This window comes from Eleutherodactylus coqui, chromosome 2, assembly GCF_035609145.1.
Source record: "Eleutherodactylus coqui strain aEleCoq1 chromosome 2, aEleCoq1.hap1, whole genome shotgun sequence".
Lineage (NCBI taxonomy): Eukaryota > Metazoa > Chordata > Amphibia > Anura > Eleutherodactylidae > Eleutherodactylus > Eleutherodactylus coqui.
The window spans coordinates 315,048,575-315,192,753 of record NC_089838.1 but is presented as its reverse complement, the minus strand read 5'-3'; the positions used below and the strand labels follow the sequence as shown (position 1 = coordinate 315,192,753).

Sequence of the window (144,179 nt, the reverse complement as noted above, 5' to 3'; positions counted from 1 at the left end):
TGGATATATCATTATACAGAGCGGTGTGATTATTAGCAGTATATAGATATATCATTATGCAGTGCGGTGTGATTATTAGCAGTTTATAGATATATCATTATGCAGTGCGGGGTGATTATTAGCAGTGTATAGATATATCATTATACAGAGCAGTGTGATTATTTGCAGTGTATAGATATATCATTGTACAGTGCGGTGTGATTATTAGCAGTATATAGATATGTCATACAGTGCGGTGTGATTATTAGCAGTATATAGATATATCATTATACAGTGCGGGGTGATTATTAGCAGTATATACACTACCGTTCAAAAGTTTGGGGTCACCCAAACAATTTTGTGTTTTCCATGAAAAGTCACACTTATTCACCACCATGCGTTGTGAAATGAATAGAAAATAGAGTCAAGACATTGACAAGGTTAGAAATAATGATTTGTATTTGAAATAACATTGTTTTTACATCAAACTTTGCTTTCGTCAAAGAATCCTCCTTTTGCAGCAATTACAGCATTGCACACCTTTGACATTCTAGCTGTTAATTTGTTGAGGTAAGCTTGAGAAATTGCACCCCACGCTTCTAGAAGGATCTCCCACAAGTTGGATTGGTTGGATGGGCACTTCTGGCGTACCATACGGTCAAGCTGCTCCCACAACAGCTCAATGGGGTTCAGATCTGGTGACTGCGCTGGCCACTCCATTACCGATAGAATACCAGCTGCCTGCTTCTGCTGTAAATAGTTCTTGCGCAATTTGGAGGTGTGTTTAGGGTCATTGTCCTGTTGTAGGATGAAATTGGTTCCAATCAAGCGCTGTCCACTGGGTATGGCATGGCGTTGCAAAATGGAGTGATAGCCTTCCTTATTCAGAATCCCTTTTACCCTGTACAAATCTCCCACCTTACCAGCACCAAAGCAACCCCAGACCATCACATTACCTCCGCCATGCTTAACAGATGGCGTCAGGCATTCTTCCAGCATCTTTTCATTTGTTCTGCGCCTCACAAACGTTCTTCTTTGTGATCTAAACACCTCAAACTTGGATTCATCCGTCCACAACACTTTTTTCCAGTCTTCCTCTGTCCAATGTCTGTGTTCTTTTGCCCATCTTAATCTTTTTCTTTTATTGGCCAGTCTCAGATATGGCTTTTTCTTTGCCACTCTGCCCTGAAGCCCAAAATCCCGCAGCCGCCTCTTCACTGTAGATGTTGACACTGGTGTTTTGCGGGTACTATTTAATGAAGATGCCAGTTGGGTACCTGTGAGGCGTCTGTTTCTCAAACTAGAGACTCTAATGTGCTTATCTTCTTGCTTAGTTGTGCAACGCGGCCTCCCACTTCTTTTTCTACTCTGGTTAGAGCCTGTTTGTGCTGTCCTCTGAAGGGAGTAGTACACACCGTTGTAGAAAATCTTCAATTTCTTAGCAATTTCTCGCATGGAATAGCCTTCATTTCTAAGAACAAGAATAGACTGTCGAGTTTCAGATGAAAGTTCTCTTTTTCTGGCCATTTTGAGCGTTTAATTGACCCCACAAATGTGATGCTCCAGAAACTCAATCTGCTCACAGGAAGGTCAGTTTTGTAGCTTCTGTAACGAGCTAGACTGTTTTCAGATGTGTGAACATGATTGCACAAGGGTTTTCTAATCATCAATTAGCCTTCTGAGCCAATGAGCAAACACATTGTACCATTAGAACACTGGAGTGATAGTTGCTGGAAATGGGCCTCTATACACCTTTGTAGATATTGCACAAAAAACCAGACATTTGCAGCTAGAATAGTCATTTACCACATTAGCAATGTATAGAGTGCATTTGTTTAAAGTTAGGACTAGTTTAAAGTTATCTTCATTGAAAAGTACAGTGCTTTTCCTTCAAAAATAAGGACATTTCAATGTGACCCCAAACTTTTGAACGGTAGTGTAGATATATCATTATACGGTGCGGTGTGATTATTAGCAGTGTATAGATATATCATTATACAGTGCAGTGAGATTATTAGCAGTGCATCGATATATCATTATACAATGCAGTGTGATTATTAGCAGTGTATAGATATATCATTACATAGTGCGGTGTGATTATTAGCAGTATATAGATATATCATTATACAGTGCGGTGTGATTATTAGCAGTGTATATATATATCATTATACAATGCAGTGTGATTATTAGCAGTGTATAGATATATCATTATACGGTGTGGTGTGATTATTAGCAGTATATAGATATATCATTATACAGTGCGGTGTGATTATTAGCAGTATATAGATATATCATTATACAGTGTGGTGTGATTATTAGCAGTGTATAGATTTATCATTATACGGTGCGGTGTGATTATTAGCAGTATATAGATATATCATTATACAGTGCGGTGTGATTATTAGCAGTATATAGATATATCATTACACAGTGCAGTGTGATTATTAGCAGTGTATAGATATATCATTATACAGTGCGGTGTGATTATTAGCAGTATATAGATATATCATTATACAGTGCGGTGTGATTATTAGCAGTGTATAGATATATCATTATACAGTGCAGTGTGATTATTAGCAGTGTATAGATATATCATTATACAGTGCTCTGTGATTATTAGCAGTATATAGATATATCATTATACAGTGCGGTGTGATTATTAGCAGTATATAGATATATCATTATACAGTGCAGTGTGATTATTAGCAGTGTATAGATATATCATTATACAGTGCGGTGTGATTATTAGCAGTATATAGATATATCATTATACAGTGCGGTGTGATTATTAGCAGTGTATAGATATATCATTATACAGTGTGGTGTGATTATTAGCAGTGTATAGATGTATCATTATTCGGTGCAGTGTGATTGTTAGCAGTGTATAGATATATCATTATACAGTGTGGTGTGATTATTAGCAGTATATAGATATATCATTATACAGTGCGGTGTGATTATTAGCAGTATATAGATATATCATTATACGGTGTGGTGTGTTTATTAGCAGTGTACAGATATATCATTATACAGTGCGGTGTGATTATTAGCAGTATATAGATATATCATTATACAGTGCAGTGTGATTATTAGCAGTGTATAGATATATCATTATACAGTGCGGTGTGATTATTAGCAGTATATAGATATATCATTATACAGTGCGGTGTGATTATTAGCAGTGTATAGATATATCATTATACAGTGCGGTGTGATTATTAGCAGTATATAGATATATCATTATACAGTGCAGTGTGATTATTAGCAGTATATAGATATATCATTATACAGTGCAGTGTGATTATTAGCAGTATATAGATATATCATTATACAGTGCAGTGTGATTATTAGCAGTGTATAGATATATCATTATACAGAGCGGTGTGATTATTAGCAGTGTATAGATATATCATTATACAGTGCGGTGTGATTATTAGCAGTATATAGATATATCATTATACAGTGCAGTGATCTTTACTAGTGAATGAACCCTCCATGTCATCCTAAGGTACAGTGTAGTCATTATCAGTATATATACTTAATATCTTTATACATTAGTTTGTTATTATTATGAGTGTATAGATAGTTGATGGTATTATTATACAGTGAAGTCTTATCATTATCAATATACCTCCTTGATAGAATTATAAAGTGCAGTGTGATTATTTTCTGTACACTGATGTAGATGATGTCACTGGTGGCTAACTTAAAGTTCTATACAGGGGGAAAAACATCCTGAATGGGTCCCCAACCCAGGCAATGCATGTTTATAGTTGTACAGACACATTTTAATCATTGTAGTTATACAAAGACCAACGCTACCTCGTACGGTGTCTATAGAGTTTTAGATAACAATTTTAGACAGGCGCTCTACAGATTAGTGATTATAGTAGAGCAAAATCCAATGATTCACAGGTGAAATTTCCTGTCTTCTCCATCTGGCTCAGACCACTCTGATGACTTCTTCCAGCCACAACTTGCAACACCACTTTTTTTGGCTCCTCGTTTCTCCAGCAGCCTACACAAACTCTTCTTCCAGCTATTACCCCGAATTCTGTGTCTGTTGCTGCCCTTTCTACCCCATTTGTATCTGCTGTGTAGTACTGTGCTCCCAAATGCTGTATATCGGAAATAATGTTCATATATTGAACCACACAGTAAAAGTGCCACCTGTTGTACTCCACAGAGCAATAGTGATCATCTCTGTGCCAAAGACAGTAATTGTTCTTCTTATAGTGCCCCACACAGTAATATTGCTCCTTTTGTGCTTCTACACAGTAAGAATGTTTTTTTGTACGCCCATATAGTAAAAATGCAATACCTTTGCAAAGTAATAATGCCCTCTTTTTGCCCACGAGAAATTAATAATGTCCCATATTTGCTACCTAGACAATCAAATTCTTCATTGAAATTATGAATGCCTCCTGTATGCCTCTTTGTTGGAAATACCTTCTTCTGTGTGCCTCCTAAACTGTATTAATGCCCCTTCCCACAGTGCCCCATTAAAAGTAATAATGCTTTAAAGAGACATCTTAAAAAGTAATATATTTAATGAGTTCCCCCTTTAAAGTAATAATTCCCCTTAAAAACCAATAATGCTTCCTGAGTGCTCCCTTAAAAAGTAATATTCCCTGACTGTCCCCAGACAATAACTTGTGGCCTACAAAACAAGGCTTATATTTACCCTGACAAGTACGTTTCTAGCCCGATGCAGGCAGCGCAAAACAGTGATGTCATCATACCGCCTGCGTCAGGATGCCGGCGTTCTGTCTTAAGACAAAGAATAGTGGGGCAAGAAGTTTATGGGGAGGGAGCCTTCTTGCTCTGCCATGGGTTTTCTCTGAGGTATCATCTTCCTTGCCCTCCCAACACCTTGTGCTAGCTGCACCTCTCTGTATCACCCAGAAGGGGGTGAAGCTTTTTTGAAATTTCAGTTTTACAAAAAAACATCTTTTCTTGGACCTTCCTCTACATACTTTTTGCAGTGATGTATAGCTATAGGGAAAAGGTTTACTATGTAGTCCTATACTTTGTGCCATAACCCAAACTTCCAACAGTATCTATTATAATATGTTTTTATAATGTTCATCTCATTGTAGAGGAATACAGACTGAATTAAGTGGGAACCTCCACATCAATCTCTCCAGTCTCCTCTGGTTTTGCATACTGCAAATCTCTGGCTGCGCTCATCACTGTACTCAGTAACAATGCCCTCTCTGTTGGCATACACTGGCACAGTGAGTCGAAGGTTGCCATGGTATTCCATGCCAGTCTGAATTGGTTCATTGTTATATAAGAAGGAAGGAGGAGCTGGGGTTGAACAGAAGGAGAAATGGTGTAATATGTAAAAGGGGTAAAGGAAAACTGATTTATAAACCCAGTTGTAGCAACTATGCAAAGACTGAAAACTGGGTGTAAATCTATAGAATAAATGGTTTTATGTTATAGCAGCAGTATGTGATGCTCTATAAACAGATTGAAAGAGTATTCCCATGATTGACTTTTAGCATCTATCCAAAGGATAGGTGCTAAAAGTCTGATCGGTGGGTCTCACTGCTGAGTTCCCACTGATCCTGAGAACCAGGATCCGGTGTCCCCCTTTTCTCCTCACTGCAAGTTCACTGTCCTCCCCACAGTAAGGAGAAGCTTGAATGGTGCTGCGGTCGAGCATACGTGGTCCAACTCCATTCATCTTCAATTCGACTCCTGGACATGGCCAAGCACATGTACTTGGCTTCTTCCATTAGCCCCATTGATATTAAGGGAGCTGCACTGCTCCATTTATTCTCCGTTTACTGTAGGGGTTGCTGTGAGCTTGGAGTGAGTTAAAGAAGGGGACACAGGATCCCTGGTCTCGGAATGGGCAGGGGGAGAAAACCTACACTTTAGATTACAATTTTTAATGCAAAATGGTTGTCTCAAGGAGGTTATGAGAAGCCGGTGCATACCTTAAAGCGGTATTCCCAAGATTGACTTTTATCACCTATTCATGTCCCCTTTCACCCTACAGCCTCATTTGCAGTAACGTAGAGATTATATGGAGTGGCTGCCAAGCATATGCTGTACCTCTCCATTCATTCCAATGGAGCAGAAAGAAATCTCTGGCAATCCCATTAAAGACGAATAAAGTAGTCTCACTGCTGAGACCCCCACAATCCTGAGAATAGGGGTCCCATGTACCTTGTCCTCCTCACTGGAGCTACTAGAACTACTAGCTACTAGAACTCCTGCAGGGAGGAGGAAAGTGAATGAAGCCCTGGTCACACAAACGTGCTGCCACACCATCCCCTTTAATGTGTGAAATGATCATGCTGATGTCAGTGCGGGGAAATAACCCTGCGGTGACGGGCAGAAGGGTACATAGAATCCCTGTTCTCAAGATCAGTAGGGGTCTCAGCGGTGACCCCCACTGATCAGCAAATTTTAAAACCCCAGAAAATTGTTTTAATTCTATGGAGCAACAGAATATGATTGGCCGTCTAGATTTGAAAGGAAAATATCCAACTCTCCAATCCATGTTTTTTGGACAGTAAACACTTAGCTGGAGTCTCCCGAAATACTATAGATGATAGAATTTATGGCCTGCTTAGTATTTACACAATGATAGGGTTGTCCAGTGAATCCAGTACTGGCCAGTAATAAACTATTCGATGCCCGACACTCGCCCCTGTGTGTCCTTGCTCCAGTGCTGTTGCAGGGGAGCTAGTAAAGCTGGCTCGCTCACAGAGCGGCCAGCAGGGGGCGGGGAGGCTGCAGGAGATTTCTCTCCTCGCGCTCCCCCGCCCTTCTCCATTGACTTAACATAGCAGCCATTCAGTACTGAATGATGATTGTTCAGCTCATCGTCCATCGTTTATGCTGCAGAAACGATGGATGATGAGCTGATCTCTTAGTGTAAATAGCAGTCGTTCAGTACTGAATGGCCGCTATGATAAGTCAATGAAGAGGGGCGGGGAAGTGCGAGGAGAGAAATGTCCTCCAGCCGTCCTGCTGTGAGCTAGCGATACTATCTCCCGTGCAGCAGCATGAGAGCGAGTATGTGCGGGGACGAGTGTCGGGCATCGTTTGCCTGACATTCGTCCCATCTAAATAGCCCTGTATACCAGCTGTCCTTCTCTGTATCGTAAAGATGACTTTACCATGACCCAACCTTGGATGTCCATATAACCTATTTTCAAGGGAATCTACAGATGTTGCAACAATTGGCATGGAAACGTGGGCAAAACCAGTGCTTCTATCCTGGCGTATACCCTTCTGTTTTAGGTGCATTATTTTTACTTCGATATTGGACTTTTGAGTTTGCTGAGATGTGGGCCCATATCTTGCAGGATTTAGTTTGTCTTTATGAAAAGTTGGGGTTGACTAGAGATGGGGTCAAGGAGACATTTGGCTATTGTTAGAATGGGATGGCTTATTCCTCATCTCCAGGCCCAAATTGAACAATATAATAAGAACTTTCTAAACCACAAAGGTTATTCATGTATGAACAGAGCTCTCATTATGTAACTTAACACATAAATCAAATGGAACCAATGAGTCATTTAGAAAAACAGTTTAATGTTTATAGTAAAGGATTTTTTAATGCCCTCCATTGTGCATTAAAATTTGCAAGCCACCTTTTAATATCTTCTTTTAGTCATTATGGAATAGTATCCTGACCTGACCTATGATGCTATGAGTTCGGGTCAGTAGACTTATGTTGGACACTAGTCTGTAATATGGGTGCCCCCGTAATAGATTGATCTGAAAGCGACCTAACGACAGGGTGGGCCATGAAAAGTAGCCCACCTCCGATTCTGGCACCACACTCTTTGGATAAGTCCTTCTATTTTACTTCAGCAATATAAGAAATAAAAGCTTTGATTTGATTGGTTGTTGTGTAGACAGTTTTCATAAATAGTTACTATGCAACTATTTAGTTACTATATGCGAGACAGATCAATTAAGGAAATGCAAGAGGCCTTCAATGACAAGTAACCAGGTACAAAACCACCTGTTAAATATTGTATTCCAAGTCAGAAATGGCACCAAACCGGGTGTGACGCAAACCTCTGTCGGTCCGGACGTCCGAAATTGTCCATGATACTCGGCAGCAGATTGCATATAGTTCTCGAAAATCTGGATATGAGGGCTAAGTCTGGCACATGCAAGGCTGATATTGATAAATTTCCCCCTGTACTGTACGTGCGCCCTAATATGTATTAGATGGGAATGAATATATCACTTAAATATACAGACCTGCTTTTGTTTATAACACCTGGAAATAGTCTATACAGAATTATTAAGGCGCATGTCTCCCGTGTGGGAGATCTGCAGATCTTGAAGCCCATAGGGTTTAGAGCATGCGTGATTTAGGGCATGTGATTTTTTTTCCCCCTGGCGTGCGGGTCGTAAGCACGGGAAGAAGTCGCAGAATCTCCATTTTTCTGCGGATCCCACAGGGGCGGCTTCTATTGAAGTCAATGGAATCCATCACCGCCGCGGCACACTCGCAACTGTCACTGTGGCTGTGCCGTGGATCCGTGGAAAAGCAAGAGATTCAAAAGTAAAAAAGGGAGGAACGGCGCAAGAGCGCTGCATGCCGCCGCCGTGCCGGGTGCATCTGCCGGGCAGAAGAAAGAAGATCTGGCCACGATGGAAGAGAGCCCCACAGCATGCGGACAGGTGAGTAAAATGTAATTTTTTGCCTCATGGCTGCGGGCTGGGTGGAATCCACTGTGGAATTCCACACTCAGAATCCATGCGTGCCCGTGGACATGAGGCCTAAGAGTTAGTTGTGGATAAAATTAAAGATGAAGTAGTTGCTCTAAATTAATCTCTTATTTATTTATTGCTTAAGCACCCGTACACATCCACAGTGGAGACCTGGACAGGTAAGCACTGTCCTTGGGCAGGGTCGGATTCCACTGCATGCTCCTGGTTTAGCAACCATCTTATATGATAATTATATGTAATTTTTTCTTTGGGGGGGGGGGGATCCAACGTATGCCTTGGAGCTTGTGCCCTTGAACTTTTAAGACCCTAGTAATGCCCCTGGTTGTTTCATGTATCAGGTCATGTGAATTCACAGAACACTGTTCCATGACCAGAAAATTAGAGTTTTGTGCGCAGTGTCAGGAACACAAATATTAATAATGGGCCCAATTTTCTTTGAATCAGCTGTGAATACGGCAGCTTATCTGGACATGTTTAAACAGTTTTATACCCAACTAACCCCAGAAGAAAGTATGTTTTCTTTCAACAAGATGGGGCAAAATGCTGCGCCTCCTACCACTCACTGAAATGGGCTCATGAACTGTTTACAAAAAGCAAATTGTTAGCAAGGGGTCACCGCTTTCCCTTGACTTGTACACATGCGATTTTTATCTGGAGGGAAAATTAAAGCAGACAGCATACGCAAATAATCTGCATACTCAGGATGAACGGAAGGAAAACATCACGAACACTATCCGCAGCATTACTGTTGAAGAGCTGCAGGCAGTAACAGCCAACATGTTGCAACATACCCAAAGGGTAATAGAAATGAACGGGGACCACTTCCAGTATCTCTTATAACATATGGCAGGTAGCTTTTCTATGGCCCATCTGTAAAATTTTCCAGTAGACCCACTCTTCTTTTTCCAGGATTTACAGTTCCAGAGCTTTCTGAAAAACTACAATTTTCTGGCATGCAGCTTTGCAACCTATTACAGTGCACATGCTCTACTTTTTTGTATAGGGTTATACTATGGAGGGAGCCAAAACTGATCATATGATCACAAGAGGCTGGCATTCTTGCTCTGTTCAATAACTAAGCCAGTCCCTTGCAGTCACATGACAAGAATGTAAGGGAGAGGTAGCCTTCAGTCACATGACAAGAATGTGAGGGAGAGGTAGCCCTCAGTCACATGACAAGAATGTGAGGGAGAGGTAGCCCTCAGTCACATGACAAGAATGTGAGGGAGAGGTAGCCCTCAGTCACATGACAAGAATGTGAGGGAGTGGTAGCCCTCAGTCACATGCGCTGTATCCTGTTACTGAACAGGAACTAAAGTATACAGCTTCTGAGACCACGTGACTGGGCAGTGGAATGGAAGATAGGTGGACCTTTGAAAACACTAGTATTTTAACAACCATTTTCATTTTAAATTACAACAGTAATGTTCTGTCAGACAAACAGATGTGGATCCACTTTTCCACACACTGATTTGACTTATTGCTATGTGAGTTGGCAGCATTTGGAGAAACCAGATTTTCACCCTTGACCCCTCTAAACAGGATTTGTTCTTACTGCAGGGTCCCAAAGTCATTACAGTAATAATCCTGGTGGTGTGGTTGCTAACGCTGCACTGGACCAAGGTGTCGTACCGGATGGTGTGAACGGGTGCCCAGAAAGCTAACTATGGTCCGGGCTGGTGGTAATAATGAATTCCAGCCTGAAAATCAGGGCAAGCAGCAAGCAATAATGAAGCCCAACATACAAAGAATGGTCAGGAACAAGGCAAGGTCGGAGCCGGAATACACAAATTAACAGGTGCTATTGCAAAGGCTAATAAGACCAACTGCTTAAAGTCCATAGGGGGGGCTAGTATAGCTGGAGGTGGGTGGTGAATGGAGCTGGACCATACACTGGCTCTTTAAGGCAGGAGACAGGTACGTATTGCCATGTAGTTCAGTCGGTGTTCCTGCGAGCCCTATGGGCAGACACCAGAGGGCCAGTGGTTGAGCAAGGACAGCATGCAGCATGTGAAGAGTAAGGTGCTCAACTACAGCCCTAGTTACAGGTGAGCAAGGGGAACGGCAACACACTATGACACTACCCCTCTTAGGCCCTCTCCTTATTGCAGAATACATTTTCTTGATCAGATCAGAAGCATTAATGTTTTCTTGTGTCTCTTCATGAGATCGGCAGCATGAATGAGTTAGTCTCTAGTCTAGCTCCAGATTTTCGGGAACTCATTGTGGCACTGATTCGCCACTGCACAATTGTGAAGGTAAAAAGTGACATTGGTACTTGGGAATTCTGAGCATAAACTGCAAACATTGGCGTTGCTCCTGAGGATTGGTTGACATGTAGATTGTATAAGAATTCAGCCTAGGGAAGAAGGCACGACATATTGTCCTGTTGAAAAGCAAAATGTGACGGCGGAACAGTTCTAGCGACTGATTGGTTCATTCCACCTGGCCATTGGACTGCAGATGATATGCATAGAAGAAATGAAGTTTGACATCCATAATGGCACATAGTGCTATCCAGAATATGGATGCAAATTGTACTCCAAAATCAGAGAAAATGTGAAGTGGAAGTCCATGCAACTTGAAGATAATGTGCCACAAAAATGTTGTGCTAAGCAACAAGCAAAGGGCAGACCAGTAAGGGAGTGAAGTGAGCCATCATGGAAAATCTGTCTTCTTCCACTGTGTTACTAGAAGAGTTTGGAAGATCAGAAATAAAGTCCATGCAACCAGGGTGACTGTGGGATTGGCAAAGAATGGAGTAATCCAGCTTGACATTGAAGTGAAGGTTTGTTCCTGGCGTAAGCAGAGACATATTCTTTAATGTCTTTTTCAATAGTAGGCCACCAGTAATGGTAAGAAATTAATTTGAGTGTCCTCTTAAAACCTGGATGCCCTGCCAGTTTAGAGTCATGCTGTCAAACTAGAATACAAGACCTCTGTGCTGCTGGACCAAATGTTTTTTCTGGGGTTGTCGCAGAGGTGTATGGCATTAGTGTAGACAATTTTTTCAGGATCACTGATGAATGAAGGTTCAGGGTTGTCATCTGACTCCACAAAGGACCTGGGCAGAGCATCAGCCTCAGAGTTCTTCTCAGCAGGAAAAAAATGAATGAGAAAGTTGAACACAGCTAAGAAGAGCAAGCAGCTAGCTTGACGAGGATTCAGGCATTGAGTGGATTGAATATAAGTCAAGTTCTTATGGTCAGTCCAAATAAGGAAAGGATGAGCAGTTCCTTTCAACAGATGCCTCCATTCTTCCAAGGCAGACTTTATAGCTAGTAACTCATGATCACCAATGAGATAATTTTTCTCAGTGGATGTGACCAACTTTGGGAAGGAACCACAGCTAATCTTTTTGCCCTTGGGGTTCTTTTGATATGAGGTAAAAGGCACGAGGCATCGACTTCTAGATAAGCAGAAGTTTTCCAGTGCCCCTTTCTTCACCACCCAGACATCTTGAAACCTTTTTTAAGTTTAGTAAAAGACTCTTGAGCCTCAGGATAGACAAGTCTTGGGGTTAGCACCTAAATGCGTTGTGGTAGACAACAGAGCAGTCAAGGAGGTAAAATATAGAATGAATTGCTGGCAATAACTATCTAACCCTAAAAACATTGATTGTCCTTCAGATTTAGAGGCTTGGGCTGAGTTGAGATGAGCAGACAACCTTTCTTCCTCCATGCTGAGACCCTGGACAGACATGATGTAGCCCCCGGAACAGCAGACTGTTTTGTTCAAACAGGCATTTTTGAAGCTTGGCATGTAGACAGTTTTGGCGTAGATGTTGTACGGCCGCCTTCACAGGGGCAGTAAAGGCTGAAGGAATCACAGTGTTTACAGTACAAGCCATGTGGAGGAAATTTCAGAAATCTCCTTCACATGGTGTGAAGACACAAACTAACAGGGGCTTTGTCACAATGGCGAACTAGCCCAATTGCTTTGGCATCCTCAGTTGGGGAAGAATGCCTAATATAGCTGGAGGTGGTGTGATTGGAGGTATCTAATAAGGGAGCACTTACTGGTCATTTAAGAGAGGGGGTGCCTAAGCCCTACGGGCAGACACCAATTGTCCAGCCTCGGCAGCAGGTTAATTTCCTACCTCAGTATAGGCCTTACAGAAGTCAATGCAAAGTGATGTTGCAACTCGCTAGTACCCGTGACCTGTAGGTCTTAAAAAAAAATCCAGAGAGGTTAGATTATTTGTAATCTGTGAGTCATAGCAACTTGCGAATCACAATGCGACTTGCATTGACTTGTAGTAGATTAGGAGATTGTGGAGCTACACTGCGATTTTCTGTTCACAACCTTTGTCACAGCCAAAGTCACCATGTAGCTCTAGCTTAAATGCCAAGACTGTAGGTGTCAGAATTCAGAACAGGAGATGATGTCATCAGATTTATTCAGATTATTAAGGCTTTGGACCTATAACTTTAAGTGAACATCACACTCAGCCTAGCAGTTAGGCATAGTATACACCAAAGAACCTTCAGTAACTTTGTGAATATCTAGAATGTGTACCTGGTGTAAGCAATATGTTGGATGGAATAAAGAAAAATATTATATATTAAATTTAGACAATGTGATATATTCAGTTGTAAAAAAATACAAGATCATGTAGTCTATGGTGAAAATAGGTAAGTTATTCCGGATGGTGGTCTAGTAGATATAGATATAGGTGATGTGTTCAATGGAGTGGAGAAGCCATGTTGGATGAGGGTAATGTGTCATGGAGTAAAAAAATATAAGCCAAAGACAGCGGGTTTAAGGTAATGGAGAAGTTATACTGGATGGATGGAATGTGTTAGGATAGTAGATGTTGGACGCAATGGTGAAGTTGATGAGTATAGGCAGCATGTGGGTGGAATGGAGGTACTATGCACTACATGTGATGGATACCCTATATGTGATGGATATTGAAACATACATTACTATTACTGGATAGATGTAGAGATTTAAGGCCCTCTTACAAAGGTCATTAATCGTGAATGAGCATTCGTAAATTTGCTTGTTCACCTTACTTTGTCTAATCAGCTGTGATTGATCCTGATTGACTCTCCCTGCCGAAGTGGGGTTTGCAATGTACGGTCTCATAGACTTACTAAGAGCTTGTTCACCTCTTTGAGCTGAGCTGACGAAAGCCAAAGGAGCATAGCACTCAGCAGGCGTGTTTCTGCTCCTTCATTTCACCAATATGTGGGGGTGTCATACCAGGATTGCCAACTATATTTTTTTCTAGACAACTTATCCAAAAATCACAGAAAGCTGATATTTTTTACCGGCACACTTGGAAAACTGTAATGAATCTTAAAGCTTATAAATCATATCTGTCTTCAGTCCAGAATACTGATATGAACACATTAGCAGCATTCACTGTCAATTGTAAGATGATGATAATTACAACCACAATAATATGTTCAACCTCGTCCAGCTTATAAAACAGTCATTGACACGTCAAATGTTGTTTTTTTACAGACACTGGGAAAGTCCAGTGTACCATTCCTCTGTTATTCCTTTTAGAAGTTTATGAATACATTGACAGTTTGGTGTTACCAGTTTGTACACTCTAACACTAATCAATCATGCAGCCACAATCAGACTGGGACACACCCCTTTATCAAGATTATGTTAACACCCAGTTGTCAATTTACACAGAATTTTCTAGAAGGAATAATAGAGGATTGGTGCAACCCAAGTTCCAGGAAAGGACGCTTCCGAATTGTGATCTTGTGGGGAATACAAGAATTTACTAGAACAGATATGTCCAGAGAGACAACAAGTCTACTTTAGGTGTGACTTGAAAATGTATCTCTTCAAGAAGACCTATATGTTATGACCAACAAGTGTGACCCACTTTGCCAACTAATCAGTTTGACATTGGGCTAATGCTAAGGGCGTTATCTTGATGGTTCCCCAGTGTTTACCCTTTAACCCCTGTACAGGGATCTGGCCTTTGCTGCGGGAAACTAAACAGGCCGCTGCCTCCTGGGATAGTCTCTGTATAGTTGGCAGCTGACCCATGGGGGTTGGCAACACTGGTGCAACGCACTTGGAGACAGGTCAAAGTGTAGTGTCTGAATGCAAACCTTATGTCGGAGTAGGCGGTTTATAAACAAAATCTGGGTCACAAGTTCGAGGATTGAGGCAGGCAGAGTTTAAGCAAGTCCAGGTCACGATTCAAGGGTCAGGGCAGGCAGAGTTCAGGCAAGTCCGGTAAACAGGTCCAAGAGTCGGTACATGGTAGATCAAGATCAGAATAACTACCTGGGAACAGGAAGCAAACAACACCAATACTCAGGCAAGGAGGAAGTTCCCTAGCTCAGCTTAAATAGGAGAGTAATGCCTATTAACCCTGCAGCTGGGCTGAGAGCACAGAGGAGGGTTAACTCTAGCAGGAAAGAAGCAATTCATGCAGGAGGGGCAGGGCGATGCCCACGTTTGCCCACAATAGCAGAAGGATGGCAGATCCAGGTAGCCGACCTAACATCTAATCACATAACCATAGTCCATGTTACTCAACTCGCCCAGTTCCAGCGCTGCTTCCCAGTGAGCAACCACAGATCCTGCCAGTGGGTGCCTGAAGATGATGTAACATATTTTGTAAGTCTGAAAAAAAACTCCATGAGGTTGAAGTTAATTTTCCTCATTTCAGGGAAAAATCCTTCTAAATTTGTAATCTTTCAAAGAAAATAAACCCCTGGCCCACTTAATGAAATGGGAAATGGTTCTACTATGCATTGTTACTGATTGAGATTCATATGCTGTCCTGGTTCTTTGGGCTATTGTTGGTTCTGACTCTTGATTCACCCCGATCCTGACTTCGGCTTTGTTCCCAGATATTACCTTTGGGATTGTTTATCTGGTACCTCCTGTTCTAATGATCCTGACTATGACCTCTGACTACACTGCTGTCTAATGCTCTGACCAGTCACATCTTGACCACTCTCCTGGTGATGAACCTGGGTTCCATTCCTGACTGTGTTATTACTGCCTAAGAGCTATAGTCACCAATCTGTTACTATTCTTGAGACAACCCAAATATATCCTGCAGCAAAGCCCATGCCTTCTTGCGGGGGGTTACAGGTGTATACCATGGGATCGTTTAGACTCCATACCTAGTCCAGTTATTAGCAACCATTTATTTTTCTGTTTAGCAGCCTCTCTTGGTCAATCCTCACCTTAGATTCTAGTTGTCAATGCTTAGGTTTCAGTTATTAAATGTGTAAGAAATTGCAATGAACTTTTTTGATTTCCTGGTATATTTTAGTATTACTCTCTAATTTTCCATGCATGCATTGGAGTGCCTTATAGAGCTATAAATGTACTCTACTTGGAGTCAGGGACACGGAAAAGGGGGCAGTTTTCGAGATGGTGCAGATCTCAGAAGTGTGGCCTCCATGTATCAGACATTCATTGTATATCCTGTTGATATAGCTTACATTTCTGAGATGAAAACACCCCTTTAAGTCAATACAGACATTCATTTAAAGTTGACCAAAGAAGGGATTACTCTTCAATCAAGTGTACTCCCTTTTAGCTTTGAGCCCATGAACATGGTAGACAGTGTACTAAATTCTCAACCTATCAACCACATCATGTCTCTATGGGGACTTGTTCTGTCCTCATGTTGTACTTTTAATAGCTGCAATATGGTGTATGGTTGTAACCTTAGGGGTACTGTGATTGGAATTTAGGAGGATACTTTAAGAAACTTGATTGCAGTAGTTGCATATCTTTCTCCTTTTGATATCAAGACATGAATTTGTGGCTGATTTCTTTTGTTATTAACTATATGCTGCTTGCAATTGGGTAAAATGGTGGCTTAGTAGTTGGCACTGTTGCCAGGCCTTTGGGTCTAAATCCAACATCAATATGTTTGTTGTATGTTCTTTACGCACATGAATGATTTAACTTCAGGTTCCATGAATGTCTCCAACGTTACAAAAAAATACCGGTAGTTTCATTATTAGGCTAGGTTCACATCTGCATTGGAGACAGTGTTTAAAGCCTCCGGCATAGATCTGGCATGGAATCCCAGATGAAGTAGCACAGCGTACTGCACTATTTAATCCAGTAAAATGCCAGGGAACTAGATGGGCCCCATTACAGTGAGTCGGGTCTGCCCAGCACCGATTATTTCCATCATTGGATTTATCCGATATTCTGTTGTTCTGCTCCCATGAAGGAATATAAAACCGCAATTGCGAATGCTGATCTGAACCCAGCCTTAAATATTCCAAATGTAATAACAGAGAGAACTGTAGCACAAAGATGATTCTATATTGCTTTTATCTTTTTTTATACACATTAAGCATCTCACAAATCTTGCTAACTTGATGGTAAAGGGTTTATATTGCTTATAGGCCATCCATTTTGCCACTCCACACTTTGCTGGCCCTACCAGTAAGATGGAATCATGTCATGACTCCGAAACATTTGGGTAACAGCCAATGGCTTGTGCCGAGGTACATTACATTTATTAAAACTGGTGCAAAGGGAGTGGAGGAATTTCCAAAATCACCAATTAAGTCTCTAATTTCATTCTCTAAAGGGTTGTTAGACAGCAAGAGCGGAAATTTGACCAGTTGTTATGACAAACGCCTCATATTTTCCTTCAGACTGTTTTACTTAAATCTCCAACAATGTCTTGTAGGAAGATACCAGTGAGATATGAGAGCAGAGTTGCTAATGTGCTATAGATGGTCTGTAATGGTATCCAGTGGCATTTAAAGTATTATAGAGTGACACCAAAGGACCTAGTATGTGCCATGCCCTAAAACAAGTTACAACCTCCAAGTGCCTGGAGAGTGAGCAACTGACATTTTGGGTCCATGGCTTTTATGACTCTTTGTCCTATATAGCAGCATCTATTTGATTTCTTCTCCAATGTCCTTTGAATCATTCTAAGATGCTCTTTTCACCAATGTCTTAGGAGTATCATTATTTCAAATAAAATCCACCACCAAATCAGTTTTGCTTCCCACCAACTTCATCCTTAAAGGGGTTGTCCCGCGGCAGCAAGTGGGTCTATACACTTCTGTATGTCCATATTAATGCACTTTGTAATGTACATTGTGCATTAATTATGAGCCATACAGAAGTTATCAAAAGTTTTATACTTACCTGCTCCGTTGCTGGCGTCCTCGTCTCCATGGTGCCGACTAATTTTCGCCCTCCGATGGCCAAATTAGCCGCGCTTGCGCAGTCCGGGTCTTCTGCTTTCTTCTATGGAGCCTCTAGTGCAGGATGCCGGCTCCGTGTAGCTCCGCCCCGTCACGTGCCGATTCCAGCCAATCAGGAGGCTGGAATCGGCAATGGACCGCACAGAAGAGCTGCGGTCCACGGAGGAAGAGGATCCCGGCGGCCATCTTCACCGGTAAGTATAGAAGTCACCGGAGCGCGGGGATTAAGGTAAGCGCTCCGGTAAGCTTTCTTTAGGTCCCTGCATCGGGGGTTGTCTCGCGCCGAACGGGGGGGGGGGGGGTTGAAAAAAAAAAAAACCCGTTTCGGCGCGGGACAACCCCTTTAATGTTTCTCCAGAATGTGTTCCTTTTGTGTCTTCATTCTCAATAAAGTTTTCATTCTGATTCATCATTGTCTCCATCCATCTTGTTGCTGGTCATCCTCTCAATATTTTCCTTCAGCTGTGCTTGAACCTAATCATCTTCCTATGAACCAGGTCTTGTCTTATTACTATGTGTTCAAAATAAAGTAAGAACTTGTCATTACTTATTCAAGAAACAGTTTGGGCTTAATTTGTTCGAGAATCCACTTGTCTTCCTGGCTCAAAAGTCTTCACAAATGGCATCACATGTTATGGTATCAGTATTTATTTTGTAATTAATGCACTTTTGGTTCCTATTTTGAATATTATTTTTTTCTTACCTTCTGACCGTACAATTTTCTTTTTCAAATAAACCCCAATACCTGAGTTCGAGAAAGCAGGAGATTCGTTGTTTGTGAACTTCTGGGACCTGCCAATCTAACATCACTGATCATTCATTGCATAGTTGAAAGAACAAAGTCCTCAAACATAACAGGGTACACATTTTAATGAGAGACGATTGAGATACAAAGAAAACTAAACTGACTAAACAGTCATAATAACATTAAACTGATCATGCTGTATACTACTTAATATTAGAAGCACCTGAAATAAAAATGGACAAACTGCCCAAATCTCTCTATAATAGTGCATTCAAAATTTTGGTGAACTTTAAAAGTAAACATTAGAAAATTTACGTTATAAAATTGTCGCTTTTCACTCAATTTTTCAAAAATGTTAGACTAATATTGAAAAAAAATAACCTGCTACTTTATCTTTACATAGTAAACTACTGATCACATGATAAACTTGGGGTACAAAAAGTGTTTTAAAAGCCTGGAAAGTCAATCTTTGCTTCATCTGTATTCTTGAAGTCATTTTGAACTTTCCTAAAGGAAAAATGGGGGAAAAAATCTCTATTTTTAATCCTTGGAGCTATAATAAACATAGATCCAGGTATGATGTTTAATAATTGGAGCTTTAATTTAAGTACTTTGATATTTTATGCAGTGTAAAATCAAATACATATTTTGTATAATATGTGTACTAAGATTTATATATTAATGTCAATGTTGGAAAAGTAGGCCTTTGATCCTTGAACTGTATTAATCTGTGTTCTTAAAACTCTGGAAATATTTTTTTTTAACTGTAAGGTAATAAAATTACTAAATAAAGGGAATCTAATTGGATCTCGATTGTTTTCACTACAGCTTCGTAAACCACAAAGTCAATTCAGAAGCACAAAGGGGCAGAAAAAGAAAAGACCCTCTATTGTCATGAAACCCTGCGTACACAGAAAGCTAGTCAATATTCTCTAACCTCACTCACTCCCTGTATAACAGTTACAATAAGTTATATGGCCAGACAAATTTCTATCAAAATTGTAGATATTTTGCAGAAAAGTTTATGATCTTCGAATGTAGAGATTATTCTTGAAATAAAATCCAGGATTTCACACTCAGTCTGCCCATAAACAAAGCACCAAAGTAATGTGTGAAGGAAAAGAATGAAATGCTCTAAATCACAATACCACTAGTAATAGATAAGCAATCATATACTTGCTTATAAATCCACCTCAGTACAAAGGTGGCAGCAAGCCAAAGGATTTCCAGTGTAGGGGACAAACTTTACCATATCCTAATATCAAACCTATAGAACCTCTGTTCATACGGTGTTAGACTGCTCACTTTCCAGGGAGGAAGCAATTTTTCTAAGAGATCTTGGCAAGAATTCCTATTTTATTTTTTAATTTTGAACATAAAATTCTTGCTATAAGCACGAAACATATTATGTCATTGTTCAATAAGGGAATAATAGAGAGACCACATTCCAGGGCTCTGATGTCCGCCAGCAAAGGCAATGCATTCACACTGAACTGAGGGAAAAAAAAGGAACAACTTGGAAGTAGAGAAAGAGAGGGCCGTGTCGGAGAGCGGAGCGGTACAGAGCTGAGCCTGCTACTCCACTAAATAAAACTGCACCAGTAAAAGTTCCATCAGATTGGGTTACAGCATATACGTATTATACTTACTACTTCTGTAATAAGAAGATAGAAAAAACATCAGGAAATGTTCCACTAAAGAACTGGCCTGAACTTTTTTTTCTAAATATTGGCCGGGTTCACCAGTAGTGCTTTATGAGAACAAACTCTGCACAACTGGGACATATTGGACACCCAGATATGTCAAACTGCCAACTTATTCAGTGTCAGGCTGGCTCTTTGATTTGTATGAGACCAGCTGAGGAGGCAAAGTGCATTGGAGAGAGTAACAGACGAGAACACACCAAAAATTTTTGGATGGACGCGGCATCTAGAATTTATTGTAAGTACAAAACCAGATTTAGAACGCGTAATGAAGCTTGAATTGAAATATCAAGTAACTTTATCCATGAAAAGAGAATATTGACCAAAACATTTATGGAGAGACCTAGATACTTCAGTAAGTACAAAGCCCCAATATAGCCGAACTGTGATGTATTAAGAATACAGAACTGGGTATATCAATCTGAAATTCATTATAAATATAGGTCCAAACAGAATATACATATAAACTGACATAAATCAGAGCCAGAATATAATATAAATACTGACCCAAATATATCAGAACCACAATATAATATACAGATATTTCAGGACTTCAGCATACAAAATATGTATTTACATGCTCAGGTATATGAGGAAGTTGACAAGATGTATTAAGGATATTGGGGCAGATATTTCATGTCCAAAAGGATAAATAGATAGATCAAGAATGGAATATTATATAAATATGGACCCAACTATTTCAGAACCACAATATATCATAAAAATATAGAGCGGAACCAGAATATAATATTAATACATCTCCAGATATATCTGAAGCAGGATAGAATATTATATAGACTTAGATATATCAAAACCAGAATCTAATATTAATACAGACCCAAATATATAAAACTGGAATACTATATTAATACTGATTCAGCTATATCAGAACCAGTATATAAGATAAATATAGATCCAGCTATATGGGAACCAGATTACAATATAAGTGCATTGCTTAATATAGTATAGATTACTATAGTATATTATAAATATGGATCCAGATATATTGGAAAAAGATATAATACATATTCAGAACCATAATGTAAATACAGATCCAGATGTATCAGAACCACAATATATAACAACCATCAGTTCAGATGTATCAAATCAGAATATAAAATAAATACAGACCCAGATATATCAGAACCAAACTATAAGAAAAATATGGATCCAGATATATAAGAAGCAGAATGAAATATAAATACGGGTATATCTATCAGAACCAGAATATAATAAAATTGCAGGTGCACATATATCAGAACTAGAAGAATATTTAAATACAGACCCAGATGGATCAACAGTACAATATACCAGAAATATAGATCCGGCTAGATTAGAACCAGAATATGATATAAGCATAGGTCCATATATATCAGAACCAGAATATAATATAAATAGAGATCAAGATATATAAGAATAGCAATATAATATAAATACAGATCCAGATAAAGTATATCAGTAGTGGAATATATTATAAATATCGGTCCAGATATATGAGAACTGGAATATACTACATATACAGCCCCAGTAGCAGAATATATTATGGAAATAGAGCCAGATATATCATAAACCAGATAAATACTAAAATCCAGACATACTAAGTCAGTTATGGGTGTTATAATAGAACAGATATTGCCATGTTGCTAATTACGTACATACAGATCCAGATACTTTTGTATCATTATTATATATACAAATACACACCTAGATATGGTGCAGTCAGAATATATTATAAATACACACCCTGAAATCTTTGAATTGGAATATATTATAATTCACACCCAGGTGCATTGGAATATTCCATAAATATCTACATAGTTGTATGTTCCAGATTTATTCCATAAAAGATACATTATGGTTGCCAAATATCTTATACATAGAAGTTATGGTCCAAGACTCTATACACACGGGCCAAAGAATTGCAGTATAGTGAAAGATAAGCTAGTGTCAATTTAGTATGTATCAAAACCATAACCCTAATACAAGAGATGGGTATTTTGTAGAATGTATTAAGGATATGGAGGCAGATATACCGGTATTAGGTCCAAAATATGAGGTAGATACATAGGGATGAGACAATTACAAGATAGATAAAAGATAAATATGTATTTGAAGAATGTATTAAGGATATGGGGGCAGATATAGCAGGTCAGGATAGATAGATACAAGATAGATAGACAGATGGACATACAGACAGATGTGAATGAAATAGATATGAGAGATAGATAAATAGATAGATATTGATATATAGATATTTCTGTAGATATACAGACAGAAGATAGATAGATAGATACGAGCTAGATAGATAGATAGATACAAGATAGATGGACAGATAGCTAGAGAAACATGGATTAGACAGATAAAAGACATATAAACAAACAGATATGACTCAGATAGATAGATAGATAAACATACAAGATGGATAGATATATGTGACAGACAAATAAATATGATTTTGCAGAATGTATTAAGGATATGGAGCAAATATATCAAGTCTAAAATAGGAGATAGATAGATAGATAGATAGATAGATAGATATGAAACAGATAGAGACAAGTTCAAAATCTACTCCCCCTCCAGATGGATATATCGGGCTATCGAAATGTCTATTTGTTGTTTACTTTTGGCAAATCAAAGACTGCAATCTTCAAATCATTTGCCTATTGTAAATAGTCTAAGTAATACTTTATTATATTTATTATTTAATATATATATATATATATGTGTCTCGTATATATAATATAGACATACACATCTCTGAGATGTGGTTATTGGAGGGCTGCTGTATAATGTAGCAAACATTTCTACTCCACATCTCATTCGTATTTTTCATTTCCCTATCCCAGGTGCAATAAAGGCACAGTCTTCATTTTGTAAATGTGTGAATGGCAAAATGGCAGCCAAGCTATTACTTTTCTGTATATCTGGAGCCAAAACTCTGTTTAGTAAATTGCATTTATCCATACATTCAAATAGGTCCTCTACTGCCTCCTGGTGGTGGACATCTATGCTAGCTAGTGCATAAAACACGGAGTTGTTGAGTAGATTTTAGCTAAGGCCTAAGCTACGTAGGGGATTTCTAGTAGAACAATCAGGCTGCAAAGAATATTCTCAAACAGTTACATTCAATGATATTTCATGGTAAAATGGCACAGTGGAACAGAGCATTATTTTCTACAATATTCTGCTATATTCTTGACTTTCTCCAAACTTTGTTTCCTCTTCCCTTCTGGTAGCACAGTGCCATTGCAACTTTGAGTCATATCTGACAGACTGGTTGCTATGAATATACTGCATAACAACTACAGTTTCTTCAGTGGTGTTTGCAGGCAGCACATCCCCATCTACTAGTCTGTCGCAGACTACTGAGGACTTTAAGGTTTCATTGCTATTGAACCGAATGGTAAAGAGGGTTTGGCATTGCTTAAACCATAACAACCAATATCCACAGGGTTCCACGGCAAATGCTACTCTGAAATTACCATCATCAGCAGTGTGTCTTTTCAAGAAATGGGAAGTTTATGGTAATTGCTCTGTCTTGGGATTTTTTTACCTCTTCCATGGCCCTGCATTCTGCACTATATTGCCTCCCCTCCATCTAATTTATCTAAAGGTGGTTGTCCAGAGAGGGGAAATACTTAATCGGACCAGCAGTGTTAGAATCTTCTCTTCCAGCCTACTTAAGATTCTGGGTCATGTGGTATAGCGTCCCGTTGCCTGTGACATAATCTGGTTGGCACGTTTTAATAACTAAGCAGCCCCCCTTCTCTGTCTCACCCGATGCAGAGATAAAGAAGGAGGCTGGCTTAGGTATCGAAATGAGCCGAACAGCCAATCCCCTGTGATAATGTCATGGACAACAGAAGGGCCATACCATGTGACCCTCTATTGAAACTGCACCAGAAGTGAAGGTTCCAACACCACTGGAACGGGTATTACCCTTTAAACCTCAAATCAGAAGTTTCTTTAAAAGTAGAGTTGAGCCCCCTTGAAGGCAACCCATCTCAGCTGCTATGCATGTTACTATGGTAGTCACAACCATAAACCATACCTTAGGCTCCGGTCACACCAGTGTTATAGCTTCTACCCATAGCAAAGCTATGATAGATGTTTTCAAAAGTGCCTAGTGAATCTTGATGGATTCCACTAACTTACAGTGAGGCTGTCATATTTATGTTGAGGTTGTGCCATTTATAATACTGATGTCTTCTTATATGGCAGGGAGACCTTTTAGGCCCCCTTAGGCACCGGAGCCTTGGTCCAACTGTTGCTTCTGCACTTCCTATAGCTATGCCCTTGGTCCCATGACTGATTAGTCATCTATCAGATGTTTATCACATTTTCATAGCCAACTTTAGGTTTGCCATAGTTTAGACAACTCGCTTCTGTATGCGAGTTGAACCAACAGAAGGAGAATGTGTGGCCACCAGCAGAACACTGGAGATTTTAGTAATTGGACCCATGGTACCCGCAAGGTCCTTGTTTTTGAGAAAAAGTTGTCCAGATTGGATATAGACTCCAGGCGAATATTACGTTACATTATTGGCTAGAATTGAATATTACGCAACATCAGTATTGATAAACTGTATGTGTCAAGCTATGGTGTATCTTAGAGATGTTCTTAGCCCAGTTTTGTTTTCCACATGGATGAAGTAATCTCTTCTGGGCTCCCCCTCTTCATCTACACTGGAACATTACCAAAAGTTGGAAAGAAAGTGTGATAGGTGCCAAGACTGGAAGTCCAATGGTTCATGTAAGACATTGCTCCAAAAATACGCAAAAACCTTCAGTTACGGAAACTTTTTAGATGAAGGTGTCTTCTACCAAAAGTTTGAAAGAAAGTGTGATAGGTGCCAAGACTGGAAGTCCAATGGTTCATGTAAGACATTGCTCCAAAAATACGCAAAAACCTTCAGTTACGGAAACTTTTTAGATGAAGGTGTCTTCTACCAAAAGTTTGAAAGAAAGTGTGATAGGTGCCAAGACTGGAAGTCCAATGGTTCATGTAAAACATTGCTCCAAAAATCTTCAGCTACGGAAACTTTTTAGGTTAAGGCGTCTTCTCAGTCTAAATTGCCTCCACTAATTGTTCCTATTAAGGTCCATAAAACAGAAGGAAAACATTTTCTAATGCCATTACCCTCCACCCCCTGTCCTCACAGTATTGTAGGGGAACAGAGTTCCTCTCCACGGGCAAAATACCCAGCCAGCCAAAAGAAGTTTTAATGTGGCAATGCGGTGAAAGAGATCATATTTCTGAATTGTGGGTAGAATTGTTCTCTAAGGATCCACTCATATTTGTCTAGGAGCTTCAAAAATGAAGATTCATTGAAGTGTGGAGAAATTGGCTAGTCAACTTATTGGGAACTGTCCAGACCTACTGGAGAAAGTAAAGGAGAAGGAAGATTTTTACATCTGATACGTCTCCTTAAAAGAAATAACTTGTACATGGGCGTAGCTTGTTCAGTAGTTAAGTAAACATGCCAGTACGCTCAGGGAGAGAAACTGAGCTGTATATTATAACATGTTAAACCGCCACACAACGAGCTCCAAGGCCATCATAACGAAGAGTGACATTCAGTGGCATTGGCATCGGTGTCTAGAAGCTTAAAGCATTGGACTTTTATCCTGTTCATAATCCTCTCAAATTTAGTTAGTAGAAGAATTAGAAACATGTAAAAAAATATTTACCATAATATCCTCTTCTTTGATTCTCTACTGCCCCATACTGAAATCTGGCTTATCAAAAAAGTCTTCTATACGTGTTCCAGGTGGTGGCCATTTTAGTTTCCCATCCTTTTTTTTTTTGTTTTAGAGACCTCCCATCTGATTCTCTGGCTGGGGGCCCTTTGGTGCAGCAGGAACCTCCCGCATTGATCAGTCTGCAGTGGGAAGCCTAGCAATCAATGCAACTGCTTTTCAGTCAGTCCCCATCCAAAATAGTAGGCATGAGCAGGAAAATTATGTCCGTTTTCTCTGCTTGATTTTTCCCTGACTGTTGATTTCATTAGCTTCTAGAAAGTTTTGTCAGTGGGCAAAATTGGAAGATAAATTTTATTTTTGGGGTTTTTTTCCTCATAGATTTTGATGTTTATTGTTCATTTAACTTACTAATAGGGCACTATAGCCTACTAATGACTTACCAATAGGGCAGCCAATCAAGCAATATATAAGATTAAATATTTGAAATGATTTGGTAGATATAAAATGGTGAAAATGAGTTTGCAGGTTGCCATATGGCCTATCACTGGAATACAGAATCCAGACTCAATGAAACAGTCTGTAGTCTGCTGACAAGCTGAAAGAAAAGCTACAGGAATCTCCTCGGCTGCCCTTATGTAGCTAAGAATGTGGATAACATTGTAGTAAAAAGATTGTCACATCAGGCCAGACGAACCATCCCAACCGCTGAACTTCCACTAGACTGCGATGGTCTTAGTGACTCAACAAGGACTGGTTATATTATTCACCGTTATGTCTATTATTTCACTGTTTGGCTTGCTTAAAATTAAACCTATTTCATCAACAGGTGCTGTGATGTTCGAACAGTTATGGTATTGGTCAGGGTCATGAGTGTGGACGCTGGAGCATGCTGCAGCATGGGCTGTCAGGTCGTAGGTCCAAGCCGGTAATTGGAGAGATGATTTGTGCGCCTCATGTGTTGTGATATAGTGGCCGAGTGAAGTGCAGTGATGTCTCAGATTGACTGGAGAACGAGAGTCATGATTTGTTCTGTGGGTTACATAGCCATAAACTCTGGATTCCTGTGGTTGGTGTTCCACTGCCCTGGCCTCTAGAACTTAGTTGATCGTGATCTTGCTCGGGACAGCTCGCCAGATGAGAATCCTCAACCACAGGTGTTCCTGGATAATTGGGGCACTTCTGACCATTACCTAAAGAGTCTGTCAAGAACTGGTGAATATATCACTGCAAAGGGAAAAGGTCAACTCAAAAAGCACTACCAGTGGCCATATGTACCGATAGGGGCAGGTATACATCACTTCCCAAATGAATACAGGCAAATTGCTAGATTTAGGAGCATTGCAAAAGTACATGATGCTGGTGAATAACCACTCACACATTCACCATATATTGGGGGGGGGGGGGGGGGGCTGCTTAGTATTATACTTTCACCTAGATAAGGTATACAAAGGATGTCAGCGCCAGTGTGTTCATTTGTGAGGTGCAGGACAACCCTCTAGGCTGAATCATATGTAGCATCATTAATAGGTTGTAGGCCTGCATGGTGCGCCACATGTATTAGTTGGTCTGGCATGTAATTATAATACTAAGCAGCCACTCCTCTCAATATGTGGTAGGTGTGTGAGCTTTTGCAATGCTCCTCCATATAGCAATTTGCCTTTCTGCATTCTATTGGGAGGCGGTATAGACCTGCCCTTATGTATCTTTCTATCAGTACATTCTAGTATGGCTGCCGGCATTGATTTTTTCCAAGACCAGATGAAGCAACGGAGTGGATCACAGTTTATTGGATGTAGCCTGTTTCTCTTTGTTTGCTCCAGTGAAGGTTCTGTGGATTCAGAGAAACTGTAACTATAAGGCCTCATGTCCACTTGCACGTATGGATTCCATTGCTGAATCCCGCAGCGGAATCCAGCTGTGCCCACGGACATGGACAGGAAAAGACATTGTGCGGGTCTCCTCTGTGCCGGACGGATCTTCTTTTTTCAGCACGGCGGATGCATCCGGACGTTCCGGCGACGTGCTGGACGCATCCGCAGTGCAATTTTTTTAAATCTCCTGCTTTCCCACGGATCTGCGGCACGTCCACTGTGACAGCTGTGGCTGTGCTGCGGATCAGATGGGATTGATCCACATGCCGAGAAGAAATCACATCCGCATGCTTTAAATTGCCTTGCGGATGCTAATGCATCCCTATGGGCGGATAGAGCTGCGGATTTCCCGCATGGGAGACTCGCACGGATTTTATAGTTAAAAGCCGCCTGTGGACGTTGGGCCTTAGCTGTGTACCATGCAAAGAGACTGTAATCATACAGCTGAGTGCCCTGTAAAGAAACTGCTCATTATTCCCCACAACTACTAAGATAAGTGCCCAGTTCAGAGACTGTAACTGCCAAGCTGTGTGCCTTATAAAGACTCGAGAACCTTTAAGCTTATACCCATTGTGCCAGTAACCAATATGTGTCTCCTGTGGAATAAAGTTTGCTAAAGTTGTTTGCTGGTGTTCGCCTCTGTTACTGCGCCACCCTTGATTGGAACCTCAGAGGCCACACCTAGAACTGCACCTCCTACTGGCTGAAAAGTCTTCTCAACCCCTGGCCATGAATCTGCAGTGTACGGGATCTCTGTGAACCCTTTAGCTATATAAACAGGACACAATCAGGACACTTGCCATTGAATCTAAACCAGAATGTAAAGCAGGGCCAGAGCAAAAAGCAAAAAAGTCACAAATTCTTGCACAAATACCCATTTGCGGAAACATTAGCAACTTTTTTACACCAGAAATTGGCATAAACCCTTTTGTAAATGTACCTCAAATTCTATTAGGAAGGACACTGCCCTCTCCTGGTTCTCCTCTTACCTATCTGACCGCTCTTTCAGTGTCTCCTTTGCTGGCTCTACCTCCCCTCCTCTTCCCCTTGCTGTTGGGGTCCCCCAGGGCTCGGTCCTTGGCCCCCTTCTCTTCTCTATCTACACAGCCCCTATTGGACAAACCATCAGGAGTTTTGGCCTCAAATACCACCTGTACGCTGATGACACCCAGCTATACACCTCTGCCCGTGACATCTCTGCACCTTTACTCCAAAACATCACTAACTGTCTGTCCGCTGTCTCTAACACCATGTCCTCTCTCTACCTAAAACTAAACCTCTCTAAAACTGACTTACTGGTATTTCCACCCTCCACTAACCGACCTCATCCTGACATCTCCATCTCAGTGTGTGGCGCCACCATAACTCCTAGACAACACGCCCGCTGCCTTGGGGTCATATTTGACTCTGATCTCTCTTTTGCCCCCTACATCCAATCTCTTGCCCGAACATGTCAGCTGCACCTCAAGAACATCGCAAGAATCCGCTCTTTTCTCACTGTGGAGACGTTAAAAACGCTTATTGTCGCCCTCATCCACTCCCGGCTCGATTATTGCAACTCGTTGCTGATCGGCCTCCCCTGCACCAGACTCTACCCTCTCCAGTCCATCCTGAATGCGGCAGCCAGGCTCATCTTCCTGTCCAGCCGCTACTCGGACGCCTCTGTCCTGTGCCGGTCACTGCACTGGCTGCCCGTTAAATACAGAATTCAATTTAAACTCGCTACCTTCATCCACAAAGCCCTCCACAGTGCAGCGCCCCCCTATATCGCCTCCCTCATCTCAATCCATCAACCAGCCCGGGCTCTCCGCTCTGCTAATGAAACCAGACTGAGCGCCCCTTTAATTCGAACTTCTCATTCCCGCCTCCAAGACTTCTCCAGAGCAGCACCGGTCCTCTGGAACGCACTACCAAAGGCTACCCGAGCAATCCAGGACTCGCAGAACTTCAGGCGTGCTCTAAAAACGCACCTCTTCAGGGAGGCATACCGCATTCCCTAAACAAACCTCTCTGTACTCCGCCTGATAACATGCTCCCTGACCTACTGACTGCAATCCCTGCTAGCCATCATAAACCGCTCCTGCAGTCACACCGTTTCTGCCGTCACACGGCTAAATGTCTGACCATTGTCTATGTGTATAGCATCGCTCACTCTCCACCTCGCCATACCGTGCACATCTCCAGCCCCTTTACCTTCTGTATCACCCCATTACTTGTAGTATGTAAGCTCATTGGAGCAGGACCCTCACCCCTATTGTTTCCATCAACTGATTACTATATGTAACCGTGGTTCTGTAATGTTTGTATTTTGTCTTTCTGTATTCCCCCCTGTCTATGTAAGCGCTGCGGAATATGTTGGCGCTATACAAATAAAGATTATTATTATTATTATTATTAGTAAACAGCAGAACTTTTGCTAATACAGTGATAAAGGTGCCTTCTACGAAGATATGTGTACAGGGATGTGATAGAGCTCGGACCCCTTTGTATGCACTACAGTGGAGAGGCTCTAAGTGCAGCTCTTGTATTGGTGGACTTCGCTCATTCATATGCGATTACATGGTTGGCCACTCATTTCAGTGATAGGCATATATTACTATACTTCCCATGCTGTGTCCACTATAGGGGAAAATGTATGGCCGAAATAAATTTCCTGCAGGGACAACAGCTGAGGAGTCGGACCCATGGCACTCAGCTGATTATCGCGCCAGCTGTCATTAGAGACTGTGTTTTCCTAACTTTAAAGAGATTTTCTGAGTTATTTATTTTATATAGTTTTAGACCCCTGTGCCCAAAACGATATCAAATAAATATTCTAACTGCGGCGCCAGACTGCTGTTTCGATGGTCCGACGCCAGGGCATCTGACACATAACATCACCTGGCCAGAAGGCCTGGTGACTTCCCGTAAACCTGTCATGCGGGCTTCTAGTTTAGAAGCCCTGGCAAGTTTACGGGGCATCATCAGTGACGTCTCCATTGAGCCTTCCATTGGCTGCAGCGGTCACGTTGGTAAACAACCCACATGACCACTCTAGCGCTTGTCAACAGAACACTGGAGGACCGGAAGGAAGAGCGCAGCGGGAAGCATTGCCGCAGCGGGAAGCATTGCAGCAGCGGGAAGCATCGCAGCAGCGGGAAGCATCGCAGCAGCGGGAAGCATCGCAGCAGCAGGAAGCATCGCAGCAGCAGGAAGCATCGCAGCAGCGGGAAGCATTGCAGCAGCGGGAAATGACTATTGTATTTTTGATGCACTCTTCAAACCATACTGCCACCAATGTACTTAGAAAACCCCTTTAAAATGTATTTATATAGGACTAGAAACCCCCTTTAAGAAATCACCAGTTGGCCTGAAATTAAAAAAGATCTGTCATGTGATAAAGTCAGCAGGGCTGGTCACTTAACTCTGCAGCCGCAGCCCTGCTGACTGTGTCCTCGTTACTATTTTATTTCAAGCTCATTTCCATAGACATGGACAGGCTCTTCTTACTAGTGACTCCCAGTGCTGTTTGTGTGTCAAGTGGGTGGACCCCACCGCTCAATGTCAATGAGTGACGTTGGACCGTCAATCAAGTCAGTGAGCAGCAGGAATCTACGAAGAGCCCATCCGGGCACAAAAAGTAAGTATAAAAAAATAATCATCAGAGCAATTTTGCTATTTGGGTCTGTACACCGCAATCTATAATTCCTATTTACCTCGACATGACCTCAAAAAGTGCTGTACATGGAGCTGGCCCCTGCAGGCATCAGTGGGCCCAGAAATGATTTTTTTATGGGGGAACAAAGGATTGATGATCCATATTACATAAATAGAACACTGCCCCCTAATGGTGCGTATTGAGTATTTCTTAAAATAAAAGACAACGGGATACATCGCGGCTATACAATTACTACAGCTAATAATGACAATATGTCACATCTATCTAACCGCACAAAGACAATTATAAAGAATTATGGGTATTTTTATTATTTTCCATACTGACATTTTACAGATTCCGAGGATCTGGCAGCAATCTATAGGTTGTTTAATAAATCACATAATATGGATGCGTACATCTTCAGCCCAAACGCCCCCGGAGATGAAGCTGCGCTGTTATTAGGGATAAGAGAACACTGGTGCACGGTCAGAACATTTGGCAATGGATTCCAACAGGAACAGGAGGGAACAGCACAATTCCACCTCGGGCCTGTCTGCACATCATAATAAAAAGCCTTTGTGCACAAAAAAGAGGCTTTTTCTTATGCTTTAACAATAGACACCTTTCAGCACCCCCTCCCCCATCCCGCCCCGACATCCGGGACAGCGCGAGATTCCTCTCTTATTTTCATAACTAAAATAATATTAGCAGTGGAACGGAGAAGCCATTAGTTTACCTGCCAGGGGCGCACTAACTTTCAAAGGCTTCACTGTTGCGTTTAATGAGTTTAATTAAAAAAAAAAAAAGGCAAAAATTACTTAAGTGTTTCTATATTTGAGTGAGTGGGTGGCTGCGGCTGCCTGCGTTGTAGGGAGTCTTATTTATACACGTCCTCGTGTGCGTGTGGATGGGAGGCGGACGGCACCACAGGCTGTGCTGTGAGCGCCCGGGAAATGGTTAACACTAGCTGAGAGGAAAACTAACTACAAAACATCTAAGGGCTTGTTCACATCTGTGCAAGAAACTCCTTCACAGACTCTACCGTATTCAAATCCCGGATGAAAGAGCGGCGCATGCTGCGCTACTTCATTCCGTAAGATGCTGGTCAGCATAATAGAAGCTGCCCATTATAATCAGAGGGGTCTGTTTGGAACCAGTCAGTTTCATCACAGAACGGATCCGTTCCGGACAGGGATTCCATTTTCCTACTGTACTTCCATGGTGGAACAGACAAACAGAATCCATACATGGTGACGTTAATGTATTACGATTTGTCTTTTCCTGGGAACCTATAAGTATTAGATCTCATTCACACTATGGATTTCCTGCTCCATTATGGAAGCTGGAAAAACTGAATCCCGGATCCGTTTGGATATGTTATGTTGGAACTGAACAGCGGCAAACGCACCCCACTGATTATAATAGGGTCCTTTTGGTTTCTGTCCTGCTGTCTGGCATGTTCCCAAATGAAACAGTGCAGCAAGTTGTGCTATTTCATCTTGGAATTTCCTGGAAATCGGCTATAGAAGTTCCAAATGAAACCTCCAACTCTGATTGGAAAATAACCTTACAGCTGAGATAGATAGATAGATTAGATAGATTAGATAGATAGATAGATAGATAGATAGATAGATAGATAGATAGATAGATAGATAGATAGATAGATATGAGCTAGATAGATAGATAGATAGTTATGAGATAGAGAGATAGATAGATAGATATGAGATAGATAGATATGAGATAGATAGATAGATAGATAGATAGATAGATAGATAGATATGAGATAGATATGAGATAGATAGATATGAGATAGATAGATATGAGATAGATAGATAGATAGATATGAGATAGATAGATAGATAGATAGATAGATATGAGATAGATAGATATGAGATAGATAGATAGATATGAGATAGATAGATAGATAGATAGATAGATAGATAGATAGATAGATAGATAGATAGATAGATAGATAGATAGATAGATATGAGATAGATAGATATGAGATAGATAGATAGATATGAGATAGATAGATAGATATGAGATAGATAGATAGATATGAGATAGATAGATATGAGATAGATAGATATGAGAAATATGGATAGATATGAGAAAGATATATATGAGATAGATAGATAGATAGATAGATAGATAGATAGATAGATAGATAGATATGAGATAGATAGACTGGGGCTCTGAGCTCCTCCCCTGATCACATGACAGTGACATCATCACAGGTCCTTCATCCCAGTGCACTAAATGAGGGATTATGGGCGGACAACATCCCCCATAACCCCCCCCCCATGGCCTCAGTTGCTATGGATACAGCAGTACCCAGTCTGGCAGTTTGTAGCTGGTTGTGAGACAGCTGCACACCTGTGTGGAGACTCCAATAGATGACACCTCACAAATGTCCACATACATAGCTGGCGGTGCATGCTGACCAACACCATTGAAGCACAGTCCTTCACCACTATCTTCATATCCCCTGAACATGATATCATGTCATCTCCAGTGCTAATGCCGCCAACACCAGTCCAGCCTTCATCTAATCGTCAATCGTTGTCCAATGCTGAAACAAACTGTCGCTGTCGTGCAAACATGTCACCACGGAGGGTTCAACACCACTGTAAAGCTAATGCAGGTTACATGATACAGCGACAAGCCACGATTTCACCTCAGCGAGCAGCTCATTTATTATGGATCCTTAGGGGATGTGTACTAATTGAGGTGAACAGCATATATTTAACACTTGTTCAAACTTTTACATGAGATGCTTGAAGGATATTTCCATTCATGACATTCCCTATATAACTGTCCCATTATGTCAACCCCTTTAAAGTCAAACTGCTGAAAAAAATGTGATCATTAACCGTTTGCAATCCAAATTTAGATTCAGGGTTTCCTAGGGGAGTTTCTCTTTCCACCATTATACAATGGCGCAATCTGCTGGCTAGAGCCAGTACTGCGGTATGGGATATGCTGGAGAGGCCTCAGACAACAGAGTGACCAGTAATATACAGTAAGAATACCTTGCCGGACGTCTTCTGACATCGGAGCTGTACAGCCTTCAATCAGAATGTCTTCAGACGTCAGACAGTGGATTGGAAAGGGTTAAGGGAGTTTTCCAGGTAAATGCTATTGATCTATTCTCAGGATTGGTCATTAGTAGTTAATCACTAGGGACCCGCTGCATAGGATCCCCAGTGATCAGCTGATCACTTGGCCTACTGTCAGTACAACCAGATGGGACAGCGTCATAGGGGGTAGCTTCATTCCTATTGAAATCACTGGGAACTGAAGCCTCCTTTTACACTTCTGTTTATGGCCCCTTATCAGTAATAGCCAGTTTCAGCTACCATTGATTTCAGTGGGAGTAAAGCCGGCTATAGCACTTCCCTTCCCATAACCAATGATGACATCCGGCCCAGCTACACTGACAGCAGGCTGGGCAGTCAGCCGATTGCTGTACATCCCGAGCGATGGGATCCCAGGCTACAGGTCCACAGTGATTAACTATATTGATCACCTATCCTGACGATATGAGAAAAAATAAAACTTAGGAAACTTGGATCAAGTGTTCCAGCAACAACAAATTAATATATACAACGCCTACCAGGACGTGGAGGTGTTAGGTGGGGGGTCCCTGGCGAGGCCCACCCACCTACACCGGGTAAGTCCCAGTTTTTCATTTACCACACCATCATTGTATTGCAGTGGGTGGGGCGCCGTGTCACATTAGTTTTTTGTTTTATCCTGAGGATAGGTCAACAATAGCATTTGCCCCCAAAAAAACCCTTTAAAGGGGTTGTCCCGAGGCAGCAAGTGGGTCTATACACTTCTGCATGGCCATAATAATGCACTTTGTAATGTACATTGTGCATTAATTATGAGCCATACAGAAGTTATAAAAAGTTTTATACTTACCTGCTCCGTTGCTGGCGTCCTCGTCTCCATGGTGCCGACTAATTTTCGCCCTCCGATGGCCAAATTAGCCGCGCTTGCGCAGTCCGGGTCTTCTTCTTTTCTGAATGGGGCTCCGTGTAGCTCCGCCCCGTCACGTGCCGATTCCAGCCAATCAGGAGGCTGGAATCGGCAATGGACCGCACAGAAGCCCTGCGGTCCATGGAGACAGAGGATCCCGGCGGCCATCTTCAGCAGGTGAGTATGAAGACGCCGGACCGCCGGGATTCAGGTAAGCGCTGTGCGGGTTGTTTTCTTAACCCCTGCATCGGGGTTGTCTCGCGCCGAACGGGGGGGGGGGGGGGGTTTAAAAAAAAAAAAAAACCCGTTTCGGCGCGGGACAACCCCTTTAAGGTTGTCTACAAGGTTAGTCCATCTTCTTACCCACTCACATATCTAATTTCCCTTTGGGAAATATGTATAGCAAGTATGCTCTTGACTTGATTGTACACTGTCCAGTAGAGGGCGTATTTCTTATGCATTACCCAAGGCAGTTCATGACAGTGCCATTTAGTTACATGACAGGAAGGATAGCAAAAGCTGTAGATCTTCAAATTGATAGACCTACTGATTTTAACAGACCTCATATAATGCTTGGTTCTATAAGAGATTACAAGTAACCAAAGGATACAGGTAACCCTTCAGTGGACCTCTAAATTAAAGGAGATGACAAGGATTGCAACAAATTAAAACTGTGCTCCATCATAATACATAAGTCAATAAAATATATGGATTGGCAAATAAGAATGGAAAAATAAAAAAAACAGGAAAAATACCTCAAAAATATATAAAAATGGTATGTGCATTATAGAGAGAGAAAAACAACCGAATATACATCACTGGATGCAGATCAACTGTGGGAATAAAATCTGCAGTCACACGAGTCATGGTGTAGTGCACAGTGTGAAGGCGCCACGGTGTAGTACTACTTACTATATGAGCATACAAGTTACAGTTTAATAGGGAGTCCCCATCCATTGCTTTAACACCTTCTCTTCCCGCCAGCTGTTTGAAGTCTCTGGCGCTGCACCCACATCTGTTCCTTCTGCAAATACAGTTGCTGGTCACCATCTGGACTGAGATTTTGGTTACCAGCTCCCGGGCTTTTCCCCTCCCCAAGAGGATGCCAGGCATATGGGCACCATTTAACAGTCTGCATGCCAGAGAGAACTATGTTTTGCCTCCTGTATTACAGTATCCCAGCTGTCCCATTATCCTGAAATATTTTATTAGAGTAACTCGGCTCCTGAGCATTTTATTGCCCTGTAATATCATATTACAGTAACCCGGCTCCTGATCCTCTTATTACCCTGTAATATCTTATTACAATAACCCGGCTCCTGAGCCTCTTATTGCTCTGTAATATATTATTACAGTAACCCGGCTCCTGAGCCTCTTATTACCCCAGTAACATCTTATTACAGTAACCCGGCTCCTGATCCTCTTATTACCCTGTAATATCTTATTACAATAACCCGGCTCCTGAGCCTCTTATTACCCTGTAATATCTTATTACAATAACCCGGCTCCTGAGCCTCTTATTGCCCTGTAACATCTTATTACAGTAACCCGGCTCCTGCGCCTCTTATTACAATAACCTGACTCCTGATTTTCTTGTTACCCCTGTACTTCTTATTAGTGTAACATGGCTACTGAGCGTCTTATTACCACTTTAACTTCTAATTACAATAACCCAGCTCATAAGCCTCTTATTACCCCTTTAACATTTTATTATAGTATCCTGGCTATTGAGCCTCTTATTAGCTTGTAAGATCCTATTACAGTAGCGAGGCTCTTAATCCCCTTATTACCCTGTTATATATTATTACAGTAACCCGGGTCCTGAGCCTTTATTACCCCTCTAACATCTCATTAAAGTATCCTGGCTCCTGATCCTTTTATTACCCTGTTACATCTCATTATAGTAACCGGCACCTGAGCATCTTATTACCAGTACAACATCTTATAACAGTAGCCTGGCTCCTAAGCCTCTTATTACTCCTGTAATATCTTATTACAGTAACCCGGCTCCTGAGCCTCTTATTACTCCTGTAATATCTTATTACACTAACCAGGTTCCTGAGCCCCTCATTACCCTGTTACATCTTATTGTAGTAACCCGGCTCCTGAGTCTCCTATAAGCCCTGTAACATATTACAGCAGAAACTTGGTCAGTGATCAGCTTATTAGCACGGTAACATCTTATTACAATTACCTGGCACCTGATCCACTTATTACAACTGTAACATCTTATTACAATAACCCAGCCCCTGATTCTCTTACTACCCCTTTAACATTTTATTAAAGTAACCTGACTCCTGATCCTCTTATTACCCTGTAATATCTTATTACATTGACATGGCTCCTGAGCCTCTTACTACCCTTGTAACACCTTCTTAAGTAACACAGCTCCTGAGCCTCTTATTACCCCTGTAACATGTTATTACGGTAACCCGGCCCCCGAGCCCTTTAGTACCGTGTAACATCTTAATACAGTAACCCGGCTCTTGAGCCTCTTATTACCCTGTAACATCTTATTACAGTAACACAGCTAGTGAGCCTCTTATTACCCCTGTAACATCTTAACACAGTAACCTGGCTCCTGAGCCTCTTATTACTCCTGTAATATCTTAATACAGTAACCTGGCTCCTGAGCCTCTTATTACACCTGTAGCATCTTATTACAGTAACTCTGCTCCTAAACCTCCTTTTACCCTGTAACATCTTTATACATTAACCCGGTTCCTGAGCCTCTTAATACCCCCGTAACATCTTAATACAGTAACCCGACTCCCGAGCTTGTTATTACCCTGTAACATCTTATTACAGTAACCTGGCTCCTGAGCCTCTTATTACCCAGTAACATCTTAATACAGTAACCCACTTCTAAGCCTCTTATTACCTCTGTAACATCTTATTACAATAACTGACTCCTGATCCCCTTATTACCCTGTAACTTCTTAGTACAGTAACCCAGCCCCAGATCCTCTTACTACCCATTTAACATTTTATTAAAGTAACCTGACTCCCGATCATCTTACTACCCTTGTAACATCTTATTACTGTAACCTGGCTCCTGAGCCTCTTATTACCCCTGTAACATCTTATTACAGTAACTCGGCTCCTGAGTCTCCTATTTCCCTGTAACATCTTAGTACAGTAACCCGGCTCCTGAGCCTCCTATTACTCCTGTAACGTCTTAATACAGTAACCTGGCTCCTTAGCCTCTTCTTACGCCTGTAACATCTTATCACAGTAACCGGACTCCTGCGTCTCCTATTACCCTGTAACATGTTATTACAGTAACCCGGCTCCTGAACCTATTACCCCTGTAACATCTTATTACAGTAACCCGGCTCCTGAGTCTATTACTCTGTAACATCTTATTACAGTAATCCCGCTCTTGAGCCTCTTATTACCTCTGTAACATCTTATTACAGTAACCTGGCTCCTGAGCCTCTTATTACTCCTGTAACATCTTATTACAGTAACCCGGCTCCTGAGCCTATTACTCTGTAACATCATATTACAGTAACCCGGCTCCTGAGCCTCTTATTACCCCTGTAACATCTTATTACAGTAACCTGGCTCCTGAGCCTATTACTCTGTAACATCCTATTACTGTAACCTGGCTCCTGAGCCTCTTATTACCCCTGTAACATCTTATTACAGTAACCTGGCTCCTGAGCCTCTTATTACCCCTGTAACATCTTATTAAAGTAGCCCGGCTTCTAAGCCTCTTATTACTGTGTACCATCTTATTAAAGTAACCCGGCTCCTGAGCTTCTTATTACCCCAGTAACATTTTATTTCAGTAACCTGGCTCCTGAGCGTTTTATTACCTCTCTAACATGTTAATACAGTAACATGGCTCCTTAGCCTCTTCTTACGCCTTTAACATCTTATTACAGTAACCCGACACCTGAGCCTTTTATTACCCCTATACCTTTTTAATACAGTAACCTGGCTCCTGAGCCTCTTATTACCCCAGTAATAGTTTATTACAGTAACCCGGCTCCTGAGCTTTTTACCCTGTAACATCATATTACAGTAACCCAGCTCCTGAGCCTCTTATTATACCTGTAAGATATTATAACAGTAACCTGACTCCTGAGCCTCTTGTTACCCCAGTAACATTTTATTACAGTAACCCGGCTCCTGAGCCTCTTATTACCCCTGTAACATCTTATTACAGTAACCTGGCTCCTAATTCTCTTATTACTTCTGTAAGATATTATTACAGTAACCCGGCTCTTGAGCCTTTTACTCTGTAACATCTTATAACAGTAACCCGGCTCCTGAGCCTATTACCCTGTAACATCTTATTACAATAACCCGGCCCCTGAGCTTCTTATTACCCCTAAAATATCTTTTTACAGTAACCCGACTCCTAAGTCTCTTATTACCCTGTAACATCGTAATACAGTAACCTGGCTCCTAAGTCTCCTATTACCCCAGTAAAAACATCTTATTACAGTAACCCGGCTCCAGAGCCTCTTCTTAGCCTTTAACATCTTATTACAGTTACCTGACTTCTGAGCCTCTTATTAACCCCTGCAACATCCTATTACAGTAACCCGGCTTCTGAGCCTCTTATTACCCCTGTAACATCTTATTACACTAACCCGGCTCCTGAGCCTCTTATTACTCTGTAACATCTTATTACCGTAACCCGGCTCCTGAGCCTCTTATTACCCTGTAACAACTTATTACAGTAACCCAGCTCCTGAGCCTCTTATTACCCTGTAACAACTTATTACAGTAACCCAGCTCCTGAGCCTCTTATTACTCCTATAACATCTTATTACAGTAACCTGGCTCCTGAGCCTCTTATTACCCCTGTAACATCTTATTACAGTAACCCGGCTCCTGAGCCCTTTCATTACCCTGTAACATATTATTACAGTAACCCGGCTCCTGTGCCTCTTATTACCTCTGTAGCATCTTATTACAGTAACCCAGCTTCTGAGCCTCTTATTACCCCTGTAGCATCTTATTACAGTAACTTGGCTCCTGAGCCTTCTATTACCCCAGTAACATCTTATTAAAGCAACCCGGCTCCTGGGCCTCCTATTACTCCTATAACATCGTATGATAGTAACTCGGCTCCTGAGCCTCTTATTACCCTGTAACATCGTAATACAGTAACCTGGCTCCTAAGTCTCCTATTACCCCAGTAAAAACATCTTATTACAGTAACCCGGCTCCAGAGCCTCTTCTTAGCCTTTAACATCTTATTACAGTTACCTGACTTCTGAGCCTCTTATTAACCCCTGCAACATCCTATTACAGTAACCCGGCTTCTGAGCCTCTTATTACCCCTGTAACATCTTATTACACTAACCCGGCTCCTGAGCCTCTTATTACTCTGTAACATCTTATTACCGTAACCCGGCTCCTGAGCCTCTTATTACCCTGTAACATCTTATTACAGTAACCCGGCTCCTGAGCCTCTTATTACCCTGTAACAACTTATTACAGTAACCCAGCTCCTGAGCCTCTTATTACCCTGTAACAACTTATTACAGTAACCCAGCTCCTGAGCCTCTTATTACTCCTATAACATCTTATTACAGTAACCTGGCTCCTGAGCCTCTTATTACCCCTGTAACATCTTATTACAGTAACCCGGCTCCTGAGCCCTTTCATTACCCTGTAACATATTATTACAGTAACCCGGCTCCTGTGCCTCTTATTACCTCTGTAGCATCTTATTACAGTAACCCAGCTTCTGAGCCTCTTATTACCCCTGTAGCATCTTATTACAGTAACTTGGCTCCTGAGCCTTTTATTACCCCAGTAACATCTTATTAAAGCAACCCGGCTCCTGGGCCTCCTATTACTCCTATAACATCGTATGATAGTAACCCGGCTCCTGAGCCTCTTATTACCCTGTAACATCTTATTACAGTAACCCGGCTCCTGAGCCTCTTATTACCCCTGTAACATCTTATGACAGTAACCTGGCTCCTGAGCCTCTTATTACTCTGTAACATCTTATTAAAGCAACCCGGCTCCTGGGCCTCCTATTACTCCTATAACATCTTATTACAGTAACCCGGCTCCTGAGCCTCTTATTATCCTGTAACATCTTATTACAGTAACCCGGCTCCTGAGCCTCTTATTATCCTGTAACATCTTATTACAGTTACCTAGCTCCTGAGCCTCTTATTACCCTGTAACATCTTATTACAGTAACCTGGCTCCTGAGCCTCTTATTACCCTGTAACATCTTATTACAGTAACCTGGCTCCTGAGCCTCTTATTACCGTGTAGCATCTTATTACAGTACCCGGGCTCCTGAGCCTCTTATTACCCCCTGTAACCTCTTATTACAATAACCCGACTCCTGACCCTCTTATTACCCCTGTAACATCTTATTACAGTAACCCGGCTCCTGAGCCTCTTATTACCCCTGTATCATCTCATTACAGTAACCCGGCTCCTGAGCCTCTTATTACCCCTGTAACATCTTATTACAGTAACCCGGCTCCTGGGCCTCCTATTACTCCTATAACATCTTATTACAGTAACCCGGCTCCTGAGCCTCTTATTATCCTGTAACATCTTATTACAGTAACCCGGCTCCTGAGCCTCTTATTATCCTGTAACATCCTATTACAGTAACCTAGCTCCTGAGCCTCTTATTATCCATGTAACATCTTATTACAGTAACCCAGCTCCTGAGCCTCTTATTATCCATGTAACATCTTATTACAGTAACCCGGCTCCTGAGCCTCTTATCCCTGTAACATCTTATTACAGTAACCCGGCTCCTGAGCCTCTTATTACCCCTGTAACATCTTATTACAGTAACCCGGCTCCTGAGCCTCTTATTATCCTGTAACATCTTATTACAGTTACCTAGCTCCTGAGCCTCTTATTACCCTGTAACATCTTATTACAGTAACCTGGCTCCTGAGCCTCTTATTACCGTGTAGCATCTTATTACAGTACCCGGGCTCCTGAGCCTCTTATTACCCCCTGTAACCTCTTATTACAATAACCCGACTCCTGACCCTCTTATTACCCCTGTAACATCTTATTAAAGTAACCCGGCTCCTGAGCCCCTGTTTAATTCTTAGTGATGGTTGCATGAACAGACAGACAGATAGATACTGACACACAGTGGTTAACAGTAAGTAGTGCAGGGACATTAGGAAATCATGTGATTGGTCTCATTCTGTGTCTGTTGAAATGGCACATTGTGCACACAACATTTCAGACAGGGCTGGCATACTTTGCACAAAGCTGGCACGCTGCAGGCACACAAGGCCCTGCATAAGGTAATATGGTTTGCAAATGATGTGGAGATAACGTTCTGCCAAAAGCATTACCTTGTGCAGTGCTCGCTGCCCAGCCTGCCAATCTCATTAACTTCCACAAAGTGCTGCGTTCCTGGTAAAGGTGACACACCAGTCAGCCAGTGCCCCAGCAGCTGCTGCCCCATGTTAGATGCTGGAGATAGTGGGAGCCTAATGTGCTAAGCGCTGTGCATTCAGTAAGACCCTTCTATGTATGGCCTGTGCTCTGATCTACGCACAAAGCCTGGCACACAGTTACATAACAGTCTTCACAAAGTGATAACATTAGCGAGTAGAGCATCTTGCTCTGCACAAGGTGATATGTTTGGCATCGAAAGCACACTGCTCTGCGCACGGTAATAAGTTTGGCACTTGCTCTATGCATTGCTCTTCCGAGTCTGCGCCAGTGTCTGCGTCAGGGTTCCCCTCTTGCCGCCATAATAGAGATGCCAGGCTCCTAATTGTAAGGCAGGGTGACGGGGGCACAGCAAGACCCAGATGCGCTATTTCTAACAGATGGTGTTGGCATTCCCTATTCACTGCCTTCATGCCAGCCTTCATGCCACCTGCACCCACCCTCCCTCCCCCCTCTCCTTTCTCCTTCCCCATTTCCACAAAGTGGTTATTACGGAGCCAGCACTTAACCCTCTCACCCCCAAAAAGACCTGGCACCTGTATTGTACCAGCTGCAAATGTCAAGCCACCAGCCAGCCTCTTGGGAGGGTATTCACAAGAAGGCAGGTGGCACGTTGCAGATTACTTCCTACATGCAGAACAGCACCAATTTTTTTTTTCCCATCCGCACTAACTAAATGTATCACACTGGAAAGCCATTTTCCACACCTGCCGTCATCCCTTGCTCATCCCCAATTCCATCATTTATCCTAGTCTTCTCAATGCCCCCATCCTTCCCGTACCCACATGTCTCAGCATCTCTGTTATCTATCATACATGATACAATAATAGACATCTGGGATTATGTGCAGTGCGCAGAACAATTATATATAGAGACGATCTATGCAAACGCTCCGCACCCAATGGGAAAGACTAATTACACCAGATACAGCAGTAAAGAAAGCTTCACGAATCAGGTTTAAAGTGAAATTTTACATTTCAGTGAATTTCAATTAATTTGTTGAAATTCACAAATTTACTGTTGAAATTTTGGCTTTTTCTTAACAACTCACCTATCATCGGAGTTACATTTTTGTTTTTACAGATTTCAAGTACAGGTATTTTTTTTAACTTCTTTTCTATACTTGTACATGGCGAAGGAGAAGGTCATAAACCACAAAAGATGTGCCAGCATCCCAAATGTCCCTCTTTATTTATGAGACGTGAATGAGGCATTTTAGCACATCCCGCCTTTGAAAGGGTTAATCTTCTCTGGCTCACTAAGTCCCTGCTTAGCGACGCTCTGCGGGCTCTCCGCCTCGATGGAGTTAGAGGGAAGAGTGCTCTCTGCGATCCTGCCAAAACTTCCATTTGGTTCGGTAAATATTTAATGGCTGTCAGGACTCCCCGAAGCATCTTCAGAAATGAAAACAGGGGGAGGCTGGCAGTGGCATTGCCCACAGTGTACCTGCGCTGTGTATGCAGGTCATGGTGTTGTAGAATGCCTTGCAAGGCAGCTTTCTATGGGGACGTGTATGGGCAGTAGACTGGCATGGCTACTTCTTGGGTTCTCATTCATTGTGGTGTGTGTAATGGGGAGGTTGGCAATGATAGACTTGGGTTATTATCCATGCCGTTGTCTTCTCTCCTCTATATATATATAACTGCAGAGTCTTTCAATAAAGCTCTACTTTCCATTAACGTTGGTCCATTGAGTGGAGCATTCAAAAACATATCTCGTTACAAAATATATATGTATGACAAAAACACCATCACCCAAGTTTCTTGTGTTAAGAAACTGACAGCAAATAATGTTTGGATAGAGTCCAGGGTGAGACAGACGGCCTTCAGAAAGTAGTAGAATAAGGAGGACATAAGAGCAAAGTGGTAATACTGAACACAACAGGGTATGGCAGTTTAGTGGGTTGGGACAAGTAGGGACTGGCGGCACAAACTCCCAGTTCGGCCAGTACGGGTCAACAGTCTCACTCCCCTTTTTACCTTCACACACCAGAGCCTTCTCTTCCTCCTCCTGGTGTGAGGACCCCATACCGCTCAAGCACAGGTTCTAGCCACACCGGCTGAGTCAGTGGCCGGGTACGGAAATGTGCCCATCTGCTCTATCCACACAATCTGGGCACGAGGCCATTTCAAGATGTAGAACTAGTTTTATTCAGAATAACGGTAACAGCAGCCAATTTTATGGCACTTCTCCCATTTGTTTGGGTTGTTTCGGCAAGGACGGTAACAGAGGAGCTGGTTCACGAACTGCACCTGCCACAGTAAAGTCCGAGTATCACCACTCACATGGACTACACTTGCCACCTCCTCACTTGATCCATAGGAGCACCGGCTCTTTTACAGTGCGCCTGTCACTCTCTTCACTTTCTGTCTATCTCGCACTTAAACTTGCTCCTCTGTTCCCGCTCCCTCCTAAAGGTACAATTACCAAACAGGCTCTAATATGGACAAACATAACACAACATTACGTAAACCTCTCCCACCATTTCAGCAGGACTTGTGGTCCCCATCACCGGGGAAGTATGGGTCCTTGGTTAGTTCATTCCCTTCTGTTACATTACTAATCTATTGCAAACATTCAAAGTTTCATTGTCAACCTAAGAACAGAGTACATTTGTGTGTATTGTTCAGTCTTCTCAGTATCTGATAGAGTCAGAAGTATGTGCTCTAAAGCTTCTCTAGGGACAGAAAGTTGGATCCATTGTCAACCATTTTAAGGCTATGGAGAAATGTGTTTGAATGTTCATTGCACTTTCAAGAAACTTTGCATAATTCAATAGTTCAGGAGAATACTAGTTTTGTACTAAATGACTCTCTATCCACTTACCAGGCGCTTTCATTTCCCCCTCCCTAAACTGCTCAGTCACTCTGAATTCACTGCTAAATCAGTTTTGAGAAACATGATGAACTGTTCACTGACAGATCAGATTACATGCTGCCCATAAAAGTCTATGGAGAGAAGGGAACAGGAGCTAAGTTAGAAAGAAGTAGAAAGACTGATTGGCTCATTCCAGTAACTAAGCCAGCCCCCTTCTATGTCATAGCAATGCAGAAAAGGGGGTTGGCTTAGTTATTAAAATGAGTCAAGTAGCCAGTCCCTACGATGCATCACTGTCAACAAGAGGGGGAAAGAAGACTGAATACTATGTGACTAAGTGTTGGAACCATTGAACCTGGACTGGGTCAGGGATTTCCCTCGATGAATAACCTCCTATTCACCTGCTAACTGATCATTGAATAGCAATACCGGTTATATATACATACATGCACACTTCCAGTTCTCTCCTTTGCTCCTCTGTCAGTCTTCTGTATCACGCCCATTTACAAGCTTGCATCAGTTGACAAGTCATTCCTGTGATAAAATAGGAGCAGGGGGCTACTTAGAAATAATGTTCTATCTATGGGGCCCTTTTTTGTGGCCCCACAAGGTATTAGTATCTCCTCTATGTGGCCACACAAGGTACTAGTCTTGCCTCTATGTGGCCCCACAAGGTACTACTTTCCCTTTTCTGTGGTACTAGTGTCCCCTCTTTGGCCTATGAGTTTCTAGTGTCCCCTCTCTGTGCCAGAAGGACATGATTTTCAGTAACTTACAGCACTAGTGCTGGGGAAGGTTTTTCCCAGTCAGTGCAGGCTGCTTCCTCCCCCTCTCTCAGCAGTACTACAGTGAAAGCACAGGAAGAGGGCGTGACTTTATAAAGGTCTCCATACACATTAGGCTAAGGTCCACCAAACCGATTTCAAGCATCTAATTTGTATTAGATGTTCAACCGACATTAGTTTGGCAGATGTTGGGGAAAAAAAAACATACCGATCCTTCATTCTCAAGGGAGATAAACCATCATCAAAAGTGTCCGGTCCTGGTTTATTCTCTCCCCACTGGGAAACATTCATGATTGGTTGGACCAAGTGTGCATGTGTATGGAGAAGGCAGTGGAAATAGTTGTTGGGGGAACACTCTGGTCATCTTAATGCCTCATGTCCACGGGGAAAATCAAGCCCGCCATGGATGCTTCATGGAAAATCCCGCAGAGGGTCTCTCCTTTCCCGCGGACATGATGCTAAAAAATAAGAATTTACTTACCCGTCCGGACGCTGCAGACCTGCCCTCCGTCGCGGCCGGATCTTCTTTCTTCAGCCCAGCGGATGTGCCCGGCACGCCGTCAGCGTGCCGTGCTCATGTGCCGGGCACTCCATATTCTTTTTTAACTCCTGCTCTCCCGCACGCGGAGAGCAGAAATTCAGGCGCGGGTGTACCGTGGATCCGGACAGCTTCTATAGGCTTCAATAGAAGCCTGCAGGAACCGCCGCCGCGGGACACCCGCACTAAAATGGGGCATGTCGCGTTTTTTTTCCCGCACACGCAATTCGCGCCTGAAGAGGAAAATGACATCCGCAGGTATTTAACTACCTGCGGGTGTCCAATGCATCCCTATGGGGCGCGGACCCGCGTGCTGGAAAAACGCTGTGGATTTAAAATCACAATTATCCCATGGACATGAGGCCTTAGGATTTCTGCTGATTTTAAGGAGAAGACAAGCTGTAAAATATAGCAATTTACAATATTTGAAGCAACCCTCTAGTTTCAGGACAAAATTATGTCCCAAAGGGAGGGGGGGGGGGTACAGAACTCACAGTTGTTATGCTTTGCTGGCCTTCCAATCCACTGATTTCAGGCCATGTTTTCTGGCCGTCCAAGATGACTGCAGCAGTTTTCTAAATACCTAAGGGTGCGTTCACACGAGCGCATAAACGGCGCGTTTTTGCACCAAATCGTATATACGTGACCATCTGAGGCGTTGGTTTCGAATGTATTCGTTCGCATGGGCGATTTTACGACGCGTAAAAACGGCAACCTGAAAAAAAACGGAACATACGCGACCGAAATACGCGCCAACGCATATTCGATGGACGAAAAGATAGTTTGCAAAGTAGGAACAAACGATAATACGCTTTCTAGCTCTGGTCATGATCGCCAAAAAACGTTCTTTCCGGCGATTAAACGCTGCGGACGTGCGAACGTAAATACGCCTACGCTCATGTGAATGCACCCTAATGCACACTGTGCAGCACTCACTGATTGGCCAGGGCTGATCATGTGAGCAGTTGTGGCCAATCATTGAGCAGGTTTAAAGGGGTTGTCCCGCGGCAGCAAGTGGGTCTATACACTTCTGTATGGCCATATTAATGCACTTTGTAATGTACATTGTGCATTAATTATGAGCCATACAGAAGTTATCAGAAGTTTTTCACTTACCTGCTCCGTTGCTAGCGTCCTCGTTCCCATGGAGCCGACTAATTTTCGCCGTCTAATGGCCAAATTAGCCGCGCTTGCGCAGTCCGGGTCTTCTTCTGTTCTCAATGGGGCTCCGTGTAGCTCCGCCCCGTCACGTGCCGATTCCAGCCAATCAGGAGGCTGGAATCGGCAATGGACCGCACAGAAGCCCTGCGGTCCACGGAGGGAGAAGATGCCGGCGGCCATCTTCAGCCGGTAAGTAAGAAGTCACCGGAGCGCGGGGATTCAGGTAAGCGCTGTGCGGATTTTTCTTTAGGTCCCTGCATCGGGGTTGTCTCGCGCCGAACGGGGGGGGGGGGGGGGGGGTTGAAAAAAACCAAAACCCGTTTCGGCGCGGGACAACCCCTTTAATGCATTAGTAGTCCAAGGCTGCCAATCAACTTTGGGGATTAAGTAGTCTGAAGATTGCGTCGGCTATCTTGAACGGCCAACATGGTGTCATCTGCAATGCCCATGTAAGGGGGTAAGCGCTGCACAGCGCTCCCCCTTACATTGAAGAGCGCCATACAGCCTCTGTAAAAGTGCCCAATGGCCACAAGTTCAGGCCCTACCCCATTCAGTTTGGGACCTGGCCGGGAGGAGAGCGCAGCAACAGACGGAGCTTCCCAACTCCGATAAGGACAGTGCAGCAAGCTCCCCTCCACCAGGCCGGGGAGGAAAGGCAGAAGAGGGGACCTTGTTGTAATGCGTCAGGTGATGCCATTTTGTCGTAGCCTTAGGGAGTCTGTAGAGGGCAGCTCTGCCCCCACTAGTGAAGTAGTGGTGATGCGGCTAGTGTGTTAATGCTATGAAGGTCATGGCTCTAATGGGAAACTGTCAGGTCTAAGCTCTTCCCTCATTGCAGAGCGCCTGGGAAGTTTTGGCATGCAGCTAGGTGCACTATAAGCGGTTAGGAGCTGCGTCACAGCACCAGACCTAGCGCAGACGCAGCCCCAACAGACAGAGTTTGGAGCAGGAGATCCCAGCAGAAGATTGTGGTGATGGCCATTTCAGAGGGCCTGCACCGTGGGTAGTCTCCCCAAGCTATGGAGCTGTTCAATAGAGCGAATACAGGAAGGGTCCTAAAGCCGCGCAAATGGAAAACGGACTGCATTCCTGGGGTGAAGCGGCCCGCAGTGCATGGGAGGAGGGGGATTCTGCCTCCCCGCATTGCTGTACACTGCGGCAGTTGTGCTGAAGACTCATACTAGATGTTTTAGAAGACCTGCATGATGGAAACAGCGCTGCCGACAAAAGGAGCGGGAGCGCAGCAAAATGTGATCCGAAGTAGTTTAAATGGACTACAAACCCCGGCATTGTGCTACAGGAAATCCCTGGCCAGGGTGGGGGTGATGGGCTCACGGGACTGTGATAGCGTTAGTGCAACGTAGTGAATATGGCACCATATTTTATTGGGTTAATATAAGGTCTTGCAGGGGTTAATGGCGTTATGTAAATGTTCCGCATAGAGTGTAATGGGAAGTGTTAATGCCATTGTCTCTATGGCGCAGTGAGGCACGTGGCCGAGAGCGGTATGGATTTAGAGTAATGTAACGCAGGGTATTGACCCGCCAGTATTGGGATGTGACAACCTCTGGATTTTCGTGGCATCTCTGATGTGTGACGTGTTCTGTGACAGGGCATTTGAGGTCGGAGCCTTCGGCCAGCATGATGATGTAATTTAGCGGTTATGCCACATTGAGGAGAAGTTGTAGAAGACGCTGAAAGTAATGTGAGAGTCGTGTGCCTTGCTGCTGCCAGGAGGCATTAGAGAAGTAACGGAGATGTTCTAAGATGTATATGCCAGCAAGGGACGCTCAGTGATGACAATGAGTATTTGTATCGCAGTAGACATCAAGGTCACTGTCACTTTAAAGGTGTTTTTGCTAAAGTGATTGTGTAACGTTAAAAAACACAAACCCCCCTATGGAGCATAATAACATTCATGCTGATGTTAAGGAAAGCTATTTTGGAAAAAATGTGCCGTCTGTCATCTCCGTACCATCCTGAACCTGTCACATAACTACCCATGAAACACGGGGGGGGGGGGGGCAAACTGGGCAATTACCCCTCCCTGCTTACTGCCTTAAAGGGATTTACTAGGCAGCCCTGCTGTCAGTGCCTGTATACCCTGGGGTCGGAGTGGAAGCTGCTGCTCCAACCCCTGTGTAGTGGCCGGCGCTCGTAATTGCAGGTTCCATTGATTTCAATAGAAGTGAAGCCAGCTAGGGCATTTCTGGTCCCATCTCCTATGATGCACATCCAGCCCCACTGCACTGACAGATGATCCTCCCCAGGATAGGACATCAATAGTTTTTGCCTGGAAAACCCCTTTAAGTGTGGTTTCACACGGGCGAGAAAATCACGTGATTTTCTTCTAACGCAGTAGTCAGTAGAAAAGCAGATTATGAAACCAATGTTTTACAATGCTTTCCTTCCCATCAGCGAGTTTTTCACTCTTGCGATCTCGCTCTATCTTTCTGCGTTTTGCCTTTTTTTAGCGCCCATGTATCTCTATGGAACCTCCTTTTTATCGCATCAAAACAAGTTTGCGACGCGATTTTAACATTAGAAAGTCCCATTGACTTTCGCAATTTTATCGCGGGCGGCAGCGATGCGATGCAAGATTATTCTAAAATAAAAAGCATTGCTGATTCTCAAAAATCGCAGGAACAAAGACGCGATTTTGCGGCGATTTTCTGACAGCAAAATTGCTATTATCCGTGTGAAAACGCCCTAAGAATTTATTGTACATTTGTGGAGGAATTTAGTCAGTGCTGTAAATTTTGTAGCGGTGATAAGATTGCACAAAAGGCATGAGGGGACGATAAGGGGGCACTATAAACTTGTAGAGGCAGTGTTAAAGGGTTGTTCCAGGGAAATGCTACTGATCGGCTGAGGTCCACCACTCAGGATCCCAGCTGATCGAGCACCCGCTGTCAGCATTGAAATACACAGGGGGTGGAGTGGAAGCAGCTGCACCGCCCATTGTGTAGTGGTCAGTGCTTGTAATTGGACATTGGGATCTCATTAAAATCAATGACAGCTGCACCTGCAGTTATAAGCACCAGCCACTACACAGAGCGCTGACAACAGGCGCCCAATCAGTCCAGAGTGGTAGACCCCAGCCGATCAACTATTGATGATCCTACCCTGAGAATTGGTCATCAGTACTATTTCCCAGGAAAAGCCCTTTAACTCATGGGGCCACTGAGCAGGCAGGGGTAAAGGGGTATTCCCATTTCAGTGCTGAGACCACCTTACTGGGTGTTACAGAGACAGCAGAACTTAGCTGAGGATTGGGGTCATTTTCAACATTTGGGGCCCCATCCTGCCCAGGGCCACACTCTGCCTAAAACCGGCCCTGATAACATCCCCATACCAGTGATGTCCACAAGAATATTAGCTGCGCTCCTGTAGCAGAGATCACCATAGAGTCCATATAAGATTGCTCATAGTCAAGTGTATACATACCATAGAGAAATAGTCCCAAAAGAGGTCCTGGTCTTTCTTTCCTAGGACAATGTGAGCCTGCAATGGGCTTCACCTATTCACAAGCATTCCAATGTTAAAAAAAAGCAAGCAAAAACATCCTGAGGGCTTATTCACAAGAGCGTATATTGGCTGCCGGTTTCACGGCTGGACGATATACGCTACCATCTGATGCATTGGATTCCAATGCATCAGATCACACAGGCGTATTCCCGTAGCGTAAAAGCACCCAGACAGCCAATCGCTATCTTCCTGGCCTGACTACAGCAGCTGCCATAGACTCCTATGGGAGCCAGTGACAGCCACTGGAGGTGGGAGGGCGTTTAGCAGCATGACTGCTAAACTCCCTCCCCCTGCTCTCCTCCCCTCCGGCTGTTTACAATGGGAGGGGCGGAGCGCCTCCCATTGCAAACAGCCAGAGGGGAGGAGGTGAGCCGGAGTGGGGAAGGGAAGGCATATACGCCGAGCCCGTGCATCACATGGTAGTGTATATCAGCCAGCCGTGAAAATGTCGGCTGATATACACTCGTGTGATTAAGCCATTCGGGTTATGCACTCTTACTATACTATAAATGGGTGGAAAGCAACTAGAAGAAGGCAACAAGCATCAGGTAGTAATGGCCAATCATACCTGATTATATGACCAGCAGTATTGCTACATGTGCATTAGTAGTGAAGTTAAGTTAGGGCAACATTAGAGGTTAATTATCCCCTAGGTGGTTTGTGGGTTGGTAACTTCTCCTGTGAGGTTCCCATTTAAGGGGTTGTACCAAGTTACAAAGTTATCCACATGTTAGAGGATAACTATGATCACTGGGGTTCTGACTGCTGGTCTGACCAGGATCTTGAGAACAGAGGTCCTGAAGGTCCGTGCATGAGTGAATCGGTGGCCACACATCTATGCCATGGCTCTATTCATTTCAATGTGAGTACCAGAAATTGCCGAGTACTAGCGCTTGACAATTTATAGCTCTGTGAATGAAATGAATGGAGCTGCAGTGCAGGACCTTCAGGACACCAGTTTTTTAGATCAGTGGGGGTCCCAGTGGTAGGACCCCCCACGATCATTAAAAAGACTCTGTCACCTTTTAGCCATACGAGCTAAGCTTATGGGCTGAAGGTCAGTGACCCGAGGATGAGTTATACTTACCCACCATCGTTCACCTGTTGTGAGTGCAGTGTCCGAGGAGTGGGCCTTAGCCTAGGAGACAGCAAGGATTGATGTAGGTCTTGTCACGGTGGCTCTACCGTCTCCCACCCGAAGGGTAACTAGCAACATGTCCAACAGGCTAAGGGCAGGCAATTAAAATGAATGGTAACCAGGAATCTGGTTTACCTTAATCCTACTTTAGTCACGGGTGACACCACAGTCCCTTCCTCTGCGGTGATCTCTCAGTGTAAGAAATAAGAGTCCACACACACGGGGTGAAGTTTAAAGGCCCAAGCGGGAATGGTTGGTTAAGCCATTTACTGAGAACAACTTGTAACACTGCAGAATACAGTTCACTTTTAGATCCACCGGCAGTACAGCAGTGCAGAAGAACACGTAGTGTGACAGTGAGGAAACATGGGAGGACTGAGGGACTTACACAGGCCAAGTTATTTGTGAATCTCTGGTCCCGGATACCTTCTCATAAACAACCTTGACAACTCTCTACCAGTCCACGGAATTTGTATACTTGCACTCCATGCTGCATAGCGGGAAACTCGCACTGCTTGCGGCTCGTCATACTTTACACACTCCACATGGGGAAGAAGAAGGGGGGGTCACGGCCTCAATAGTCTATCCCTTCAGCCTCCTTCATCAGCTCTATACTCAGACCAAAGGTGTCTGCGTGCAGGCCAACAACAGTCTTTGGCTCTCCTCTCTCAGCATCCAAGACTCCAAAATCATAAAAGACCCACTCATGCACCTTGCATCCACCTATATAAAACAAGGTCACATGACAGACAAATAGATACTTTTCCAGACATGACCCAGACTGTAACCCATTCAGTGCTGCAGCTGTGCAATACACATCATATTCACTCACATGGAACACATTAACAATACACATAGGCACAAGAATACATAGACCATTCAGAAACATCCAGAAGCTTTCACACATTAACTTCTGTACACTACATGAGCGCTGAAAGGCACCACTCAGTGTATTGAGTGGCACTGCTAGGTAGTCTGCCCACGGTAAAATTAGAATGCATTGAGTGGCGGATTTCAGCTGACACCAGGGAATGATGGAGGATGTAATTATAACACAATCCCGGACACAGCAGGTCAGCTACTTTCAGCCCATAAGCCAATGTTTCCCAATTCCAGGGCACCCCAACAGGTCATGTTTTCAGAACACCTGTGGCAATGTCTGAGGCACTGACAGTAATTACATCACCTGTGCAACACTGTATTTGCAGTCGCAGCTCCTATTGATTTCAGTGAGACACCAGCCTGAGATGATGAGCATCGGCCACTACACAGGGGTCAGAGCAGCAGCTTTCACTCCGACTCTAGTGTACCCCAATCTTGACAGCAAGCGCAGCCTGGAAAACCACTTATGGGTATCCACTATCCTGTGGATAGAGGATAACTATATAACTTGGCTCAACCTCTAACAAAAGAAGACGGTTACAGAACAAATAAAAACCCAACTGTGAACTTTACTAAACACAGTAACAATAGCACTCAGAGCATTTTGGTTACTGTCACAATAATCTTGGTGGTTACAGTACACACAAGGTGGCACAAATTCTTTAATGTTGTAAACAAACTGTTGAATAGAACACTAATGGATGTAAAACTTCCTCAAGCCTTTGTTTGTCTCTGAGTTCACACCCAGCCTGTTACTTCATATGGTTGTGCACAACGCTCTCAACACCTGCCACCTGTCCATCTTGCTCCTTTACAGCTCTTACTATCAAGCGTTGCCTCCTTGCCATTAGTTCCTTGCGTCTTAAAGGGAACCCGTCACCAGTTGGCAACTAGGGAACAATCAATTAAAAGGCATTCAAAAAGGTGGTGATGTAATAGCGGCTAATACCCCAATACTTTGTAAAATTGAGGTTTAATTATTCCCACAATGGATGTAAATGAAGTGTGGACAGTCTGATGGGCCTGGACTGTCTCTGCTGCCTATAGCGCACTGCAGTCCTCAGCCATACTGTGATGTGAGGTGGATGTGGTCTCCTACATCATCCACAGTTCTGTCCAAACCTACGCTACAGACCAGTGCATGCACAGAAGAGACAGTTGATTCTGCCCACAATAGCACTACCAGTCTACTTGGCGTTGCAGATTTATTTCAACACCACTAGCTGTAGGTGAGGGTACTTCATTCACCCTTCTCACGGGCTGCCTCTCCTGCCAACCCACAATAAAAATATTACACTTTCCGTTAGATGTATCAGATATAATGAAAAAAGTTCAGTATGGTGTTAGCCAGTAGAGCGAATTGTGATTGTCCCCAGCAAGAGACACCAAGTAATCTTGTAGATATGATACCTTTTAATGGCTACCAAAAATACATGATGTTAATGCAAGCTTTCGCACCAACGCATGGTTCTTCTTCAGGCTTAAATAAAATAGATCTGAAGAGGCATGCATATTTATTAGAGATGAGCGAACGTACTCGGTAAGGGCGATTTCGCAATCGAGCACTGCGATTTTCGAGTACTTCACTACTCGGGTGAAAAGTACTCGGGTGCGCTGTGGGGCGGGGGGTTGCAGAGGGGAGTGGGGGGTACAGCGGGGAACAGGGGGGAGCCCTCTCTCTCTCCCTCTCCCCCCACTCCCCGCTGCAACCCCCCGCTCACCCACAGCGCACGCGAGTACTTTTCACCCGAGTAGTGAAGTACTCGAAAATCGCGGTGCTCGATTGCGAAATCGCCCTTACCGAGTACGTTCGCTCATCTCTAATATTTATACACACATACTTATGACACGGCACAGACATGGATGTGATTAATTAGTGCAAATTAATCACATCCATGTCTGTGCCTTGACAGAAGTATCTATATATATAAAATTGAATGTATGTCTGTCTGCGTGCGTGCGTGTCTGTCTGTCTGCATGTCTGTCTGTTTGTCCTTTATGCGCTACTACACCATTCATCCGATCGCCATGAAACTTTGGGAAGTTGTTGAGTACACTCCTGGGAAGATTATAGGCATAGTACAACTATCCCACGATAAATGGCGCGCGCGCGAGCGTCGTCGAAAGTTACCACCCCCCCCACGTAGATCGAATAAGTAAGCCACCTGCTATTGTGATGTCATCACTGATGTCATCAACATTGGACGCCCTTGAACATGCCCCAACATGTTCTATAAAGCTGCATTGTGATGTCATTAAGGCTCTATTATGACACGTACAGCTTGGAACCACTAGAGCACGCCAGCCAATTACCATTGGAGTTGGAAGTGGGTAAACAAGTACTAGGATATCTTCCTAAGAAGCCACAGCAGCCGGATAAATTGTATGTTCCACCCAACGGCTATTTTATTCAGCCCGCAAGGGGGAAGCAGCGGCCTACAAAATCTAATTCTCTCATTTCCTGATGTCATAGATAGATAGATAGACTGTATGCAATAACCCTGATAGATAGATAGATAGATAGATAGATAGATAGATAGATAGATAGATAGATAGATAGATAGACTGTATGCAATGACACGTACAGCTTGAAACCATAAATACTAGAGCACGCCAGCCATTTACAGTCAGTCTCCATTGGAGTTGGAAGTGGGCAAACATGTACTAGGCTATCTTCCCAAGAAGCCACAGCAGCCGGATAAATTGGATGTTCCACACAACGGCTATTTTATTCAGCCTGCAAGGGGGAAGCAGCGGCCTACAAAACCTCAGTGGTCGCTGCTGCCGTCATCTAGATATATAAAAACGAATGTATGTATGTATGTCTGTCTTCGCAGCAACGCGCGACGGGTACGCTAGTGTGTTTATAAATATGCATGCCTCTTCAGATCTATTTCATTTAAGCCTGAAGAAGAAGCCTGCGTAGGTCCAAAAGCTTGCATTATCATCATGTATTTTTAGTAGCCATTAAAAGGTATCATATCTACAAGATTACTTGGTTTCTCTTGCTGGGAACAATCACATTGTGTATCAGATAGAAACAGTCTCCCAAGTGCATTATGGCTGAACTGTACCACCAGTGATAATAGTGTGGATGACAACGTTGATGTGTTGGGTCCTGCAGAAGGGGCCACAGTGGTCACTACTCTACCCCAGGAAAAATATATTTCCTCTGCAGGACAATCCTAGTCTACTTAAGTTATCACTTGTGCTTAGGCTAACTGCGCACGGGCGAGCGTGAGGTCACGCTCAGTAACATGCGTTTTCACAGCGATGTAAGGCGTTTTTCAAGCAAAAAAAGCCTGCCATCACTTCTGTGAAGTAGCGATCCTCTATCAATGGTTTCAGCCGTGTCAGACGATAGACAAGTGTTTTCCATTTTTTCAATGGGAATCTTCACAATGCACGCCGTGAAGTGTGTTTTACTGTCCCTAAGATTTTTCCCACACTGTGATGCAATGCAGGAAAAGATTGCTCGTGTATGTGACGGACTACTTTAAAAAGAATCGGGTTCATATTTTTGCGAGATGTCACAACACCTCACAACGCACAAATCTCACACGAGTTTCTCGGCCGTGTGAAATTGGCTTCAGGCTATCTGCACACGGGTGAGCACGATATCGTACATGTGATAGTGGATGAGAAGTGTTTCCCATTTATTTCAATGGGAAACCGCTCAGCATGCAATGTCTTTAAGATCCCATTGAAAATCAATGGTCAATGCTTTCCGAGGAACGCAAAAAAAAAAACAGAACATGCCAAGATTTTTTTCTTCGCCATATCGCAATGTGAGGTACATTTGGTTAGACACAAATGGGTTGAGGGTGGTACAGGAGATGCAGGGGTTGGGGAACACAGGCAATAGGAAATTTCATGTACAGATCATTTATTAGAAGGCAAACAGGGTGGGGCACCATAGGAAGGGGCGAGGGACTAGGTCAGGAGATTTGGTATGCTTCCCTGAAGAGGTGCGTTTTTAAGGCACGTCTGAAATTTCGTGCATCGGGAATTGTCCGGATGCCTTGGGGTAGTGCATTCCAGAGGATGGGTGCTGCTCTGGTGAAGTCCTGTAGGCGAGCATGTGAGGTTCGTATTACAGGGGTGTTTAGTCTGAGGGTGTTAGTCGATCGGAGTGAGTGCGCTGGGTGGTATACTGACAGTAGGGAGGCGATGTATGGTGGCGCAGCGCCATGCAGAGCTTTGTGAGTGAGGTAGAGGAGTTTAAATTTAGTTCTGCAGTGGATGGGCAGCCAATGCAGCGACTGGCATAATGCAGAGGCGTCTGAATAACAACTGGGTAGAAAAATGAGTCTAGCTGCTGCATTTTGTATGGATTGGAGTGGAGCGAGTCTAGTGCGGGGAAGGCCAATGAGTAGTGAGTTGCAGTAGTCAAGCCGGAAGTGGATGAGGGCAACCACGAGCGTCTTTAGCGTGTCCGTGGTTAGGAACAGATGTATTTTAGCAATATTTCTGAGGTGCATGGGGCATGTTTGGGCCAGAGATTGGATATGGGGGGCAAAGGAGAGGTCAGAGTCCAGTGTGACCCCAAGGCATCGGGCATGCCGTCTGGGGGTTATGTTGGTGCCAGACACTGGAATGGAGATGTTGAGGGGAGGTCGGTTAGAAGGTGGAAAGACAAGGAGGTCAGTTTTAGAGAGGTTTAGTTTGAGAAAAAGGGAGGACATAGTGTTAGAGACAGCGGACAGACAGTCGGTGATGTTTTGGAGGAATGGTCCAGAGATCTCACGAGAGGAGGTGTATAGTTGGGTGTCATCAGCATAAAGATGGTATTGGAGGCCAAATTTGTGGATGGTTCGTCCAATTGGGGCAGTATAGATAGAGAAGAGAAGGGGACCAAGGACCGAGCCCTGGGGTACCCAACAGCGAGAGGAAGTGGAGCAGAGATAGAACCTGCAAAGGAAACACTGAAAGAGCGGCCAGAGAGGTAGGAAGAGAACCAGGAGAGAGCAGTATCCTTTAGACCAATAGAGTGGAGCATAGTGAGAAGGAGATTATGATCGACAGTGTCAAATGCAGCAGACAGGTCAAGGAGGATTAGTAGGGAGTAATCACCTCTCGACTTTGCAGTCATCAGGTCATTTGTTACTTTTGTAAGGGCAGTTTCAGTCGAGTGTAGAGAGCGGAAACCAGACTGGAGGGGGTCAAGGAGTGAGTTGTCAGAGAGAAAGCGGGTAAGGCGGGAGTAGACCAGGCGTTCCAGTAATTTGGAGATGAAGGGCAGGTTTGAGACTGGTCGGTAGTTGGCAGCATCAGTTGGGTCCAGGGTTGGTTTTTTAAGCAGAGGGGATATAATGGAGTGTTTGAATGAGGAGGGAAAAGTGCCAGAGGTTAGGGAGAGGTTGCAGATTGTAGTGAGGTGAGTAATGAGAGCTGGGGAAAGGGACCGGAGGAGGTGAGAGGGGAGAGGGTCGCTAGCGCAGGTGGTGGGGTGGGCAGCGGAAAGGAGCCTGGAGACTTCTTCATCTGTCGTTGGTTCTAGCATAGATAGTGAGTATGTGCTGGGTGCAGTGCTGATGAAACTGGGATCGGGGCTAACCATGCAGCTTTCAGAGATTTCTTTTCGAATGTTGTCGATTTTTTTCTTTGAAGTAGGCAGCTAGTTCTGAAGCAGTCAGGTCTGTTACAGGGGCCTGTTCTTTGGGGCTGAGGAGGGAGTGAAAGGTCTCAAAGAGTTGTTTGGGGTTGTGGGATAGTGAGGAGACAAGGGAGGTGAAATAAACTTGTTTGGCATGGTGAAGGGCTAGGTTATAGGTTTTAAGCATGAATTTGAAGTGGAGGAAGTCTGCCGGCAGCTTTGACTTTCTCCACAGCCGCTCGGCGCACCTAGAGCACCGCCGGATGAAGCGCGTTTGGGACGTGAGCCAGGGTTGCCGTGGTCTGCGTTTGACAGCTCGCGTCACGGGCGGTGCCGCTTCATCCAGGGCACGGCTGAGGGTGGTGTGGTAGTATTCGGCTGCCAGGTTAGGGCAGGGGAGGCAAGTGATAGGCGATAGGGAGGACTGAATAGTTTCGGCAAACTGTTTAGTGCGGACAGACTGGAGGTTCCTAGAGGTGCGATAGATAGGAGGGTCAGGAGAGATGCTAGGGTGCCTGATGGAGAAAGAGAGAAGGTTGTGATCTGAGAGTGGAAGTGGGGAGTTAGTAAAGTGAGAAGCAGAGCAGAGACGGAGGAAAACTAAATCGAGAGTGTTACCATCTCTATGGGTGGGGGAGTCAGAGATTAGCGATAAGCCAAGGGAGGAGGTAAGTGTTAAAAGCCGAGAGGCAGATGAGGAGCTAGAGTCGTTAGTAGGGATGTTGAAATCACCAAGGATGAGGGTTGGGATTTCACAGGATAGGAAGTGGGGGAGCCAGGCAGCAAAGTGGTCTAGAAACAGGCGGGTGGGACCTGGGGGGCGGTAAATAACTGCGACACGCAGAGGCAGTGGGCGGAAGATTCGCAGGGTGTGGACTTCGAAGGAGTGGAAGATAAGCGGGGGAGCTGAGGGAATGACCTGGAAGGTACAGTTCGGGGAGAGGATGATGCCTACTCCACCGCGTCTGTCATCCGATCTAGGGGTGTGGGAGAACTGCAGGCCATCATAGGACAATGCAGCGGGGGAGGTAGAATCGGACTGCTGTATCCAGGTTTCCATGAGGGCGAGCAAGTTCAAGCGTTTACTGGTGAAAAGGTCATGGATAGTTGGGAGTTTGTTACATGCAGATTGGGAGTTCCATAGGGCGCATTTAAATGGGGCAGGGGGGGCATTTTGGTAGGGAACAGTACATCAGAGTATTAGCTCACCTTTTCAGTTTTAATTGAAATCAGCATAAATATAGACATGTTTCGGGGTTATGGCACCCCTTCCTCAGTATTTGCTGGGGACACAGATCTGGAGCATAGCTAGCACTGGAACATGTGTCCTTTATATTGCTTATTGACTGAGTTATACACGTGTCCCCTTTGCAGGCTGAGATGGTATTTGGATTGGCTGTACCTGTAAGAAATATTTTAACTCTATTGGGGAAATGGTAATATTTTTCATGAAAGGATCTGCTTATTTCTTCCTGGGGTTTGCTACACCCCTCTTTTTTCACTGTTCAACATTTTGCATTTAGGGCTGACATATCTTTTAGCATTTTTTTTGGCCCATATCATACATGTGGTAGATCCTTTAAAAGGACAGAAGACTAATTGGAGCTCGTGAAAATAATCGGCCTGAGTTTTTATGACTCTATGGGGCTCATTCAGTTCATAACCAAGTCCCATTAATTGGCAGGGGGCTGCTGACAGGAGTTTGTGCACTTTTATTTTAACAAGGGCCCCTTCATCCATGTTAAAAAAAAGTGTAGGTGCAGCTTTGGATGGGACTGGAGAGAAAGTGTGCAGCTTCCGAGGTGCAGGCCCATGACTGAGGAGTGCGGTAGATAAGGGCCTTGTCACAGTTTCGCTACCATCTTCTCCCCTGGGGGTAGCTCGGGACCCGTCCAAGTTACTGCTGGGCGAGGTCACAGAAAAAATGTAACCGGAGGTTACCTTAAATCTTCTTGTCACTCGTGATGCCACTGTTCCGTCCTCTGCGGTGAAACTGGTTACAGGAAATAACTTAGTACGCACCGGGATAGCTTTCTGGACAAACCGGGAATGGTCCCTAATGTCCGTTTACTGTATCTTTAGGGAATTGTTCAGCTTCTTCCGTGCCTCCACACACGGACCGATCAGGTAGTGTCTGTGGGTGAGCAGACCTTCACTCAAGGCTCAGACTCTAACTTCCTCCTTGCCAGAAGTCAGATCACAGACAGCCTCATTCACCTCACACACACATATATCTCACAAGGTCACATGACACACAAGATACATTTCCAAGACATAACCCATTCAGTGCTGTAGAGATGCAATACATATCAAATGAACACAACACAGAAGACACTGACAATACGATAGCACAAGACAAACATCCAACCTTATGGAGAGGCCCTGTTAACTCTGGGCCACTACAAGTGCATCTCAAGATTGGTACTGGTGCATCTTGTCTCCACCAGAAGAAAGGGTGGAGACAGGGGTTGGCAGGGTTGAGTTATAGGGGAGGGGGCAGTTAACGCTCCCAACAGTGTATTGGCTGCTCCCCACGCACAGCATGTGACGTTCTACCTCTCCCGGATGTCAGCTTCTGAGGTCCCCAGATTCCAGCCGCTCCGCCGCACACTGCATGTCAGGTCCTGCCCGCTGTCACTTTAGCCAGCCGTGTAGCAACATTTCACCTTTCGCCTCCTGTCACTGGTGTTCGTACATCATCTTCCCTCCCGGGTATCACTGTCGCCGCTGTTCGCACATCATCTCCCCTCCCGGCTAGTATATTTTTTTTGAAGTCGCTCACCCTTCTGCCGTTCTACCCTCCCCGGTCCAGCACTGCAAGTCTTCCCCATAGGCTTCCTATCTCTGGACCCGCTCTCACATCGCTGGATGGCTTGAGACGGCAGCACTGAAGCCAGCAACGCTGTAAATAGTGCAGGATCAGCTGCGCTCCCATCCCCCGCTGTCACTGTTCCCGGAGGCCACCCATTTGCGCTGCAATATCTCCTGCCATCCACTGCCAACACTGAAAGGGGGCCCGCAATTATCCCATCCACCATTAAAGCCTGGTCCGGTCTCCCGCCAAAGGAGAAGGCGGGTCCACGCTCACCTTTTCCACGTTCAACGTGTCATCCGCAGTCTTAGGCTGGGTTAACACGGGATGGCAAATCTGCCCACGGCTCCTAATCCGGGGATTAGCCTGCCATATGGACGAGATTTGGCGAAAATCTTGTCCACACGGGGCGGCCAATCTGTCGCAGCAAAGCCTGGAAGGAGCCAGGCGCATGTCATTTCTTTTTTTTTTTTCCCCATTGCGGTCTCACTCCACTCTATGGGAAGAGAAAGCCGCAACAGAATGCCGGCGGCCAAAGCAATCCAAAACCCGCAGCGAAATCCCGTGGGTTTTGAAGTTGCGGCTCTCCTGCAGAAATCTCCCAGCATTTCAGTGCGGCCAAGCTGCGAGATTTCCATCTCATCCGAATCCAGCTTTACTCTTTAGCTGTCGTCAAGATAGCCAATCGCCAGCTGTGGGCGTTCACTACAAATCCACCAGGGCATTCCCATGTCTCTACCCACACTTCTGGTGGAGACAAGATGCACCAGTACCCTCAAGATCACTGCATGAATAATCAAAACAGCTATTACTAACTTAACTGACACAAGTTATAATAAGGTCCTTTTCAATGCTGTTCTAGCACATTATGTAGGAAGTAATGGGGTTATGATTGGTGCGATATAATATAGAATACCGTAAAGGCTGGGATGTATCATGAATAGAAATATTACACGGCCTCCACCACCCTAGCCTTATCATGATTCATGCATTTCCAGAGCTCACCTTTAGGGGCTTTTCTCACGGAACGGACTATACTGCACGCCGCGGGAAATTCTGCACTAGGCTACCTGCAGATTTTGATGCAAAATTGAAAAGGACTTAAAACCTGTCCATAATTCCAAATCAAAATCCACAGATTCTGTGGTGGAATTCCGTCGCTGCGGATTTGGCTGCATCCTGCGGCATATTTCCATTCTATATGAAAGGTCCCCTATGCCTTAGCTGCCCATCATTGTGGCACGCATTAGACACTATACAGCGCTGTTGGCAGCAGGAAAGTCTGTGGACACTGAAAAGCTAGAATTCAGGTTCGGGAGGTCAGGACATAGAAAATGGAGTCTAGTAGAGGAGGACTGGGAGAACTGCAGTACTGCACTCAGACATTAAGAATTGTACAGTGCTGCAGCACCACCATGTGATCAGTGAGGGTAAAGCACTTTGTGGAGGTGGGGGGAACCACATAGTAGGGCACTGATCACAGCCTTTTGGCACACACAGGTTAGTCCCTGATGGACAACACAGGACAGGACCCCCCCCCCCCCCCCCCCACTGCAGTTCTACATAAGGGTGCATTCACATGGGCAACAGACAGCGAGACACACCCGAAATTTACTTGCAGGACTCACATCTGCATGTTGTATTCTCATGTGAACCATGCACGGAAATAGAACATGGTGCGATTTTCCTGTCTACTGCGAGAGGTAGATTTCCCATGTAACTACACCCATTGCAAATAATGGATTGTATTTTCGTGTGAGTTGTGCATCTCGTAACACAAAACTCCCAATTTTCTGACTCCTGTGAATGCTTCCTAACCTAGACCACCATTAAATTATAATCGGGCATGTGGTGATTTGGGGTGATGGCAGCCATATCACAGCTGCCCAAAACAGAATAGCTTATTGTGAAGTAGGAGTCAACGCTGCTTGTTGTGCAGCCGTATACAGGAAACATATTGTACATCTACATATAAAAGGTGGAAGCCCTCACTCACGGACTCAATACTAATTCTCTAACTTCCCGATGTCGTATAAACATGAAATTTGGAAGGAGCATTTTTTTTAGGTCCTAAATAGGAAACATAAAGGGGGTCAAAACTCAAAAATTCAATGCTAAGTGCAAAAGTATTGGCGTCTCTGTGTAATGTACCTAATCTAATTCTCTACGTTTCCGGGGTCGTACAAACATGAAATTTGTGATGATCATTCTTTCAGGTCACAACCTGATTATTCAATGCTAAGTGCAAAGTATTGATGCCCCTATGCAATATAACGTCTTGGTGTCATACAAGTGTGAAGTTTGGTGTGCACATTGTTTAGGTCCTAAATGAAGATAGTGGGAGGGGTGGCACATTCAGCAAAGGGACATGCAGCCTGAGGAGAATCTAACGCTCCTCTATGTGTATACATATTTTATTCCTCGGTTACTCTAAGGCCTCATATCCACGGGGAAAATCAGGCCCGCCACAGATTCTCCATGTAGAATCCGTTGCGGGTCCCTCCTGCCCCGCGGACATGAGGCTGAAAATCAGAATAAACTTACCTGCTCCGGACGATGCGGATCTTTTTTTCTTCGGCCCGGCGGATGCGCTCGGCATGCCGGTGGCGTGCCGCGCGCATGCCCCAGGCACATCCACCGGGCGGAAGAGGGAAGATCCGGCTACGAAGGAAGGATGATCCGCATCGTCCGGAGCAGGTGAGTTTAATTCTGGTACGGGCACGAAAATGGAGCATGTCCATTTTTTTTTCCCCGCACGTGGATCCGCACCTGACGGGAAAAATGACATCCGCAGGTATTTAACTACCTGCGGGTGTCCAATGCATCCCTATGGGGCACTGACAGTGATGCTGGGAGACAACAGCAGCGAGGGACAGTGAGTAAAGTCGGCCGCACGCTCAGCCGGCTTTCAGTGATGCCCGTAGAATCTTCCAGGACCTTTACATCTTGCACCAATCGTCAGCTAGGGATTTGACAGGGGCTTTCTACATTCAAGCCCTGTCAAGCCCCTAGTTCCCGTGGCGTCAAGATACACTAATACCTCTCCACACAAGCTGTGCTCAGGATGGGAGATCCCCAATTCCTACTCCGCTCTAATACTTGTGTGAAGACAGGGCCGCATGTAGACCCCTCAATCCTCCTATTGAAATATATAGAGAATGCAGCAGTGAATTTGTAAATGAGGATTGGGTAATATTTGGATGTAACTGTACAGGGGGCCCCAGGACGCCCCGGTCAGTACTACTCCCAAGTAAGATCAGCTAGCCACAATGCTAAGAGTCTGATAAGTCAACAGAACCCTGAGATTCCTTTGTTTAGTATTACTCTACTTAGACGGGTTGGCTCCAATAGGAACAAATAAATAAAGCCAACCAAGTTAGGGGGTTATAGTTCAATCCGGCCCATGAACAATTTTTTGTATCTACACTTATTAAAAATATTCACCTCTAGATATTCCACGACTGATTGTGCTTTTACATGTAATGTTTTGTTTGCACAAGCGAACGTCAGTTCACTCCTGCAGCCTGTTTATACAGGCAGACAAATCATTTGCTCACTAAGGCCTCCTTCCCACGAACGGATTTCCGCCGCGTAATTCGCGGCGAAAATCCGCTGCGTTGCACGCAGCTATTAGGTTCTATTGAACCTAATAGCTCCATGCTCACGATGCGTAATTCCACCGCGGAATTACGCACCGCGATTTCTCCCGTCCTCACCCGCAGCATGCTCTATTTTCTGCGGGTGAGGACGGGCTGTACGCACTGACGGCTTCCATTGCAGTCAATGGAAGCCGTCCATTCACGCTATCTCCCGCTGTAACCAGCGGGAGATAGCGTGAAAAAACGCTTTCCCGCCCACCGCCGAGCGTCATATGACGCCAAATGACGCGATCCGGCCGCATCACGTGACACGGCCGGCCGTGCACGTGACAAGGCTGGTGACGCGAGAGCGGTGGGCGGTGACGAGCGGTGACGCGGCGGTGGTGGGCGGGGAAGCGATTTCACGCTATCTCCCGCAGGTAAGTATAGGGGCTCTGGGGGGCGCCGTGACGGGCTTCACAGCGTAATATTACGCGGCGGAGCCCGTCACGCTCGTGGGAAGGAGGCCTAAGGGTGCCTGCACACGAGCAGAATTTCAAGCGCGTGATTTTAGGCACATAATCCGCCCCAGACCGCAGCCAATATACTCCTATGAGGATCCGCAGTTGTCCCCAGACGGACGGATGTGTATCGCGTTTTTTCACGCCAGTGAAAAAATCTGCGACCTGTTCTAATTTTGGTCGGATCATGCACGTGAAGCCTCCAATACAAGTGAATGGGTGCGTTTTTTCACGCAGTACATCCGGAGTGCAGCTGCGGATGGAGTCACTGGTTGCTATGATTACAGGAAGTAGGCATGGTAGGAGGCGTCCCAACACACAGCACAGAGCTTCACAGGCACATTTCAACTGCAGATCTGTCCTTTCAGTCCCCTCATCTACCAGAGAGCAGCCAGCAGACACCAGCCAGGGTGCACCCAGTACCTCCTTTTTTTCCTGGGGGGCTCTTCCTCCTCCGTTACCGCAGTACGTCCGAAAAAAGTTACATGGATCAACCATGCCCACAAAGACATCTGCTCACCGGGTGAAAGCATGTTGCCAGAATAATTTAACGGTGCTCACACAAGCAAGAGGGACAGAACGGAGTCTGGGTGTTGGTTTTTAAGCTGTTTTCCAGGGAATGGGCAGTTCTCTAGGGGTTGGGTTTACAATAAGGGTGTCTTCCGGATTTTTCTGCGCGTTTTTTTCCGCAACACATCCGCGTATATCCGCGCGTGATTTTTCACGCATCCGCACCTATCCGCAAGCACATTTAGGTACCATACGCGCGTGAAAATCCGCGAGTGGAATCCGGAACGCTCGTGTGCAGGCGGCCTAAATCAGTCATTCGGTATTTAAACCAAATGATTAGCAAACAAACCAGCTATATTTTAAAGTAATCCACCTAAACACAACTTGTTAGAATAGCGCCACCTGCTGTCAGTTCCGTGTCCACCTCACCGATTGCGCCAAGGTGGTTACATTCAGGCATCTCTTCTCTACAACGCTCTCAGCACTTGCTGACCATTTCTTCTGGCAGAAGGTGTGGCGGCTGTTCTTCACACCAGGGATCCCTCCACATACCAATCTGCTGCTCTGGGTATAACCAGATAGGTATACCTGAGGTGCTACCTGGAATCATTTCATGAAAGACAAAAATTTACACCGCAAGACGCAGCCACATCCGCAGTGGCAGCAGAATCAACAAAAAAAACCACAACTGTTGATTTTTGTTCTTGGGCAGTAAATTGCTCTCCTTGAATGCTGTGGGTTGGATTTGCTGTGGAATCCCGCTCCAGATTTCGCAATGCAAATCTGCCTGTGTGGAGGAGGCCTTAAACCCCTTTGTGACTATATTAGTTTTTGCTTGTCATAATAGTTCAAGCATAGTATACTTTGCACTTTGCGTATAAATTCTTTTTTTTTTTTTTTTAAGTTAGTAGATTGTGGTTTAAATTTACACAAGTAGTCCCAGTAATCGGAATCCCTCAGTAGTGCAGCTGAAGACTTCTGGTCATCAGACTAGTTCTGTCTTCATACGCTTAAGGCGCCCTAGATGTGATCTCTTCCTTGCAGGTTTTCTTTAAACGAGATCTGCATAAAACTTAAAGGCTAGTGCCCTCCGGTGGTCATTACTGGAGCTGCAGTAAGTCAGCCTGTCTCCATACCATTCTAGCCTTACTTAAATTCAGCATTTGCAGAATCTGATAGATGTAGAGAATTAAAAATGTACCCGTTATGTGCACACAATGCAGGAGTTTTCTGCAAGTCAGTCTGCACTACTATTTTGTAAATTTGGTGCAGAGTCACATTGTGCATGTAGAATTAGAATATTAGAGCAGGAAGGGAGCTCCAGGGTCATCGGGTCCAACCCCCTGCTCAGTGCAGGATTCACCAAATCGTCCCATATAGAGATGAGCGAGCACCAAAATGCTCGGGTGCTCGTTACTCGGGACGAAAATTTCGCGATGCTCGAGGGTTCGTTTCGAGTAATGAACCCCATTGAAGTCAAGGGGCGACCCGAGCATTTTTGTATATTGCCGATGTTCGCTAAGGTTTCCATTTGTGAAAATCTGGGCAATTCAAGAAAGTGATGGGAACGACACAGCAACGGATAGGACAGGCGAGGGGCTACATGTTGGGCTGCATCTCAAGTTCCCAGGTCCCACTATTAAGCCACAATAGCAGCAAGAGTGGGCCCCCCCCCCCAACAACTTTTACTTCTGAAAAGCCCTCATTAGCAATGCATACCTTAGCTAAGCACCACACTACCTCCAACTAAGCACAATCACTGCCTGCATGACACTCCGCTGCCACTTCTCCTGGGTTACATGCTGCCCAACCCCCTACCCCCCCCCCCCCGCACGACCCAGTGTCCACAGCGCACACCAAATTGTCCCTGCGCAGCCTTCAGCTGCCCTCATGCCACGCCACACTCATGTCTATTTATAAGTGCGTCTGCCATGAGGAGGAACCGCAGGCACACACTGCAGAGGGTTGGCACGGCTAGGCAGCGACCCTCTTTAAAAGGGGCGGGGCGATAGCCCACAATGCTGTACAGAAGCAATGAGAAATATAATCCTGTGCCACCGCCATCAGGAGCTGCACACGTGGGCATAGCAATGGGGAACCTATGTGCCACACACTATTCATTCTGTCAAGGTGTCTGCATGCCCCAGTCAGACCGCGTTTTTTTTATAAATAGTCACAGGCAGGTACAACTCCGCAATGGGAATTCCGTGTGCACCCACAGCATGGGTGGCTCCCTGGAACCCACCGGCTGTACATAAATGTATCCCATTGCAGTGCCCTGGACAGCAGAGCTAACGTCAGATTAAATGCAGGTGGGCTTCGGCCCACACTGCATGCCCCAACCTGACCGGGCTTTTTAATTCATAGACACAGGCAGGTACAACTCCCTATTGTGAAGTCCCTGTGGACCGACAGCATGGGTGGGTGCCAGGAAGCCACCGGCGGCACATAAATATATCCCATAGCATTGCCCATCACAGCTGAGGTAATGTCATGTTTAATGCAGGTGGGCTTCGGCCCACACTGCATGCCCCAGTCAGACTGGTGTTCTTTAGAAGTGGACACATGTAGTTACAACTCCGTGTGGACCGACAGCATGGGTGGCTCCCTGGAACCCACCGGCGGTACATAAATATATCCCATTGCAGTGCCCAACACAGCTGATGTTTCGTCAGCTGTAATGCAGGTGGGCTAAAAATTAATTGGATTACACTGTAGGCGAGGGCCCCAAAAAATTGGTGTACCAACAGTACTAATGTATCTCAGAAAAATTGCCCATGCCCAACCAAGAGGGCAGGTAAAACCCATTAATCGCTTTGGTTAATGTGGCTTAATTGGTAACTAGGCCAGGAGGCAGCCCTGTTAAAATAAAAATTGGTTCAAGTTAAAGTTTCAACGCTTTAATGAGCATTGAAACGTATAAAAATTGTTTAGAAAAATTATATGACTGAGCCTTGTGGGCCTAAGAAAAATTGCCCATTCGGCGTGATTACGTGAGGTTTCAGGAGGAGGAGGAGGAGGAGGAGGAGGAGGAATATTATACACAGATTAATGAAGCAAAAATGTCCCCGTTTTTGATGGTGATAGAGAACGATGCTTCCATCCGCGGGTGCAGCCTACGTATTTAGGTATCGCTGCTGTCCGCTGGTGAAGAAGAGAAGTCTGGGGAAATCCAGGCTTTGTTCATCTTGATGAGTGTAAGCCTTTCGGCACTGTCGGTTGACAGGCGGGTACGCTTATCCGTGATGATTCCCCAGCCGCACTAAACACCCTCTCTGACAAGACGCTAGCCGCAGGACAAGCAAGCACCTCCAGGGCATACAGCACGAGTTCAGGCCACGTGTCCAGCTTCGACACCCAATAGTTGTAGGGGGCAGAGGCGTCACTGAGGACGGTCGTGCGATCGGCTACGTACTCCCTCACCATCCTTTTACAGTGCTCCCGCCAACTCAGCCGTGACTGGGGAGCGGTGACACAGTCTTGCTGGGGAGCCATAAAGCTGGCAAAGGCCTTGGAGAATGTTCCCCTGCCTGCGCTGTACATGCTGCCTGATTTCTGCGCCTCCCCTGCTACCTGGCCCTCGGAACTGCGCCGTCTGCCACTAGCACTGTCGGATGGGAATGTTATCATCAGTTTGTCCGCCAGGGTCCTGTGGTATAGCATCACTCTCGAACCCCTTTCCTCTTCGGGTATGAGAGTGGAAAGGTTCTCCTTATACCGTGGGTCGAGCAGTGTGTACACCCAGTAATCCGTAGTGGCCAGAATGCGTGTAACGCGAGGGTCACGAGAAAGGCATCCTAACATGAAGTCAGCCATGTGTGCCAGGGTACCTGTACGCAACACATGGCTGTCCTCACTAGGAAGATCACTTTCAGGATCCTCCTCCTCCTCCGGCCATACACACTGAAAGGATGACAGGCAAGCAGCATGGGTACCCTCAGCAGTGGGCCAAGCTGTCTCTTCGCCCTCCTCCTCATGCTCCTCCCCCTCCTCCTCCTCAACGCGCTGAGATATAGACATGAGGGTGCTCTGACTATCCAGCCATACGGTCTTCCCCCGCCTCCGTTTTCAAGTGCAAAGCGTCTGCCTTTATGCTTTGCAGGGAACTTCTCAAGAGGCATAGCAGAGGAATGGTGACGCTAATGATTGCAGCATCGCCGCTCACCATCTGGGTAGACTCCTCAAAGTTTCCAAGGACCTGGCAGATGGCTGCCAACCAGGCTCACTCTTCTGTAAAGAATTGAGGAGGCGGACTCCCACTACGCCGCCCATGTTGGAGTTGGTATTCCACTATAGCTCTACGCTGCTCATAGAGTCTGGCCAACATGTGGAGCGTAGAGTTCCACCGTGTGGGCACGTCGCACAGCAGTCGGTGCACTGGCAGATTAAACCGATGTTGCAGGGTCCGCAGGGTGGCAGCGTCCGTCTTGGAGTTGCGGAAATGTGCGCTGACCCGGCGCACCTTTCTGAGCAGGTATGACAAGTGTGGGTAGCTTTTCAGACAGCGCTGAACCACCAAATTAAAGACATGGGCCAGGCATGGCACGTGCGTGAGGCTGCCGAGCTGCACAGCCGCCACCAGGTTACGGCCGTTGTCACACACAACCATGCCCGGTTGGAGGCTCAGCGGCGCAAGCCAGCGGTCGGTCTGCTCTGTCAGACCCTGCAGCAGTTCGTGGGCCGTGTGCCTCTTCTCTCCTAAGCTGAGTAGTTTCAGCACGGCCTGCTGACGCTTGCCCACCGCTGTGCTGCCGCGCGACAGCGACTGCTGGCGACGTGCTGCTGCTGCTGCTGACACATCTTGATTGCGAGACAGAGGTTGCGTTGGAGGAGGAGGAGGAGGGTGGTTTAGTGGAGGAAGCATACACCGCCGCAGATACCAACACCGAGCTGGGGCCCGCAATTCTGGGGGTGGGTAGGACGTGAGCGGTCCCAGGCTCTGACTCGGTCCCAGCCTCCACTAAATTCACCCAATGTGCCGTCAGGGAGATATAGTGGCCCTGCCCGCCTGTGCTTGTCCACGTGTCCGTTGTTAAGTGGACCTTGGCAGTAACCGCGTTGGTGAGGGCGCGCACAATGTTGTGGGAGACGTGGTCATGCAGGGCTGGGACGGCACATCGGGAAAAGTAGTGGCAACTGGGAACCGAGTAGCGCGGGGCTGCCGCCATCATGCTTTTGAAAGCCTCCGTTTCCACAAGCCTATACGGCAGCATCTCCAGGCTGATCAATTTGGCAATGTGCACGTTTAACGCTTGAGCGGGCGGGTGCGTGGCGTCGTACTTGCGCTCAAACAGTGGCGCTAGCGACGTCTGGATGCTGCGCTGAAAGACATTGCTGGATGGGGCCGAGGACAGCGGAGGTGAGGGTGTGGATGCAGGCCAGGAGACGGTAGTGCCTGTGTCCTCAGAGGGGGGTTGGGGCACAGGGGGAGAGGCAGTGGTGCAAACCGGAGGCGGTGAATGGCCTCCGTCCCACCTTGTGGGGTGCTTGGCCATCATATGCCTGCGCATGCTGGTGGTGGTGGCTCCCCAGCTGATCTTGGCGCGACAAAGGTTGCACACCACTGTTCGTCGGTCGTCAGGAGTCTGAAAAACTGCCACACCATAGAGCACCTTGACCTCTGCAGGGTGGCATGGTGCGAGGGGGAGCTTTGGAAAACCGTGGATTATTCGGTCTGGCCCTGCCTCAACCCCTAGCCACCGCACTAGCTCTGCCTGTGCCCACACCCTGACTTGGGCCTCCGCGTCCTCATCCTCTAGGCCTACCCCTACCCCTCAGCATGCTGTATTACCAGTAGTGCAGAAACAGAACGCTGTAATTAAATGTGCCACTTATTGGCCTGTGGTTGGAGGCTGACTTCGCTTATGGAACGCACAGCAGAGCCAGGAAAGAATTTTGCGCAAGCCTGCTGTAACACTTAGCTGGCTGCGTATGAATTAGGACAACTACAGCCAGCACACTGAGGACGGTCACAGGCAGCCCAAATAGATTTTTTTTCCCCCAAATGTTTTTGGAAAGGCCCACTGCCTATATTCAATAAATATGTCTTCTGTCCCTGCCTCACCACTACTGGCCCTGGACAATGTAAAATTACTGCAGGACGCAATGCTCTGCACGGCCGATATACAAAAAAAAAAAAAAAGTGCAACACTGCAAAAAGCAGCCTCCACACTACTGCACACAGTTAGATGTGGCCCTAAGAAGGACCGTTGGGGTTCTTGAAGCCTAAAATACTCCTAACGCTCTCCCTATAGCAACTCCAGCAAGACAGCACTTTCCCTGATCTGTCAGAACGCATCTGTGGCGAGCCGCGGGAGGGGCCGATTTATATACTCGGGTGACACCTGATCTCGCCAGCCACTCACAGCAGGGGGGTGCTATAGGGCTTGAACGTCACAGGGGGGGAAGTTGTAATGCCTTCCCTGTCTTTCTATTGGCCAGAAAAGCGTGCCAACGTCTCAGAGATGAAAGTGAAAGTAACTCGAAAATCGCGTGGTGCTCGTTTCGAATAACGAGCATCTCGAACACGCTAATACTCGAACGAGTATCAAGCTCGGACGAGTACGTTCGCTCATCTCTATTCCCAGACAGATGTCTGTCCAGCCTTTGTTTGAACACTTCCATTGAAGGAGAACTCACCACCTCCTGTGGTAACCTGTTCCACTCATTGATCCCCCTCACTTTCTAATATCTAATTTGTGTCTCCTCCCTTTCAGTTTTATCCCATTGCTTCTATTCTTTCCTTGTGCAGATGAGAATAGGGCTGATGCCTCTGCAGTGTGACAGCCCTTCAGATATTTGTAGACCGCTATTAAGTCTCCTCTCAGCCTTTTTTTTGCAATCTAAACATTACCAGATCCTTTAGCCTTGGTTCACACGGGGCGTATTCCCGTCGGAAATCTTGCGGTTTAGCCGCAGCAAAAACCACGAGATTTCCGCCAGGAGAACCGCCGCGGCTTTGAAGCGGCCCAGCCGCTCGCTCTTTCGCTGCGGCCGGTGCTCCCATAGAGGAGAGCGCAGCTGCAGCAGAATGAAAAGAATGACATGCTGCATGTTCTGAAACCGCCGCGGCCGCTGTTCCGGCCGGACTTACCGCAGCGGATTGGCCGGCCCGTGTGGATGAGATTTCTGAGAAATCTCGTCCACATGGCTGGCTAATCCTGAGATTAGCGACCGCGGGCGGATTTGCCGTGGCGAAATTCCACGCAGCAAATCCAGCCAACCGTTCCTCATAGGACTTGATTCGCAAACCGCTCACCATCTTGACAACTCTTCTCTGAACTTGCTCCAGTTTGTTTATGTCTTTTAAAGTGGGGTGCCCAGAACTGAACACAGTATTCCAGATGAGGTCTGACTAAGGAAGAGTAGAGGGGAATAATGACCTCACGTGATCTAGACTATGCTCTTAATACATCCCAGAGTTGTGTTTGCATTTTGTTTTGCTGCTGCATCACATTGATGATGCATGTTCAGTCTATGATCTATTAGTATACCCAAGTCTTCCACATGTGCTGCTGCTTAGCTCAGTTCCTCTCAGCTCATTCTGTGTGTGTTTTTCTTGCCCAGATGTAGGACTTTGCATTTCTCCTTGTTAAATACCATTCTGTTAGTCGCCGCCCACTGTGCAAGCCTTTCTAGATCTTTTTGAATCCTCTGCATTGCTGTGAGTGATGTGCTGAAAAGAATCCACAGAACATGGTGCAGATTTTTAAAGGCTCTAGTGATTTCTTCCCAAGTGAATGCTGTTTGTCAAAACCCCATTAAACATTAAACTGTACCTTACATCAGCTGTGAAGTGCGCAGGGAAATTCTGCACTAGAGTAACTTGCAGTACATGGCAATCACAGTTTCTGGCCCAGGTACATGGCAATCAGAGTTTCTGGCCCAGCTAATTTTAAAGGAATGCGTTACATTACGTAAAATCTCTTTATTCAGGATCAGGTTACAAAACATTTGGTCATTCAGGTACATTTAACAAGTGACAAACAACTATACACAAGAAACATGTTCAGGGCAATGGAACCAAGCAGGAAGAGGTTTCCCAGTACTGCTCACTTCCTTTACAACAGCCTGTTTAGGTGGTGCACAAGGAAGATGAGGGTGCAGAGGAAAGTTTCTTCCTCCCCTCCAAAACACCTGCATACAACAATGTACAATGCTAGTCCACAGATAAGCCTGAACTGGGTTTTCAGCTGTCCCAGAGTGGAAGGAGCTGTGAGCAGATACCACGGCACTGGGTGGCGACTGCTCCAATGCAGGTATACTGCCCATAGCTGGGAATGCAGAACCATACAGACATGGGGTTGGTATATGAAAGCCCTAGGATTTAGCTTATGAAAGGGCAGCAACTGCAGTATACCACCTCTATGGCATGGCTGCAGATGGCAGGCAAGGGTAGGCTGGTACTTTGCTTGCCTCCTCTATTGGGCCTTCCGTGCAGACTGGACCTATACATTAAGTTATAAGACCAGTGGTCCGGTTCTAATGGGCTTCATATAGCAAGTCCACCAGGATATAAGTAGTGCAGATCCTAAAGCTTTGGACACCCTCTACTTTTTGATGGGCACTACTGATGTCCAATGGGCAAGTCAACAAGGAAATCAAATGACACAGAATAGGGAGTGAATTTGCAAGGTGTATTAGACAAGTTGAATATGACCTTCTCTAGATAATGTGGGAATTAAAGACTCTGCAAATAAATTACAACATTATACAAAGACTCCATATACATCGTTTTCATAAGAACTCTGATTTCCTGTGCAAAGTGCATTATGTGGCACAAAAGGGTTGGTTACTATATTAAAGGGGTTCTCTAGTTTTATGCAAATAAAGTTCTGCAACTTTAGGACTTGCAGTTCTTCTCTGCCATACCTCTGATCTGAGATGGGCCCAGATTTCATCTGTCCAAGATGGCTACAGCAATACTCTAACTACCTAATGCACTGCTCTGATTGGCTGATGCTGATCACATGAGCAGCTCTGGCAAATTACAGAAGGTATAATACATTAGCAGTCCAACACTACCAATATGCATGGTGAGGATTAGGTAGTGACGACATTGGCCATCTTGGCTAGCCACACATAGGACCCAAACTGGAGGATCAGAGGGACAGCAGAGAATGGAAGGCAATATACCCCTTGTGATCCCAGGGCAGAGTTTTGTCCTGAGACGAAGGGTTGCTTTACAGAGTAGTTTTCCAGGCAGCGCCTGTTAGTCTCAGTATACTCTGAGGTCAGAGCGGAAACCTCTGCTCCATCCCCAATGTAGTGGCTAATACAGCCCTCATTCAGCTCAACGAGAGTTGCACCTGCAATTACAAGTTCTGGCCACTACATGGGTCAGAGCAGTGGCTTCCATTCTGATCCCTTTGTTTCCTGACACTGACAGCAGGTGCTGCCTAGAACACACTTTCAAGTCAGTGGATACATTCTAACAAGGAAAATCAACTGTAGAAACAGACTGGGTCAGGCTTCCAGCTTTTGAGTGTAATGAATTTGGATTCACTGACTAAGCTGACATATTAAAAGAGTGGATATTTAAATATGAGAAATTCTGAAACTGAAGCTTAGAACTGAGAAACCCCTTTCAAGTCCAGTAACTAATGAATCAAGGAATGTACAAAAGTATAAAAAATTTTAAAAAGTCAATTAAAATCTGGATACAGAATGCAGAACATTCCAGTGTCGTCATTAGTTTTGCATCCCCGTCCAAAGGGAGCAGCGTCAAAACAAATACTAAAAACAAAAGAAAGTCATAATCTGTGTCATACACATCTGAGGGTCATCCGGTATCATTGAGGGGTCCCACTTTTCCAGTGGTAAGGACTATAGATCAGAGGCCATTCTAGAGGCCCTGTGTCAGTCTTAGTCTGTTGCGTTTAATACCTTGGCAGACCCTCACCACTGCCAACTTGGCTGAGATGGTCATCGTGGATCTCACAGCCACATTCTTCTACAAGAACCACCTCTTCCCACGACACCTGACCGCCACGACAGCGTAGGGGGAGATAGACCCGCTTGGAAACGACAGGGGTGCACGATGAGCAGGGCTGAGGCAGTGCAGAAGGCCAACCGGGAACGTAGAAGGAGTTGCACTGCCCAAAGCAAAACTTATTTGGAATCTGCAGTGGAATGCAGTGCTTTCTGAAGAGGTTCTAAAAGAGAAGGAAGAATTATTAAAAAGGGATCATTTAGCCAGCTGCGAGTTTTACTCAAGATCTTAATATATAAAAGTTTGTTCATCCTCAAGTGAAGCCAAGTTACAAAGTTTTAGTGACTGAACAGGTTTAACACAAAATCAGTAGTACTTACCCCATCCTCAGCCCCAGGAATCCAGACCAATCAGAAGCCACAGCACCCAGGTGCCATTCTCCTGACATATCCAATCATAGGCTGGAGCCATGCCACCAGGAGAATGGCACCTGGGTGCTGCAGTGGTCTGGTGGTAGCCATTTCTAGAAAGACCATAGGACTGCAGGGCTGGATCACTGATGTTAAAGACGGGCAAGTACTGCTGGTTGTGTTATATTTAACAGCTGAATATGCTTAAACATAACCAGACAACCCCTTTAATGGAGGGCTACTGTTAGGAAACACTACAGTTTGAGGAGCCTATTAGGTCTTAAATATGCTTGTAACAGAGAATTCAGAGGGGGCTGGCATCCCTGAAGATTAGGCAAGTCCTTACCTGTGTGAATGGCACAGCATTGCATCTTGTCCTCTTCAGGGCATCGGGTTTGATTGGCAGCACCTGGTCAGAATACAATCTGTTTTCATCATTCTTGACAGCATTCTCCCAAATCTGTTTTCTTTGGAGGGCTGCTTCGTCCATTTGGCCCTCTAGAGGAACTCTAGACATTGCTTGGAAATCCCGCATCAAGGAATTAGCATTGTCCTTTTTGATGAAAGGTGGGTCTTTATGAGCTCCGGAGATCGCTGTCACCTGAGGTCTTCCAGGATCTCTGTCCACACTTATGTTAGATCTTCCTCCAAGGAATGGAGCTGAACTCACCAAGGAAGCAGCCAGAATAATTAGGAGCAGGAGCATTTTCTTCAGTAGTAACGCAGGTCCAAGGCTGTACAGTCTGGGGATCGGCCCCTTTCGTCAATCTTGAAGGGCCTCAAGGGAGCCCAGAGTCAAACGATGATTTACCTTCTTAGACACCAAAGGGACTGAGTGCCTTATATACCCAGGGAAGGACTCAGACTGGATAGTAATCTTAGGAGGGAGCAGTGTTCTACAACCCACACCTGTCAGGACAAAGAAAACACAAAAATTGGTTTGCAAAGAGGGATCTGCTGTCTGGTTTCATTCACACCTGTTTTGAGTTTCATAGGAGACAGGTGACGGGGTGTCTATTGGGAATATCTTGGTACAGACTTCAATTGAGCCACTCAATAGCCCTAATTTTGGCCATTTTCACCAAGTGATTCCTGCTGTTCTCCAGTGGTCACCATTGACCACTGCATCTATCAGTGTCTAGGCAGTTTTGCATTCTTATGGTGTTAAGTTTGAAGGGAGCAGCAATTGAGCATACAGGGTGTCAGTCCATTCAAAGGCTAAGAGGGGTGACAAGAGTTCATTAGTCCTTCAGTGGGGAGGATTCAACTGGAAACCATTGTTCCTAGTCACACATTTACTACCTCTGTCCTTTAGATAGGTGGTGTTTTTTGCACACAACCAAATGATGCTAATTAAGAAAAAAATAAATAAATTAAAATTGTTGTCCAGAAACACATTAACAGGGTATGACCCTTATCACTTCTGTGCTTTTACCCAGGAGCAATAGTTCCTGAAGCACGCCAAGATCTTTTCAAGCCATTTGCCTCCATTCAGAGTAAACAGGCAGTTCATAGGTGAATGACTGCCTGTTCACACGAGCCAACAGTTGTGTGGTGTTCAGCTTGACTAAAACCCAAGTAACGCCAACAAATGAGCGATTCTCATTCACCTGCCCTGGTGAGTTCTGAGTTAAAACAAGATGACAGTCACTCTAAATTACTCAAGTGACCAAGAAAGTGAAGGTCCCAAATGGAGGTGGCTGACCATGAACGCTGCCACTCAAATAGGCCTGCCAAAGATAGCTCACGAGGCCCAAACTATCTGATTCACACATGGAGTTCAGAATTCCTAAGACTGCAAGACAATCGAGTCTCACAAGGTTAGAGTCATAGTTGATTAGTGAGCCTGTAATCTGATGCATTTCCCCATCTTCTACCACCCAATACTCTGGAATTTCTGATAATCCAGAGCCTGGTGCCTTTATTACTGACTAAATATAACCGTGCCGCCACAGGGAGAGAATAAATAAATAGATTAGGCTCTCAGTGAAAGTGCTTCCTGCTCGTTATGAAATTAGAGCGCGGCTTATTATCCTATTGAATAGAGTGCGGCCGCCTGTCACCATCAGACGGGGACAATAGGCTTCTCCAGAGCAGCGCTCACCCTAATCTCATAAACTCGTTACAATGTTCAGCAACTCATTATGTAGCGCTAATGATCGGGCCTTGTTACAAATTAGCCACTTCTATGACTGCCCAGTATCTTGTGTTACAGGAGAGATGACAGCGCTCCACGCCACATTTAAATATCAATGGGATAGACGAGCCATTAACCGCTTTCAGCTCTGGAATAATTTATGCTGATTAATTCATCCCGCGACACCTAACGATTTACTGCGCACCACATTCTTCGCTCCTGTAGCCGCTGTGTAGATCGTGGGGCTCATTTACATCGGAGGAACACAATGTCAGGCAGATATGCGAGCCGGCACATGGCATCTATGAACGGTGCGGGTTTAAAGTAGGACTAATACAGAGGGCTTGTCGTTAGTGTACACAGCAGGCTGCTGACTAGTCACTTAGAGGGCTCATTCACAGGTGTATGCAGGTTTTGGTCATGTAATACAGACTACATTTATGTGACTAATGAGATAAAATAAAGCATATGTGCATTTATGGAGGTCTGTTCTGGCATGTAATATGCACCAGAATAGGACATGCTGTTTATTTCACACATCCAAGAGTTGCATGAAAGATACATCGTAACAAACCAGTTGAAGTTAGTGGGTTATATTCACAATATTATATAAAATGTGATGTAAATACCGGTATGCCGATGTGGATAGGCCCTCAGAACAAAAAAAAAAAAAAAAAAGGGGCTGCGTCATGAAAGGGTTAAAAGCAAAACCCACTCACTTTTTATCGCTTAAGTGAATTTTGAGCGATGATCGTTGCATCTAAATGGATCTTTAGTCCCCCCCAAAGCAAAATCTGGTAATGCAACGAATGTTCTATCTGCATATTGTGTGTACAAATCTGTGCGTGCGAATCTGGCCTTTGGCCATGTTCACATTAGATTCTTCAGAGAAAAAAAAAAAAGCTGCAGGTTTGTGTGGATCTCATCAAATTCCACATGTGGCGTTTGTCTTTCACCCCTTTCCCTATTTGAAGAGCTGACATCCTGCACCGTAGACGGATACGCTGCGGATTTATACTCCGCACCGCCGGTCAATTTTATGCTCAGATTTTCTGCAGAATCCGCAGCACTTCTACGTGTGAACATGCGCCAAAGGTGCGGTCATACAATGGAAATCAGCGTGGCTCCATCTCTAAAATCATGGCAAATCTATCCAAAGCCATTCTGCCAAGATGCACATGTGGATTCAGCCCTGCCAGCGGGCAAGGTCTGCGTGCAGAATATTCAAACGCATTTCTGCAAGTAATGACATGTTATTCCACACTGATGGAAGATAAACAATGCCTCTACGGCACCACCTATTGGAAGGCAGGATTCCTGCAAGTCAGACCATGCAGCAATGATTTGGCCTCGGTTACCAATTTCTGAGAAGGAAAGAACATGCGCTTATCTTTATCTTCTGTAGAAGGCACTGGCTCATAACTCCCAGAATTACAAGGTCTGACATTGACTTGCAGGAATGCTGCCTTCCAGTAGGTGGCGCTGTAGAGGCATTGTTCCATCTACTATTTCCATACATCCCAGAGGAGCATGCATGACCACAAGTCTCCACACTAGGTGCTCTCCCTAAGGAGACCTGATACCTTCCTGCTTAGAAGGTTGCAAGATCTGCAACGAGCTTCTAAGCAGAAGCAGAGGGGTTTGTAGAGTCCATCTAGTCTGGAAGTCACTGGGGTCCCAGATCAGACCTCATATGGATCCTTTCTTATGCCTCTATGGAGACCACCGACCAGATTTCCTTTTTAAAGCCAGTTTCACACAACCCTACAACTGCATGTATGTGCCTGTAATATGAAGTATCCCAGCCGGACCGTGGGCCTGCTGACCCCAGAGCACCATGTGACAAAGAGAAGTCTGTATTCCCAACCTTAAAGGGTGTTGCCCAGGGTTGGAAAAACATGGCCTATTTCCAAAGAGCACCACCCTTGTCATAAGGTTGTATGCGGTATTGCTGCTCAGCAGTATTGAAGTGAGAGGGAGGGGAACTGCAATACCAGACACAACCTTATGACAAGGGTGGTGCTCTTTGGAAATAGGCAATGTTTTTCCAACTCTGGACGACCCCTTTAAGGCTGCTTTTACACGACAGAGTCACGTGAGATTTAGGTGTTGTGAGATCCAGGAATATACAGAAGTGGAAAAAAAAAAGAAATCACGTTTTATCTTTGGGCCTTCCCTTGGAACGCAGCACTCCATGCTTTCAATGGGGCCAGAAAACATCGCAGGGCAGGTGATGCGAGGTCTCCCATTGCAAACAATAGGAAGAACTTTCCCATCCTGCTTTACCTGAAGTGGTTGGAGTTTTTAAAGAAAACCCTCCTGGCATCCGTGGGTAAGTGGCACATTGATGAGCACAATATTGGGCCAAGCTTCATGACCCGATATACTTGGCCATGTGTGGGAAGCCCTGGAGGGTTATCAGTCATTTTTTTGAGTACTGGGTGTTCAACTGCAGGGAAACCAAGAGACCCCAATACCCGTGTACACCGCCCCCAAATACATGCAGCAGCGATATGCATTCACTACCACTGTGCCATTCACTTCTGTGGGACTGGTGAGCGGGCCAAGCACCATACTCCGCTGTCTCCATAGACTGGATGCGGCAGTCACTCATGGGTACAAGTAGACTAGAAGCAGCCCTGACAATGGTGGGAATACTGTATATTGTCTGACTGATACACGAGGCCCTGTACTGGGATACAGGATGAAACTGTCACCTACTTGTGTGCAGCTGTGTATACAGGACTACGCCTGCGGTATCCCTGGTCCCTCTATGGGGACTCAGCTGTCACCATCACCGCCTTGTATATACTGCTCAGGCACCACTAGTCTGACACCTGGTCATGAGGAAACCCCGATAGTCCAGATTAAGAGCAACATGAACACTGATCTGGGATTAACCCTTTCGGGGCGTTGGAAGCCACTTTCACCGCTACGTCAGGTCACACACCGACAAACCCCGATGTGAAACTATCACAGCACCTGACACTCATGTGCGCCGTCCTGCAATTTTGCAGCAAAGTGTCGGGCCGGCTTCACACAGGTGAGCCAGATCCCACATGAGGGATCCCGCAGAGGATTCCAGCTGTGCCCCCGGCTGGTGACAACACGTACCTGCATTATCTGTATTGTGGATGACCGCGGCAGCTCGCCGTTGGTCATGCACAGTACATATTCATCACCATATTTGTATTTCCTGCACCATCGTTAGGCAGTGACCAGTATCTGCAGTCCATGAGCAATGGTCCCTGCATATGGGTTGTTGGTTGGACGGCCCCCATTGACTATACTGGGGGTCCATCTCTAGCTAAATAGAGCATGCTGTGGGATATGCCATTCGTATCTGTGAGCGTGAAGGAAAAAGCAAGAGTACGTGCCTTCCAATGCGTGCGATTTGCTGCGGATCCTCCGTGCGGATGTCAAATAGTGGATTCCGCAGTAAACATCCGGTCGTACTTGGTTAAACAGAAAAATCACAATGTTGCCAGTAGAGATACTTGAGTTGTGGTTGACCAATGTGCCAAGTAGGTATGGAGGAGATGGATACTGTGCCACATGGAAAGGCTGGCATATAATATGAGAATGCTTGGTCTGGGCGAGAATGTGGGTGAGTAACTGGTGAGTGACAGAAAGCAGAGGAGGGGGGGGGGGGGTATAAAGGGTACATAGTCTGATTGGGTCACCGTTACTAGCAGGATACCACAGGGGGCGGTACTGGGCACTATTTTAATATATTAATGATCTGGTAGATGCATCGTGCAGTCAGATAGCAATATTTGCAGATGATACAAAACTAAGTAATTCGCACAAGAGGACAGAATGTTACATATAGAGCTGTGTAAAGGGCCATTTAGACGCAACGATCGCTCAAAATTCACTTAAGCGATCAGAAGTGAGCCATGGTTCAGCTTTTAAAGGAGACTGTTTAAAATTCACTTTAAACCAACTTATGGTTGGAAAAAAAACAGACGAGGCGGACGGGAATTTGTCGCTCTTATCGTCGTGTAGTGTTTACATTTAACGATAAATGATTGTTTGAAAGGCGCGTGTATCAGTGAAGGGAAAGATAAGCTAAATGACTGAAGAGATTTAATTGAAAGCAAACTAAAAGCAGACTGCCAAACGATAGATTATAAGCAGACTGAAAGAGGATGAACGATTTACTAACAAAAGGTGCACAATGGGCGCACGTTTACACGCAACTATCACTCACTTCCAATGAACTTTGAGCAATAATTGTTGTGTCTAAATGGGCCTGAAGGTGGTGGGCAGACTAGGTGTAACAATGATTAATGTCAGGTTCTGCACAAGGGCAGGAAATCCATGTCACCATTACACACTAAATGGGAAACCACTGGGGACACCAACATGGAAAAGGACCATCTGCTGAACATGACTTTAGCCCAAGGCCTCATGTCCACAGCAAAAATGGGATTTTAAAATCCGCACTGGTCTCCCACACGTACGATCCGTGCCCATAGGGGATCATTGGGCACCTGCAGGCAATTAAATACCTGTGGAGGTCATTTTCCCCGGTGTGTGGATCGCAGCACGCTCCATTTTTGTGCGGCTTTCCCACACGGCCGGCTCCCGTTGAAGCCAGTGGAAGCCGTCCACATCCGTGGTACAGCTGCAGCTGTCACTGCGTCCCATGTCGTGGGAAAGCAGGAGTTTAAAAAAAAGGCAGTGCATGCGCCCGGCAGACTGCAGGCATCCCAAGCACATCCGCCATGCAGAAAAGAAGATCTGGCCTGCGCGGAGGAGAACCCCGCAGTGTCCGGACAGGCAAGTAGAATGTATTTTCTGGCCTCATGTCTGCAGGCCGGGTAGAATCCGCTGCCGGATTCTGCACAGGGGGACCGCGTGGGCCCATGGACATGAGCTAAGGGCTCCCACACACACACACTTGTGTTTTTTAATGCTGCGTTTGTTTTTTAACCATGAATGTCAATGGAATTTTCTAATGTTAAAAACGCATCACAAGTTTGTGTGAGGTTTTTTGGGTTTTTTTTATCAGAAAGTTCTATTGACAATCGTGTTAAAAAAAGAAAATGCAGCATTAACACAACGTTTTTAAAAAAAAAAAAACAACAGTCACCTATCCCATTCGCTACCTTCCCTAACGGAACCCAAAAATAGTGACAGGCGGTCACATGCCGTTCACTATGCACGTGACCGCTCAGCCACTCACAGGCTTCAGTCAGGATAGTCAGTATTGGATCAGTGGGGTTCTGCCAGCTGTATCCCCCGCTGATCAGCTGTTTGCTCATGTACAGAGTTAATTTCTACAGTAAGCAGACAGCTCTGTTCTCATTGCAGTGGCCAGGCTTGGTATTACAAGCCAGTCACTTTAGTGAGAATTTTGCCTGCAATACCAAGACTGACCACTGCAGTGAGAACAGAGCTGTCTGCTTCATGCACAAGTCAGCTCAGTGTACAGCAGATCGATGAGGTTCCTGGGCATTAGACACCTATACAAAACTTGATGATCACCAGTAGTTTTGCAAGTGGACAACCCCCCTAGAGGGCTATTCTGGGGCATTCTGAACCCTCAATGATGTCCTAGAACAAAAAAGAAAAGAAAAGCCATTAAGGAACAGAAAGGCCTCTATTTGACTAAAAAGCCTGTGCAAGGACTTGTCAGTCAGCCAGTCTATTGACTAGTACAGGTGCCACCATGATCAGACTAGCTCTGCAGCATCACTCTAGTTTATACCAGAAGTAGTCAAGTTATAGCGCAGACTCACACCAGATTATAGGCTTCAGAAACAATGAAGTATCCGAATGGAGATCAGGCGATGCTTTTATCACCTCAGGGCCGACATGTATTCACTGCACCATTTTGTGCCCCAAGAAGATGGGCAGCCAGATCTACCACCTCTTGCCGCACCCCCAGTGCCACCCTCTATTGCGCACTATTAGCACTCACCATGTCTTCCAGTTTTTAAAGCTTTTACCTCAATTCTTCTCTTTAGTCTAAGGCAGCGGTTCCCAAACTGGGCTCCGCAAGTGACAGTCAAGGGCTCCAACCGAGCCGTGGTGGCGAACCTGCAGCATCTGTTCTGGAAGGGGCACGCAGAGCGCCATCTGCTAGCATGTGTGCCGACGGCTGCTCACGATCCTCCTCCCAAGTTCTGCAGGAGAGGACACGGGAGGAAATATTCTGGGTGCACGCACACTGACGTCAGTGTGCACCTGGGATCAGCACCAAGCAGAGGAGGAGCAGCGCTGACTACAAGGAGAAGGTAAGTATATGGGTTGGGGACCACAATTACTACGTGGGGTGCGGGGGGGGGGGGGGGGGGGGAACGACACTTCATGGGCCGCAATAGGGGGACAATATTACTATACAGGGCCAATATAGGGGAAGCTACTACTACTACTGGAGCCACCAATATAGGAGGTCACTCTTACTACACGGGGCGGATTTGCTGCGGTAGTTACAGTAGCCGTAGCAGCAGGCGGATACGACTTTGAAAAGCTCATCCACACTGGAAAAAGTCTGCACAAAACTGGACACTGACATATGGGGCGGGATTTAATTTTGCATCATGTTACTTTTAAACATAATGTATCTCAATAGCCCAGCCAGCGCTGCAGCAAAGTCTTTTTTTTTTCTAGAACAATGGAGGTACAAATCATATGTAGTGACAGGCCACGCCCCTAGCCCCTCCTCTGACCACACCCTCTGTCCCGCTTTGGGCCTCCACGAGAAACTTGCTTCAAGAAGGGCTCCCTGGCTGAAAAAGTTTGGGAACCGCTGGTCTAAGGGGTTGGTCACATTGTGTACATTTAGCACACGAGGATGTACAGAGGTATGCAGTGTTAGGAGGAACCAGTCACTGGGTTTATGCTGGCCGAACCCCAAGCAGTATGACGCCCCCGAGTGCCATTCTGAAACCCAGCATTTCAGAACAGACGTTTGACTCTGCACAGAGCTCTGAGCCACAAGGGACTCTCCCTGCCCGCATCATACTGTCAGCCCTCTGTATAAGAGCTGAGCGCTGCCAGTCTACATGATGCCAGCACCGCCCACCTGACTCAGAGCGCCGGTCCCAAGTCAAACTTCGATGCCGCAGCGTTTCAGGACATACATAGACGGAGTACATACATGTCTTGGTTCAGGCTACCTGTAGTTCAGCCAGTATGACCCTGCTGACCGATCCCTTTATATCTACACATTAAGGAGTTTACTGCTAAAATAATAATAGTTTGAGCTTCTGGGCTTAAGAGACGACGACATTCTCCTCTGGTCGACCCGCAGGATGCAGCCGAGCGACTCCCACGCCGCTGCCTTCTGCGTGTACAGCGGGTAGAAGACATGACCGCTGCAGGTAGTCCACGCTACACCCAGAAGCCAGCAGCATCTAAGGGGCCGCCTAGAGGAGAGTCTAGGCTCATGCCTGGTAGTGATAAAACCCCTTTAGATACAGACTGTTACCTACTTACAGCAGGCCGAGCTTACAGGCTCAGAGCAGGCGAGCCGCTCACCCGGGCAGACAGGTTATCAGCCATGTAGTGCTCACAGGTTATCACTCACTGTCGCTGGATGGCGAGCTTCTCATGCTGCATAAAACGCTTCGCATAGAGGGTGAAGCGCTGAGCGAGAAGTCAGCGATCCAGCGATGAAGTTGCTATTAATGGTCTACACAAGTACCAATGACCTTGGCGAGGAGGTCAGCGCTCGTGTTGTCGGTCACCCGACCGTCAGCCCGTGTAAGAAGGCCATTATACGTCCCTTCACCAGTGTGAGCCCTAGAAGCTGCTGCTCAATGCACTGGGGGGCGCCGCTGAGTCATCCACCTGATAGATGGTGATCACATCACATCTGCACCAAGTCAGCAACATGTGAAGTGAGCGCACCCAGAACAGGACGTCACCGGGAGCTCCTTAGAGTTACATTGTAGAACTTTTAAAGCACATTTGTAACAGAAAAAAAGTTTTACACACTTCTACATTTTTTACAGACTTTCACAAAAAAAAAAAAAATAGTCAGGTATATAATTTTTCTTCATGCAGCAAAACCAGTTCTTGTTTCCCACAAGGAAGCTGCAACTAGAGGAGTCAGACATGGGCAACAAGAGAAAAGTGTGCTCTTCATCTTTAAAGCAGGTGTGACCAATCCTATCAGGTCTGCGGGTAGGACCAGCAATACTGCCTAAACAACCAGCCACCGTGAATCAGCCAAACCAAATAACCAATCACCGGGAACGAGCCAACTCAGATAGCCAATCACCGGGAATGAGTAATCCAAACAACCAATCAGGTGTGCATTTGGGGAGTAACATAGATATATGCCTGCCGGGGGGGGGGGGTCACAGCACAGTGTGAGCGGCTCCATAGAGCGACGCTACACAGTAGTAAACCGGGCACCAGTACACCAGCTACGATACCGCCTCCCTGCATTCACCTCTCCGGCCGCTGTCAGTGAAGCACAGACTGACATTCATGCTGCCGCTCGGCCTATTTATGACAGCCGGGCCCGCCCCGCCCCTTCATGTCTCAGTCATTACAGCTAATTAGTGCTACTTAGAAGTAATGAAACAGGCACTGCTGGCCGCCGTCTAAGCAGGCGATTAGCGGGCAGCTATGGAAGGACCCACATAGCAATTCCAGCAACCTGATTGGTTCTGGTTCACAATTCCAGCAACCTGATTGGTGAATAGGGCCGGAGTGCTGATGAAGATGTAAATATGCACAGCGCGCGGGTCCGGCGCTTCCGCCACCCTCTGAGGCCCCCGTCCTGCTGGGTGTGTAAAGATGGCGCTGCCCATTCAGAGGTGCTGCTCGGGGCTGCGGGCGCTGACCTTACCCTGGCCAGCGGCGGGCTACCATGCCAGGCCGAGGCCGTGGCGGGCAGCAGGCATCTATAAACCAGACCCCAACGACCCGGAGACCAAGCCCTGGCACAAGGGGCCGGCGTACGAGGCCAAGCTGTACGGCCGCTATGGCGCCGCCTCCGGGGTGAAGCCCGAGCAGCTGTGGCCGAGCCCCGTGGAGCTGCGGGCGGCGGAGGAGGAGGAGCGGGAGTGGCAGCCGAGCCTGAGGGAGATGCAGCAGCGGCTGGAGGCCGCAGACCGGGAGCTGGAGCGGGCGCGGAGGGAAAGGTGACTGGTTACTATAGCAACGCGGGTGGGGGCGCCATAGCTGTAATCCACTATACAAGGGGTTCATTAACAGTCCGCTGGGTCCGGGTGTGTTCGCACGGCGGGCTGCGCTGAGGTCTCCGGCTGCTCCGCACATTGCTGCTGCTGCGCTTCTTGCCTTGGAGTCGCACTCGGATTGGCCGGCTAGTGGAAAATGCCTGCAGAGTTCCGGCACAAAGCCTTGTGGACAAGTGACTGCGGCGCGGCGATCCGTACGGAAGTGGTCAGAATTGCGCGGCTCTGTGGCAGATTAAGTGGGGATTCTGCACAGAATATTCCGTGGTGTTCGCTTTGCGCACGTCGGGGCGCGGTCACACGGAGCGGGGCGGAGAATCCCATTTAAAATCCGCCTCGTTTCCACATCACAACACCCACCATCGCTGCAGATCTAGGGCGGACGCGCCGCAGCCGTCTGCTGAAGGGGTTAATCAGCGCTGCGTCTTGTTGCTGATCTTCCAATGCGGAAAATCCACACAACTTCCGCTGCGTGCGAACGTACCGCTACGGGGGAGGGGTGAGGGCGCGGAGCTCAGACCGCCAGAACGAGCGCGGATGGAATTCATCATTTTTGCGTAGTGCAATGTTTTCTTTCATCGCTGTATGAACCGCGGCGCGAAATCCTCTAAAGAGAAAGTGTGAGCAGAGCCTTATAGCATGGCTGCCATCGTGGTGACACCCTGTGACGGTCACGGCCATCGGTCAGCGCGGACATGTGACTACTGACGCGCCAAGAAACGCCTCGCGGCAGCCATAATACTTGCAGCTTGCGCCCTACATGGCTTACAGTGAGGACGGCCTCCCCCCCCCCACTCACTCACTCTCACTCTCTCACACACACACACACACACACTCTGTGCCCCCTGTGATGCCCTCAGCTGTTAGCGGGCGCTGCCAAGGTTTACATGGGGGGCATATGGGCTGCGGTTGGCCGGCCCGCTGGTAGTGGCACCGCCTCTAGGGGGGTTTCAGGACTGAGATATTGATGGCAGCGCTGAACCCCTCTATACAGATAATCTGCAGACTTGGTCCTACCGAAATATTCCATTAATCCGGCATCTGATAATCCAGACCTCCTGGACCTGCGATATACAGCGGCAGATCTGGCGTCTCGCTGACCGCTTCCCAGGCGATTTCTCTTACTATTTTCGTGTGTTTTTATTGCGCATTTTTGTCAAGCATTCTTTTTTTTTTTTTTTCCTCCCTACTCCGCTCAAAGTCAGCGGAAGCCGCTCAAGCCACAGCCCGCCCAGAACTGACATTGCTGAAAGGGTGCGGACTCCGCCTCCTCACAGGCGATGACGCGGGAGGTAAAAAAAAAAAGAAAAATATCTGTCCTGGGCATGACTGACAGCGAGCCGTGCCAACCGTCCGCAGTACACATGCTTCAAGGAAGCGGGTACACACGGGCGCCAGGACTGGATTCTGCATGCGGCCTTAAAATCCGCAATGTGTGAACGCACCCCGATGGGCGACTCTTGAGAAAGAGTCCCTCAATAGTGGGACCAGCAGCGACTTTTCTATGGGCTCCCATCACAGAACGGCCGTCATGTAGATCGCGGGGTCTGACCGCTAATTGTTCAGGATGAATGGTCATTAGTTCGCTGCTTCATCGTTCAGATCTGCAGGCATAAACATCAGATGCCGATGGGCCGGTGTGAACAGGCAGTCATCCATCCATCAGACGGCCTGTTTAGTGTGAATGTAGGCAGAAGTGATCTCCATCCACCGAGTGATTATCCCTGGGACGACCGCTGGCATCCGCATCCGCCAACCGTCCTCTTTACAAGGGCCCTAACGTGGTCCGAGAAAAAGAATCGCTCCCGTGGATCGACCCGTTGCGATGATCGGGCTGCTTTCCCATGAGTTCTGTCCATCTTGGAATCTAACAGGAACATCGTCCATCTGGATGCAGCCTCCGGCCTCCTTCACTCGGGGGACAGTGATAGCGCAGCCGTGTTATGTGTGATAACGCGGAGTTCTCTTGCTAGAATTTTCGGGGGACTTGAAATATAAGCCCTGTCTGCATTAAAAACAAAATTACCTACCAGGCGTTGTCCGCTCCACCGCACTTGTCTGTAGTCTTTAGCCAGCGCTCCTTGGTCAGGGGGTTCAAAAATCCTCCCTCCAGGAAGTGCTGCCTCCGAATGGCTGAGCATCAGCGCTCAAGAACCAATCAGAGCCAGCGCTTCCTGGAGGCGGGATTTTTGAACCCCCTGGCCAAGAAGCACTGGCTGAAGACTACAAACAAGTGCTGCAGAACTATGGAAGAAGTGTGGCGGAGCGGACAGCGCCTGGGAGGGAATAGTTGGGTTTTTTTTTTTATGCCGCTCGGGCTTATTTTGGGGACAAACAGGAGGACTTCCTACTTTGTGTTGCATCGTATGAAAAACACAATTTTGTGTGATGCCACACAAAGGAAGGCTCCATAGGGAAACATCGCAGATCGCGGCTGTATGGAGCGTGCCGCAAGCTTTTATTTTTTTCTCGCAATGTAGCAGCCTACAAAACATTGCTAATATGAAATAACCCCCCCGGCCTCACATAGATACGATTTGTAGCACTGTGTGTATAAATGGGGCTTTCATTTATAGGGCTCATGGGGTCTGACTCATTCCCTTTAATGGCCCCCACAGAGTAGCTTTTTAAAAAAAAATTTGTCCAAGCCCATTGCCTCTTCATTGTATATGGGGGGAGGGGGGGGGGGGTGCAGGCAGTTCAGCTCTTCCCCAACAAGTGATGTTGAATTTTAATGGTCTGATCCTTTTGTTCCCTGGGAGATAATCTGCCACTGAGGCCATCTGGCTACGATAATTCGTTCGATAGTTGATGTGTGGCCAGCTTTAGGGCTCCTATTAGGCATTTTAGCATCAGAGGGGAGTCCTTGTCTTGGGACCCCCACCCCCGAGAGAAAAATGGAGAATGGCAGCCGTATACAAGTCCTACAATTCAGCATTTTCCTGTAATCGCCACAGTAGGGGGAGTGCCTGGCGGACAGCGACTTTCCATGCATAATCACTCGCGGGGCCCCAGGTGATTGGCTGATTTGCCCTGGCGCCGCCCACAATTTGAAATGAGACATCAACCTCTTTAATTTTTGCCATAAAAAGTGAGCTTTTAGTTGCTTTTCCACAAGCATCCCATAATCCAGCACTTTGGTGTTCACCTGTAGCATTTCTGTTGTGAAGAATCCGCTATGTGTAAACGCATCCTAAAGGGGGCTTACTAACACTTGAGTCATTGGGGGTCCCGGTCCCACCTGACACGTCACACATGGCTGAACCACTTGTTCATTTAACACTCTTGTCTATTTCAGGGAGCAGCTGATAGCCGCTAACATGGCGAAAATGCCCAAGATGGTGGAGGATTGGCGCAAGGCAAAGAAGGAGGCAAGACAGAAAGAACGCGATGAGAAAGCCCGTAAGAACCGTCTCTTGACTCTCGCCCGTGAGAAATTTGGCATGCAAATAGACTTCCGTAGCGTTAAGTTCCAGGAGATGGTGAAGGATTTGGAGAAGGAGGAGAAAAAGAAAATGAAGGCCATAAAGAAGCGGCAAAGGGAAGAAGAGAGGGCAGCGATGGCGGAGCTCCTCAAAGGAATCCCTACAGCGGCACCGCCATCAGAGACCCCTGCGTGATGCTGGATTACTGGAACATGTTCTCCTTCAGAAGGGCTTTGACCCCCGCAGCCTGTTGCTGTCTGATATACGGCAGCCGTTCTTTCAGTGATGCAATCCTACAATCCCACAGGAGCGGTCATCTCTAGTGTACGGACTGATTGTATAGACATGGGACTAAACCGCACGCGGGCAACCACCCCATACATCCGTGTGGTGCATTCATCAGTCTGTAATAAAATAACCATTTACAAGTCTTTGTACTTCCACCTCCTAGTTGTCACTTACCATTGGGGTGGGGGAGAGGGTAGTGGTGGCTGAACAGCAATCCTTAGATGAGGGTGTGGGCTTGGGTGCCCCCACACACTGCAGATCTCAGCTGATTGATGGGCAGCGACTGGATCAGTCATATTGTTTGAAATGAGGAGTCCAGGTGCCACATGGCAATCAGCGGAGAACCTTTAGGCCTCATGTCCACGGGGAAAATCAGATCCGCTGCGGATTTGTACCGCGGATTTGGGCTGCAGATGCAGTGCGGATGCACTGTAATTGTATTTTATTTTTCATGCAGGAGATCAATTGAGCTATGTGCTCTGAGCTCCCGCACGCGTGATCCGCACTAAAATGGAGCATGTCCGTTTTTTTTCATGCTCCAGAAATTTTTTAATTCAGTTTTATTGACCATCCATGGGTATTTATCTACCCGCGGGTGGTCAATGCATTCCTATGGGGCGCGGATCCGCGTGCGCGAAAAATGCTCCGGATTTTAATTCTTAATTTGCCCGTGGACATGAGGCCTAAAGGAGGTTTGTGGTTCCTACAAGTTGTGCCCCCATCCACAGCTGCTTACTCCCTAGTGCTTGACTCGAGAATCTTTGGTGCTTTCTTTAAAATGAATGGAGCACAGTGCACCAGCCTGACCCATGCTTCACGCACATCCTGACCTGGACCGTTCACATGATCAGTGGGGAGCCAGTGGTGGGACCCCCACCAACCGGCTATTGGGGAGAGCTTGTAAAAATTGCCCCCCCCCCCATACATCACAGGTGTCGGCTGTTTATTACACCTGACACCTGTGGGCAACAGCCCCGCTCGGCCGATCTGGACTGTTAAAGGGGTTGTCCCGCGCCGAAACGTTTGTTTTTTTTTTTTAAACCCCCCCCGTTCGGCACGAGACAACCCCGATGCAGGGGTTAAAAAAACAAAGCGGAGAGTGCTTACCTGAATCCCGGCGGTCCGGCGTCTTCATACTCACCTGCTGAAGATGGCCGCCGGGGTCTGCTCCCTCCGTGGACCGCAGCTCTTCTGTGCGGTCCATTGCCGATTCCAGCCTCCTGATTGGCTGGAATCGGCACGTGACGGGGCGGAGCTACACGGAGCCGGCATTCTGCACGAGCGGCTGCATTGAAGAGAGCAGAAGACCCGGACTGCGCAAGCGCGGCTAATTTGGCCATCGGAGGCCGAAAATTAGTCGGCACCATGGAGACGAGGACGCCAGCAACGGAGCAGGTAAGTGAATAACTTCTTATAACTTCTGTATGGCTCATAATTAATGCACAATGTACATTACAAAGTGCATTAATATGGCCATACAGAAGTGTATAGACCCACTTGCTGCCGCGGGACAACCCCTTTAACCTTTTAGATGCCACTGTCAAGTTTGACAGCAGCATTTAAATCCCCCGAACGATGTTCGGAGATCCCGTACAGTCCACCCGTGGTGAGAGTGGGGGAGCCGTGCGGGTGTCATGGCAGCCGGGGTCCTTCTGAAAGGCCCCAGGACTGTCATGGTAGAATGCCTATCAAGCTGTCCCCATGGGGTGGCTTGATAGGCTGCCTGTCAGAGTGCAGTATGATGTAATGCTATGGCATTACATCATACTGCATGAGCGATCAAAGCATCGCTAGTTGTCCCCCCCCCCCCCCCCCCCTTGCCATATTTACAATTTAAAAAATCAAAATAATAAAACCAATACATATTTGGTATCGCTGGGTCCGTAAGTCAGTTCTATCAAAGTAATGCATTATTTACCGCTCACGGTGAACATTATCCGAAAAAGAAAAAAAACAAATGCACTTTTTTGGTCACACCGTTGCCAAGAAAAAAATCTAATAAGCGATCAAGAAGTCCTGCGTGTTCCAAAATGGTAGCAACAGAAACTGAAGGACGTCCCGCACAAAATGAGCCCTCACACAACTATATTGATGGAAAAATAAAGTTATTGTGCGCAGAAGATGAGATGGACAATCTTTAAAAATTAAATCTTTAAAAAAAAATATGTAAGTACTACAGCAAAAAAAAAAAAAAACTACACAAGTTTGGTATCGTAGTAATTATACTGACCCACAGAAAAAAGATATCAGGCCATTTTTGTTGCAGTTTGTGCACCATAGAAACAAGACGCACTGAAAGATGGCGGAATGTCGTTTTTTCCATTTCTCTCCACTTATAATTTTTTCAGTACATTATATGGTACAGTAAATAGCACCACTGCAAAAAACAACAAGCCCTCATACAGCGACATCGATGGATAAATGAAGGAGTTATGATTTTTTAAACTGGGGAGGAAAAAAAGAATAAGAGGGGCCGCGTCATTAATGTACTAACTTCCTTCTGTGGATCATTACAACGCAGGGATACCACATGTGTAATATGGTTTAATTTTTTACAAAGTAAAAGGGAGAAAAGTATTTTTAATTTTTTTTTACTTTTGTCCCTTTAGGGGACTTCCACAGAGACCCATTAGGAGCCCCTGATCACATTCCAGGGGTCCGATGGTGACAGCCCTTTACATGCTGCTGTCACATAGACCGCAGCATTTAAAGGATTAACACTGCAGAGATCTGAGGTTTTCTCTGATCTCTGCTGTAAGACCTGGGGCCTGGCTGTCCTCTGACAGCCAAGCACCAGCTCTCCCTGCCACAGAGACCAAAGCCCATGGTCTCGATGGCAACCTGTAAACAAGCCAGTACAGGAGTTTGAATTAAGCGGGAGATTGCCGGCAGATCGGCAATATCTTCCTGCTTCTGGTTTTCAAAGTCCTGCACTGGTTCTCTGTGCAACTGTGCAGGCAGAGCACACTTGTCACAGCTTGTGGCATTGTGCTCTGCAGCTCCCATAGTGATACATAGCCCGGAAATCTTCCGGGCTATAATGCTATGGGCAGTGGAGCTAGTCCCGGAAAATTTCTGGGTGTGCCACTCAAGGAGTTAATAAAAACTCCCTGCATCTGCGGGGAAATCACGTTTGTTAGTGTGATTTACGACCCAATATAGCACTTGCCCTATTTCACTACAAATGGGCCCCAGCCCAGAGCGTGCCTTCACCGTTGATCATTGGTGGTAATGTACAAAGTTAGGCACAATTCCTGCTTGTAGAAAAGTTTTGTGACCGACTGCTGTGGTGGATAATGCGACTCATATAAAGGGGAGATGGCCACCCCAGCCAGACATGTTTTATGTATAGGACCTGACGTACATTTGTTGTAGGCGTATGCCGCCTTATATGTTAGGTGCATTGTGCGCCGGCAGTAATAACGCTGGTTTTTGAAATTCCAGTCTTAAATTCGTTTTTTTTTATTAACATGTATATTGCAAAATACAGATTACAAATGAACAAAAGACAGGAATTAGGTCCTACCTGTTAATTCCTTTTCTTGAAGTCATCCTGACAGCATACACATGGAGGTTGCCTGCTGGACACCTGTTGGGACAGGAAGCGGAAACTACAAAAGGCAACTCCCACCACCGGCTCACCAGTGTGTACCAAATAACAACAGTGACCCGGCTTTGCTTAACCAATCATTTCTAATATGGAAATCATAGTACAATACGTTACTTCACGTAAAAATAACTCAAGGTGAGGGAAAAGCCCCTATGCTGTCAGGATGACTTGAAGAAAAGGAATTAACAGGTAGGACCTAATTCCTGTCTTCCCCTCGTCATCCTGACAGCATACACATGGAGGAATACCAACGACCAAGGGCTTTAGGGAGAGACCACTGCCTGTAGCACCTTCCGCCCAAAGGCCATAGCCTGGTTGGCCCCCAAATCCAGGCGATAGTGTTTAACGAAAGTATGTGTGCTCGACCCGTGGCGGCTCTCCAGATCTGGTCGGTTGTTGCCTGGGCTCTCTCCGCCCAGGAACATGCGACCGCCCTAGTGGAATGGGCTCTAACGTCGCCCGGGAGTGGGATCCCCTGGGATCTGTACGCCTCTTCTATGGCCCTCCTGACCCAACGCGCTAAGGAGTCCTTAGTAGCGGCCCCTCCTCTGCGTGGACCTTGAAATTGAATGAAGAGGTTGTTAGACTTCCTGAAGGAATGTGTGAATTCCAAATACTTCCGGACTGCTCGTCTAACATCTAAATTATGGAACCTCTGTTCTGTGGTATTACGGGGTTCCTGGCAGAAGGAGGGAAGTACTATACGCTGTTCTTTGTGAAAGTCTGTGAGAACTTTTGGTTGAAAGAAGGGGTCAGGCCTGAACTCTATTTTATCTGGGAAGGTGGTCATGTATGGGGTCCTAATCGAGAGGGATTGGATCTCCCCGATCCATCTGGCGGATGTGATGGCCACTAAAAAGGCAACTTTGTGGGGGAGGATCTTTACTGATAGATCTTCCAGGGGCTCAAAGGGGTGTGCGCAGAGGGCCTGCAAAACAAGGTTCAGGTCCAATGGGGGCATGGTTTCTCTTATAAAGGGATGGAGTCTGACTGCCCCTTTCAGATATTTCTTAATTAGCCTATGGTCGCCTAAGGGGAAGTCGAAGAAGGCCCCAAGGGCGGCCACCTGGACCTTAAGGGTACCAGGTCTTAGCCCCATGTCCAAACCATCCTGTAGGAACTCCAATATTTAGTTAATGTCGGGCTGTTGGAGGTCATGTATACTATGCCCCAACCACCTAGAGAAGGTATCCCACACCCTGGAGTATATTTTTCAGGTGGATTTTTTGAAGCTCTCACATAACGTAGTGGTCACCCCCTCTGATAGGCCCCGGCTCAGGTATTTTACCCGCTCAACTTCCAGGCCGCCAGTCTGAACTGTCGGACCTTTGGGTATATCAGGGGACCCTGCTGAAGGAGGTCGTCTCTCTGCGGCAGATGTAGAGGCAATCCTGTGTCGAGAGAGCGGCCAGGAGCGGGAACCAGGGTCTCTTGGGCCAGAATGGGGCCACCAGGATAACGGAGCCTTAGGACTCGAGGAATCAGGGGGATAGGTGGGAAGGCGTATGCAAGGTCCCAATCCCAGGCCTGGGATAGTGCATCTATTCCCAGGGAGCCCCCGTCTGCTCCCATGGAGAAAAACCGGGGACACTTGGTGTTCTCCCGAGAGGTGAACAAGTCCACCTTGGGTGTCCCCCATCTCTCTAAATTTAGCTGGAACGCGTGTGGATGTAGAGTCCACTCCCCGGGGTCTATCTTCCTGCGGCTGAGATGGTCCGCCATGGAGTTCTCTGGGCCCCTTACGTGGTACGCTGTGACGGAAGGCGTCCGCTGCTCTATCCACCCGAGAACTTTTGCCGCCAGGTCTTGGAGTCGGGGGTTCCGCGTGGATCCCTGGTGGCGGATGAGGGACACAGTTGTTATGTTATCCGAAAAGATCTTAATGTGTCTACCCCTGATCTGTCTCGAGGCCCCGAATGGCCTTCCAGACAGCGCAAAGTTCTTTGTAGTTGGAGGATTGAGCAGCTTCCTCCCGGTTCCAGCCCCCTTGGACGTAATGACGGCCTAAGTGGGCCCCCCTAACCAGTTGCACTTGCGTCAGTAAAGATGGATACTGGGGATGCGGGGTACCAAGCCGTGGCTCTGGCAAGGTTAGAGATAGACATCCACCATTCCAAGGAGGATTTTATCTTGTAGGTAAGGACGACTTTCCGATCCAGGGAGGCGGGGGATTTATCCCAGTTGTTTAGGATAAAGTCTTGGAGGGTTCTACAATGTAACTGGGCCCAAGGGACTACCTGATTCAAGAGGTCATGAGGCCGAGGACCCTCATGCCTCTCCTAAGGGAGACTTTAGTGGTTAAAGAAAGTGCCCGACACTCCTCCTGGATCGTTTTTTGCCTTTCTAGGGGAAGGGATGAGCACTGATGGTGTGAGTCCAGAATCACTCCCAGAAATTTTTTTTTTCTTCTTTCTGCTCGGGCAGAAGACTGGATTTAGAGGAGTTGATGATCCAGCCTAATGACTCGAACAGACGGAGTGTGAGGTTGACCTGGAACTGGAGTTCTGAAGCCGATCCTGTTATAAATCAGGAAATCGTCAAGGTATGGGACAATCAACATCTTGTCAGTGCCGCCACCATCTCTAACACCAGTTTGGAGAACACCCGGGGTGCGGAGGAAATCCCGAACGGCAGGCACGTAAATTGAAAGTGAGAGACAGAGCCATCTATCACCAGGGCAAACCGCAGAAACCGCTGGGAGTCTATGTGTATACGGACATGGTAATATGTGTCCTTTAAGTCCACGGTGGCCATGACACTATCCGGCGCAATTAAGGGGATTGCTGACCGCACCAATTCCATTTTAAATCTTTGATACGTGATAGATTTATTCATGAATTTCAGATTAATTATAGTTCTATAGGATCCATTGTTTTTTTTTTTTTTGATTGTGGGGGAGTAGCACCCCTTGAATAGTCCTTCTGCGGGAACCCGAGTGATGGCCCCTAGGGACAACAGCTCTTGCACCCCCAACTGGAGGGCCTGAGCAGACGCAAGTGACTGGCAGGGGGTGACTATGAACCTCCGGGGAGGAAATTTCAATTTTGTAGCCATCTGAGACTAGGCGTAAGGCCCAGGGATTGGAGGTCGCCTCGTTCCATCTAAGGGCGAACCCTTTCAGTCTACCCCCTACTTGTAGGATCCGGGATGGCAGATTCTCACCCTTTCCGCCTTTGGGATAGGACCAGCGTCCGGTTTTCCTTTTCCCCTTGTATGCTCTAGAGGGAACAAAAGGAGGAGGGTAGGAGGAGGAAGCCGCTTAAACGATTTCTCCGATGGTAGTCCCTGGCTCTTATCCGATGCCTTCTCTAGGAGAGTATCCAAGGAAGGCCCGAAGATTCTGTGTCCTTGGGAGGGCAGGGAACAGAGTCTATTCTTGGAGGCGTTATCTCCTGTCTAGGCCTTAACCCAGACAGCCCTCCTGCTGTGTTCGAGAGGGCTGCTGAACGGGCCCTGAACCTCACTGACTCCATAGAGGCGTTGCCAGGAAGCCGGTTGCCTCTGGAGGAGGGGAAGGCAGCTGGAGATGTCCTCCCTAGAGCCCCTCTGAGAAATCAGCGTCTGGAGTTGGTCTAACCAGACTGACATAGATCTCGCCACAGATGTGGCTGTGATGTTGGCTTTGACGGTCAGGGCCGCGGTCTCCCAGGCCTTTTCATCGCAGAATCCACTCTGGTGTCTAGTGGATCCCGCAGTTGGGAAATGTCCTCAAAGGGGAGGGCTGCTTTTTGAGGCCCTGGCGACCGCCAGATCCCCCTTAGGGACGGTTTCTAGGAACTCGATATCTTCTGGTGTGAAGACCATCCGATCCTTGAATTCCTTGGACAGGAAGAATTTCTGATCTGCCTGTTTCCACTCTGTCAGGATCAGCTGTTTTAAAGTGTCATTAACTGGAAATGACGGTTTTGGCTGTGGTAGGAGTCCCCGGAACAGGCAATCCTGAAAGGATGGCTGCTGCGGCACCTCTTCCTCCACCTGCATGGTGCGCCGGACTGCAGTTAACAGCTGACCCAAGTCCGCCGATGAAAAGAAATACTTCCTTGTATCCTTCATGGGCGGCATGGATTCTGAAGGAGAATCTTCTAGGACCTCCTCAGAGTCTGACTCTTCCATTCGTGCCCGCCTTACCCTTTCCGTGGAGGGCGGCAGAGAAAGAGAGGAGAGCGAGGCTTCAATCTCCTCGCGGATCATGGATCGGATGTCCGACATGCCCGAGGAGCCCTCTTTGCGGATCACCTTCTCCGTAGGGTCCGCGCATAGTGGCTTGGTGTGGCCCTCTTCTAGCCGCCGCAAGCCAACTGGACATTTGCGCACTCGCTTTTTGGCCTCTCTAACCTTTTGTGCATCTCTGTCCTAAGAGATGGAGACAGCAAAAAGGACTTCCAGCACCAGATCCTGATGTCTCAATCCTCCCTCCCCGGTACTCCCAAAGCAGTCTACTCACCAGCAGGCTGCTTTCAGTGTCCTCTCTGGCTGACATCTTCAGTAAGGTGCAGCCAGGAGAGATGCAGAGGAATCCAGTCCTTTTAAATTTTCAAATTTGGCGCCGACACGCCCCCTTTAAGTGAGGCCCCGCCCCCCGTGATGCAGCCGCGCTGACGTCACGCCGCCGCGCCGGACCCGGGGGATACACCGCATACACTGGGACACCGCCCACCAGCACACTCGTGGGGATGCACGCCGACCAGCACACACCTGGGGACGCCGACCGGACCCGCCGCCTAGGAGACACACATGGCGCTATATGGAACACTTCACGAATTTGCATGTCATCCTTGCGCAGGGGCCATGCTAATCTTCTCTGCATCGTTCCAATTTTAGTATATGTGCTGCCAAAGCGAGCACTTTTTTTTTTTTTTTCCTCGAGCGCTGCTGGCATACCTTTCTAGCCGTGGATCCCTGGAGACACCGGCGTCCGAGCCTGCAGGTACCGGGGCTGCTTCCTACCGGTACGACAACCCCACTGGGCAGCGTACCGGGGGATGATTTTCCCACTGGGGGAACATTGCTGGGTAGATCCTGCGGGTGAGGGTCCCCTCGTAGGGTCTCACCCGCGCAAGCCCTGCCAGCCCGAACAGAGAGTCGTCCCCCCACGGGCGGACAGGCTGCATGGGAGTCTTCTTTCTTCATTCACCTCCAGGATACACCTGGAGGCCCGCTTGGACTGTCCTGTAGGGACAGGAAGACACTGGTGAGCCGGTGGTGGGAGTTGCCTTTTGTAGTTTCCGCTTCCTGTCCCAACAGGTGTCCAGCAGGCAACCTCCATGTGTATGCTGTCAGGATGACGAGGGGAAAAGACATTGTTAGATATATGGTATACATATGTAATTTGTTGTGGATAATTCAATGGTTCTTCATTGCTGTATTTCTTAAATTGTTTGAACAGTTTCAACAGTAAACTTTTAAGTTTTTAAACAACTTTGCTCTGTCTTGTTCTTGTTTCGATAAAGATGGGATGCAGGACTGTATGCGCTTCGTATTAAGGGGGAAGGGTGTGAGAAAAAGAAAAAGGGGAGGGAGGGAGTAGGGGGGTTGTGGTTGGTTAAGGGGTGACGGGGGGTGGTTTGTGTAGTAGGGGTTCCGAGTTCACTCCATTGACAGGGTAGAGTGGGCGTCCAACCAGTTCCCCCATATTTTGTGAAATTTGGCTGGGCAGCCTCGGTTCTGGTAGATTATTTTTTCATAGGAGATGACAGTGTTCACCAGCTGGATCCAGTGTGGGACCGAAGGGACCTCTGTAGCCATCCATCTCATGGCTATTGACTTTCGTGCTAGAAATAATGCTTTTTCAAGAAAGATACGGGTGTGGTGTGGCCACACCTCCTCTTCCAGCAGGCCAAACAGTGCCACCCTGGGGTCTAAGTCAACAGCCAATGGAGACTGTAGTAGTGAATTTATAAGATCAGTTATTTTTGACCAGTAGTCATTAACTGGAAGGCATTCCCAAATTAGATGCCAGAAGTTCGCCTCTGGTTGGCGGCATCTATGACAGGAGCTTGAGGATGTGTTGCCCATTTGGTGTAGGCGACTGGGGGTGAGATAGGCTTGGTGGATTATGTATAGCTGAATTAATTTATTATTTATAGCCGGGGAAACTGACAGGTGGGATTCAGAGATGTCCTGCCATTCCTCAGGTGTAAGAGATGGGATGGCTTGTTTCCATTTGTCGTACACTGGAGGTGGGTTAGGGTCTATTTTAGCCGAAAGAAGGTGTGTGTATAGGGCAGAGATTAGTCCCTTAGGTCCCTGAGACTTGAGAATACCAATTGTGGGGAACTTGGATATGCGGGTTGAGGTGGGCGGGAATTGGGAATTTAATGCGTGTCTTAGCTGAAAATACCTGAATAGTTGAAGCTGCGGAGCTTGTAGCCTGTCGCGTAGTTGTGTGAATGTAGGGAGTGTTTCTTCTGTATATATGTCACTCAGTGTGTGTACTCCCTGAGCCATCCAATACTGTGGATCCGGGATTGAGTGTAGTGCAGTGAGACCCGGGTTGTCCCAAAGAGGGAGCTCGGGTATTGTGTTTTTGTACTGTTGTAGTGTCTTTACCTCCCTCCATACGCCAAGAGCTAATTTATGGAGCGGGACTGTCAGCGGGGTTAGTGCACTCTGGAAATTCTAGAAAATTTAGAAGATTATTGCCTTTTACTTGTTTTGCAAGCTGTTTATCTGCTATAGGCAGTTCCCTGTCCAGTACCCAAGCTCGTATGTTTCTCAGTTGTCCTGCCAGATAATAGAGTCGAAGGTCCGGGAGGGCCATTCCTGCTTGTTCTTTGGGTCTCTGTAGTGTGGCCAGGCTTAGCTTGGAGCGGGAGGAGTTCCATATAAATGTGATAAGGGAATTTAAGGATTGGAAATAGCGCTTGGGGACTCGTACCGGCATGTGTTGCAGTATGTATAGACATTTGGGTTGGATAGTCATTTTAATGAGATTTATGCGTCCGGCTACAGAGAGCGGTAACTTAGCCCATCTCTTCAGTTTGTGTTTGATATTGTCTAGTAGTGGGGTTATGTTTTCTGCTATGGCGTTATTATGGTCGTGTGACATGAACACCCCTAGGTATTTAAATGACGATACCGGTTTTAATCCGTACCTGGTGACACAGGGGTCATTTTTTGGGCTAAGATCGGTGTAAAGGATTGTTGATTTGGACCAGTTGACATGTAGTCCCGAAAAATAGGAGAATCTGTCGGTCTATGTGAACCATAGCTTGGGAGAAGGTTTGTATTGGGTCCGATAGGAAGAGTATTGTGTCATCCGCATACATTCCCACTTTACTTTCGAGGTCTGCCCATTTAATGCCCTTCACTTCAGGGGTATTTCTTAGGCGGATCGCTAGAGCTTCAATGGCTATGGCAAACAAGGCCGGAGACAGAGGGCATCCCTGTCGGGTGCCTCTTGCCAGTTGAAATTCAGTCGATGGAATGCCATTTACGATTACATTTGCGCTCGGGGATTTATATATGGTTTTAACCCATTGTTGGAATATAGGTCCGAATCCAAACCCGACCAGACAGGCTTCCAAAAAGACCCACTCCAGCGAGTCAAAAGCTTTTGCCATGTCCAATGAGACCAGAGCCCAGGGCATGTTGTATTGCTTTCTTAACTGGATGGTCGTTTGGACTCTGCGGATATGAAATTCCAGTCTTAGGCTACATTTCTATGGCTGAAGTTTCCGTGCCCGAGATGGGCAGAACTCACAGAATGGGTTCATGCAGACGAGCAGATTTTTTTCGCTCGGACAGATAATCTGAGTTTGAAAAATCCCATTTGCTATCCTGGTCTGACACTGAGATCAGGACATGTTGTGCAATGGGAATACGACCTTTAATGAATTTTCCCCCTTGTTCTTGAACATGTCACTTTTGTGGACAACCTCCTTTTATAAGGGGCTCCTGACAAAACGAGACCCCTACGGTGGGAGAGAAACTCCCTCTCCTAGTTCCTCTTTTGTGCCTATAAAAGAGATGAAACCATACCTCTGCAGCGCCATCTATTGGAAGGCAGCCCCTGTCATGCTGGGGTGGAAGGAAGAGGCTCGCCACTCTTTGCTCCTGTCACCATCTGGTGTGAGGGGCAGTCTTCATGTCAAATACATTCATTCCTTTGCATCACCCCCCATGGTGGGAGGGGCAGAGTTCAGGCCACAACTCCTCCCATTTGTCGCTCTTTTGTGGGAGGGGCACTCTGGCTCCTCCCTCTCTACATACAATCATAAATGAACACATTACAACTGTTACTACAACTATATAATTTATTACATTTGCAGACAGTAATCTGGTTCACACACTGCCCATTCACCGGGCCTCGTAAAATAGAATGGTTTTGGTCCATCACAACCGGTCGGAGTCCATCTTTCATTTTTTCAGTACAGGTTACAAAATGAAAACTGACCTGATTGGCTGCAGCAGAGGACGCTTCCTGCTGAGACTATTGTAACACATTCATCATTATTATTAGTGTTGCCTCACTCGGTAATATAAAACATTTTACAGACAAATCACAGACGGCAGGAGTCACATGGCAGTAGAGCGGTCGCGTCCCAAAAGCGACCAATATGGGGCTTTTTTTTTTAAATTTTGCGAAGTATCCTGAGTAAACTGGTTGTATCTGTACTTCATTAGGAAGCTGGCACGGGGTGGTCAAGACAAGCTGGCACCATCTGTGCTGCTCTCTTCCGAGTCTGGGGCTCTGAGCTTTGTCAGGGCGGCGTGAATCCTGAACAAGGTGCGCGATTCCATGGAGTAATTCTTGTAATTGTTTCTATAGGAAAGACGAAGATCAAAGAGACTGGAATTAGAGAATCCACCAAGACCCAAGGAGGCCCGTCTTCATGTGACCCCATTGTACAGTTCGCCAGCTCACATCTGTATATGGCAGCTGGTTACAACAGCAGCTCACCGCCTTTACACGTTCCATAACAGGAGACAAAAAGTACCAAGACCCCCTCCTGACATTAACCCCCTCCTGACAGTAACCCCCATGTCCTCTGCAAGACTTCCCAAAGACTGTTTCAGGAATAAGGCCAAACACAGGGGCGGGTCCGATTCTGCATACAGAATCCAGCCCTAGTAGCAGCGGCGTTTGCGTGTACCTGCTTTTCTTTCTGTACTGCGGATGGTCCGCACGGCTCACTGCCGGACAGACGCTGTACAGATTTTTTTAATTTTTTTTTTAAAAACCTGCTTTTGAATCCGCGTCCTTTCTGTAATGTCAATTGCGGAAAGGCCGCTGTCTGACGGCTTCCATTGCTTTTAAAGGAATTCGCGTAAAAATGGAGCATGCTGCGACTTTTCATCTGCAATTGGTTTCCGCTCGTGTGCATGAAGAATCACTTTTCCATACCAGTCCAATCCACAAAACAAATCCGCCCGTGTGCATGAGGCCCTTATGTGTTACAGAGTACCTTCAGAGCACTTTTGCTCTGTTGGCCATTTCGGCTCCTTCCGGCAGCTGAGAACAACCCCATGTAGAGCCATCTTGGGGCAGTCTTCAACGGTCGATGGAGGAGAAGCTCTTCGAAGGGGTATTCTTATGTCAGGAATCTTAATTCAATGTGTTTGAAAATCATAAAACGCACTCACCCATAAGAGGTCTGTTTCTAAAGTGCTCCGTTCTCCGGATATTGATTCCTCTGCCCTCTGGTTGTTTACCATTCGTTGCCAGGGAAACAGACCGGCCCTTTTGTGGAAAGAAATAAAGGCGGCCAGCAATTGTGCACTTCTTTCATTTAAATCTGATGGCCAGGATCTCAGGAGCAGGCGCTCACTCACTCACATTCAGCCCGGCCATCAGCTGCTGTTGTGCTCTGCTATTTCTTGCCATAGAAGAGTTGGACTGTTGCCCTGGCAACGAGTAGTAAACAACCAGATGACAGAGGAATCAATATCTGGAGAATGGAGCATTTTGGAAATAGACATCTTATGGGTGAGGGCATTGTTTTATGATTTCAAACACACTCAAATAGGATTCCAGAGGTGGCAATGCCCCCTTTGAAAAAAATCAAACTGGCAAACATTCCCTTCAACGTAAATACATCTAGTGGTCAGAGGAGCCCCCTAGTGGCAGCAGTTGTCATACTGATGCAGAGTTACATACTTGGCACGTCGTAGGAGCGGGATGGCATCTTCTCCTCTGCGTTGCTGCATGTACAGAAGACTCATCTCCAGCAAAGCGTTGGGTACTAAATGGTGATCATACTTCATCTTCTTCTCGCTGCAGGAAAACAAACAAGATTATCTGCTCACATGAGACATCAGATTACTGTGGAGGGGTGTGAGAGCAGGAAGTCCCTTATTGTCCTTGTATAAACCGTCTTCTACTCTTGTACGGATTTTGACTTACAGGTTTTCGTCATTGTTTATGTCTAAAGACAAGTTCATAATCTTGACAGTTTCCTGCAAGCAGTGCATTGTGGGAGGAGGCGTGACTGACATCTAAGTCACATGACTGACAGCAGGGTGAAGCGAATTTAGTGTCTGTTTCCAAGGACAACCGGAAGAAGTTTGAAAGCAGCTTTATATGCGAATGGAGAAAACGTGAAACAAACCCACCTGTACTAAAGCGGTTTCTGGGTTGTTTCTCACCTGCGTTAGGCATTCCAGTTTTCTGCTCCGTTCGGACAGCAGGAAAGGGGAACCACCGCAGCCAAACGGCCCCAGTTGAATAGACCCCATTGACTATAATGGAGGTCAACCGCCAGGCTTTTGTATGGAAGAAAAAGCACTGGATGCATCGCTTTTTCTTCTGGTATTTTGAAGCGGAGGTTCTGACGCAGATGTGAAACCGGCCCGCCTCCACCCTTTATGTAGATTTAAGCTGAAATACGGTTAAAATTGTAAAGGACTCTTTTAGGGTGTGTTCGCAACGGAAGCATTTACCATTTAAGTTCACATGTAGAGGTAAACAATGCCGCCAACTTTCTGCTGTAGCTGCGCCATAACTCTAACCTGCGGTTTTGCTGCGTTTCTGTAATGTGTGATCGCTTCCTTAAGCAGGTTTTCAAACATATTATTAGGACATTCAAAGTTAATGGGAAGGGGGTCCATGTGCTGGAGAAGAGTTACAAAAACGTATCTCGTCCTCTCTGGAGAACCCGGTATGTTCGTACAGGTCATTGTGCACGATGTAATGCTTCATTTCACCTGTGGAGGTGCTGCAGGGGAAGTGTAACCCTTGCTGAATCCTTGGAGACCCAGCTACAATGACTGTGTTCAGCTTAATGGATGCTTCTAATTAAAAGGGATTGTCTAAAACAGACAATCCCTTCCAAGATGACTACACATCCTCGTCTCCTGACCTGATCTGGGTGAAGCATTCTTCAGCTTGTTCCAGCCTTCCCCGATGCTTCAGACATAAACCTTTTAGAAGTAAAATGGAGCAGTGGTCGTCGTCCTGGTAGTCGTTGGCTGTGGAGGAAAGGGTAAAATAACCCGACTGTAGATGGGCATCCATACATGTCATCAGTTGTTGTCTTGGCACCTTCATTGGTCACTGCTGCTAGTGATGGCAGCACTGTCTTATGACTGGCACATTTACCTGGCTCCTGCAGCAGGCGGTTCTCAGCCATACAAAGTGTATTCAAGGTATCTTCTGTCAACTGCGGGTCCTTACCGAGTACAGAGAAGCCATTCCACAAGTACATCATCTCCTGCAAGACAGAAGAAAACCCCACCACTGGTTAAAAGGGGGGCGCACACATATATACTCCACTGTTATTACTCATTAGGAAGTGTTCTTGACCAAGAAGATAAGTGTGGCTTTCATAGGTGCTTTAACCACTAAATAAATGTACACAAAGCCTGGTTACTAACAAATCTGTTCTTGATAGTGTGAACTGCGCCTCCATGTAAGCAATCTCCAGAAGATCTGTTATAGACATGTATGAAGCTGGAAAAGGCTACAAAGGATCTGGATCTACTTCAATCCACAGACAAATTATTTACAACTGGAGAACATTGGGGATAATTGTTAATGGCCAGTAAAAAAAGGTAGATCAGCACATCTTACAGCAGGATGTAAGGGCAGCCGTACACGACCTCAAACTCGAGACGTTGGGTGACGCAACAAGACAATGGCCCAAAGCACACAAGTAAATCCACTAAAGAATGGTTGGAAAAAAATCAAGATTTGGGTTTTGGGGCGGCCAAGTCAGAGTCCTGACCTTCTGAAGAGATGCCGTGGCATAATCTGCAGAGGGCTGTGCACAAAAAGGCATCCCATAGATATTGATAAACTGAAACACATTTGCAGGGAACAATGGTCCAAAGTTCCTTAGCAATGTTATACAACTTTTATTTGCAGCTACATGAAAGGCTTGGTGCAGGTCATTTCTGCTAAAAGGGGATGTAAAAAGGGGTCCTTAATTCAGGCATCCCTTTTTTTAGCCAGAGCTGAGACAAAGACTAGTTTTCAGTCCGGAAAACGCAGCATTTCCAGCTATCAGCTGAATATGGGGGTGTAGCCAAACAAAAGGGGGATATCTTGATAAGAAGACCCCTTCAAGAGAGTCAAAGAGTTACTCCAACCTTCTCACAGGGAGAGTGGCGTTAGTATAGTAAATAAGATCTATGATTTTTTCAACTCCACACCGCTGCTGGTTTTGATATCCATATGTCCTTATACAATATTTGAAAAGGTGATAGAGTGTATGATCCCTTTAACACTTCACTTTTAGGAGGTCTGAGAATGGGTTAGGTACAGCTTTGCACTCTTTTTATAAATCAATGTTTTTTTTGTAATTAATTTCCATTAAAAGTTTCTGACCATTTGATTTCTATGCTCGTATTATTTTGCAACTCGATGCAGATTGGAGGGCTGAAAGCTTAGCTCCTCCCCCTAGTATGATCCTCTGTTGTGAATATGCATTCACGGTCTTTCCACTGAACTATTACAGAGAGCTGTATGACAGTGCAGAGGATGGTGGAAGAGATCAGGAAGACAGACAGCAAAGAAAGCTACTATTACAAAGGGCTGTAATTAACTCCAGATGAATTATGCTCTTATCAGCAGTGAGGGGGAACGAGACCAGCAGCTACTCAGTACTACACAGCTACCCCTCATATTGTCTAAGTGGGAGTGGTTATGATACACAGCTTCTGAAAGACGAGAGGGGAAGAGGAGCTGAGCTTGTGCACATGACAGAGATCAGCAGATCAATGCTGGGAACACCTCCAAACAGAAGACTGACTGTATGAGAGCTTGCCAACCAAGTATGAGGCTTTCTAAATGCATGAGAAGGAAAACTCAATGCAAAAAAAAAAAAAACTAACAAAACAGATAAATGCATAATATTTTTCTGCAGGGACTTAGGAAGATATGTGTATAGAGTTTTCATGCAAAAGAATTTCCATAGCCTTTAAGATGATCATACACATGAAAGATAGTTGTTAGAGATGAGCGAACATACTCGGTAAGGCCGCTTTCGCAATTGAGCACCGCGATTTTCGAGTACTTCACTACTCGGGTGAAAAGATTCAGGGGTCACCAGGGGCGGAGCGTGGGGTAGCAGCGCGGAACAGGGGGGAGCTCTCTCTCTCTCCCTCTCCCCCCCACTCCCCTCTGCAACCCCCCGCTCACCCACGGTGCCCCCAGAATCTTTTCACCCGAGTAGTGAAGTACTCGAAAATCACGGTGCTCGATTGCGAAATCGGCCTTACCGAGTACGTTCGCTCATCTCTAATAGTTGTCAATCTTTTGTCAGAAAGGTAAAAGTATTTCAATGCAGGTAGAGATAAATGTCAAACCGGCCAACTATGACACTACTTATATAAAGAAGAACAATGGGATTGCAAGGTTGCAACCCAAACAGCTCAACCTCTATTTGCCTCATGAGGGGAACTTTCTACTCACTCTAATAAATATTTACCTACCAGTGCAGGGACGGGTAAGCTGACAGGATCCTTGGCTTGGTATCTCCTCGCCTTCCGAATGACATACTTTTCAGTGGGTGGAGATTTTCCAGCTATTCTTTGTTTCAGTGTTGGCACAAGTCTGCAGATAACAGAGAGCGAGAGGTGAACCGTTCCTCACTTGCCCATATCTGTGGTGGAACCCAACGCTATAGAGTCCGTACCTGAACAACTCCACCTCGCTCTCATCAAATGGTCGAGGCTCGTCGGCAGGTAGCATGCTGAGAAAGGCTGCCTTCATGTACACATACATGGCCTAGAGGAAAGAGAGAAGAAATGTGACTGACAGGAGAGAGCAGAGCTGAGGAGGCTCCAGAGAAGAGTAGAAATTGAGAAATTAAGGTGATGGCGTAGGATCTCTTTCTGGATTCTATTACTAGTCTTCTAATTGCAGGATCTGCTCTGATCTCGACTTGCATGGGAAACCACCTCTACACTATCCACGAGCTCCGATATGGCATATGTATGGAGGTTCTCCCCATCATTCAAAGCCTGTTCCCCATTGATAGGGAGCATCATGATTATAAAGTACCCCTTAGCACTTCGTTATCACTGGGGAATCTGCCGGCATGAAAGGAGAAATATAACAAAGTTGCCCGTTCTAATTAACAGGCATTCATGTATTGCATAGATGCACCAAATCCTTAAAGGGAACCCGTCAGAAACCAGATGGTGCCTGGGCTACAGTGCCATACAAGCTATTTCAGCATTCTGTCATTTATACCCATCCCTACCGGAGTATACAGTGAGCGGTGGAGATAAGTCTGTTGTGGCTAATTAACTACTTAGTGATCAGCCTATTTTTTGCCTTCAGGACCAAGCGATTTTCACTGTCGAAGCCTGTTTGCGCCTCAGTGACCAGGCCAAATTTTGGAAATCTGACATTTCTCACTTTAACATAGAATAACTCTGTAAAGGTTTTGCATATCCCAGTGATTCTGACATTGTTTTTTCGCCACATGTTGTACTTCATTTAGGTGGTGAAAATAGGCCTATCGAGTTTGTGTGGATATATTAAAAAAGTGCCATTTTCAACTGTAATATCTCAAATATATGCAAACAAACTGTACAAATTTGGGCTAAGATATATATTTCCATCTGTTTACTTTATTCTGGACGCACATCTGAAAAACTGTTTTCTTTTTTTTTAACCATTTAGGAGACGTACAAATTTAACATTAATTATGAACATTTTGAGGAACACTTTGTTTTCTTACAGCAAGCCAAGATTGTAAAGGCTCATAGGTGTCTGAATGATAGATACTCCCACAAATGACCCCATTTAAAAAAACTACACCCCATAATGTATTCACTGAGGGGGGGGGGGGGGGGGGAAATCAGGAGTATTTTGACCCCACAGTTTCTTTTCAGGAATTAATGCAATTTAGAGAAAGAAAAAAAAATTTCATATTTTTGCAAATGTGATATTTTAAAAACATTTTTTCTATAGTGCACATGAAAATGAGGATTTACACCCCAAACTTGATCTCCCCGTTTGTCCTGTATTCAGAAACATACCCGTTGTGGCCCTAATATGTCTGTATGCGCAACGGGGCCTAAACCGAAAGGAGCAGCCGCTGGCTTTCAGAACAGACATTTGGCTTGAAGGTGATTTAGGCCCCATTGCCCACTTGTAGAGCCCTCGAGCGGCCAAAATGATAGAGAACCCCCACAAATGACCCCATTTTGAAAACTAGACCCCTTAACGAATTTATCTAGGGGTGTACTGCGTATTTTGACACCACAGTTTTTGAATGAATCTAAACAAAGCAGAAGGAAAAAATTATGATGTTCATTGTTTGGCAATTGTGTCATTTTAAAAACATTTTTTTGTACAGCACACATAGGAATGAAGACTTTCACCCCAAAATGGATCCCAGTTTGTCCTGTGTTCAGAAACATACCCATTGTGGCCCTAATCTTCTGTCTGCATGCACAATGGGGCCCAAACTGAAAGGAGCATTAAAGATGAACTGTTTTTAACTTTTACGTGATCGGCATTATCCATTGGATAATGGCGATCACATGATCAGAGACTGCTCACTACGGCCCTCAGTCACTGCTCCAGGCTCTCTGTTACCTTTAGTGGCTAGGAGCAAGAAGATTTTTAATTTCCCGGGCCATCCCCAGCTTTTGCGATAATGTCAACCATGCGCTGAAGTTGTTGGGGAAAGGTCCGCGGATAAACATCCCATCAGGGGACATTGCTGGAGGCCTTAGGCAAGTAATTTCACCTCCCCTCATGGATCAGATCCGTGACGGGAGGTAAAATTCTTAATTTTTTACTTTACATGACCGCTCTTATCCATTGGAGAGGGATTTTAAGTCTCCTGGGGCACGAGCCCTTCTAGCATGCGCAGAAGGCGACGTAAGGTCCTGGAAGGACCATATCGCAGCAGGACATCGCGGAGGGCAGTGGGGAGTATCTTCACCTCCCCTCATGGATCCAATCGATGAGGGAAGGTGAAACTAACTTTTTTTTTTTTTTTTTAACTTTAATTTTTTCGTGATTGCCGTTATCCATTAGATAGCAGCAATCATAGGAACACTCACCGCGTTCCCCGGTGACATCTCCTGCTTCCCAGCTACCTTCAGTAGCCGGAGATAGGAGATTTTAAATGTCCCGTGACGATCCGGTTTACTGTGCATGTGTCACCATATTTCCTTTGGCATGCAGAAGACGGCCGAAGGTCCTTTTCAGATCAGATCATTGAGGGGAGGACAGTAGCGAGTAGTTTCAGACCCCCTCATGGATGCGATCTTTTAAAAAAAATGTATTTACTTTAATGCAGTCAGATAGCGCCAATCGCATGACTGGGGGTAGGGGGTGTTTCCTGTGGCCCCCATGACAGCTCCAGGTTGTCGGCTACCTCCAGGAGCCGCAGCATGGAGCTGTCAGGTCCTCAGCCCACGTGGCTTTAATCCTCAGGGAAAGCATGTTTTTACATCCCTGAGGATTAAAGCCCACTTAGCTAGGACGTAAAAAGGCAATGGGGGTGTCACTAAAGTGTTAATGGCCCCGCTGCGGAGTACATAGAATGCGTTTTAGAACTTCTATTACTTTTTTTTTTTGTGGATGGGAGACTGAAAAAAAAAACGCCCTAGAAATTTCAACATTGTTTTGGGTTTTGCTTTTCCAGCGTTCACCATTTGGTAGAAATAACCTGAAAACTTTGTTATCTGATCAGCACGATTACTGCGATACCGAGTGTTTATGGATTTCTTATTTTTTACTACTTTTTGCACAATAAATGCATATTTTTATAGAAAAACCATGGACTTTGCATCACCGCATTCTAAGACCGATAGCGTCGTTATTTTCCCAATAACGGAGTTGTGAGGGCTTGTTTTTTGAAGGAAGATCTTGTAATTTATCGGTCCCATTCTGAGATGCAGGCGACATCTGGATTGGCTTTTTATTGAGTTTTTTGGGAGGCAAACAAGAAAAATGGCAATTCTGGCATTAATTTTTAAAATTTTATCGAGTTCAACATGTGACAAACACATTCATCATCTGGGTCATTACGAGCGCAGTTATACCTATTAGGTGCTGCCTTTGGCTTTTTAATGTATTTTATCCATTGAGAAGGGGTTTTTGTGGGGAATAATTGTATTTTTTTAAACTGGATTTTTTCTTTAAATTAAACTGTATTGAGGCTTTTTTGACACTATTTTTAGTGTCTGAAAAAGACTTGAAAATATGATCGTTCAATGGCTAGAATAGTACACTGAATTACTTATGTAGTGCAGTCTACTTGGCCTGTGATATCAGCCTATTAGACTCTGCTGGAGGTGGGTCTAATAGGCTGAGTGACATGGAAGATATGAAGGCCTTTGTCAGGCTTCCAGCTGCTATGGGAACCCACTGGTACCTTGCAATCGCACTGGAGTGCCAATGGGTGACAGAAGGAGCCACTTTCCTCTTATCGGCTTACATGCTGCAGTTGCCATTTATGGATTGTGGCATGTAAGGAGTTAAACAGCCAGTATCTGAGCTTTCCTCTCCTGGCAGGTAGAGCAGGATCCTCGTTGTTAGTAGTCAGCCAAGTTACCGCCTTAAAATGATGTATGTGCAGGTTTAAAGCCCATCAGTGAAGTCCGTAAACAGGCTAATTGGCCGTCACTATGGGCTTAATCATGTATTCACTGCTCCCCCCGCCCTTGATTGACAGGGGTCTCCATATGTAATCAGGGACAGGGAGTGGGGTGTGCTGTGAATATATGAATATTCATGTACCGTACCAGACTCATCACTGCAGCTTGCTGCAAACTGAAAATGTAAGCGAATAGTACAAATGACAGACCGCAGAAATCAGCATACCTGCTGTATGCTATAGTGTCCACAGAGTGAGCACCATGAGGGACCGGATAGGATGAAAAACGCTCTTTGTTCTATTCAACTTGTTATAGCTGGTTTTATTCTCCAGAGCTGCATTCACAATTCTGCTGATTACTACTAGAGACGTCTGACAAATGTGGGCACTGATTTTTCCCTCCAACAGCTTGGGTGAGCTCTTATAATGCAAGAAGGTAGGCAGTGATACTTTTTGTCCTCAGTTTACAGCAAAATGCCTAATGTCAGAATACAAACCACTAGAACAAGCTCTATGAAGACAGGCCTCATGTCTACGGGGAAAATCAGATCCGCTGCAGATTCTCAATGGAGAATCTGCAGCGGGTCCCTCCTGCCCCGCGGACATGAGCGCCGAAAATAGCAATTTAAAAGAATTTACCTATCCGTAGCGGGCGGGGAAAGTCTGCTGTTCCTCACGGCCGGATCTTCATTTTCGGCCGGCGGATGAATTCCTGACGCCGGCGGCACGTCGCCGGCACGTCCTCGACGTGCCGCGCGCATGCGCCGGGCACATCCGCCGAGCCGAAGCAAGGAAGATGCGGCCGTGAGGAAGAGGAGACCTTCCCGGTCCGCTACGGATGGTAAATACTTTAAATTCCTATTTTAGGTCTCCCGCGGATCCGGACAGCTTCCATAGGCTTCAATAGAAGCCCGCGGGAGCCGTCCCCGCGGGAGACCCGCACGAAAATGGAGCATGGTCCAGATTTTTCCATGCTCCATTTTTTTTTAAATCCCTTTTATTGACGATCCGCGGGTATTTATCTACCCGCGGGTGGTCAATGCATCCCTATGGGATGCGGATCCGCATGCGGGAGATCCGCTGCGGATCTTAAATCATATTTTGCCTGTGGACATGAGCCCTAAAGCAGGAATGCCGAGAGATTTCAGCTCTGAAGCCTCAAGAATTGTGAATGCAGCTCTAGAGTACAATACAGTTGTAATTCAGGATCAGTACAGAGTAAGTAAATGAAAGCGAACATGTCCTTTGAATTCCTCATGGTCTACGTGACTGCTGGGGTTTACAGTATTTTATATATTACACAAGTGAGCAGCAGTAAAAGGAAGAGTTGGCAGACAGGCTGGCGAGCGAGAACTAGCCAGAGGAGGCGCCTGGCGAGCGAGAACTAGCCAGAGGAGGCGCCTGGCGAGCGAGAACTAGCCAGAGGAGGCGCCTGGCGAGCGAGAACTAGCCAGAGGAGGCGCCTGGCGAGCGAGAACTAGCCAGAGGAGGCGCCTGGCGAGCGAGAACTAGCCAGAGGAGGCGCCTGGCGAGCGAGAACTAGCCAGAGGAGGCGCCTGGCGAGCGAGAACTAGCCAGAGGAGGCGCCTGGCGAGCGAGAACTAGCCAGAGGAGGCGCCTGGCGAGCGAGAACTAGCCAGAGGAGGCGCCTGGCGAGCGAGAACTAGCCAGAGGAGGCGCCTGGCGAGCGAGAACTAGCCAGAGGAGGCGCCTGGCGAGCGAGAACTAGCCAGAGGAGGCGCCTGGCGAGCGAGAACTAGCCAGAGGAGGCGCCTGGCGAGCGAGAACTAGCCAGAGGAGGCGCCTGGCGAGCGAGAACTAGCCAGAGGAGGCGCCTGGCGAGCGAGAACTAGCCAGAGGAGGCGCCTGGCGAGCGAGAACTAGCCAGAGGAGGCGCCTGGCGAGCGAGAACTAGCCAGAGGAGGCGCCTGGCGAGCGAGAACTAGCCAGAGGAGGCGTCTGGCGAGCGAGAACTAGCCAGAGGAGGCGTCTGGCGAGCGAGAACTAGCCAGTGGAGGCGTCTGGCGAGCGAGAACTAGTTAGAGGAGGCGTCTGGCGAGCGAGAACTAGTTAGAGGAGGCGTCTGGCGAGCGAGAACTAGTTAGAGGAGGCGTCTGGCGAGCGAGAACTAGTTAGAGGAGGCGTCTGGCGAGCGAGAACTAGTTAGAGGAGGCGTCTGGCGAGCGAGAACTAGTTAGAGGAGGCGTCTGGCGAGCGAGAACTAGTTAGAGGAGGCGTCTGGCGAGCGAGAACTAGTTAGAGGAGGCGTCTGGCGAGCGAGAACTAGTTAGAGGAGGCGTCTGGCGAGCGAGAACTAGTTAGAGGAGGCGTCTGGCGAGCGAGAACTAGTTAGAGGAGGCGTCTGGCGAGCGAGAACTAGTTAGAGGAGGCGTCTGGTGAGAGAGAACTAGTTAGAGGAGGCGTCTGGTGAGAGAGAACTAGTTAGAGGAGGTATCTGGGCACCTTTGACCAGCGGTTTTCTTTGCTCAGCAGATCTGCATAGAAGTAAGCGACCCTCCACATTCCCTTGTAGGCAACGCACCACATCAGCTCCCAGTAACACATATGGTGAAACTGCTTCCAGGACTGCTGGGCCGAACAACCGTCCTCAAACCACTGGATGGCCTGGAAGGGGGAGAAGAGAGAACTCAAGATGAAACATTCTACATCGGGTGAGATGTATAGACGGAGAAGTGAGTTATGCATGTTTTCAAGTACAAACCCAGCCAGCCACCTCATTGTATGTGGCCCGCCGGATGTGCAGCAGCCATTCCATTGACCCAGCCTGCAGTAGCGGTCCGGCGGCGGCAGCGCAGAGTATGTAACCGCTGACCTCTTCCTCCCGATGTCTGCGTACGCCATCCTAAATGCACTGCAGACGCCGAGGGGAGAGGTCAGCGGTCACAGACTCAGCAGTGGTTGCCACAACTAGACTGCTGCTAACAGGCTGGGATGCCTGTAAGAATGCTGGCCAACCAGAGGACAACAGGGGCCACGGCTATGGGGGCGCCATTACTATCCAGTCTTACAATCAGCCCTTTGAAGGCAGCCATTAGGCTGAGGTCACCCTCGGTGAAATGTTTATGGTATGTGCATAGGATATACTATGAATGCTTGTGGTAAGGACACCCCTTTAACTCTCTAGTCATGTGACTGCATCTCCCAAGGAGCTCCATTCCTCAGCCTCTGGGCCCTGTACTGTAGGGTTTTATGCCAGTAAATGTGTCTATATGCTTTTCTACAAGCTCCCCGAGGGTTTACATGAAATGTTGGACAATCTTGTTAACCCCTTCATGACACGGCCTATTTTGGGCTTACGGACGCAACAATTTTTGGCGGATTTTCTTCTCCGTTTATCAAAAGCCATAACTTTATTTTTCCGTCGACGCGGCCGTGTAAGGGCTTGTTTTTTGCGTGGCGAACTGTAGTTTTATCGGCGTCATTTTTGGGTACATTTGACTATATTGTGAAACTTTTATTATTTTTTTTATGATAGCAGGGAGAGAAAACGCATCAATTCTGCCATAGATTTATTTTTTTTTTTTACAGCGTTAATCATGCCGCATAAATAAGAATCCATTTTTTCTGCGGGTCGGTACGGTTACAATACCAAAATTCTTAATGTTTTTTTAGGTTTATCCACTTTTTTGCAATAACAACCCTTTTTTTGGAATTTTTTTTTTTTCTAAATCGCTGCATTTAAAGTCCTGTAACTTTTTTATTTTTTGATGTACGGAGCTCTATGAGGGCTTATTTTTTGCGAGATGAGCTGTAGTTTTTACTGGTACCATTTCGGGGTACATACAGCTTTTTTGATCACTTTTATTGCTTTTTTAGTGAGGCAAAATGCTAAAAATTAGCATTTTGCCTCAGTTTTTTAGCATTTTTTGGGGGGGTTTTCGTGCAGTCAAAAGCATGTGCATCTTATTGTACGCGTCGTTACGGACGGGACAATATCAAATATGTGGTGTGTTGTTTTTTTTAACTTTTTTTATGCTAATCTGAGAAAAAGCATTTAAAAAATGTTTTTTTTACTATTTTTTTTTTATTCATTTTTTTAATCTTTGTTTTCTTTACATTTGTGTCCCCCTGGGGGACTTTGACCACTGCCATGATGATCGCTGTCATAAGGCATGGCAGAGCTACGGCTCTGCCATGCCTTATCGCTTATACAGCGATCCCAGGCACTGGTAACACAGGACGCCAGTGTCTGGCGTCCTGTTACCATGGCGACAGGCCGGGCTCTCGCGATAACATCGCGAGAGCCAGCCGGAGACACAGAGGAAGTGCGCTCCCTCTGTGAACTCTTTCCCTGCCGCGATCTACTTAGATCGCGACAGGGAAGGGGTTAACAGCGGGGGCGCATCTCCGATGACCCCCCGCTGTTGCAGCGGGACGCTGGCTGTGACTGACAGCAGACTCCCGCTGCAGGATAGCGCGGGATCATATGTGATCCCGCGCTATCCCCAGGACGTAAGTTTACGCCCTGTTGCGGGAAGTACCCCGCTGCCAGGACGTAAATTTACGTTCTGCAGCGGAAATGGGTTAAGGTCTCTGGCACACTTGTGTATTTGTGATCCATGTTAATCCCCAGACAGCACACGACCCAATTATAGCCTACGGGCTATACATGGAGGTTTTGTGCACACTGACTAATGGTCCGTGTTAAACATCTAATAGCAGGTCTTACTCCGGTCCGCTTCACAGATGAGAAATAAGACATGCCAACGGGTGTAAATATGCATCGTCACCGTATATCAGACAGCGCACGGACAGGTGACTGGACGCTACGATGCAAGTTGTGGCCGAGGCCCTCAGGTGCAACTCTCATTACAGCTAGCGGACACCTAGCAATATGTATATGTTATGCAGAGGATCCCAACCATCCATGTGTATCACATCTTCCTGCATTTCAGCAGAAAAGCTACGACATCCCTGTGTCAATTATCCCTGTGTAATACACCCTTGTACTGTGACATCACCGAACGCATCATCATCCCGTACTGTGACATCACCGTGTAAGGGGGAGATGTATTCGGACTGGCTTGAGAGGGAGTGCTTGAGAGGCGCACATCTCTTAATAACTAGATTTGCGCTATAGTTCTGTTTTTAGGGAAGGTAAATCAGTCAGAGATGCCGGCCGTGACTCTGCCCGGATAATCCTGTCCAATTTTCTTGCCACTTTTGCGCCACAATTAGTGACTGGTGTACACCATAAAAGTGGAACGATCCCCCCTATCTTCAGAATACTCCTGAGGTTTCTCACGCTCTTACTTGATCAATGTTGCCTTTGATTTCCTCGATCCTTCCAGCAAAAAATAGGAAAATGGCGCTCTGCGAAGAAAGAAAAGATCATTTGGTTAAAATGTAGCACTGCAATGTATAATAGTGTGTGCCATGTACAGATGTAGCAGAGCTTTAATGGACCATGAGGACCAATGAGGATTATGCAGTACATGGACAGTCAGGAAGGGGTCAGTGATTCCCGTCAGCTGGGCAGGACATGTCAGACCTCCATCTTACTTCCAGCAACTACAAGAAGCTTCCTGTCCAAAGGGGCCGATATTCCTGCAGAGCAATGTCATCACCTAGTGGAATCTATACCATGATGAATAACTGAGGTCCAAAGGACTACTAGAGGGGGTCTCTAATAAAGTGGCCATTCAGCATACACTAGTATTAAAACATCTATAAGAAAGTGACTTTTATACCCACTTTGTTTTGAAATTCTTGCAGTTTTTATATCGCCCACTAGATGTCAGCACAGAGGATACTGCCTCAATAAAAAGCAACTCACTTTTCAACTGCTGTGCTGACTGAATGTTATTAACGGATTACCTCTAGTAAGCAGCCATGACTATTATTGCATCTCAAGGCCGCAATGCTATATGGGGAACAATAATGTAGTCTACTGGAGTCCTAGATCCACGTGGCCCCAACATCAAGAAAGCTTGTATGGCGGCCTTCAGGATTACTGAAGCTGCAACAGTTCAGAGGCATCAGTAGTAGCTGCGGACCCTCCGCCTGCCCATACCAAATTTATATAGTTTTTTTTTGCTGTACTGCTTTTAAAAAATAAAATCTAAAAAAAAAATAATAATTCTGCAGCCATAGCTTTTTAATTTTTCCATCGCTATAGCTACTCACAGCTCTAAAGGTTTGTATTTTTTCTGATGATGTTCATCATGAGGGATACATAATGCATCGACAGATCAAACTTTTACGGATGAGACAACACTAAACATGTTTTTTAAATAAAATACGGGCAAAAGGGGTATTTACGCATAAACCTCTCAATCACAGTTGTACACTGTTATTTAGTCCCCATAGGGGGCTTGAACTTGCAATTGATCACTTATACCATATACTGCAATACTCCAATAATGCAGTATATAATGATATCTGTACTGGCACTGTATTAATGCAGGCCACAGGAAGAGATATATGACATATACATCCTGGGGCATGAAGGGGTTAATGATCCTCAAAATTCCATCCTCACCTTAGGATATCGGCTGATGTAAGGTTGAAGGAGGGAATCCGCTTCCTTGATATCTTCTTCACCAATTCCTGTAAAAGATGAGAAGGACTGATAGGACACATTCTGGTGTTTGTGGATGGTGCTGGGCAGGTACAGGGCTCAGTGGCCAAAATTTGCTCAGTGGCCTAAAGGCATGCATAGGGCTCTAAAGGCAACTTCAACAAACAATGCAGAGAATTAAAAGGGCCACTCCAGTGATTTATTGCCCTTCACTATGTAGCTAGTCCCCCAGTATATATAACCAAGCTAGTGTTAGTTTGGTTAGTTATTCCTTTCTGTCCGAGACTCCTGGCCTCTTTCTCCTCAGTTGGTCATGTGATCTCAGTTTTGACCGGCTCAGATCCACTTGTGGTTATGTATTCATTTTCTAGTCAGTTTCTCAGTCTGTGTGATGCTGTTATATGGGTCTACCACAGTAACTCCCTAGAGGGCTATATAGAGACTTCTATCACAGTTACTGGTAATAATCACACAGATATAGTAGAGGAGATCACAGCTCATCCTCCTGACTGTATACTTATGGGCTGTAGCTTACTTAGGTGCATGTAGAAGGTAATGCCAATTAAACTGTCTGCTAAGCAGGCAGAATGATATAATATCTGTGCCATGGGATATAAGTGAAACAAAGAAAAAAATCTAACTCTCAAAATGGTGGCAGATAAGCATCAGACAGGGATTGCACTGCATGGAAGTGACTGCAATACAAAGGGGACCCCCAGAGTGTGACAGGCAATCGGTGAGGGGGGCAAGCATGGAAAAGTGTATTTTCACTAGAGTGGCCCTTTAAGTTCTTGGGAATGTTTAAAGTGATCCAAGAGCAGAAGGTGAGGTACTTACCTCTACAGCCAACTTTAGAAGAGGACATAATACAGAGCTACAAGGAGACTCACCCAGGATGAAGCTCAGGAAGGTGTAGTAACAGAGGAGAAGCATGGTGCATAGCAGGGAACGCAGGTTATAAGATGTGGCACCTTCATGAAGCTGGCTCAGACCATACTCCTGAGGAGGAATAGGACAAGGTAAGAAGACCCATGGTGGTCCCAATGGCTTCTTGTATGTTGGCGTGCCATCTGCCTATATACAGCCAGTTCTAACTTTAGGACCACAGATATAATAATATATAAAGATACTGGAAGAGAACTATGAAGACACCTTATCTCCAGAGAAGCCAGCAAACTCCAGAATCTTCAGAATCCTCGGTGGGAAGAGAGACAACGTCTGAGGGGAACAAAGAAGTCAGTGAGCAGGACTGAGGCATGGCAGCGTCCGTACACTCTTATGGCCACGACGGGGCGTTTACATAGTAATTGGTGCAGTCACTTTATAAATGTATTACTTTTCTTCTAAGTCATAGCCTCCATATAACTCCAGAGCTGCATTCACAATTCTGCAGCCTTCAACATCTCCCAACATTCCCTGCTTGTTCAGTAACAGAACCTGCTTTCTCAACTTTACACAAGGCGCTGATGTAGGTGAAACTAACTCTTCCTCTACATTACAGGACGCATGTACGCTGTTAAGAGGACCAACAAACCAGAAGATCTGTGAATGCAGCTGTGGAATGTGATACAGGCCTGGAACTCAGAAGGAACCAGCCAAGTGACAAGGAGGAAACACAAACTTGAAGAGGATGTTGACTTTGATTCTCATGTCTTCCCCCAGCTCAAGGGCACAACTATGGGGAGCCCGGTTGCACCCACATATACCAACATGCTGTTGAGAAGACCCGTGTATCTCTGTGGAGTCCTTACACCATATTATTTTTGGGGTTGTTATATTGATGGCATTAGGTCTGAGGCAGGGGCTTCCTTTGCGTTGTCTGTGATGGAGCTAAACGGCAACTTGATTGGTCTACATTTCACCCATGAAGCCAGTAGGAAGAGCTCAGTTTTCTTGGTGTAACGTCAGATGAAGAGAAAACTGTGGACTTGATATTAGAGTATACAGAAAATATTGACAACTTTGTGCCAGAGCCATACAGGGGAAAACAAACAGACTCTTCTTTCCTGGGTGGAAACCTTGGTATCACAATGGGCAAAACATTTGGTATAGAGCTAGAATGGTTGACAACAGTAAGCAATAGATTATAGTAAACTACATAGCAAATGGAAAGCACTGCAGGCTGAATGTCCCTTTAAATCAAGTCATCTGTGAAGTACCCCAATATCAGTTCATGTTGGGACCTTCCCATTCCCCCTCCGGCACCAGATGCCCACTGTAATGTAGAAGAAGTGTATACATTTACCTCAGGATAAAACTCCGCTGGCAGCAGAAGAAAACAGAAGAGCAGAATGAAGGAATGGAGAATAAACTGACTGCCAAACAAGACAACAATCCACAATCTATACAACTTTCCTGATTGTTGGACCTCCTGATAGTCCAGAGAACTCGCCTCCTCTCAGCCACGACACATGCATATCATATACATTATGGACACTACTCACCAAATTAAAGGCTCCGATACCCAATGAGACGCCACCTTGGAGGTGGACATGTGACTCGCCCTTTTGGAAGTCATTAGATTGCATGAGGTTATTCAGATCTCTGAAAGACAAATGTACCACATATTTATTACTGAAAGAGGCACTTTTTGGTAAGGAAAAAAGTTTGTTGAAAAAGGGTGTGTGTCTTTTCGTCAGATGTCAGAAGGGTCTGGGAGTGCCAGACCCCTCTGACTGCTTCCATAACACCACCAGGAAATGCCTTCCCTTCTCAGCACAGGTCCAGGCACCGCTGACTACCACAGTCTCTAACCTGTGACATGTACTCCTGGCGTCTGTTTCTGTACTTTCTGTACATGCAGCACAGATGCCAGGAGGAAGTGTCAGAGGAATACTGACATCCAGTAGGTGGCGCTGCAGAGGTATTATTCCATCTTTATTTGCATATCACCCAGAGGAGCATGAATGGTCTTATAAATCTCCTCACTCACTTTCTAGGAGACAATACCCCTCTAGACTCAGGTCAGAGACTGTAATACACAGCGGTGCCTGTACAGGAGCTGAGCAGTGAAGGCAAGGTATTTCCTGGTGAGTTTGATGCCCCGCCTGGTAACTATTTGAGGAAGTGTTACCACCGGGGGCCACTATTAGGTTGGGTTCACACAGGGCAGATTTGCCACGGAAAGTCTGCCTGCGACCGCTAATCCAGGGATTAGTCAGTGATATGGATAACATTTATCAGAAATCTCGTCCACAGCATGTCCATAATTTTTTTTTCCGTTGCAGACACGTTTTCCTCTATGGGAGCGAAGGCTGCAACAGAAAAGCATGCGGCCAAGCCGCTCCAAAACCCGTGGCTAAGTGCCGGGGGGTTTGAAGCAGCACTTTCCCAGCGGAAATCTTGCGCTTTTTCGCTGCGGCCAAACCGCGAGATTTCCGCTGGGAACCCGCCGTGTGGGAACCCAGCCTTAGTACTGGGTCAACTGGAGGAGCCCACTATTACTACTGGTGGCACAGAGAAGGGGCGTGATTACTATTGGAGCCATTGCAGCTATCAATTATTAGGGACTAGTGGGGACAGATGGTCAGGGAATCCCTACGCCAACCCTCTCCTGTGTCCCTACCTACTTGCCCCCCCTAGGCTAAGCCCTAGGACGACAACTGGGCGATGGTCCCTGCGCTGCTCTAATGAGGAAAGAGGGACAGGGAGACCGCAGGTGAGCACAACAATAAACAAACCCAAGAGTAGTCAAGAACAAGCCAGGTCAAACCGGGAAAACGTGCGCAGTACAGGAGGGAAAAACAGTCAGAGTCAAATGCACAGCAGAGGTCATAAACACAAAGAAGTCAGGTCAGATGTATTGCAGGTGAAGGCAGACTAGGTCAAAACCAAACACTGGCAACCAGTGTCTGGGCCAGCAGAGTATATATACAAACTAAGTCACATGACGCCCGAAGGGAAACAAAGCCGCGCACCAGCCAGAGCACCCGGCTGCCGACCAGCGGAAAGTCGCGCACGATGCGGGACGCGACCAACCACCAGAGTGGGAGAACTCCGGACAGAGCCGCCAGACCAGGCCCCTGCCATGTCAGGACGAGCAGCCCACGCCAACCGGACCCCGGGCCGCTTAGTGGTAACACCATCTCTAACAGTACCTTTCCCTCTTACGGGGGGCCACCGAACCCCCCAAGAACAGGAGCGGGCTTAAGGGGATGAGTCCTGTGAAACAAGCAGACCAAACGTGGGGCGAAAACGTCTCTAGCCGAGCCCCATGACCGCTCCTCCAGACCATATCCCTTCCATGAAATAAGGTACTGGAGAGCACCCCGTACTCTCCTAGAATCCAGAACCTTATCCACCTCATATTCCTTCTCGCCCCGAGTTGGAGTGGGTGGGGAACCGGAGATGGGCACTACTGGCGGGACGTACCTCTTGAGGAGCGACTTGTGGAAATCTGTGGATTCTCCACGTGTCTGGTAGTGCCAGCTGGTACGCCATAGGACTAATCACTTTAGTGACTGGAAAAGGGCCCACAAAACCGGGGAGCCAGCTTCAAAGAAGGCACTTTTAACATCAGGTTCTTGGAAGACAAGTACACCAACTGGCCCACAGACAATGGTTCAGAGATGTGTACCTCTACTCCTAAGCACCGCATCCCTGGACTGCTCCAAGTTGCCATGCACCTTCACCCACACCTCCCACAGGTCCTGAACCTGAGCGTCTGCAGAAGGATTGTTAGAGGAGGAAAGACGCTGCGAACCTGGGATTAAATCCATAATTACAGAAGACAGACACGCCAGACGCTGAATGTCTATGGTTATTGATAGTAAATTCAGCCAACGTTAGGTAATTAACCCAGAGACTCTGACAATCACTCACATACATTCTGAGGTACTAAACCAGTTCCTGGTTCATACATGCCGTGTGCCCATGAGATTCCAGGTGGAAGGCAGAAGAAAACGACAAGCCGATACAGATATTCTTACAAAACGCCCTCCAAAACAGGGCAAAAAATTGGATTCCCCAGTCGGAAAAAATATCCTCAGCGACCCCATGCAGACACAATCTACTTGATAAATATGGTGGCTTACTCAGGAGCGGACGGAAGCTTAAGGGCAGTAAAATGCGCCATCTTGGAAAAATCTGTAGACGACCACCAAGATGACCGAGCACCCCTGGGACTCGGGCAAGTTGGTAATAAAATCCATCAACAGATGGGTCCATGGCCTCTCCGGAACAGGAAGAGGACAAAGCGGACCTTCAGGTCGTCTCTATACACTCTTCCCTCGAGCACAAATGGGGTAGGACTTGACAAATTCCCTGAGGTCGCGAGACATTTGTGGCCACCACTACAAACGGCCACACAGCTCCAGGGTGCCTCGGACCCCTGGATGCCCTGCTAAAAACCGACAAATAACTTCCTCCAATATGAGGAGCCGCAAAGCACGGGGAACAAACAGCCTCCCCTCCGGGAGGCCTTGGGGAACGGACTGCTGAGCCGACCGCAGTAAAGCAGAGGTGTCACACGTAAGAGCGGCTACAACCACGCCCGGGTCCAGAATACTCTCCGGCTGAGGCTCCTCCACCTCGGGAACTCCGAAGCTGCGTGACAATGCATCAGCTTTTACATTCTTGGACCCAGGCGCCTGTGACTACAAAATTGAAACACGAAAAAAAAAACAATGCCCACCTAGCCTGACGAGCGTTCAAGCACTTGGTGGACTTCAGATAAACCAGATTCGTATGGTCCATGAGGACCGTGATAGTATGACGAGCGCCCTCTAAGAAATGTCTCCACTCATGCCCATTTTATGGCCAATAATTCCCTGCTGCCAATATCATTGTTGCGTTCTGCCTGATTGAACTTCCTGGAAAAGAACGCACAGGGTTGAAGACCAGGTCGGCCGGGAGATTCCTGCGAGAGGACTGCCCCCCACACCATGCTCAGGGGCATCCACTTCAATGATGAACGTGCGATCTAGCTCCGGCTGAGCCAGCACCGATGCTGTGGAAAAATCCCTCTTGAGAAGTGCAAAGGCCTTCACGGCCTCCTGCGACCAGGAATCTACCCATGCCTCTGCCATGCCCGGATGAGCAGCCCGCATCAACCGGACACCAGCGCTCCTAGTGTTAACCCATCTCTAACATCCATGTCCACTTAAAACTTAACCCTCTACTTGTTTAGCCCACCAGGGAAGTTTTAATCAGTATGAAATAACATTATCCCATGTTTTGTAGTCTAAGCCCGAGTGAGGTCTTATAGTCCAAAAACTAATCCACTGATGGCCGAAAAGCATTCTGGGAATTGCTGTTCTGGACTACTAATGTACACAATAATTAACGTGTCCCACCTGTATATGAGATGACTGTTCCGAATCTTCATACCACCTTTAAGAAAGTTGATCATATTCTCATCCTGCATAAAGAAACAGATTTATAGGGTTAAACTTAGTTCTATTCTTGTACATAGGAGGCAGTATTATAGTAGTTATATTCTTGTACATGGGGGCAGTATTATAGTAGTTATATTCTTGTACATAGGGGGGCAGTATTATAGTAGTTCTATTCTTGTACATAGGAGGCAGTATTATAGTAGTTATATTCTTGTACATAGGGGGCAGTATTATAGTAGTTATATTCTTGTACATAGGGGGCAGTATTATAGTAGTTATATTCTTGTACATAGGGGGTGGTATTATAGTAGTTATATTCTTGTACACGGGGGGCAGTATTATAGTAGTTATATTCTTGTACACGGGGGGCAGTATTATAGTAGTTATATTCTTGTACATAGGGGGCAGTATTATAGTAGTTATATTCTTGTACATAGGGGGCAGTATTATAGTAGTTATATTCTTGTACACGGGGGCAGTATTATAGTAGTTATATTCTTGTACACGGGGGGCAGTATTATAGTAGTTATATTCTTGTACACGGGGGGCAGTATTATAGTAGTTATATTCTTGTACACGGGGGGCAGTATTATAGTAGTTATATTCTTGTACACGGGGGGCAGTATTATAGTAGTTATATTCTTGTACATAGGGGGCAGTATTATAATAGTTATATTCTTGTACATAGGGGGCAGTATTATAGTAGTTATATTCTTGTACATAGGGGGCAGTATTATAGTAGTTATATTCTTGTACATAGGAGACAGTATTATAGTAGTTATATTCTTGTACATAGGAGGCAGTATTATAGTAGTTATATTCTTGTACATAGAGGCAGTATTATAGTAGCTATATTCTTGTACATAGGAGGCAGTATTATAGTAGTTCTATTCTTGTACATAGGGGACAGTATTATAGTAGTTCTATTCTTGTACATAGGGGGCAGTATTATAGTAGTTCTATTCTTGTACATAGGGGGCAGTATTATAGTAGTTCTATTCTTGTACATAGAGGGCAGTATTATAGTAGTTATATTCTTGTACATAGGAGGCAGTATTATAGTAGTTCTATTCTTGTACATAGGAGGCAGTATTATAGTAGTTATATTCTTGTACATAGGGAGCAGTATTATAGTAGTTATATTCTTGTACATAGGGGGCAGTATTATAGTAGTTATATTCTTGTACATAGGAGACAGTATTATAGTAGTTATATTCTTGTACATAGGAGGCAGTATTATAGTACATAGGAGGCAGTATTATAGTAGTTATATTCTTGTACATGGGGGCAGTATTATAGTAGTTATATTCTTGTACATGGGGGCAGTATTATAGTAGTTATATTAGAATTGATTTGAATGGGTTTTTAAAAAAACGGAAATGCTTCTGTTAGGTTTTCTTTGTTTTGGACAGGAGAACAGCACAGTCTGCAGCATTTTTCGGCCACAAACAGGGAAGCATGATGGAAAGGAAGCAAACTGAAGACTTTCAGTTTTCTCTCCGTTTTTTTTTTTTTTTTTTAAACCCATTTGTAATCAATGGGGAAAAAGAATAGATCTGTGTTTTTGTTTTTCATTTCAGTTTCTCTCCTCCTAAAACAGAGCTGAGAGACGGCAACCCTGACCCCAACGCAGGTGTGAAAGCAGCGTGATACTCAATAAATTCTATACCTTTTATAAAATTGAGATAAAATGCTTTTACGTGTATTTTAGACAGACTGTTTTCAAGGAGGATCTCTACAAAATGCCACATAAAGGACAAGAGTCCAAAAAAATCAGTCATAATCTCAATGAACATTACCCAAGTAAAAGATACCGTCCGGTAATAACCCCCAATAAAAGTTGGTGTGCAAACAATTCCTACTAATTTGGATTTCCAAATACTGCATGTAATCGTGAACAACCTGCCCGTAATGTCCTGGTATGCTGCTCAATGACGTACACTTTGAGTGGCTTCCTCAGGGAGGAGCTGCATACCAGGACATAATGGGGAGGTTGTTCACCATACCATGCAGTATTTGGGAATCCGAATTAGTAGGAACTGTTCACCCAGCGATGTTTATTGGGGGTTATTACTGGATGGTATCTTTTACTTGGGTAATACTCATTGAGATTACGACACCTTATTTGGATTTTTCTCCTTATGTGGCACTATAGTAGTTATAGCCTTGTACATAGGGGGCAGTATTATAGTAGTTATATTCTTGTACATAGGGGGCAGTATTATAGTAGTTATATTCTTGTACATAGGGGGCAGTATTATAGTAGTTATATTCTTGTACATAGAAGGCAGTATTATAGTAGTTATAGTCTTGTACATAGGAGCAGTATTATAGTAGTTATATTCTTGTACATAGGAGGGCAGTATTATAGTAGTTATATTCTTGTACATAGGGGGCAGTATTATAGTAGTTATATTCTTGTACATAGAAGGCAGTATTATAGTAGTTATAGTCTTGTACATAGGAGCAGTATTATAGTAGTTATATTCTTGTACATAGGAGCAGTATTATAGTAGTTATATTCTTGTACATAGGGGGCAGTATTATAGTAGTTATATTCTTGTACATAGGGGGCAGTATTATAGTAGTTATATTCTTGTACATAGGGGGCAGTATTATAGTAGTTATATTCTTGTACATAGGAGGCAGTATTATAGTAGTTATATTCTTGTACATAGGGGGCAGTATTATAGTAGTTATATTCTTGTACATAGGAGGCAGTATTATAGTAGTTATATTCTTGTACATAGGAGGCAGTATTATAGTAGTTATATTCTTGTACATAGGGGGCAGTATTATAGTAGTTATATTCTTGTACATAGGAGGCAGTATTATAGTAGTTATATTCTTGTACATAGGAGGCAGCATTATAGTAGTTATATTCTTGTACATAGTAGGCAGTATTATAGTAGTTATATTCTTGTACATAGGGGGCAGTATTATAGTAGTTATATTCTTATACATAGGGGGCAGTATTATAGTAGTTATATTCTTGTACATAGGGGGCAGTATTATAGTAGTTATATTCTTGTACATAGGAGGCAGCATTATAGTAGTTATATTCTTGTACATAGGGGGCAGTATTATAGTAGTTATATTCTTGTACATAGGGGGCAGTATTATAGTAGTTATATTCTTGTACATAGGGGGCAGTATTATAGTAGTTATATTCTTGTACATAGGAGGCAGTATTATAGTAGTTCTATTCTTGTACATGGGGGGCACTGTTATAGTAGTTATATTCTTGTACATGGGGGGCAGTGTTATAGTAGTTATATTCTTGTACATAGGGGGCAGTATTATAGTAGTTATATTCTTGTACATAGGGGGCAGTATTATAGTAGTTATATTCTTGTACATAGGAGGCAGCATTATAGTAGTTCTATTCTTGCACATAGGGGGGCAGTATTATAGTAGTTCTATTCTTGCACATAGGGGGCAGTATTATAGTAGTTCTATTCTTGTACATAGGGGGCAGCATTATAGTAGGTATATTCTTGTACATAAGGGCAGCATTATAGTAGTTCTATTCTTGTACATAGGGGGCAGTATTACAGCAGTTATATTCTTGTACATAGGAGGCAGTATTATAGTTTTATTCTTGCCCACAGGGGAGTGATAATCTAACACAGCACAAACTATTTAATAAGACCTCCTCGCCATATAACTAAAGAATCATTCGTGTACTTTTTTTATCTTTAGAATTCATACTGCTGTAATTGCTCATGACGCTACATACACCAGCTCTGGGTCGGCCTCTCGTAGATGTATATGGTAGACATACCTGCAGGAAGATCAGAGCCGCCCGTTGTAGAAGACACTCAGCGAAGCAAACCTCTGCATGTAACTCAACTGCAATATGAAAAACACTATTGTAAGCCGAGCGTCCGCTGCAAACACCACAGTGTTCACTAACAATTTCAGGGGAGGCCATGTAGAAATCGCCATACACTACGGAACTACCGGGTATGGGGCAGTACTTGCGGGCCTAGACTAACATCAGGTGCGTGAGCACAGCCAGCGGCAAAGACTCAAATCACATCTTCACAATTCAAGAAACACAATTTTTTTTTTTTTGCTTGAGTTACTGTACCATAATATATACTGCAGCTGTTGCAGAACCTCCTTGGAAGACATAGCAACAGCGCTTCCTGCCAGTCAAACAGCGAGTCTGCCTTCTTAAACAAATAGCAGAAACACAATGCAGGACTGGTTTTTGGCCGGGGTCCCTATTTTCTACCGGATCAGCATGGACGAAGTAACTTCCTTTGTTAATAAAGAGGAACCAGTGAATACTGGAAAGTTCTGCTATTTTTTATACAGATTGTGTTTCAATTTTACGTCATTTTCAAGATCTCTGCTTCCCATCAGTGAATGGAAACGGTTTAGTTTACATCCTGAGGCTGAAAACCCAACGCTTCTCACAGCTGAGGGTTTGCTACAATTGTACCCAGTCTAGAGAATCTTCTACCGTGAGTAATAAAAAACCTCACCTTCTGTAAACGTTTCTGCTCCGGATTTACCAATGAGGGAAGTTTTCTTCCGAAACCTAAGGGAATAATATCAGATGATGTTCATCTCATGAAGCGGAGATGCAGTCCGTAGAGCATCAACCAACAGACTACACAAGGGTGTGCGTTTATTAGCTGTGGGGTCACATCAGAGGGTCCTCGGGTAACACATGGTCACATGACCTCCTTTAAAGGACTTCAAAAGTCTTATGTAATTTAAGCGCATTCGTACAATATAATTTATCATCTTTACCTGCGAACGGTAAATTGGAACTGCCCGCTAAATCAACAAGTGTTACCTTTGGCATATTTCCTGTGCCTGCTTCATCACCTGCCCAGCATTGATGATGTCATCGTGCTCAAACGTCATCATAGCCTGCATTTCCAGGATCGTGCCGTATACCAGGCTGTGGTACATGCTGTCCTTAGTCCTGCGGTGGAGGGAAAGGAGAATTAAAGCAGATTGGGAAACATTAGAAAGTATCCTGCCATTTCCAGCCCCCTGTATGCAGCATAAGACTAGGGCTACACGGCGGCTTTGACGGCGACACGGGTCACCGGGTTGGATTAGTTTGTTTTGTTTTTTTTAATTCATTAAATTAGGAAATCTTTCCTCTGGATCAACATTGGGGCATAATAAACTGAAGTGAATGGACAGGTTTCTATGTTACTATAGGGCTACTCTACCATCTCCATGACCTCCTGTCAGAGACAGGTTCTAAGTGTTCAACACCCCAAGAAATAGCCAAAGTATTCTGTGACTAAACTTAGTTTTCGTTAAGGCCGTATTCACGCTGATTTCTTTACATGGATTGTGCGTCCGCATCATTTTATGCATCTGAAATGCGTGTTGTAGGAAAAAAAAAAAAAAAAAAAAAAAAAAGTATTGACATGGAATCTGCATGCTCATTAGCCCTACTGAATGCGGCTAAGGGACTGTTCACATTAGGATTTTCAGGTACATTGTTGAAAAGTTTTAGAACCCCTCAATTTTTCCAGTTATTTTTGCCATTTACGCAGTTCAAGTCCAGCAAATAACGAGAAATGGTTTACAAAGTTAAAAGACAGATTATTTTAACATCAAAACACAAGAATTGTGTTAATTTATGGTTTTACCGAAAGGGCTTTTTTCAGGGAACACATCAAGTTCCGCTGCTCTGCAGCACAGAAAGCAAGCTATGGTTTGAAATTGGCTGCAGACGGTTCCTACGGGTGTCTCATCTTTTGTAGATTACTTTCAAACCCTGTGATTGTATATAACCAGTGTTACAGCAGACGGCATTACACCCTCTAGGGCAGGATCTGGATAGTTTTGCTCTTCAGGACGGAGCACATTACTGTCATAATGGCAGAAAAAAAGACAATTAACCAAAGATGACAGATAGACAATTATAACCCTTAGGAGTGTAGGTCTGCCCTACAGAGACATTTCCAAGAAAGCCAAGGTGGCAGTCAGTAGGGTTTCATATACCATCAAAAGGCACCTGGAAACTGGAGGAAACTTTGACAGGAAGAGGTCCGGCAGACCGAAGGCCACCACAAGATCGGAGGACAAGTTTTTGAGGGTCACCAGTTTGCCTGATCAGTGCCTTACAGCACAAACTCTTCAAGCACAGCTTTAGGCTTCTTGCCCACGAGCGTATATCGGCTGGCGCTTTGACAGCCGGTCGATATACACTACCATCTGGGGCGTAGAAGCTTGTAAACAGGTGCACAAATTTACCATTTGTGTGCCCCTTCACACAGCATGGGCCCCAGCACATATATGCCGAGGTCACCATGCCGTCGCCCCTTTCCCCTCCCTCCCCCTCGCAGGCTCACCTCTGCTCTTCTCCCCACTCATTCTTTGCCAAGGGAGGGGGCGGGGCTAAGTGCCGCCCCGTCACACCTCCTCCCATTGCTGGCTGTGAAAGAGGGGCGGGGAGGAGTGGAGCTTAACTCCTCCCAGTCCCACCCCCTCCCATTGCAATAAGCCAGCAGGGAGGAGAGCAGAGGTGAACCTGTGAGCGGGGAGGAGAGCAGCCACGCTGCTAAACTCTCTGCCACCTGCGGCCGCTGCCATGGGCTCCCGATTCATTTCAACGGTGAAGAGAAGACTTCTGTCTGCGGGTCTGACAGGTGGAGTATCAGCAAGAAAGCAACGGCTAAGGCCTCATGTCCACGGGCCCACAGGATTCTGCAGCGGATTCCACCCAGCCCGAAGACATGAGGCCAGAAAATAGATTATATTCACCTGTCCAGACACTGCGGGGCTCTCCTCCATGCAGGCCAGATCTTCTTTCTTCTACACGGCAGACCCCGGGGTTGTAGTCTTTTTCTTTAAACTCCTGCTTTCCCGCGGTCCACGGCTCGGACGCAGTGACACCTGCACCTGTGCCGCGGATCCAGACAGCTTCCATTGGCTTTAATGGAAGCAGCTGGAGAAAAGCACAAAAAGGGACCATGCTATGATTGTTCCGCGCACCGGGGAAAAATGGCATCCGCAGGTATTTAATTACTACAGGCGAGGATCATGCGTGCAGAAGATCCGCGTGAATTTAAGAAACCTATTTTTCCCGTGGACATTGGGCCTTAGATTGTAAAATAAGTAAAAGTCTTGCTTGGGCCAAGCAGCACCTCCAGTTGACTACTTTAGAGCGGAAGAAGGTTTTATGGACTGATGAATCAAAATTTGACATCTTTGGTACATCCTACAGGGTTTTGGTGCGCCAAAGAATGGTTTCTGAGTGTGTGACACCAACTGTCAAACATGTAGGAGGAAGCCTGATGTCTCGGGTTCTTTTACTGCATTCAGAGTTGGTAACTTGCGCAGGCTGACTGGCACAATGGACAAAAAAGGCTACCACAGCATTTTGATATACCAGGCAATACCCTCTGGTGTACGCCTAGTTCGTCAGGCGTCGTATTACAGCAAGACAATGATCCAAAACATACTTTTATGTAGCGTCAGAACTACTTTAAGAGGTTTTCTGCCAAATGCTGCCGCCCGGGAGCAGAAGCCTGCAGACGAATCTCTGCCGGTCAGCCTAGCTGACAGACTGACCGCGGAGAAACGCGGCAATTCACAGCATGCTGTGAATTGCCATCCGCGAGCGGAGAATCTCAATGGTTCTCTGCTCGTGGACACGGGGCCGACGCTTTCCATAGCAGCGCTATGAAAAGCTTCAGACGGAGTGATTCGCCGGCGATTTACCACTGGTGAAATCACGTCCGTGGACAGGGGCCCTAAAGGGGGAGGGGTTTTACACATAAAACCAGATTCTGAAACATTCCTTGTAATCGGCTCTTATTTTCTTTAGGATTGTTCTAAGTAAGAGGAACAAAGTAATCTTGTAGATGCGATACCTTCATAATGGCTGACAAATAGATATGATACAGCAAGCTTCCGAATCTACTTAGGGCCCCTGTCCACGGCAGAGCCGTCTTTTCTGTACTGCGGATGGACCTGGCGGCTCAGCGTCGCACATGCGGATTACAGTTTTTTTTCAAATTTTTTTTCCCTTCGCGCAGTCGCGAGGCGACAACACGGAATCCATGACCTGTCCATAGTGTTTACTGCGGGCAGACCGCGAGTCGCACAGCTTCCATTAACTTAAATGAAAGACATCCATGTGGAGCCCGCATGAAAATGGAGCATGCTGCGATTTTGCCTCCGCAAGTGGAAAGCACAATTTATTTCCGCTTGTGTGTGTCAGGTAGCGGATCGCAATAGGAAGTAACAGGCAGTATTTGCTGTGGATTCGTGGTGTGGACGAGTTTTGAAAGCTCGCTATAACATCATGTATTTTTGTTAGCCATTATGTATCATATCTACATGATTACATGGTTTCTCTTGCTGGGAACAATCACATCTTGCTCTTCTGGCGACACCGGACCAAACTTTCTTTTATTTTCTTTCTACGAGTTATTCTTCCATTTTTCCCACAGGGTTCTATTTGTTTACACGCAACAGAATGATGGACGGACAACGATACAGAAAGGTCAAGAAAAAGACTTCCACTTGTCATAGCAAACAACACAAGACGACGAATAACCTAAAAAAATGCAATCAAGCCAAGAATAAAATCTCAGGATTTGTTTTATCCTAATAGAGAAAAACACGGGGCGGACGGGTCATCAATAGTTCAGTGCCAGCTAACCCCTAGAAGATCACTGATCTCTCCAGACACCAGGGAGTTTATTTGCAAGACTCATTAACCTCTCCAATCCACTGTCTGATCTCTGAAGACATTATGATTTAAGGTTGTACAGCTCCAATGTTAGAAGACGTCCGTCGGGGTTCTCTTACTGTATATTGCCAGCCTCTCTGCTGTCGGAGCCTATCCAGTGTGTCACCTCATGCAGTACTGGCTTTAGCCAGCATATAGCGCCGTTGTATAACAGCAGAAACAGAGTAAAGGAGATGTCTCGAGGAAGCAGTGAATTTTTTTTTTTGCCCAGTCCCCCTAATTAAACATACATTACTAATTACCCCTGTAAATTACTTTCCTAGCTGGTTTCTACTTACCGTTCCAGCGTTTCAGCAACTTATAAAACTTTTTCCCAAGATGGCCGCCAGCTCTTTTCGCATCGCTTGCTGTAGCACGACGTGCGCGCTCCCGAGACGCTACCAGCTGTGTCTCCATGGCAACCAGACGCCCCGCAGCCGCCGACCGGACCCCTGGAGTGAACACGGCCGACCTGTCACCCACCGCCAGGCAGAAGGTAACCGGCGCAGCCCCCCCCCCCTCATCACAGCGGCAGCCCCCCCGGCCCAGCGACAGCCCCCCCCCGGCCCAGCGCTAGTTCCCCCATCACAGCGGCAGCCCCCCCGGCCCAGCGACAGCCCCCCCCCCGGCGCAGCGACAGCCCCCCCCCGGCCCAGCGCTAGTTCCCCCGGCGCAGTGACAGTCCCCCCATCACAGCGGCAGCCCCCCCCCCGGCCCAGCGCTAGTTCCCCCGACGCAGCGACAGCCCCCCCATCGCAGCGGCAGCCCCCCCGGCGCAGCGGCAGCCCCCCCGGCCCATCACTTACCAGGACAGCTGGACGGCGGGACAGCTGGGCGGCTTCTCCGGACAGCTCGGCAGCTCTGCACCTTCCTCTAACAGAGGAAGGTACAGAATGGCCGCTCCAGCGTGCTCCCGAGCAGTGACAGCTCGTCTGCGCATGCGCAGAAGAGCTGTAGCGGGGAGCACACTGAAGCGGCTCGTGCTGAAAGGAGAAGACCGGACTGCGCAAGCGCGTCTAAAAAAGCAAGCTGCCGGCGAATTTAGACGGAACCATGGAGACGAGGACGCTAGCAACAGAGCAGGTAAGTGAATAACTTCTGTATGGCTCATATTTAATGCACGATGTATATTACAAAGTGCATTAATATGGCCATACAGAAGTGTATAACCCCACTTGATTTCGCGAGACCACCCCTTAACCCCCTAGGAAAACCAAGATACAAACTGGATTGAAAAGGGTTAATAGCTTGCACTACCCTTTGAAGCAAGAGTTCAATAAAGCTCTAGTCTCGAAAAAGGTTTATATCCAGGTTTCTTTTTAAAAAAAATCCTCTATCTAATCTTTTCCTCATAAGAAATGACCATTTCTCCAAAAAAAGTTTAAATAGGGGGGAGGGGTTTGGGTGAGAGACGTCACCTCAATCCACATCTGCAAGATCGGTCCAGCGCCATGACCACATACAGAACTACTCTAGTCCTTGGCGTGCATCCGCTCTCGGTTTGGTATATATAGCCAATTATTGCTCCAACATGCAGAATCCTGCTCTGCTGTGTGCAGCCAGCCTTATTGCTTTGGCCATGCCTTTTCACCTATGCAGAAAGGGGGAGGAGGTGAGCTGTGAATGGTAGATACTGTGTCATCTACAGTATATATAGGAGTCACCTTTCATTGAAACCCTGCCTGTGATGATAACGAGATGACTGGTGAGAAGTTCTCTCTACAGAGGACGACGCCTCAGACTACTATTAGCTTCAGTGGTCAATGTAAGAACTGCAGGGTTTTTTTTAATTTTATTTAAAATCCAGCTGCATGAAAAAAAAAAACAAAAAAAAACCAAAACACCACAAAATCCATAAAAAACAAATATAACATAAAACATGATTTAGAGATAGGCCATTTCCTTAAAGTTACGGGAGGTCAGTCACCTTGGCTGGAGGAGTTCCAGGCTTTCATCAAAACGGTTGTTCATAAACAGATTCAGGGCTTCCATACAATCACTGAGATCCTGGGACAGGTCCAGGCTAGACCTGTAGACAAAAATCACATCCATCACCCGTAGGATAGGGGATAACTGAGCGACATGAGGGGGTCTAACCGCTGGGACCACCAGAAATCCCAAGAATGGGAGTCCAGAAGGTCCTAGAATGACTGGAGCAGCTCATACGAGCACACTACCCTCCATTCATTGTATTGGTAGTACTGGAGATAGCCAAGGTCAAGTGGTTGGCAGCAGTACCAATAAACATAATGGAGCAGCAGCACGCATGCTAGACCGCCACTCCATTCATTCGGAGACCTTCAGGACCCCCGTTCTTGTAATCAATCATTGGGCTGTGTAAAGAAGCTAGCGGTCATCCAACTAATGAGACAATGCTCATTGGTCATGTGATCGCATCTTTTATGCTTAACGAAAAATGTATCATACTTGGCGCCCCCCCGTATGAGTGCAGGATGGGCTACCAACAATCATGAAGCTCTATGATCACACATCCCCTAACAGTCTAATCAGCTCATGTATAGGCCCAGTAGACGAGCGCCGATCTCGATCGACAGATGTCATGGTATGTAAAGCACAAGAGCGACAACCGGCCTCCATTAGAATTTCTTTCAGGTCCCGATAGTTATATGAACACCCCGACACGAATACAATCAGTGAAAGAAGAATCCCCACACAGCCGGGATATAGAAGGTGCAGGAAGCAAAGTTATTTATTCTGGCATATAAACTTCCATCAGCAATAAAACCCACCCCGTTCACCACCGCACTTCAGTAAGAGCACTGCGGAGGGAGCCACCCTGCTGCATGTTTACTGTAGGTGGAGTATGAGAAATACTTGTATCTAGAATCATTAATAAAAGGGTCATTAAAGCTCCAATACATTAAACACTGAGAGATGACCGAACCGACACAACAGTGCGACTGTAGGAAGACATTGCAGGGGCAACATGGGGGTTACTGTAATAAGATGTTACATGGTAATAAGAGGCTCAGGAGACGAGTTACTGTAATATGATGTTACAGTGTAATAAGGGTCTCAGGAGCCGGGTTACTGTAATAAGATGTTACAGGGTAATAAGAGGCTCAGGAGCCGGGTTACTGTAATGAGATGTTACAGGGTAATAAGAGGCTCAGGAGCCGGGTTACTGTAATAAGATGTTACAGGGTAATAAAAGGCTCAGGAGCCAGGTTACTGTAATAAGATGTTACAGGGGTAATAAGGGGCTCAGGAGCCAGGTTACTGCAATAAGATGTTACAGGGTAATAAGGGGCTCAGGAGCCGGGTTACTGTAATAAGATGTTACTGGGGTAATAAGAGGCACAGGAGCCGGGTTACTGTAATAAGATGTTACAGGGTAATAAGAGGCTCAGGAGCTGGGTTACTGTAATAAGATGTTACAGGGGTAATAAAAGGGCTGAGGAACCGGGTTACTGTAATAAGATGTTACAGGGGTAATAAGGGCTCAGGAGCTGGGTTACTGTAATAAGATGTTACTGGGGTAATAAGAGGCACAGGAGCCGGGTTACTGTAATAAGATGTTACAGGGTAATAAGAGGCTCAGGAGCTGGGTTACTGTAATAAGATGTTACAGGGGTAATAAGGGGCTCAGGAGCCGGGTAAATGTAATAAGATGTTACAGGGGTAATAAGGGGCTCAGGAGCTGGGTTACTGTAATATGATGTTACAGGGGTAATAAGGGGCTCAGGAGCTGGGTTACTGTAATATGATGTTACAGGGGTAATCAGGGGCTCAGGAGACAGGTTACTGTAATATGATGTTACAGGGGTAATAAGAGGCTCAGGAGCCCGGTTACTGTAATATGATGTTACAAGGGAAAATGAGGCTCGGGAGCCGGGTTATTGTAATAAGATGTTACAGGGGTAATAAGGGCTCAGGAGCTGGGCTACTGTAATAGGATGTTACAGGGTAATAAGGGTCTCAGGAGCCGGGTTACTGTAATAAGATGTTACAGGGTAATAAAAGGCTCAGGAGCCGGGTTACTGTAATAGGATGTTACAGGGGTACTAAGGGGCTCAGGAGCCAGGTTACTGTAATAAGATGTTACAGGGTAATAAAAGGCTCAGGAGCCAGGTTACTGTAATAAGATGTTACAGGGGTAATAAAAGGGCTGAGGAACGGGGTTACTGTAATAAGATGTTACAGGGGTAATAAGGGCTCAGGAGCTGGGTTACTGTAATAAGATGTTACAGGGTAATAAAAGGCTCAGGAGACGGGTTACTGTAATAGGATGTTACAGGGGTACTAAGGGGCTCAGGAGCCGGGTTACTGTAATAAGATGTTACAGGGGTAATAAAAGGGCTGAGGAACCAGGTTACTGTAATAAGATGTTACAGGGGTAATTAGAGGCTCAGGAGCCAGGGTACTGTAATAAGATGTTACAGGGGTAATAAGAGGCTCAGGAGCCGGGTTACTGTAATAAGATGTTACTGGGGTAATAAGAGGCACAGGAGCCGGGTTACTGTAATAAGATGCTACAGGGTAATAAGAGGCTCAGGATCCGGGTTACTGTAATAAGATATTACAGGGTAATAAGAGGCTCAGGAGCCGGGTTACTGTAATAAGATGTTACTGGGGTAATAAGAGGCACAGGAGCCGGGTTACTGTAATAAGATGTTACAGGGTAATAAGAGGCTCAGGAGCTGGGTTACTGTAATAAGATGTTACAGGGGTAATAAGGGGCTCAGGAGCCGGGTAAATGTAATAAGATGTTACAGGGGTAATAAGGGGCTCAGGAGCTGGGTTACTGTAATATGATGTTACAGGGGTAATAAGGGGCTCAGGAGCTGGGTTACTGTAATATGATGTTACAGGGGTAATCAGGGGCTCAGGAGACAGGTTACTGTAATATGATGTTACAGGGGTAATAAGAGGCTCAGGAGCCCGGTTACTGTAATATGATGTTACAGGGGGTAATAAGGGGCTCAGGAGACGGGTAACTGTAATAAGATGTTACAGGGGAAATAAGAGGCTCAGGCGCTGGGTTACTGTAATATGATGTTACAAGGGTAATAAGAGGCTCAGGAGACGGGTTACTGTAATATGATGTTACAGGGGTAATAAGGCGCTCAGGAGCTGGGTTACAGTAATATGATGTTACAGGGGTAATAAGGGGCTCAGGCGCTGGGTTACTTTAATATGATGTTACAGGGGTAATAAGAGGCTGAGGGGACGGGTTACTGTAATATGATGTTACAGGGGTAATAAGAGGCTCAGGAGACAGGTTACTGTAATATGATGTTACAGGAGTAATAAGGGGCTCAGGAGCCGGGTAAATGTAATAAGATGTTACAGGGGTAATAAGGGGCTCAGGAGCCGGGTTACTGTAATATGATGTTACAGGGGTAATAAGAGGCTCAGGAAACGGATTACTGTAATATGATGTTACAGGGGTAATAAGAGGCTCAGGAAACGGATTACTGTAATATGATGTTACAGGGGTAATAAGAGGCTCAGAAGCCGGGCTACTGTAATATGATGTTACAGGGGTAATAAGAGGCTCAGGAAACGGGTTACTGTAATATGATGTTACAGGGGTAATAAGAGGCTCAGGAGCCGGGCTACTGTAATATGATGTTACAGGGGTAATAAGAGGCTCAGGAAACGGGTTACTGTAATATGATGTTACAGGGGTAATAAGAGGCTCAGGAAACGGGTTACTGTAATATGATGTTACAGGGGTAATAAGAGGCTCAGGAGCCGGGCTACTGAAATATGATGTTACAGGGGTAATAAGAGGCTCAGGAGCCGGGCTACTGAAATAAGATGTTACTGGGGTAATAAGAGGCTCAGGAGCCAGATTATTGTAATAAGATGTTACAGGGTAATAAGAGGCTCAGGAGCTGGGTTACTGTAATAAGATGCTACAGGGGTAATAAGAGGCTCAGGAGCTGGGTTACTGTAATAAGATGCTACAGGGGTAATAAGAGGCTCAGGAGCTGGGTTACTGTAATATGATGTTACAGGGGTAATAAGAGGCTCAGGAGATGGGTTACTGTAATATGTTGTTACAGGGATAATAAGGGGCTCAGGAGCCGGGTTACTGTAATATGATGTTACAGGGGTAATAATATGTTACAGGTGTAATAAGAGGTCCAGGAGCCAGGATACTGTAATAAGATGTTACATGTGTAATAAGAGGTTCAGGAGCCGGGTTACTGTAATAAGATGTTACAGGGGTAATAAGATGTTACAGGTGTAATAAGATGTTACAGGAGCCAGGATACTGTAATAAGATGTTACAGGTGTAATAAGAGGTCCAGGATCCGGGTTACTGTAATAAGATGTTACAGGGGTAATAAGAGGTTCAGGAGCCGGGTTACTGTAATAAGATGTTACAGGGGTAATAAGAGGCTCAGGAGCCGGGTTACTGTAATAAGATGTTACAGGGTAATAAGAGGCTCAGGAGCCGGGTTACTGTAATAAGATGTTACAGGGTAATAAGAGACTCAGGAGCCGGGTTACTGTAATAAGATGTTACAGGGGTAATAAGAGGCTCAGGAGCCAGGTTACTGTAATAAGATGTTACAGGGTAATAAGAGGCTCAGCAGCCTGGTTACTGTAATAAGATGTTACAGGGGTAATAAGAGGCTCAGGAGCCGGGTTACTGTAATATGATGTTACAGGGGTAATAAGAGGTTCAGGAGCTGGGTTACTGTAATAAGATGTTACAGAGTAATAGGCTCAGGAGCCGGGTTATTGTAATAAGATGTTACAGGGTAATAAGAGGCTCAGGAGCCGGGTTACTGTAATAAGATGTTACAGGGGTAATAAGAGGCTCAGGAGCCGGGTTACTGTAATAAGATGTTACTGGGGTAATAAGAGGCTCAGGAGCCGGGTTACTGTAATAAGATGTTACTGGGGTAATAAGAGGGGTTAAATCAGGCGACAATTTTTTTTCTAGCATCACTTTGCATGGAGAAATGAAAATCCAAGTACATTCGTACGTTCTCTGGATGTGTTCTGTTTTTGCACCCCCGCTGGCTGCGGTCGGAGAGGTTGTGGCGCACACAGGACATCTGTACTGTACGCCCCCAGGAATGGTAATAGCTCAGAATGCAGCCAGCACACGGATGTGACAATCACACGTATGTAGTAGCCCTTACTGGTATGTGACTGGAAGCCATTCTGGCAGCCTGTGAGTCCGGCGTACATAACAGTGCAGGGCGTGTGACTCCGAGTAGCGGGGGAAGGTGTGGAGGATAAACAGAGGCAGGAGAGTTGTCAGGTAGAACAGGAGTGGCAGGATGGAATGGCGAGCACAGCTGCCGGCCAGAGAACGCACCACAGGACTCTAGAGCACCTGGTCCATCACCTGCCGGCCAGCATGGAACACCCCCTTTAAGAACACTTGTTACAAATGACACAGCATGTTGGGAAACAATAACAGAAGACACTGCTGAGTTCATGGATGTGACCACCTTGTCAGAGACACTAACATATCACAATACCCCCCACATATCACGACATAGTCTCCCCTCCCCCCGAGTCCCAGCTGCTGCCTATAGCGGTGTCCCACGGAGCCCTGCCATACCTGCCCGGAGCCGCCTGCTCCCCGCTCATGCTGCAGCACCTCTGCCACCACAAGGCTCCGCCCACTGACACCTGTCCTGCAGGAGGAATTATTCCCAGCCACGCCCAGTCTACGGGAGGCTGCCGCTGGACACGCCCCCTGACACGTAGAGCGCACAGGTGATTTGGCCACGCCCAGCCAAGCTTTACTTTCTTTTTCGCGTTGCTAGGAAACAGGAGTGTCTGTCGTATAGGGGGCGCTGCAGGCCGTGTTGTGAGGGCTGCAGCTAGCCCACCTGCCCCAACATAGGGGGCCATGTACACCTCATACCCCTCCCGTCCAGCCTCTCTAAGCCATCATCACACACAGCTTGTTTGCATGGGAAATCTGCTTATGGAATCCCCGCGACTGTTACAGATTCGGCGCCTTTAGACGGAACGATTATTCTTCAAACAAGCAAAAAATAAATGCTAGACGAACGTTCGGTCTAAATGTGCGCCAACAGCGGAACGATTATCGCTCATCGTTGGTTCATTCACTTGTCATTCAGTTTGAACTGCGCTCATTCAGTCGCCATTCACTCAGGCTGCTTTACACGGGCGTATGTGCGCACGTTTCTGCGTGCACAAAATTTTCGCAGAGAATACTTGATTTTAATGAGGTCGTTCGCGTTTACATTCTTGTAATTGCCGTAAAATACTCTGATACGCGCATAAAGAGCCTCCGTCATAGCGCAAAAAAAACGCATACTCCCGCGTGAAAGAGCCTTTATACAGCGATGGTGAAAGACTGAACGATTCTCGTATGAACGAACCAACGATGCATCTGCCGGTCTGAACAGGCGCACGAGAGCGAACGAGCTAGTGGTGGCGTGATACGCTCGTGGAAACGATAACCGGCTTGGCTTAAAGGACCCTGCGGGCGCGGTCACATGTAAAACCGCAACATAAATCCATTGCTCTTCTGCCACGGTTCTTGCGATGGATGCCGCCCCGTCTCAGATCTGTGTAAACACGTGATGTCACATTGTCACGCGGATCTGGGTGGAAACACGTTGGAAACTCCACTCGCTGATTTTACCTATTGACCACGGGCGGATCGGCAGTAAAACCGCAGCAGAATCGGCCGTGTCCGCGTACCGCGACGGTGTGTTCACACGGCGGAGCTTTGCACATCAATTCCACCTCTAAAACACGTCACAGTCTGCATGTTTTTCGTCTTTTTAGTTTCCGCGTCATTTCCGTATCGGAATTCTGCAGGCAGACTTTCTTCGCTGACCAGGCAT

At 45.9% G+C, this 144,179-nt stretch overlaps 3 protein-coding genes and 1 non-coding gene across 4 annotated transcripts; 1 reads left to right on the top strand and 3 right to left on the bottom strand.

Moving 5' to 3' along the window:
* Positions 1 to 76,130: 76,130 nt before the first annotated feature.
* On the bottom strand, positions 76,131 to 87,765 carry LOC136610875 (DAN domain family member 5-like). The gene is made up of 3 exons (XM_066590073.1): positions 87,690 to 87,765; positions 77,489 to 78,051; positions 76,131 to 76,955 (listed from the first exon to the last, which is right to left on the bottom strand). The coding sequence occupies exons 2-3, from the start codon at positions 77,846 to 77,848 to the stop codon at positions 76,680 to 76,682; spliced, it is 636 nt and encodes a 211-aa protein (XP_066446170.1). The 5' UTR covers positions 77,849 to 78,051; positions 87,690 to 87,765; the 3' UTR covers positions 76,131 to 76,679.
* Positions 87,766 to 87,984: 219 nt separating this feature from the next.
* Positions 87,985 to 92,296, top strand: GADD45GIP1 (GADD45G interacting protein 1). Its single transcript, XM_066593632.1, has 2 exons — positions 87,985 to 88,386; positions 91,739 to 92,296. Exons 1-2 carry the CDS (start codon positions 88,040 to 88,042, stop codon positions 92,058 to 92,060), a joined length of 669 nt encoding a protein of 222 aa, XP_066449729.1. The 5' UTR covers positions 87,985 to 88,039; the 3' UTR covers positions 92,061 to 92,296.
* Positions 92,297 to 100,501: 8,205 nt separating this feature from the next.
* LOC136613685 (U6 spliceosomal RNA) lies at positions 100,502 to 100,608 on the bottom strand. The gene has a single exon (XR_010790909.1). It is a non-coding gene; the product is annotated as a U6 spliceosomal RNA (small nuclear RNA).
* A 3,392-nt stretch (positions 100,609 to 104,000) lies between these two features.
* Positions 104,001 to 142,987, bottom strand: LOC136612892 (tetratricopeptide repeat protein 39A-like). The gene is made up of 18 exons (XM_066593631.1): positions 142,916 to 142,987; positions 137,291 to 137,392; positions 131,455 to 131,586; positions 131,138 to 131,193; positions 130,429 to 130,496; positions 126,603 to 126,667; positions 122,754 to 122,853; positions 121,462 to 121,527; positions 121,200 to 121,308; positions 120,271 to 120,338; positions 119,043 to 119,102; positions 116,232 to 116,393; positions 109,839 to 109,930; positions 109,636 to 109,756; positions 107,303 to 107,414; positions 107,064 to 107,172; positions 105,863 to 105,979; positions 104,001 to 104,527 (listed from the first exon to the last, which is right to left on the bottom strand). Exons 1-18 carry the CDS (start codon positions 142,942 to 142,944, stop codon positions 104,407 to 104,409), a joined length of 1,689 nt encoding a protein of 562 aa, XP_066449728.1. The 5' UTR covers positions 142,945 to 142,987; the 3' UTR covers positions 104,001 to 104,406.
* Between the last annotated feature and the right edge of the window lie 1,192 nt (positions 142,988 to 144,179).

Coding starts and splice junctions, on each gene's coding strand:
- LOC136610875 (XM_066590073.1), bottom strand. CDS start 77,848: ATGCTCCTGCTCCTAATTATTCTGGCTGCTTCCTTGGTGAGTTCAGCT. Junction 76,956..77,488: donor ATGCTGTGCCATTCACACAG/GTAAGGACTTGC, acceptor CTTCTCTTTTAG/AACCTCTTCAGAAAGCACTG.
- GADD45GIP1 (XM_066593632.1), top strand. CDS start 88,040: ATGGCGCTGCCCATTCAGAGGTGCTGCTCGGGGCTGCGGGCGCTGACC. Junction 88,387..91,738: donor GAGCGGGCGCGGAGGGAAAG/GTGACTGGTTAC, acceptor TGTCTATTTCAG/GGAGCAGCTGATAGCCGCTA.
- LOC136612892 (XM_066593631.1), bottom strand. CDS start 142,944: ATGAGCGGGGAGCAGGCGGCTCCGGGCAG. Junction 137,393..142,915: donor GAGCAGGCGGCTCCGGGCAG/GTATGGCAGGGC, acceptor TTTTGTCTACAG/GTCTAGCCTGGACCTGTCCC. Junction 109,757..109,838: donor AGCGAGGTGGAGTTGTTCAG/GTACGGACTCTA, acceptor TGTTATCTGCAG/ACTTGTGCCAACACTGAAAC.